At 42.0% G+C, this 144,179-nt stretch overlaps 1 protein-coding gene across 1 annotated transcript; it reads left to right on the top strand.

The window, feature by feature from the left end:
• Positions 1-37,983: 37,983 nt before the first annotated feature.
• acvr2b.S (activin A receptor type 2B S homeolog) lies at positions 37,984-130,910 on the top strand. Its single transcript, NM_001088010.1, is given in 11 exon segments — positions 37,984-38,543; positions 107,874-108,081; positions 111,914-112,011; positions 113,727-113,881; positions 118,086-118,229; positions 119,234-119,377; positions 119,468-119,616; positions 126,010-126,124; positions 127,458-127,596; positions 128,061-128,191; positions 128,770-130,910. Coding segments are annotated over 11 exon segments (1,533 nt in total). The 5' UTR covers positions 37,984-38,488; the 3' UTR covers positions 128,965-130,910.
• The last annotated feature ends 13,269 nt before the right edge of the window (positions 130,911-144,179 follow it).

The following is a 144,179-nucleotide window of genomic DNA, read 5'->3' as shown; positions in this document are numbered from 1 at the left end:
CAGAGAGATCCCATAAAACTATGGCAGCATAGGTATTCCCTGTACTAAGCACATTTTGAACTGACATACAGCAGAATAGTTCTTTTCCTCTGGCTCTAGTTGTACCGAGCAGTAAAGAGCAGACACACATCACATGATTACGGCAGATTAGGATTCCAGCACAAGCAGATAAACGGAGCATAACGTTATAAGAAAACTCTATTTCTAGGACACAGACTGTCACTGCACACAGGATTAACAAGCACACACTGTACATCCCTGCAAGGTAGATACCATATGTGCATGTGCAATATGGAGCAAATTCAACTGATTCAAACCACAATAGAGAATTTAAGAGGGTTGAATGTGTAGTGCAGAAAATCTACTGGAAGGACGAAGAGACAGATCAGAAGTATATACAATAAATAATGATCCGTTTTTAGACTTCCATGCCCAGAGATCACTGAGTCATCCAGTTTACACTCTTAGCTACATCACTATATTCTTCCCCTTTAATTCTGTGTTTCCTAAACAGGCACAAACACCAGGCTTTTGATTCAATTTAACATTTGCATCTAAATAGCACAAAAATAGGTTTGTAGCTTGTATAGTAGGGAGAGATGGTGCCTATAGTAACAGTGGATAATAGTCTCTGGGAAGGGAGTGTGACTGTGGGATAGCAGGTATAGTAGGGAGAGATGGTGTCTATAGTAACAGTGGATAATAGTCTCTGGGAAGGGAGTGTGACTGTGGGATAGCAGGTATAGTAGGGAGAGATGGTGTCTATAGTAACAGTGGATAATAGTCTCTGGGAAGGGAGTGTGACTGTGGGATAGCAGGTATAGTAGGGAGAGATGGTGTCTATAGTAACAGTGGATAATAGTCTCTGGGAAGGGAGTGTGACTGTGGGATAGCAGGTATAGTAGGGAGAGATGTGCCTATAGTAACAGTGGATAATAGTCTCTGGGAAGGGAGTGTGACTGTGGGATAGCAGGTATAGTAGGGAGAGATGGTACCTATAGTAACAGTGGATAATAGTCTCTGGGAAGGGAGTGTGACTGTGGGATAGCAGGTATAGTAGGGAGAGATGGTGCCTATAGTAACAGTGGATAATAGTCTCTGGGAAGGGAGTGTGACTGTGGGATAGCAGGTATAGTAGGGAGAGATGTGCCTATAGTAACAGTGGATAATAGTCTCTGGGAAGGGAGTGTGACTGTGGGATAGCAGGTATAGTAGGGAGAGATGGTACCTATAGTAACAGTGGATAATAGTCTCTGGGAAGGGAGTGTGACTGTGGGATAGCAGGTATAGTAGGGAGAGATGTGCCTATAGTAACAGTGGATAATAGTCTCTGGGAAGGGAGTGTGACTGTGGGATAGCAGGTATAGTAGGGAGAGATGGTACCTATAGTAACAGTGGGATAATAGTCTCTGGGAAGGGAGTGTGACTGTGGGATAGCAGGTATAGTAGGGAGAGATGGTGCCTATAGTAACAGTGGGATAATAGTCTCTGGGAAGGGAGTGTGACTGTGGGATAGCAGGTATAGTAGGGAGAGATGGTGTCTATAGAAACAGTGGATAATAGTCTCTGGGAAGGGAGTGTGACTGTGGGATAGCAGATATAGTAGGGAGAGATGGGGCCTATAGTAACAGTGGATAATAGTCTCTGGGAAGGGAGTGTGACTGTGGGATAGCAGGTATAGTAGGGAGAGATGGTGCCTATAGTAACAGTGGGATAATAGTCTCTGGGAAGGGAGTGTGACTGTGGGATAGCAGGTATAGTAGGGAGAGATGGTGCCTATAGTAACAGTGGGAAGGGAGTGTGATTGTGGGATATCAGGTATAGTAGGGAGAGATGGTGTCTATAGTAACAGTGGATAATAGTCTCTGGGAAGGGAGTGTGACTGTGGGATAGCAGGTATAGTAGTGAGAGATGGTGCATATAGTAACAGTGGGAAGGGAGTGTGATTGTGGGATATCAGGTATAGTAGGGAGAGATGGTGCCTATAGTAACAGTGGATAATAGTCTCTGGGAAGAGAGTGTGGCTCTGGGATAGCATATTCACTGTATGATGTATAATGGATTAATTGATTGTAGCATTGATGATCGTTGGCTATACTGAGTTCAGACACAGAAAGGGTGAGGGTGCTGAACCCTGTTTATTCCCTAATGATAAAACCAACAATTATAATCCTGCCTCTCTCCAGAATGACTGATAGAAATATAAATAGCCCATGTCGCTCTTTATGCTTATTCCTGCTCTGCAGCCCTTGAATAAAGTCTATAGTAGATCACAATACTCGCTCCTCGGCTATCTCCTTGACGCCCTTGCTTGCTCATCATTTCTGCGGGATGTATAGCCGAGCTGAATGGACTCGGCTGCTGTTAAGCGACTGATAATTTATCTTAGAACATTTTGAATGTGTCTAAATGAGATTGGAGCTGCTTCCACAGACACCGCAACTGAAGTCCAGCCAACATGACTCACGTTGAGCTCTAATGAGCTGCAAATACTCTCTGACATTGAGAAGCCTTGTGGGAATGCCAGGGTTTATGTTTAGGGTCCTGGGAACATGGGTCATGAAGGTCACATATTCTTCAAGGCCTCCTGCCTCATCCATTCCAGTATCCAGAAACTGACCTGTGTAGAACCCATGAAGAATAAGTTGAGTGGGACAGAGGATTGTCCCCATCTTCATATACATGTTTTAGCTGGAATTACGTGGAAAGCTTTAGACTTCTTAGGAAAGAGATCTAGGAGGAGATATTGGGCATGATGGGGCCATGATAGGCTCTTGGAACGGACTGTAGTTGTGGGATAGCAGGTATAGTAAGGAGAGATCTACAAGAGGAGATCTTGGTCATGGTGGGGCCACAATATGCTCTTGGAACGGACTGTAGTTGTGGGAAAGCAGGTATAGTAGGGAGAGATCTACAAGAGGAGATCTTGGGCATGGTGGGGCCACAATATGCTCTTGGAAGGGACTGTAGTTGTGGGATCTTGGGCATGGTGGGACCACAATAGGTTCTTGGATGACCACATCAGGTCCATGGGTCTCCTGATGAACAGTCACTTTATCACAATAAGCCCTGGGGTATAATGTTCATAGAATGGATGGAGACTTTTGAGAGAGAAACATCTTGTTGCCCAAGAGACCAGTGTAAAGGGAATCTACTGATAAGTCTAAGTGATTGATAGGGTCTAAACAATTTGAAGGGGCTCATTTGAGGCTGTATCTACCAGCAGTGTTGCCACCACCTCACATGGTAAACCTTGTGTGAGGAGGGGAGGGCATGAATGGTTAGAAGAGTGTTTCCATGCACTACCAAGCCTCAGCGCTTTCACAAACTTAGGCCTGGAATAATATTGAAGATATTATTGTTTGTTGGACATAGATATACTAGGGACCATGGGAAATGCCTTGCATAGGTTGACACATGGTCTCCAGAAATAGAAAGAACCATAATGATTGACACACGCCTCTGTTTATAGGCAATTAGGATGCTGGTTATCCATTCCCCTAAAATAATCATATGGTGGAGCAGAGACCCTTATGAAGAGTCAGCAAACTCAGCCAGGGAGAGTGCCCATTGGTACTAATCTGTGATTTGGCTGGTTAATGCTTAGCAGTTGGCTGTGTGCCACGTGTGATCTCATTGGTACCTTGGCTGATCACCAACATGAACTCATGCTAGTAAATCCAGCTCTACTGTATCCCTGACACAGCATAAAGAGAGAACGCGGGATAGAGAAATAATTTCCAGCAAACTTCACAGGTTGCAGAGGAGGGGGGCCAAGGCAACGTGGGAAGGATTGAGGGACACAGGTCAAAAAGCACCACTGTTGTTTAAGGCTAAGTGCAAGGCTATGTACATGTTTAAGGGCCCAACTGACTGACAGACAGATTAGTTAAAACAGATAAATGCAGTCCCTTCACTTATAAGGTTCAGTTTAATAGGGTGTATGGGAACTTATTGGTCTTATATGGTCTTATTGCATGGGTGGTTAATCATCAGTGTTGACCTACTGGTGGCACTAAAAGATGACCATAGACAAGTGTCTACTCATATAACTCCTTCTACTGAGGATCCCACTAGGCTCCCAAAAGGGGTAGTGACAGCAGCAATTAGTGCCCTGCACTTGGGGATTGCATGGAAGAAACTCAACAGCCAATCAAATGTTTGATTTCAGTTAGCAGGCCGAAAAATATTAACTGCTGATTGGATGCTGAAAGTTCAAGTACCCTTTAAGTATGTACCTGAAGCAGACACATCAGAAAAACTCATAAGATGAGGTATATATGGCTATATGGAACTCCAGCTCCTCACATACCCAGGAGCAAGTTCTTTCTCTGTCATCTATCGATCTATCATTTCTCTCTCTCTATCACCTGTATATCACTCTCTCTAGCTCTTTCTATCATCTATTTATCTATCTCTAGTTTGTCTGTCTATCTATCTATCTATCTATCTATCTGTCTATCTATCATCTATCATCGATCATCTATCTATCTCTAGTTATCATCTGTCTGTCTGTCTGTTTGTCTATCTTTCTCCATATCTATCTATCTATCTATCTATCTATCTATCTATCTATCTATCTATCTATCTATCTATCTATCTATCTATCATCTATCATCGATCATCCATCTATCTCTAGTTATCATCTGTCTGTCTGTCTGTTTGTCTACCTTTCTCCATATCTATCTATCTATCTATTATCTATCTATCTATCTATTATCTATCTATCTGTCTATCATCGATCATCGATCATCGATCATCTATCTCTAATTATCATCTATCTATCATCTATCTATTATCTATCTATCTATCTATTATCTATCTATCTATCTATCATCTATCTCTATCTATCTATATATCTATCTATCTATCTATCTATCTATCTATCTATCTATCTATCTATCTATCTATCTATCTATCATCATCATCATCATCAATCATCTATCTATCTCTAGTTATCATCTATCTATCTATCTCTAGTTATCATCTATCTATCTATCTATCTATCTATCTATCTATCTATCATCTATCTATCTATCTATCATCATCATCATCATCATCATCATCGATCATCTATCTATCTCTAGTTATCATCTGTCTATCTCTAATTATCATCTATCTATCTATCCATCTATTTATCAGCTATCTGTTTTCATGCACAGCTCAGTTTAACGTCTGGAGTTCATAAACTCTCTTGTTTTATTTGTGCAAGCAGGTCCCTTTAAACATAACTTGCTTTCACATGTCATTTCTGAAGGCTGAAACGTTTGACATTGGCTGTATCTCTTCACTGGGAGAAGCTGAATGCTGTTCCTTCCCGCTGTGAGCGCTTCATCCTATCACTTGTGCCTCTATAATGCAACTCCGCAGCGGCTGTACTGGGCTCTTGAGAGGCTTCGGATCAGGATTTAGCAATTACTGGTGAAGTGGAGTCCTTGCTTTGTGCCGGCTGAATGAATGAAACGCCAACCAAAATAACTCAGTGGAGTGCCTCATCCCAAAGGGCCGTTTTGAATACTTTACAGCCATAGTAAATTATTTATTGACTTACTTTTTAACCCCATCCTCTGCTGCCCAAGTATAGTATAGAGCAGGGATCCCCAACCTTTTGAATCCGTACAGCAACTTTACCTGCAATTTTTTGAACCTGTGAGCAACATTCAGAAGTAAAAGGAGTTGGGGAACAACACAAGCATGAAAAATGCTCCTGGGGTGCCAAATAAGGGCTGTGATTGACAATTTAGTAGCCCCTATGTGGATTGTCCACATACATTGAGGCTCTGTTTGGCACCTAGTTTTTATACAACCAACATTTGCCTCCAAGCCTGGAATTCAAAAATAAGCTCCTGCTTTGAGGCCACTGGGAGCAACATCCAAGGGGTTGGGGAGCAACATGTTACTCACAAGCTACTGGTTGGGGATCACTGGTATAGAGTATAGTTGTGTTTTTGTGTGTTTTAAAGTCAATGGTTTCTTTTAGATTCAACCCTTTGGTGTATCAGCAACTTAGCCACAGTGCCAAGAACATCTGGATAAGCAAATAAGTGTTTGTCACAAATCTAACTCTAAATGGCAGTTCAGTCAGGCTTTTTGGCAAATCAGAATACTCCCAGCACACTCCCCAAATCTTTCCTTAACTAAGATTCAGGCTACAACCCCCTGCCATTGCTCATAGCCGCCATTAGTGAATTTGCGCCGTTTCGCTTCGCTGGAAAAATCGAAAATTTCATGCGAAATTTGCGAAACGGCGAAAAATTCGCGAAACGGCGCCGACGTCTTGTTTTTGACGCCGGCGAATTTTTGCGGGCGTTTCGCTAATTTTCACGGGCGTTTCGTGAATTTAATCGCTGGCGGCGAATCGCGCAAATTCGCCGCGAATTTGCGCCTGGCGAATAAATTCGCCCATCACTAGCCGCCATCCCTACAGTATCAGTGCTATAAAGAAGATCTAACAAGCTATTCAGGCTCATCACTAGGGTTGGACAGCTAAGGAAAGTGATGTTGACTTATAATTAGTCATCTTCCCACCCCCACAAGACTAAAGCAAAGACTGTGACCAACTAATGCAGCCTCTGATGTCAAGGGATCATTTCTGCTCTTAAGGGTCAGGGCACACAGGCAGATTCGGGGAGAGTAGTTGCCCGGCGACAAATCTCCTCTTCTTCGGGGCAACTAATCTCCCTGAACTGCCTCCTCTGACTTCCCGCCGGCTAAAATGTAAATGGCTGGCGGGATGGAACTCGGAGCGATTCGTTTTCCAAAGTAGCCCAACGTTGCGAGGAAACTTAGGGCGACTTCGGAAAACGAAGTGCTCCGAGTGCCATCCTGCTGGCCATTTACATTTAAGACGGGGAGATTAGTTGCCCCTTAAAAAAAGGAGATTTGGCGCCGGGCGACAAATCTCCCAAATCTGCCTGTGTGCCCTGACTCTAAAGGGATACTGTCATGGGAAAACATGTTTTTTTTCAAAATGCATCAGTTAATATGCCGCTCCAGAAATCCGTTTTTCAAAAGAGCAAACAGATTTTTTTTATATTTACTGTCATTTTGAAATTTGACAAGGGGCTAGACATATCGTTAGTTTCCTAGTTGCCCCCAGTCATGTGCTCTGATAAACTTCAGTCACTTTTGACTGCTGTACTGCAAGTTGGATTGATATCACCCCCCCTCCCCCATTTCCTCCTCTATAGTTATAGTTATAGCCTGAGCAGCTCATTAGATAGACTTTTAGTAAAAGCCAACTTGAAGCCTTTTATATAATGGATAAGTTAATTGTGATACTGGTATGGGATCCTTTATCCAGAAACAGAATTATGGAAAGGCCATCTGCTGTGGACTCCATTTCATGCAAATAACTTTTTTAAATGATTTCTTTTTTCTCTGTAATAATAAAACAGTAGCTTGTACTTGATCCCAACTAAGACATAATTAATCCTTATTGGAAGCAAAACCATATTGGGTTTATTTAATGTTTACATGATTTTCTATTAAAGGTATGATTATCCAAATTACAGAGATCCCTTATCCGTAAACCCCAGGTACAGAGCATTCTGTATAGCAGGTCTTATACCTGTGTCAGAATGCAGAATAATGAACTAAAATGATAATAAATAAAATTGAGTTTAGTCTGTACTACAACATACTATTTATTGCAATATGTCTCAGCGGGATAAAAGTGCACCTGCATGTTAATCTCAACCTTGGGCTTTTATCTGTTTGTTTCTGTCTGTACAAATCATATTCCGAACAGTAAGTACCATAATTATTATTTCAATATCAATAGTAGTTATTCTCAGTATATTCTCTACTAAATTACCCTGGCGTATAATTACATCGCTCCAATCTTATCAGGTATTACCTGAGACAAATGACTTAACATTGCTCAGCACCTGCATATTGCCTGGTAATGCTTCCTCCGGCCTCGGCTGTGCTAGTAATTGCTTCCAGAACTCGTGATAAGGCCAGTTTGGACATCTGAGCAAATAAATTAGATTATTTTTTTTTTGTATCAGCTCATTGCACTCACCCATTTCAGGAGATCTTTCTTCCTTTAGCAAGACCATTAAAGGATAAGTAAACCTTAAAAATAAGTAAATGTAAAATTGATGAGGGGGCTATTCTAAGCACTTTTGCAATGTACATTCATTGTTTATTTATTTTTAATTCCAAGATAATAAAGGATACATGTACTGTTAATATGAAGCGCCACCTGCTGGTCATTTTCTGACCAGTCTGACCACTAAGTAGTCAAGGAAGTTGCCAGGACAAAGAAAAAGGGCTGCTCTAATGTTCTTCTGGTTAGGAAAGGTTTGAGAACTGTCTCTCTTTTTTTTCCTAAACAGAAGAACATTAATCCAGCCCTATTTTTTTATCTTGACAACTTCCTTGACTACTTGGTGGTCAGACTGGTCAGAAAATGACCAGCAGGTGGCGCTGTTGTAACAAAATTCATTCATATTAACAGTACATGTATCCTTTACTATCTTGGAATTAAAAAAAATAAATAATGAATGTAAATGACAAAAGTGCTTAGAATAGCCCCCTCATCAGTTTTACATTCACTTATTTTTAAGGTTTATTATCCTCAGGGGTGTTTTTGGTTTGAGGGATTGGATGGGAATAAGTGACCTAAATATTCTCACTTTTTCACGAGGAAATATTAGGAAATATGTAGAGGAGCTTGTCCTGAAGCTTTGAAGCAATTCCATATGTTTTAGCCAGTCTTTAAAACCCTGTGGGCTCTGCTGACACAGACCTGGCTCTCTTTGACCTCCCCAACTGGCCCCAATTAGGGTTGCCACCTGGCATGTATTTTACTGGCCTGGCCAGTAAAAATGATGGTTAATCCCAATGCTATTAATAGGGAAAAAAGATAAATATATATATATACAGTATATTTTTTTTTTCCAGAAAAGGTGCTTACCCTTGCCCCAATTGTGATCGCACGAAGTAAAAACACTGTGTGAGGTGGGGGTGGATGGGGCAACCGCGCTTCTATTTTATAGACCCGCGCCGCCCCGCCCCACCGATGACGTCACAAAAGGGGCGTGGCGAGCAGATGCAAGACTATAAATCCGGAACCCGGAAGCCAGCATTTGAAGGTGGCGAGGAGCAGTGCGAGGTCGACCCGAACCCGCCTGACCCGCGGGTAAACCCGCAGGTCCCGTGGGTATTGGGTCGGCCCGCATATCACTAGCAGGGGGGCCTGGGGAGTAGGGTTGTGCCTGGGGTGGGGGGCTAGGCACTGTGGGGGCTCAGTTGGTCCCAGAATCCCAGTCTAATCCTGCCCCATGCTGTTCCTGTGTGTCCAATATCAGCCACGAACTCTGAACCCCATCACCTTTTATTGGGAAGCTGAACTGACTGTGCTGAGGATACTTATTCCATCAAACCCCCAGTACTCCAAATTATTAGCAAAATATTGATAGAATTCAGCATAATCCAGTGATGGACAGGCGCCAAGTTTGATGTAGCCTTTTATCAGCCGCGATGGGTGAATTTGCCAAAAACGAAGCCTTTACTCAACAACATTTCACTTCTAGTTCCAGGGATTATTTGGCTTTCTGATCAAACTGTAACCATCTGCTACTGGGAAACACATTGAGCTAGCCAGAAATCATTTCCAAATGCCCTGGATCTCAGATGTACATTGTGTGCTAATTTGATTTCATTTTTTTTTTCTCAAAAGGCCAAATCTCTTCAAAGTGAAAAGTATTTGCATAACTACCAAACTTTTCCACAATAATGTCACTGTGAATTAACCCCTAAGAGCTCAAGTGTACCAGTGAGAGGTTTATTGGCTCCGCCATCATAAATCAGTTAAATTGGTATTTAAGGATTATCCAATCTTAAGTTCTGATTGGTGCTCAACTCTGTATATGTGGAAATTAATTTTGCATGGAACAATGATCAAGTTGTCATTAACTCCTATAAAAATGTCTCGGCTACTGAGTTTTGTATGGGAGTTGGACACTTTTATAGGAATATAGCTTTATAAATGGAGCTTAGTGATACAGAAATTTAACCTGCAGAATTTTACTTTTATATGGTCACAGGACCCCTCAGTAACTTCTAATATCCTTATCATTTACAGAAGGGGGTACATTATCCCTTATAATACATGAGTGATACTCAGCGTTCCCTGTATAACTCAGCCTGCAGCCTTGTGCCTTTATATGGTCACAGAACAACCCCTCAGTGACTTCTAATATCCTTATCATTTACAGTAGGGGGTACATTATCCCTTATAATACATGAGTGATACTCAGAGTTCCCTGTATAACTCAGCCTGCAGCCTTGTGCCTTTATATGGTCACAGAACTCCTCAGTGACTTCTAATATCCTTATCATTTACAGTAGGGGGTACATTATCCCTTATAATACATGAGTGATACTCAGAGTTCCCTGTATAACTCAGCCTGAGCCTTGTGCCTTTATATGGTCACAGAACTCCTCAGTGACTTCTAATATCCTTATCATTTACAGTAGGGGGTACATTATCCCTTATAATACATGAGTGATACTCAGAGTTCCCTGTATAAGTCAGCCTGCAACCTTGTGCCTTAATATGGTCACAGAACAACCCCTCAGTGACTTCTAATATCCTTATCATTTACAGTAGGGGGTACATTATCCCTTATAATACATGAGTGATACTCAGAGTTCCCTGTATAACTCAGCCTGCAGCCTTGTGCCTTTATATGGTCACAGAACAACCCCTCAGTGACTTCTAATATCCTTATTATTTACAGTAGGGGGTACATTATCCCTTATAATACATGAGTGATACTCAGAGTTCCCTGTATAACTCAGACTGCAGCATTGTGCCTTTATATGGTCACAGAACCCCTCAGTTGACACTCTGTGATAGTCCCTTTGCTTTCTAGGGATTGCAAGATTGGGACAGCACCTGAAAAAAAGTGGTAATGGTGGAGCTCACCTAAATGCGTTGCGTCTCCAAGGCGGTCTCTAACATTTACAAAACAGATGCCCGCATTAAGACGATGGTCTTAATAACAATGCAGCTTAATTAGAACACACAATATGACATCAAATTGGCAGTGGCTGTGCAAAAACGTACGCGTTTCGTGCCTCTATACTTGGCACTCAGAGTTTGGGTTTCACTTTTTGCCGGACGTACCATTAAAAACTTGGAAGTAAGTTTGTTGTACATATCCTTAGGAGAATGGGAAATTTGTTGCCTAAATAATTCAAAGAGAACACGTGAGTGAGACACTTCAGTGTAAATTGTATCCATCATTGTTTCCTTTTGCCAATGATCTTGTACATGGAAAGTTTTGGAGGGTAACACATTTGTTTTAGAAAGCCCAGACCTATAACTCTTTCCTTTGTGTTATTGAGAAATCAGCATTCAAGGCCAGTTACTAGTTCTGTTCCAGCTAAAAACTCTAAAGGTTAGCATTCACCCTACAAGACCCGCACTGTATTATGGTATGTATTTTCCAAGTCATTAGTTCCACTCTTAATCTCTTTTCCCCCAGGGAAATCATTCTTCTCTATAGAGAGGCTCCAGACCTCCTTGATTAATCTTACATCCTTTCTCTTATTTTCTAATTCCGACATGCCTTGTTTTAATAAGGTGAGCAGGAGCTTTCTCTACATTAGAAATGTGGCCTAAGCAAATCCTCCTACCTGGCTGAGCTTATGTCTTGTCCTCCACAATCCACCCTCTCATTGCTTGCATGCTAATGAATCGTCATCTCCAATACACAACTCTAGGAAGAGTTTATCTTATTGCAGAGAGATCATTGCCCTTACTTATCCGCAAGAATCATTTGCTATTTCCATTTCATTTTTTTACTATAGCTATTTTAATAGTCATTTTGGCATAACTTTCAAAAGAGGCTGAATGGCTCTGGTATAAATAATACACTGAAAATGTCAGTTGTTGGACCCAAAACACTTGGGGGCAGGTTGATGAAGAGTCAAAGTTTTTCAGATATCCATCAAGATTTTTCCAACTTCCTTTTCACTTTTCCTTACAGAGACTTGAGAACTCTGACATCCATGTCCACCATGTTCACAAGCTTATAACCAATCATTTCCTATTCTTCTCACTTCTCCTTATATAGACTTGAGAACTCTGACATCCCTTTCCACCATGTTCACAAGCTTATTTCCAATAATTTTCTATTCTTCTCACTTCTCCTTATAGAGACTTGAGAACTCTTACATCCATGTCCACCAGGTTCACAAGCTTATATCAAATTATTTTGTATTCTTCTCACTTCTCCTTATAGAGACTTGAGAACTCTGACTTCCATGCCCACCATGTTCACAAGCTAATATCCCATTATTTCCTATTCTTCTCACTTCTCCTTATAGAGACTTGAGAACTCCAACATCCATATACACCAAGTTCACAAACTTATATCCCATTATTTCCTATTCTTCTCACTTCTCCTTATATAGAGAACTGAGAACTTTGATGTCCATGCCCAACATGTTCACAAACTTTTATTCCATTATTTCCTCTTCTTATCATTTCTCCTTATAGAGACATGGTGGACATCCATGTCCACCATGTTTACAAGCTCATATCCCATTATCTCCTATTCTTCTCACTTCTCTTTACAAAGACTAGAGAACTTTGACACCCATGAACACCACATTCACAAGCGTATATCCCATTATTAAATTCCACCAGTTATGAAACTAGAATGGTGGGTACGAAATAAACATTACCACTGGTACACCCTGTAACTGGCGGTCCCTAGAATCGCAAGGTAGAGTCAGGTAGAGTTCTACTAGAGAACAATGTTCTTCCTGCACTTCCTTTGTTGAGAGAAGAAAGAATTTTAGTGCAATGAAAAGATGTGCATAACCTGATTTAGCCAGAGGTGGCAAGCAGCCAGCTACTGTGGGCAATGCTGATATTGCAGGACGGCTTTGTGGGCTGCCAAATATCAAAGTGCTGACTAGGCCCCATAAGGTCGAATAGTTTCCTAGCAACAAGTTCACCGTGGCTCTCCATTTAGTTCAATGCCTGGGACCATTCCAATGCAGTAGATCAGTCAACTGATGTTTCTATCACATTGATTATGTCTACAAAGAATTCTATGAAGTATGGCTATGGGGCTTTCCTTGAAGGTCAAGTATCAGGGCATGGCAACATGCAGCTTCTCTAGTGCTTCTGACCTATAGAACCACCATCTACTTACATCCATCCTGACATCCTGAGAGTTGTATTTCAGCAACAGCTAAACGAGAGTGTGAGCTGTAATCCAATGATCCTGGTGGTTATGTCGGGCACAGGCTTGTTTAGATTGCAGTGAAAAAACTGCAGTGCCGACCATCAAATGAATTCATTTTTTGTGGTAAGAAAGTTATTACTATAGTAATAATAATAGGAGGGCTCATTTACCTCTGCAAAAGCAGAAAACTAAGTTCATTGCAAATCGTAATTGCCATCTTTTTTCCCCTTTATGCAGCGTTTTCGCCAGAATCCCATTGTTATTGTGGTCACAAGATGGAGTTGAACAATAGTGGGTGAAGAGTGAAAATGAGTGTAGTTATGCTTAAACTCTGGGGATGCACATGGGCAGCCTCCATCCTAACTCTTGCTGTCCCTTACCTGTCCCTTACCTGTCTCCTACCAATGCCTTGCCTGTCCCTTACAATTACTCAAAAGAGCTATTGTATAAAGAAATGCATGCTCCATCAGTTTTCTATTTGATATCCCTTGGATTCCTGACACATTGTAAGCCCTACTCTTATGTAATCCATCCCATGTGTACCTAACATGAATTTTTGAAAGCAAAATCAATTATCATTTCCCAAAACAAGCAAATGTTCCTCCTATTTAACCAGCCATCAGAGTGGCACCAACTGGCTAATGCGATCATTTGGTCCCCAGGCCAGCAATAAGATCATAAGAGGTGATTATGGAAGCACTTGGGAGAGGGTCACATCAATGGGACATCAATGGCCCATCTCTATTTTATTCTCTCAGATCTGGTATCGGACCAACCAGCTTGACATCTACAACCCAATGACCTACTAAAATACTAAAGTGACATCATTATAAACACCAAAGTGACAATATGTAAGGGTGAAGAATGCAGAAATCAAGCTGAGAGATGTAGAGCCAAATACATTACTACAGCACCCCTGCAAGGGAAGGCAAATTGACTACCTACTAGAGATGTCGCGAACTGTTCGCCGGCGAACTTGTTCGCGCGAACATCGGGTGTTCGCGCTCGCCGGAAGTTCGCGAACGTCGCGCGACGTTCGCCATTTTGGGTTCGCCATTGTTGGCGCTTTTTTTTGCCCTCTCACCCCAGACCAGCAGGTACATGGCAGCCAATCAGGAAGCTCTCCCCTGGACCACTCCCCTTCCCTATAAAAACCGAAGCCCTGCAGCGTTTTTTCACTCTGCCTGTGTGTGCTGAAGAGATAGTGTAGGGAGAGAGCTGCTGCCTGTTAGTGATTTCAGGGACAGTTGAAAGTTTGCTGGCTAGTAATCGTTTTGATACTGCTCTGTTATTGGAGGGACAGAAGTCTGCAGGGGTTTGAGGGACATTTAAGCTTAGGTAGCTTTGCTGGCTAGTAATCTACCTTCTACTGCAGTGCTCTGTATGTAGCTGCAGTGGGCAGCTGTCCTGCTTCTGATCTCATCTGCTGACTGCTGCAATAACAGTAGTCCTTGTAAGGACTGCTTTTATTTATTTTTTTGTTGTTTTACTACTACTACTACTACTACTATAAGAGCCCAGTGCTATTAGTCTAGCAGTGTTGGGGAGTGGGACTGGTGTGCTAATCTGCTGCTCCTAGTAGTTCAGCAGCACCAACTTTAATTTTTTTTTTTAATATTCATTTTTTTTTTATTTTACTTTTTTTTATTTTACTACCGCTGTAGTAGTGTATAAGTTGACCTTTTAGGCATTATTTGCCCTGTAGGCATTTTTTGCCCAGTGTGTTATTCAACCAACTGCCATCTAGCTGTGTGACCTTGTTCACATTCTGTCTAAATATCCATAATATTACCGTCTCCAGAAAAAACACCGGAGTGACTTTTTTCAAGCAGCCATAATATATTTTACGTAATCCGTATCCATCGCTGTAGTAGTGTATAAGTTGACCTTTTAGGCATTATTTGCCCTGTAGGCATTTTTTGCCCAGTGTGTTATTCAACCAACTGCCATCTAGCTGTGTGACCTTGTTCACATTCTGTCTAAATATCCATAATATTACCGTCTCCAGAAAAAACACCGGAGTGACTTTTTTCAAGCAGCCATAATATATTTTACGTAATCCGTATCCATCGCTGTAGTAGTGTATAAGTTGACCTTTTAGGCATTATTTGCCCTGTAGGCATTTTTTGCCCAGTGTGTTATTCAACCAACTGCCATCTAGCTGTGTGACCTTGTTCACATTCTGTCTAAATATCCATAATATTACCGTCTCCAGAAAAAACACCGGAGTGACTTTTTTCAAGCAGCCATAATATATTTTACGTAATCCGTATCCATCGCTGTAGTAGTGTATAAGTTGACCTTTTAGGCATTATTTGCCCAGTTTTTTTGGCCGCAGCCACTGAAGCACAGAGGCCAGAAAAAATATGCCATATAAATGCTGAAAATAGTCATTTTTTGCCATACGTTGACTCAACGTATATGGCAAAAAATGACTATTTTCAGCATTTATATGGCATATTTTTTCTGGCAACTGTGCTTCAGTGGCTGCGACCAAAAAAACTGGGCAAACAATGCCTACAAGGTCAACGTATGGCAAAAAATGACTATTTTCAGCATTTATATGGCATATTTTTTCTGGCAACTGTGCTTCAGTGGCTGCAACCAAAAAAACTGGGCAAACAATGTCTACAAGGTCAACGTATGGCGAAAAATGACTATTTTCAGCATTTATATGGCATATTTTTTCTGGCAACTGTGCTTCAGTGGCTGCGTCCAAAAAAACTGGGCAAACAATGCCTACAAGGTCAACGTATGGCAGTTGTTTAAAGAGAACAGTAGATTACTAGCCAGCAAAGCTACCTAAGCTAAAATGTCCCTCAAATCCCTGCAGACTTCTGTCCCTCCAATACAGAGCAGTATCAAGCAGATTACTAGCCAGCAAACTTACTATCATCTGTCCCTGAAATCACTAACAGCTCTCCCCCTACACTATCTCTTCCAAGCACACACAGGCAGATTTTTCAGATACATTTTTGCCCTTGATCCCCCTCTGGCATGCCACTGTCCAGGTCGTTGCACCCTTTAAACAACTTTAAAATCATTTTTCTGGCCAGAAATTTTTTTTTTAGATGTTAAAGTTCGCCTTCCCATTGAAGTCTATGGGGTTCGCGAACCGTTCGCGAACCGCTCGCATTTTTGCGCAAGTTCGCGAATATGTTCGCGAACTTTTTTTCCGACGTTCGCTACATCCCTACTACCTACCCAACCAATTGGCTGACTGCATGGGTGCCCAGCTTATTGTAGAAGTTATTGGCTGAAGATCAATGACCTGTCACTGCTCCAGGCCCCAAATATCAACAACTGTTTAATAATAAATGAAGATTGAAATCAGTTTTTAACTCTCTTCTGAGCCTTTCCCACAATGGACAACAACATGTGCTTGTACATTGCGAATATGGCATTCAGTTGAGCCTATATTTATAGTCTCCAGGGGGTGTTGTTTTTGTTTTTTGTGCTCTGCTCATAGTCTAGGGCAGTGGTCCCCAACCTTTTGAACCCGTGAGCAACATTCAGAAGTAAAAGGAGTTGGAGAGCAACACAAGCATAAAAAATGTTCTTGGGGTGCCGAATAAGTGCTGTGATAGGTCATTTGGTAGCCCCTATGGATTGTCAATCTACATGGAGGCTCTGTTTGGCAGTGCACCTGGTTTTTATACAACCAAAACTTGCCTCCAAGCCTGGAATTCAAAGGTAAGCTCCTGCTTTGAGGCCACTGGGAGCAACATCCAAGGGGTTGGAGAGCAACATGTTACTCATGAGCTACTGGTTGGGGATCTATGGTCTAGGGGGACAGGACAATGTATGTGCATTTGATTTTTGCCTCCTGTTGGGAAGTACAGCCTCTTTCGTTCCTCGGTCGCAATGTCAGAGCCCTCCTGTCTTCTGCCGCTTTTCTTAATGATATTAACTTTCCATAAAATGAGCTTTAATTCTATATAAATGATATAAAATTTAGAGACGGGGGATAAATCAGCATGCATTGGAAGCACGTGTTCTGTTAACTAGATAATCTCATATCTATTACTGCAAAACCAAGCGAATGGCAGCCCCTCTAGGGGTTATTAACCAGCAGGTCAGCGGCATGATCAGGAAACAATTATAGCACCAACTCAGAGCCCCTGAGATTCATTTCATCCCTGAGTTTAAAGGTAAATTTGATTCTTAAAGATAAAAAAAACAGATATGTACATCGAACTGAGGTTTATTCAATAATATAATAGATTTAGTGAATACTGCAATGTCTAGAGGTGGGAGAGTTACACTGGGGGTCATCTACTATGGGCAGGGTGCAAAATTCAAGCACAGTCTGACATGTTATTTGCACTTTGGCTCACTTAGTAGAATTGCTGCAGGTCTCTGTCCAAAGACTTGTGTTTGCCCCTTAACTATAGTGCTGTATTGTATTTGTCGGAGGGGTGGGTGGAGGACAGGAAAGGACATGGGCAAACTCCATCCCATCCCCTATCTATCCCCTGTCTTTTCCTTACCTGTCCCCTGTCTTTCCCTTACCCATGAATTATCTGTTTCCTACCCATTCCCTACCTATCCCCTGCTTGTCCCCACATATCCCCTGCTTGTCCCCCATCTGCCCCCTGCCTGTCTCCTACCTCTCTCCTGCCTGTCCCCTACCTGTTCCCTCCCTGTCACCAACCCATTCTCAACCTGTCCCCTGCCTGTTCTTTACCTGTCCTAAACCTTACCCAGCTCCCCCACGTCCCCCACCAGTCCCTTACTTGTCCACTGTCTGTCCCTTACCCATCACTCCCCTACCTGTCTCCTGCCTGTCCCTTACTTGTCCCCTTCATGTCCTCTACCCAACCTCTATCTGCCACTTACCATCATCTATTTCTCCCCTTCCTGTCCCCTGTCTGTCCCTTACTTGTTGGCTACATATCCTCTACCCAACTTCTATCTGTCACTTACCCATCACCTATTTCTCCCCTACCCATTTTGTGACTGCCCCTTACTCGTTCCCTACATGTACCCTACACATACCCTATCTGTCTAGTACCCATCACCTACTACTCCCCATCCCCTGCCTGTCCTTTATTTGTACCCTACGTGGCACCTACCCATCCCCTGTCTGTCCCTTACTCATCACCTATTCCTCCCCTACCTGTCCTCTGTCTGTACCTTACTTGTCCCCTACATGCACACCACCCATCCCCTGTCTGTCCCTTACCCATCACTTACTCCTCCACTACAAGCCTGGACTGGCAATCTGTGGGTTCTGGCAAATGCCAGAGGGGCTGCTGTAAGATGCCATAGACTGTCACTATTTATTGGGCCTCTGTGTACCTAAAATGCCAGTGCCTATTTTGATTCTCAGTCCAGACCTGCTCCACTACTTGTCCTCTGCCTGTCCCTTACTTGTCCCCATGTCCCCTTCGAATCACCTACTGTACCTGTTCCTTACCCATCACCTATTCCTCCACTACCTGTCCCCTGCCTGTCCCTTACTTGTCCCCTACATGCCCCCTACTCATCCCTCTCTGTCACTTACCTATCACCTATCCCCCCTTACCTGTCCCCTGCTGTCCTTTAACTGTCCCCTACTCATCCCCTACCTGTCCCCTTACAGTTTCCTGCCTGTCCCTTATTTGTCCCTTACCCATCCCCTACCTGTCCCTCACCTATCCCTTTACCCAGGACAAGGGGCCCACAATCAGAACTTTGGCTGCCGTACCTTTTGACCAAAGTTTCCCCCAGAAATGGTAGACCCATCATTTTATTCATCTGGAAGAGCTCTCCATCTAATGTATTTATTTATTTTGTTTGTTTTTATTTATACATTTGGTTTATCCTCTCCCACAGTAACTTACCTGGACCTTGATTTCTTGATTGCCTCCTTATTATATTCAAATTTGCCTACTTACAAATTTCTTGGCTGAAGGGGGTGGGGTCCACTAATGAGATCTCTGCCTTGGGCCCTCTGGTATCTTAAAGGGGCCCTGGTAGGGAAAATTGTGAATTTATAAACAGAGTTTTGTTTTTACTTTAACAATCTACAATGATTCCTGCTCATGAATATATGTGAGACGTGATGCTATGGCTACAGTGTGGATGGAATAATAAGCCCCTATTGATTTGTCTCTGAGCCGCGGGACTCAATTCTTTACAGGGGGGGCGAGATACAGTTGTACTACGTGTAAAGGAGCGAAGCGTAATTCAATGTTATCATCGCACTAATTCCTATTGACAGTGACAGGAATTAACCCAAGATAAAGATATTTCAATCTTTTACTTGTCAATGAACAGAAGGGCCGGTGACAAGCATTTAAGATTAAGATAAATGTCATTTTCTCCCGGACGCCAGGAAAAGGCTTTAATTGTGACATTTTGTGTTGGCGGCAAACGACATGCGGCAATACATGTAAATTTCACCCCCGTTTCCCCACGTGAACTTTAAGGCTGACGCTTTTCACAGCGACGCGGTTATCTGCTCATGATCGCCGCCATTTCCAACTGCAATAAAGGTGCCCATAGACAATAACGATCTTTCTTGGAAAAGATCTTTCCAAGAAAGATTGTTGGTTTCAATATCCACGTGTAGAGCTGAATGGTCAGATATACAGAAACAATAGAATTCTACCTGTATCTGACGATTCAGCACTAACAATGGCCGATGTTTGGGTGACTTCAAAGGCACCAGATAAAAATTTTCCATCCAGCCCGATCAACCAGCCAAGTCTTCTGCCGATATCGTTCGGCTATTTTTCCACCAAACACGCACCGAATATCGTACGGAAATTCGTTTCATACAATATTATCTGTGTGTCTATGGCCACCTTTAGTCACTGGGTATTTAATAGTGCAGGAGTTGGACTTTATGAATCCAGCCTACAGCACTGACAGTATCAGCGAATCAGGTTAATGTTAAAAAACTACTGAATATAAAGGGGTAGTTAATTTTTAGTATGTTATAGAATGGCTAATTCTAAGCAACTTTTCATTGTTTTTGAATTATTTTCCTTCTTCTACTGACTCTTTCCAACTTTTGAATGAGGGTCACTGACCCCATCTAAAAAAACAAATGCTCTGTAAGGCTACACATTTAGGGTCAAGGCACACGCTCAGATTTGGGGAGATTAATCATCCTTCGGAGCGACTAATCTCCCTGAACTGCCTCCCACCAGCTAGAATGTAAATCGCTGGCGGGATGGCACTCGGAGCGCTTCGTTTTCTGAAGTCGCCCGAAGTTTCCTCATGAGGCAACTAGCCGGCGGGAAGGCAGGGGAGGCAGTTCGGGGAGATTAGTTGCCTTGAAGAAGAGGACATTTGTCACTGGGCGACATAGGGGCTACCAATACCCAATCACAGCCCTTATTTGGAAGCCCTGGAAACTTTTTGCATGTTTTTGTTGCTCTCCAAAATTATTTTATACTTAAAGGGATACTGTCATGGCAAAAAAAAAAAAATTCAAAATGAATCAGTTAATAGTGCTGCTCCAGCAGAATTCTGCACTGAAATCCATTTCTCAAAAGAGCAAACAGATTTTTTTTTATTCAATTTTAAAATCTGACATGGGGCTAGACATTTTGTCAATTTCCCAGCTGCTCCAAGTCATGTGAATTGTGCTCTGATAAACTTCAGTCACTCTTTACTGCTGTACTGCAAGTTGGAGTGATATCACCCCCTACATTTCCTCCACCCCCCAGCAGCCAAACAAAAGAACAATGGGAAGGTAACCAGACACATTCAGTTACATTGAGAAGGAAAAACAGCAGCCTGCCAGAAAGCATTTCTCTCCTAAAGTGCAGGCACAAGTCACATGACCAGGGGCAGCTGGGAAATTGACAAAATGTCTAGCCCCATGTCAGATTTCAAAATTGAATATAAAAAAATCTGTTTGCTCTTTTGAGAAATGGATTTCAGTGCAGAATTCTGCTGGAGTAGCACTATTAACTGATGCGTTTTGAAAAAAACATGTTTTCCGATTACAGGATCCCTTTAAGTGTGGCTCATTGGTAAAAAAGGTTGGGGACCCCTGTCCTAAGTGTTTGCCATGTTGGAATGATACATAGGGTCATTATGAGCCAATGAACATAATATCCCAGTGATGGACTCAGCCCTTTATTTGCTGCTTATGTATATTGAAGTGCATCACATGCACTAAGTGAGGTGCAGGGGCTCATGCAATAAGGGAGGAACTAGCCCACACAAACACAAGGTGAGGTCTCACAGGCATCTACTATAACATCAATTACTTTCCCTAACTATTCTGAAGATGTCAGAGGCGGGTGGCAAAAGAACAAGGTATTGGTCATTATGTCAAAACCAAGGGGGCTTTAGTTGGCAAACCCAGGACCCACAAGCCGGCCAAAACCGGCAGCTGGAATAGACACCGTAGTTCCTCAGGGGCCTCATTTCTGTCACCGTTTATTATTCAGCATTTCTCTATTGTTCAATGATCACTTGTAAAAGAATGTAAAGGGCTTCTAGTGTTTTTCTATATATTTACTCCACCACCCTAAGATTCTTGGGGGGCCATGGTACAAAGGTAATAGCAAAAGAAAAATGGAACCTTATCCCACTGTATCTGATGGCACAGCCTGGTATTCTCTTCATACTGCCCATCAGCCTAACAGTGGCCTGGATCAGTCCTTCATTGTTAGTGAGTGCTGGGAGTGGTAAGTCCCCATACAACTACCTACCTGCTGGGCAACACTGATATCAAGTGTTATTGCTGCCCAGGTCTGGACTGAGAATGAAAATAGGCCCAGGCATTTCAGGTACACAGAAGCCCAAAAAATGTATGAAACACATTGAAGTCAATGTGTGTTTAAGCGCTACAATTTCTTTACGCGCGCAACAATTTTTCTCGCGCCAAATGCATTAAAGTCAATGGGTGTTTTTTCTCTTGGGCATTATTTCTCTTCAACTTTTTTCTAATGGGGATTTTTTATGCTGCAAATTTTGGTGGAATTTTGCAAAAAAAAAACTTTCGCCTTCTTGCCCTATTGTTGCCTGTGGCATATACAGTATGTGTGTTACCAATCTTTCCGTGTGCTGAGCCCAGACACTAAATGGACATATACCAGTTGGGGGATATGTAATAAAAGGCATTGGGGGTACATACACATACTATAGACACTTACTATAGACACTTACTATAGACATTTACTACAGACACTTACTACAGAACCTTACTACAGACACTTACTACAGACACTTACTATAGACACTTACTACAGACACTTACTATAGACATTTACTACAGACACTTACTACAGACACTTACTATAGACACTTACTATAGACACTTACTACAGACACTTATTACAGACAATTAGTATGGACACTTACTATAGACACATACTATAGACACTTACTATAGACACTTACTATAGACACTTACTACAGACACTTACGATAGACACTTACTATAGACACTTACTACAGACACTTACTACAGACACTTAGTATAGACATTTACTATAGACACTTACTTCAGACACTTACTTCAGACACTTACTACAGACACTTACTATAGACACTTGCTACAGACATTTACTACAGACACTTACTATAGATACTTACTACAGACACTTACTACAGACACTTACTATAGACACTTACTATAGACACTTACTACAGACACTTAGTATAGACACTTACTATAGACATTTACTACAGACACTTACTATAGACACTTACTACAGACACTTACTACAGACAGTATAGACACTTACTATAGACATTATCCCAAACATGAGCATACTAATTATTCCTACTGCCCTCCCCCCCATCATCCACATCCCACTTCCCTGTGATTGAGCCCCCTTTGATTCTTGTGCCCAGGCCCCTGCTAGGATTGTCTTTATATAAATCTGCTACTGATTCCGCAGTTACAAACCCAGCTTTCCCCATCTTTAGTATGAGGGGAGGTACCAATCGACTTGTTCATTGCCCCTTTCATTCTGTGTTTAGTAAGGGCAAGAAGAACCCCCTAGTAGATATGGGGTGATTGTCTGACTCCCCCTTAGTTCTGAACGCTCCCTCCCATAATGCAACAGGCAGAGGACGCCATGACTTGCAGTGCGTGCGTTGGCTCCAAACGTTGCTCAATTTGCCACTTTTATTCCTATGGAAATGAGTAAACCTGGAGCCAGAATGTCCCACAATCCTCTGGGACAGAGAATGCAATTACAGAGCATATGTTGTGGGGTTTGCAGCCGTCTCGTACATCCTTGGGGGTTCGGGGGAAAATAAAGCAATTAGACAATCAGGCAGATCCAGGCACTAACACTCATTAGCTGCACTTACAGCACTGCTATAGCTTGTGGCTCCTCCAGCACCTGCGTGGGGCACAATCAGGGACCCCGATTTCTGTATCAGCTCCAATATAAAGTATATATTGCACAAAAGCCTTATAAATGGTGCTTAGAAAAGTCACTTATATCACATGAATCATTAAAACTTGTGCGGGATAAGAAATGAAATATAGCACCCTCTGCTTTAACCCTTTCAGGGCTAGGCAAGCTGTTTCCCCCTATTGGGCTAGGGAATACCTTCCAACTGTCGCGTTTTTCACAGGACAGCCCCGATTTTGACAGCTCAACCCGCAGGTTTCCTGGGTTTTTTTACTGAAACGTCCCGACTTTCTCTTTGATCTCCTGTACTGAACAGCCAGAAAAAGATACAACGTTTCTAAAAGTGAATTGGCTTTTGGCCAGAATGAGTGGCTGGTACACTTAGATACATTTGTAACAATTTAAGATAGGCAAAGAAACAATTGTAACTATTTAAGATAACCAGGTCTCTTGGGGAAACTGTGACTTGCAGTTTAAGGACCTGGCCACACAGGCAGATTGGGGGAGATTGGTCGCCAGGTGACAAATCTCCTCTTCTTCGTGGCGACTAATCTCCCCCCGATCTGCATTCCCCTGCCTTCCGCCAGCTAAAATGTAAATCGCCTGGGGGCAGGCACACGGAGTGCTTTGTTTTCTGAAGTTGCCCAAGGTTTCCTCATGAGGCAATTATGGGCGACTTCGGAAAATGAAGTGCTCCGTGTGCCTGCCCCCAGGCGATTTTTATTTAAGCCGGCAGAAGGCAGGGGAAGGCAGATCGGGGAGATTAGTCGCCATGAAGAAGAGGAGATTTGTCGCCTGACGACAAATCTCCCCGAATTTACCCGCGTGGCCAGACCCTAAACGGGCGATTCACCTTCATTAGCAAAACTGTAATAACACATAAAAACCACTGAAATGTGTTGAAACGTTGTCATTTGCAAGTATCCTGGTGACTGGTATTGTGTGTATGTGCTTTCAGTTAAAGGGCTGATGTCACTGTGTAGCTAAGCTGGACGCAGAGCTTGCAATCCTGGAGATGAAGGATCAAATAAATGGACGTTTGCTACAACTTTATTGTGCATCTGCAGAAACCAGAGTAAACGCTAATGTCAAATGCAGAAAATAGACAAATACAAGAGTCCTCTGCACTCAACCCATTATCAATATATTTAAGACAGAGACATTTTGTGCTACTGCTACTGAAAAATGCCTTACCCTTTAAACAAAACAGGATTGTTTGTCCATATATTGCAATATATTTAAGCTGAACTACTACGTCAAAGTCATCCCATATCTGGCCAGTCCTACGCTTAATGCAGAAAATAGATCAGACCCTTTGTTTTTGGTCTGTGCTCCCCTGGGCAGAGACCTAAGGCTAAGGCCACACTAGGCGATAGCGCCGCGATTTGACTCGCGTCGACTTTTCGCCGCGACTTTTAAGCCGCAATCGCTGGGGAAACTTTTGCGCTGGCGTCTATGGGGAATCGCGAAAAATCGCCAGCGTAAAAACACACGCGGCGATCTTTTCTCTACTGTCGCTCGAAATTGCCTCGCTAGGCGATTTCGAGCGACAATAGAAAAAAGATCGCCGCGTGTGTTTTTACGCTGGCGATTTTTCGCGATTCCCCATAGACGCCAGCGCAAAAGTTTCCCCAGCGATTGCGGCTTAAAAGTCGCGGCGAAAAGTCGCCGCGAGTCAAATCTCGGCGCTATCGCCTAGTGTGGCCTTAGCCTAAGGGGCAGAATAAGATCATTATCACTTTGCCGTGTACCCAAGTGAGACTGCTGAGCCTACTGGGTGGCCTTAGAAAGTCCAGTATGAGGATCAGCATCTGGGTGCCACAGTGAAAGGAGCCTTTGCAGTGTGCGGACCCTTTAGTCTCTAGTTGGTTTTACTTCCCCTTTAACATTTGAAGTCCCACTGATCCTTCGCCTGATCTGTACTAACTGTATCGCCGCCGCACTTTTCATATCCCAAGTCAGTTTGCTGCATTTCTGATTATTCTACAAGTGATTTTGGCCTTTTCTTTGCTGATACAGCGAGGGATGAGCAGGGAGAGATGAAGCTTGACTGGTCCTTGAATTGAGTAGCTGTGATTAGCTGAAGATTGCCTTATATTCTTTTTTTCAGAAAACAGATTCCATGTCGTCTTCTTTGCCCACAGATCTAAAGGTATGAAAAAGAATCCTCATATATCCCATGCACCCCCCCCCCCAACCCTCAACTCAGATATAGACCTGTGTGTTACAAATGTCACTGTCTGGGCTGCTGCACACGGACCGTCTCTGGGTACTGCCCTCCATATCATATGCACAGGGAAATACAGACGTCACATGGGTGTGTGTGACCTATGGCTGTCTATCTGGGGTGAGACTGATCATTTGTAAAATATATTTGTGCCTTTATATGATCAATGAATCCCTCAGTGACTTCTAATATCCTTATAATTTACAGTAGGGGGTACATTATCCCTTATAATACATGAGTGATACTCAGAGTTCCCTGTATAACTCAGCCTGCAGCCTTGTGCCTTTATATGGTCACAGAACAACCCCTCAGTGACTTCTAATATCCTTATCATTTACAGTAGGGGGTACATTATCCCTTATAATACATGAGTGATATTCAGAGTGAACTGACCCTCATTTAGAATTGTGTCATATGGTGAGGAAGATGCAGTGCGATATGGATTATAACAAAGCTGGAAGCAGAGACATTTATTGGTGAGGGATATGTGTCACATTATAGTACAATAAGGAAGGTGATTTTGTCAGTTAAAGCTTTTCCTCCTATCCATTTCATCCTGTGTCGTTTCATTGCTACTACCTGCACTAAGCACATAATAAAATACTCCTCATTACCCGTTCCATTACACATTCCTTTTTTTTTTTCAATATTCCCATTAATAAATAAAATATATTCACTTAAAAATAGAAATCAAAAGCCTCACACTTGCCATCGCTATGGAAACATCAATTTAAAAAAAATTGCCTTTTTTTATTTATGGACGGTTGTGCTTAAGAGGAGAGACCCGGGTGCATTTAAGCCGGTGATTATTTCTCAATGGAAGGCAGATCAATGTTTCTCTATTGTGTTTTGCAGCGGAAAAGAAATATACAAATATACGTTTCGTGTAAGGTTTGACAAGCCGGAGATAGTCGGATTCTGCCTCAGATCAATAATTTATAGTTTTTCTTGTTTAAAGACAAGAAGTTCTGAAAACGCAGAGTGAAATTTCCTTTGAATAGATAGAACATGTGTATTCTCTGGCACCCATTACATGGGACATGTTTATTAGTGTGGCAGCAGATGGCAGTTGTGTATGTGTGGGCCTTGCTTGTTGCTGAAACGGGGTAACTTGTTCCATAGAACTCTCACACTTGTCTCCCCTTGTTATCCAAAGTGGGCATCAGAACCTTAATTACAGAAGCCGGGTCCAATGTGCTTAATGAGTCATTTGGCTTTTATCTTTTAGGAATAAAGGACAGGGAGTGCACAGAGCAAGTTGGATTCCTGGTGCCTATGCCCAAACATTCTCTTGTGCTACAGTATCCCTGGTGGACTCCATGGGGGGCCCAAGTGCATCATAACCCCTGCCACCCCACAGTAATTATTATAGTAGCTCATTATTGGACTGGACTACCAGAGTGTTGGTTGGACTAGCCTATCTGAGCACTGGTTACACTGCCCTACATGGTTATTGATTGGACTAGTCTACCTGAGCACTGTTGAACTGGCCTACCTGAGTGTTGGTTGGACTTCCCTACTTGAGTGCTGATTGGACTGCCCTACTTGAGCACTGGTTGAACTGGCCAACCTGAGTACTGGTTGGACTGCCCCACTTGAGCACCGGTTGGACTGTCCTACCTGAGTTCTGGTTGAACTGGCCTACCTGAGTGCTGGTTGGACTGCCCTACTTGGGCATTGGTTGGACTACCCTACCTGAGTACTGGCCTACCTGAGTACTAGTTGAACTGTCCTACCTTAGTGCTGGTTGTACTGCCCTACCTGACCACTGGTTGGACTGCCCTACCTGACCACTGGTTGGAGTGCCCTACTTGAGTACTTGTTGGACTGACTTACTTGAGTACTGGTTAGACTGCTCTACTTGAATACTGGTTGGACTGCCCTACCTGAGTACTGATTAGACTGCCCTACTTGAGTACTGGTTGGACTGTCCTACCTGAGTGCTGGTTGTACTGCCCTATCTGAGCATTGGTTGCACTGCCCTACCAGATTATTGCTTGGACTGTCCTATTTGAGTACTGGTTGGACTGCCCTACTTGAGTACTGGTTGGACTGACTTATCTGAATACTGGTTGGACTGCCCTACTTGAGCACTGGTTGGACTGACTTATCTGAGTACTGGTTGGACTGCCCTACTTGAGCACTGGTTGGACTGACTTATCTGAATACTGGTTGGACTGCCCTACTTGAGCACTGGTTGGACTGACTTATCTGAGTACTGGTTGGACTGCCCTACTTGAGCACTGGTTGAATTGTGCTGATACTGGTTCCAGCAGTTCCCTGTGACACCTCCATGCATCCAGTCAAGGAGACAGCTGGTAAATGGCACCACCGTACCTACAACAAACTGCAACTTAGTTTTACTAACTGCTTCCAAGTTGCAGTGAAGGGTAGTAGATAATGGACAATTAAAATTCCCAGCAGTTTAACTGGGAGTTGGACTGGGAATCCGTTGGCTGTTGTCCAGTGGCACCAGTAGCTGTTGAGGTTTCCCCAGGATGTGTATGGAATATTCTTCGCTGACAGTGTCTGTTCTGCTCAGTTCTGCACAATGTAGCAGCTTAGTGAACCCTCATGTTCTGTTCCAGGGATAAGCCCAGCGCTTGTTTCTACTCACAGGCAGGAAAGCTGCACGACTGGAAAATGCAACAATTCCGGCAGAATGAAAGGCACAGCGAGAGTGGAGAGTTGCTCCCCGGAGCCTCCTAATAAACCATTGTCCGTTTTATTGGTTGTCATATAACACATATACATTACCATGTGCTGTTTAGCCATTATGTGCTTTATAGCCCGTGCATGTGAATAGGCTGTAAAATCAATCAGGGCTTCATGCTATAGTCGAGTTCAGATCCATATGAAGTTCCAGCATCGGAGAGATGGAGCGAGGGGTCACGTTATCGGGTCATTATGGGAACATGTAGGGGAAAGGCACAAAGGAGCAGTGAAAGAAACCTAATTGCGACCAATAACATTAATAATACCCTAAAGACACCCTCCAACCTCTGCCATTGAGCTGACAGTTAAAGGGCAACTCTACCTTCCATTTTTATTGTACCTCTCATTGCAGTTAGCTAATGAAAATAAAGATATATTGTTATTTTCCACTTGCATTGATTCCCTGCCTTCTGCTACGGATTCTCATTAAAGTTTCTGACTTGCTTAAGCTGTCTTTGTCCCAGGCTGACTTATCTACAGTATATGTTCCAGTGGCCCTCCTGTAGTGTTATATTCCCAGCACAAAATGCATGCAGAGAGTGGAGCCTGACGTTTTTGGGCATACAAGCAGCTGGAAACAGTAACAAAATTGAACTATACATACAAAGCTATAGTAAAACAGCCCCCTAAATTTGCTCAATCTCAGGTCATTTTGCCTGGTCATATGCTTTCAGAAAGAGCCAGCACTTTAGGATGGAACTGCTTTCTGACAGGCTGTTGTTTCTCCTACTCAATGTAACTGAATGTGTTGCAGTGGGACCTGGATTTTTACTATTGAGTGCTGTTCTTAGATCTACCAGGCAGCTGGTATCTTTTGTTAGGGAGTTGCTATCTGGTTCTGGGGGAAGGGGGTAATACCACTACAACCTGCAGTGATGAAGGTTATCAGAGCACAAGTCTCATGACTGGGGGCAGCTGGGAAACTGACAATATGTCTAGCCCCATGTCAGATTTCAAAATTAAGTATAAAAAAAATCTGTTTGCTCTTTTTAGAAAAGGATTTCAGTGCAGAATTCTGCTGGAGCAGCACTATTTACTGATGCGTTTTGAAAAAAGAAACATTTCTCCCATGACAGCATCCCTTTAAAGCTTCCTAATGTATCTACCAGCACAGCTTTTCCAATGATTGATCATTGTGTGTATATGTGTGTATGTGTGTGTGAGTGCAGGTGTGAGTGCAGGTGCTGATGGGTAGGGAGGAATAAATAAATAATGCTGGATCTCCATCTTTGCTGCCCATGAATATACACTGTTCTGGGAAATATGAGCATTGGGAGAATATGACTCATATGAGTTGCTTCAATCCTAAAGGAAAACGTGTTCCGTTATTGTGTGTTATAATATTCAATGGAATTCCAGATGCGCTGTCCCTTTAAGAGCACTGACAACGACACCTCATCGTGGGCATCCCATTAATGTTTCATCACATGTCTCCTCCATCAGAAACACGGCTCTGACTTCACTGGCAGGATATGAAATATGAATGTTCAGGAATGTATTGGCAGCTCCTTAATTGGCCAACTGCAGAGAGGAAAGCAGCCCTGTGCGCCAGATGCACCACTCCTCTACCAGCCCAGGTAAGGGCACAGCACTGAGTATCAGCTGCTACTAATCAGTCTATTCTGTTATCTCTTTAAAGGCCAACCTCACCTTGACATTAAAGGGAACATGTATACCTGTATAGGGTTTTTATGTTTGTCTTCAGTTGAACTGTCCTTTAACCATTTCATGTTCCTTTTGGGGTACAGTAATGTAAGGAATCAATTTTTGAAACCTAGACCCAACCAGGACCCTTAACCCACATTGTCGCCCACTACCCAGCCCGAAACTGCCTTAACCACAACACACTGGATTCCATTAAAGGAACAGTGACACCAAAAAAATGAAATTTTTAAACTGGTGCAACTTGTCTATATAAACAAGCTGTGTAGCCATGGGGGCAGCCATTCAAAGCTGAAAAAAGAGAAAAGGCACAGGATACACAGTAGATAGCAGATAAGCTCTGTAGTATACAATGGGATTCTTCAGAATGTATCTGTTATCTACTGTGTATCCTGTGCTTGAATGGCTGCCCCCATGGCTACACAGCAGCTTGTTTATATAAACTATAGTAGTACTTATCTGGTATCTACTGTGTATCCTGTGCTGGAATGGCTGCCCCCATGGCTACACAGCAGCTTGTTTATATAAACTATAGTAGTACTTATCTGTTATCTACTGTGTATCCTGTGCTTGAATGGCTGCCCCCATGGCTACACAGCAGCTTGTTTATATAAACTATAGTAGTACTTATCTGTTATCTACTGTGTATCCTGTGCTTGAATGGCTGCCCCATGGCTACACAGCAGCTTGTTTATATAAACTATAGTAGTACTTATCTGTTATCTACTGTGTATCCTGTGCTTGAATGGCTGCCACATGGCTACACAGCAGCTTGTTTATATAAACTATAGTAGTACTTATCTGTTATCTACTGTGTATCCTGTGCTTGAATGGCTGCCACATGGCTACACAGCAGCTTGTTTATATAAACTATGTAAGCACACCAGTTTTACCAGTGCAGGACAACACTACATTATATTGTCATTCCTTTAAAACACTTTAATTTGTTGGTGTTACTGTTCCTTTAATTTGATTAGAGAAGGAGAGAGACTGATCAAAGATGACCACCAGACAGTGTGTTGCATTAACAGGATTAATGGTCAGATGGGAATGTGATTTTGTTGATTAATTAGATATATAAATATATATATTCAGGCTGCGTTGATGACAGTAGTAGAACAGGTAGAGGGGTCTGGCCTGGCAGAATGCAAACAGGCAGGGGGCCAGTCACACCTGTGACCCCGACCCTATAAAGAATGAGTCATGTTAAATCCTGTCCCATTGGAGCTTACAATCCATTCTCCTTATTTTGTACACTATAAGCCAATAACTATGTGTAGAAGGAAAGCAGAGCACCCAGGAGAATCCCACATAAACTGGTACAATGCAGGATCATGATCTGTTTAAAAATATACCCATAAACCCACTGTGCCACCGTGTTGGCCAACATGGAAAAATAATTACACAGGAAGACTAAATGGGGGGCTTATTGGTCTTTTTTCTACTAATGAACTATTACTCTACAACTGAACTCCGGATAAAGCAGTTGTAGTTCGAAAGGTGTAAAGAGCATAGTGTTGCTATACCATGTTCCAGCAGCAGGTGGTGATGTGGGGCTGTTGCTTTTGATTGGATCTCTGTCGGTCACACATACAGTAGATCAAATCAGGCCAATTAGATTGTTCAGGATATCTGTAGCCTGACGGGATTTTCCACCTAGCAAAATCCAAATGTGCCCAGGCTTTAGTCAGATACTCATTGGAGAAGACAAGGATCACTTGGGCTTGTTGATCGAGGGCCAAAAGATCGGATAAAGGTGGCCATACAGGGGCAGATTAAAGCTGCCTATATCGTTCATTTAGACTGATTCGGCAGCTTATCTGCCAATGTGTGGGGGTTTCCGACAGGTCCTCCCGATCGATATCAGGCCAAAAATCGGCCGGATATGGATCGGTCAACTTTGATTTTTTTTCCGCGATCCATGACTGCATCAGCTAGTTGATGTGGTCCTGTGACCAGTTGGTGCCCAAGGGCACCTTGACCTCTCCAAACGAGTTGATCTAATAGTGTATTGCCACTTTAAGCCACATCCCTGAATCAGTGGTACAGGCTGATACATTAGATAGATTTAAGAAGGGGTTGGATGGTGTTTAGCAAGTGAGTGAATACAGGGATATGGGAGATAGCTCATAGTACAAGTTGATCCAGGGACTGGTCCCATTGCATCTTGGAGTCACAGACTTAAAAGGTTGAACTTGATGGACATGTGTCTTTTTTCAACCTTACTTACTAAGTTACTATGTTACTATGTATCTCATGTCAGCACAAGATGCCAAAATCGGGCAAAGATCCAGTCATTGGCTAAATAAAGTAATTTTAAGCTGCCCCTCTCCTCCCACTAGGCCAGTTAGTTAATGGCTGCTCCAGGGTGGTTAAGACTAATGCATGTATGTATACAGGTCAGAAGTGTCGAACCTACAGCCAACAAGCTGATGTACAATGACTCCTCACCTAAAGAGCAGGCTGGCAGTTGCAGTCAACAAGATCAGTCCATCAGTAGACATTGATGAAATACAGCACTCCTCTGATGTATCTGGCACTAGGACTAGAAGAGTGTAGTTCAACAACATCCATAGCAGTGCTGTCTGCCTTTTTCATGTTGTGAGCCGATTATGTGTATGATGAAGTCAGTTGGACCTTCAACTGGTCTAAATATCATAAAAGTCCTTTGCAGGGGCCCCCACCAGATGCCCAAACCTGATCTACATGTTCCAGGTCATAAGAGTTTATGAACAAAGACAAAATATTAGGAATGTACTGAATCCACTATTTTGGATTCAGCCGAACCCCCGAATCCTTCGCAAAAGATTCGGCAGATACCGAACTGAATCCTAATTTGCATATGGAAATTAGGGGTGGGAAGGGGAAAACATTTTTTACTTTCTTGTTTTGTGACAAAAAGTCATAGATTTTCCCTCCCTGTCCCTAATTTGCATATGCAAATTAGGATTCCGATTCGATGAAAAAAGCCAAATCTTGTCCGAATCCCGAACTGAATCCTGGATTCGTTGCATCCCTACTTAATATTATGTGCATTTAAATGAGCAGTCAGATTCCAGGGAGCAGAAAGCTGCCCCTTGAAGAATTTACAGGTGTATATGAATATATAGCAGTTGGTATCTTTTGGGGGAGCAGAGCTATGCCTCCCTAAACCTTCATTATTCCCCTCCTAATAATCAGTCTGATGTCAGGGAACCCACCAACAGAAAGCTTTCCCTAAAGAATTTGGAAATATATATGAATATACAGGGATTGGTGTGTTTTGGGGCAGCTGTGCCTCCCTAAACCTTCATTATTCTCCTCCCAATAATCAGAAAAAGAAAATTTCTCCTGCCGCCAAGAGAGCAGAGCTTTAAACTATATTTGCTTGTGGGCTGCCCTCTGCCTGTCACAGCATGTTAGAAACCTATTGGCATCACAATTCTATGTCCAGCAGCAAGTGGAGGGCAACTTTCCCTTTAATCTGGTGAAGGTTGTTAGTGGAGATGTTTGGAGAAAAAGACAGGGGTGATTTAATGCATCCATCTGCACACCTCTATTTGCCTTGATGTGCTACATATACACAGTATCAGGGGCAATGTGTATATATATATATATATACAAAAGTCCAATTAGTTCAGCACACCAACAAAATCGTACACAGTCCTGGTGCTACCCCCAAGCAGCAATATGTAGAAAATCCAAAAATACGGATGCACACAGGTATTTCCAAAATAGTTAAAAAACTTACATTTTATTCAGTACATTTAAAAAAGCAGGTTGACGTTTCGGTCTGTATCTAAGACCATTTTCAAGACCATATATATATATATATATATACACAACCTTTTGTCCCTTTTTGGTTTTATTGGAGGCTGTATTATCTGTCATTTGTATTTCTCCTGGTTTTCTACTGTTTTGTGTCATTTTGCAATAAACTGGACATGAACAACATGCCAGCTCCAAACCCTCCGTCACTATAACGTATTATACAGGTATGGGATCCATTATCCGGAAACCCGTTATCCAGAAAGCTCCGAACAACTGAAAGGCCGCCTCCCATAGATTCTGTTTTATCCAAATTTTTAAAAAAATTATTTATTTTTTCTCCGTAATAATAAAACAGTAGCTTGTACTTGATCCCAACTATGATATAATTAATCCTTATTGGAAGCAAAACCAGCCTATTGGGTTTATTTAATGTTTACATGATTTTCTAGTAGACTTAAGGTATGAAGTCCAAATTACAGAAAGATCTGTTATCCGGAAAACCCCAGGTCCCGAGCATTCTGGATAACAGGTCCCATACCTGTATATGACTAGTGATGGGCGAATCTGTGCAGTTTAGCTTCACCGAAAAATGTGCAAATTTAGCAAAAAATTTGCAAAACGCATTAAAGTCAATGGGCATCAAAATAAGTCTTGACTATTTCGTTCAAATGCATTAAAGTCAACCAGCGTCCGAATAATTTTGACGTGGCGACAATTTCATGCACGGGACTAATCTGACGCGTGGAAATTTGTGCCTGACGAATTTATTCGCCCATCACTATATATGACACATTGGAAAACTTTTCCTAAATGAACAGGAACATGAGTAAGAAAACGTACAGACAGTCAACACATTTTCTACCTGGTTTTCTAATAAAACTGAAATCCATTCATTGAAGGGGAAAAAAAAAAAAAGGCTTGTTAACCCCTTATATGCCGTAATGCTTCTTCTACAGTTTCCCAGCAGCCCCTATAGTCGCCTCTTATTTTGGATCTTGTCATCATTCCAGATTGATTTGCTCTATACAGCGCCGGCAGGATAGGAATAATATTCCAATTAATATATTAATATATTATCAGTCAATAAACAAGAATATTTCCCTTTATAGATCTCTATTTCTATACACAGCATTGTTCAGTTTTACACTACCTCAATGCTACTGGCCGGGCCAACAAATACAAATGACAAAAACACTTGCAAAGATTACCTGCCTGCCCCCAAGAGCTTACACTCTAAGTAAATAAATAAAGACAGATTAGACAGCTGATGATAGACAGACAGATAGTATACTGTATTTATGACTCAGGGTGGGACAACCTTGGAGTTAAATCCTTGGAGTTAAAAACACAGTAGGGAAATAATGTTTTTGTTCTTGATCTGAAGATCTCACTGCAGCCGATAAATCAGACTTGAAATAAATCGAAAAGCCAGAGAGCGCGGTGCTGTTTCTCCTATAGATATATAGGGGCAGATTTATCAAGGGTCAAATTTCAAAGTAATGGGAGTTTCTTTGGAACTCCCATAACTTCGAAATTCAAAGAAAAAAAGACCAACCAAAATTTATTAGAAAAATCAAAGTTTTTTTCTGCAGGTGAATAGGCTGTATTCGAATTGAAGTAAGATCGTATTCGATCTACTTAGATTCGAAGTTTTCATAAAAAGAAAAAACCTCTGATTTTTCACCCTTGAGTTAACTGTTAGTATGATGCAGAGAATGATGTTCTGGGACAATTTGCAATTGGTTTTCATTTTTTATTATTTGTGGTTTTTGAGTTATTTAGCTTTTTATTCAGCAGCTCTCCAGTTTGCCATTTCAGCCATCTGGTTGCTAGGGTCCAAATTACCCTAGCAACCATGCATTGATTTGAATAAGAGACTAGAATGTGAAAAGGAGAGGCCTGAATAGAAAGGAGAGTAATAAAAAGTAGCAATAACAACAAATCTACGTAACATGCGTAGTAAAGAGCATTTGGTTTTTAGATGGGGTCATTGACCCCCATTTGAAAGCTGGAGACAGTCAGAAGAAGAAGTCAAATCATTTAAAAGCTATTAAAAATAAATAATGAAGACCAATTGAAAAGTAGCTTAGAATTGGCCATTCAATAACATAGTAAAAGTTAACTTAAAGGTCAACCACCCCTTTAGTCTGATTTTTTTTTAAATTCTAATTTAATTTTGGCCTATTTTCGATAGTTGAAGTACACAAAAATAGCTTGAAATTCGATTTTTTTCCATGATAAATCTGCCCCATAATGTACCTATAACTATATATATACACTGTGTATATATATATATATATATATATATATATATTATTGCCCATCAGTGTGGGTGTATAATAGTCTGGCTCTCCCCACGAGGCCAGTATAAAGGTGGCCATAGACGCACAGATAATATTGCACGAAATATTGTACAATATTTGGAGCGTGTATGGTGGGAAAAGAGCCGACAGATATTGGCAGAAGACTTGGATATCGGTCGGCTCGTCGATTGGGCTGGAAGGAAAATTTGGATCAGGTGCCTTTGAAGTCACCCAAACACCGGCCATTGTTAGTGCTGAATCGTCACATACAGGTACAATTCTATTGTTTCTATTAGGGATGCACCACATCCAGGATTGGGTTTCGGATTTGGCCAGGATTCTGGCTTTTCCAGCAGGATTCAGATTCAGCCGAACCAAATCCGAATTTGCATATGTAAATTAGGGGCAGGGAGGGAAATCGTGTGACTTTTTGTCACAAAACAAGAAAGTGCAATTTTTTTCCCCTTCCAATCCCTAATTTGCATATGCAAATTAGGATTCGGTTTGGTATTCGGCCGAATCTTTTGTGAAGGATTCGCAAACAGAATTCTATTGTTTCTATTAGTAATGCACCGAATCCAGGATTGGGTTCGGGATTCAGCCAGGATTCAGGCTTTTCCAGCAGGATTGATTCGGCCGAACCAAATCCTAATTTGCATATGCAATTAGGGGCGGGGAGGGAAAATCAGGTGACTTTTTGTCACAAAACAAGCAAGTAACATTTTTTTCCCCTTCCCACCTCTAATTTGCATATGCGAATTCAGATTCGGTTTGGTATTTGGCTGAATCTTTTGCGAAGGATTCGGCCGAATCCAAAATAGTGGATTGGGTGCACCGCTAGTTTCTATCAGTATATGTGACCATTCAGCTGTACACGTGTGTAATGAAATGAATGGTCTTTCTTGGGAACATCTATGACCACCTTAAAGGGATACGGTCATGGGAAAAAACATTTTTTTCCCAAAACGCACCAGTTAATAGTGCTGCTCCAGCAGAATTCTGCACTGACATCCATTTCTCAAAAGAGCAAACCGATTTTTTTATATTCAATTTTGAAATCTGACATGGGGCTAGACATATTGTCAGTTTCCCAACTGCCCCAAGTCATGTGACTTGTGCTCTGATTAACGTCAATCACTCTTTACTGCTGTACTGCAAGTTGGAGTGATATCACCCCCTCCCTTTCCCTCCCCAGCAGCCAAACAAAAGAACAATGGGAAGGTAACCAGATAGCAGCTCCCTAACACAAGATAACAGCTGCCTGGTAGATCTAAGAACAACACTCAATAGTAAAAACCCATGTCCCACTGAGACACATTCAGTTACATTGAGAAGGAAAAACAGCAGCCTGCCAGAAAGCATTTCTCTCCTAAAGTGCAGGCACAAGTCACATGACTGGGGGCAGCTGGGAAACTGACAATATGTCTAGCCCCATGTCAGATTTCAAAATTGAATATAAAAAATGCGTTTGCTCTTTTGAGAAATGGATTTCAGTGCAGAATTCTGCTGGAGCAGCACTATTAACTGATGTGTTTTGGAAAAAACATGTTTTCCCGATGACAGGATCCCTTTAAGTGAATGAGCTCACGTTTCGTTCTCCCCATGATTTTGTGTCTGGGACCCTCTCCCCTTTTACTACTTGTGGTGCTTCATGAGCGGCAGGTCACTCAGCCAATCAGCGCGCAGGAATCACCCGCCCCTTTCTCTTTATTATCCCCGTGTCTGGGGGCCGTGCCCTGCTCCCTCCCTCCTGAGCTTTTACCTCTCTCTCCCTCCCTCCCGCCTTTGTATCAAACATCCGGGTTTCCCTCCTGCCTCTGCTCCAGTCTCTCTCCTTATTTTATTAGAAGCCATTTTGGAGAGAGTTGAGGGTATTTGGGGGAGCCGTGCGTGTGTCTCATAGAAGTTTGGGCTCGTGTGAGCGGCTCCCCCTGTGTCTGTTGCTGCAGAAGGAGGAGTCGCTGCAGGAGGGGGTGGGGAAGTCGCTGGTGTTTCATGTGTCCGGGCTCCTCAGTCTCACTCTCATTTCTTTCCCACGGAGCCACATTACAACTCGCCTTTAACCCTTTCCCTGGCCACGCGTGTTGCCGACCCCTCCCGACCCTCCTGTGTTTCCCGGGCGCTGAGCGAGGAGAGAGAGAGCGACATTGTTGCGGCGGGGGATTGGGCGACATTGTAGCGAATAATCGGAGCGGCTGATACATTGTTGTTGTTGTAAAGGAATTAGCTCGGCCGAATGGGATGTTGCGGCTCCTGCCTGAGTCGCTGCTGCTGCTGAGAGCGGCCGATCCCCGCGGGAACATGGGGGCTGCTGTGCCGCTGACTTTAGCGCTTCTTCTCGCAACTTTCCGCGCAGGTAAGTGACATTGTGAGGATTTAACTGAGAGGGACGAACTCCCTCCTCCAACTTGTGCCTAAACTTGTAACCTCTGCGCTGCCAGAGAATAAACGACAGGGCACAACATTGCGCCTCATTCCCACTGCAACATAACTAATAGCTACAAAGGCTCTTTTTTCCACCCCTTCCTAATTAAACTACAAATCCCGACATCCCCTGGGCGACCCGTTGTTTTGTGTAAAGGAGATAAACTGCACGTGTCTGTGTTTGGCTCAGTGTTTTATCTACAAATACAATGTAACTGCTGCTGCTGCTGGGAAATCTGTTACTGCTACATAAATACTTGTTATTAATAATAATAAATAATATTAATAGTAATAAATGCTGTTGGGATATATGGTGTTATATAAATACTTGTTATTAATAATAATAATAGTAATAAATGCTGCTGGGTAATATGTTACTGCTATATAAATACTTGTTATTATTAATAATAATAGTAATAATAATTGCTGCTGGAAAATCTCTTACTGCTATATAGATACTTATTAATAATAAGAGTAAATGCTGCAGGGAAATATGTTGGTGTTATATAAATACTTGTTATTAATAATAGTAATATGCTGCTGGGAAATATGTTAGGTCTATATAAATACATGTTAATAATAATTATAATAATAATAATAATAAATAACAACAAATACAATTTAACTGATTCTGCTGGTAAATATGTTGCTGCTATATAAATACATAATAATAATAATAATAATAATAATAATAATAATAATAATAAATGCTGCTGGGAAATATGTTAGTGCTATATAAATACATGATGATGATGATGATATTAATAGTAATAAATGCTGCTGGGAAATATGTTGGTGCTATACAAATACATAATAATAATAATAATATTAATAGTAATAAATACTGCTGGGAATTATGTTGGTGCTATATAAATACATGTTATTATTAATAATAATAATAGATGCTGCTGGGAAGTATGGTGCTATTAAAATACATGTTAATAATAAATGCCGCTTGGAAGTATGTTGGCGCCATAAAAAATACATGTTATGATTAATAATAATAAATGCAGTTGTGAAACACGTTAGCGGCATATAAATACATGTTAATAATAAAAAATGCCACTGGGAACTAGTGGAGTCTGTGGTTGTGAGAGGGTTAAGACCACCGTGGGCCCATGAATAATGCAGGATTGGGTGGGGGGGGGGGGTTAGAATGCAAGCAGCTCCCCGTGTGTCAGATCCAGTGCATTGTTGATAGTACTACACCGCTGCCATGTGTTACTCCAGCCTGATGTGAGCCGCTCAGTCGCTTGTGATTTCTCTTGATTGGACGCCTTGATTTCACCTCGGGAGCGATTGGATGGTGTCTGATAACAGGAGGCTTTTGTTTCCTTCTAGTATTCCCCCCCCAGATAGAAGATTCCAGTGGGAGAGAGGGGGGGGGGGGCTCGTTTTGTATTAATGAAGCCTTGTGTGATCTTCCTTCTGTATTGGGGGGGGGGTTGTTATTGTCAGATGACTCATTTGCCTTTGATGTGTGGCTGGGAGATGTGTAATACTCAGTACTGATATCAAACATAACATCCCATAGTCACGTTGCTGCTTTGGTTGTGACTGTTTTGGGGGGGGGGGGTTAGCAGTATTTTTAGAAGTGTTTCCTAGATTTGTAAGCTGTCGGTATATTTTTAGCAAGATGTTTTATATCCTGCTATCCTGGCACCCACTAGTGCCAACCTGCTATTTATATGCTCCGTGCCACCCAATGGCGCCTTCCCATAGTGGGTTAAATTAGTGCCCCCCATACAGTGCCAGGCTCCTACTTCTATAAACAATGGCACCCTCCTTATACTGCTGCCTATTCATCTAGTGTACAGCGGCAGCCTCAGATATCCAAATATATCTGTCTGTCTGTCTGTCTGTCTGGAGAGAGATGGAGAGAGAGAGAAGATAGATGGAGATATATCTACCGTCTATCTATATATCTATATATCTATATATCTATATATCTATATATCTTTCTCTCCATCTATCTTTCTCTCCATCTATCTTTCTCTCCATCTATCTTTCTCTCCATCTCTCTTTCTCTCCATCTCTCTTTCTCTCCCTCCCTCTTTCTCTCCCTCTCTCTCTCTCTCTCTCTCTCTCTCTCTCTCTCTCTCTCTCTCTCTCTCTCTCTCTCTCTCTCTCTCTCTCTCTCTTTCTTTCTGTCTCTCTCTGTCTCTCTCTGTCTCTCTCTGTCTCCATCTCTTTCTCTCTGTCTCTCTCTCTCTCCATATCTCTCTCTATCACTATATTCATATTTATACAGTAACGCCCTCCATACAGCGATGCCTTCCTCTAGTCTAGTGCCACCAAACAATGCTCCCCTCCATATATTGACGCCCCTGTAATGCATGTCTATAATGCTATAGTACCTCCATAGATGATGCCCTACTGTAGCATGTTGGTATAGTGCCATAATGTCTGTATATAAAGATGCCCCCAACCGTAGCACCCCGATACAGTGGCACCCCATGACTGGCAGCTCTTGCTTTATCATCAGCCTAATTTAATACCTTTCTCTTAACAATGGTGTAGCTGAAGGTCTGAAAACTCATCTATGAACTGTACTTGTGATCAATGGAGGGGGCTGCATGATACACACGTGTAGAGACCACGTGTGTGTGCGGGTTGGGCGCTTTGTAGACATACAGTCGCATGTTATGAATCAATGTGCTCCTTGGCTTTGTCATGTCTGGGATATATACAGTATGTAGAGTGCTGGCAGCTGAAGCAGCTCCTACACATTTATTCCATGATTCCCATGCGTGTGTGTGTGTGCTGCGCCCCTCTCTCTCCATGTCCTTATCAAACCTCATTTAACCCCTCTTTTATACGACTATTGCAGGATGCTGAAAATGTTTCTTGTGACTGGGTATAAACTATTTAGATGGTGGAATTGGCTGAGAAACGGCATTGCCTTGCCGCAGATTTAAAATAAACCCGCACTCCGTTGCTCGTTCTTCACCCCAAAATACCTATGGCTGGTAGATCTAATTTTGGATTTGAATCTGGTCTACGGCTGCTTTTCCTCCCCATGTTATGGTGACTTCAGGGGGGTGGATATTTGGATTGAAATCCATTCTTGTGCGCTATGTAAATAAATCTGTTAACACCCCCTCCCCAAAAAAAGAAAGAGAAAATATTTTTTTAAAGGATAAACGAAGAGAGTGCAGTTTCTATTGACGAGGTGGTCTCTTTCTTGCGCTCGCATCGAGGCACCATTTTCTTAATTGTTGCAGGCAACACAATGGCGTGAATAGAGCAAAGCATTAAATGCAATATATTCCTTATTATTCTTGTGAATGAGACCCCCCGTGTCTAAATATTGTGATCGTTGGCATAGAAGGGGCTTCTGTATTGTTATTTTTTTTTTTTTTGTCTTTTTTTTGATGTGTGCGTGCTTATACCAAGGCATGGGTATGCTGTGGCAGTGGCTGCTGGCAGTTTTGGTTTTGGGAAGTGCCTTATTGCTTTTCCCTGCTTATAATGATAGAAGGGTGTGTGCTTCTTTTGTGAGCCCTGCTTTCTCTCTCTAACATAGGGGCTGGCACGTAAGAGCTGCTGCTTTTTGTTTAGGAATGTGGTCAGCTGAAGTTAAAAAAAAAGCAAAAGAAAGCTGTACACTGAATCCACCATCCCCTGTTTTCCCTTTGTTCGCGGCACTCATTAAATATGCAGTGACAGTGTTTATAACACACACGCAGATCTGGCACTGACATCTGCCTTTTTTTTCCCCTCGTTTTCACGTTAAACCCACAGGAGACCAGGCTGCTGAACAAATGCAATTGAGAAATAAAAAAAGAAAGATTGGGGGGGGTATTAGGAAATCTTACGCATGCTACTTATTCGTGTGCTTTATTTAGAGCTGGGAAGTTTAGAGCGAGTGCCAAATGCCAGCCTTTGTCCGCTCGGTTTCTGTGATGGCCGATTGATGGTATAAGGGACTATAAAGAGCTCCGTTTTTTTTATGTTGTATCTCTCCGATCTGTAGAGTTTTATTATGAGAGTCTGGATTCCAGATTCACTGGAAGGTTTTGAACCCAGGTCCTTCCTGAAGTAGCCCGAAGCTACAAATGCATTGACTTTTAATACGTTTGGTTCTATTTCCAATGATACACCCCTAGGCCTACCACCAGTACCCAAACCACAATGCAGAACAACCCTATACCCATGCCTTCACCGAGAAATGAAGAGATGCCATGGAAGTGTTTCTGCCAGTTCAGCTGGCATCCAACTGCCTTCTCATCCTGGCACTGCAGGTGCCCACCGATACTCATAGTTACCCTTCTGCAGCATTTTGCTGAGGACAGTGTTCTCCAAATTACTGACACTCTTTTCTTCCTTCCTAGTCGGCATTCGTTGTACTGACAAAAGTGTAAGATCCTTGTGCAATTGCAACTGACCAATAAAACAAAAACACATGAATTTTGAGGGTCATTGGCCGACTCATCCGATCTGCTTCCATAGGGGAGCTGGACATTGGTTGCATCATTGTCAGAAGTATTGTTTAAATGTAGGTAGGTTTGTAGAGAAGATCCAGCTGGTCTTGTCTCTGCTGATCATTTCCATGCTTGTTTACATTTTCCTCTCATTCCATTGATGTTTATTGGTTGCTGGGAGTTTGCTTAGTGCAACATTATCTTGAGGTTGTTGGCAACTTGAAACAGTCATACATAGAGAAATATTATCACATAACCAATGAAAGGTCATAAGATCGTTTAGTATGTAGAATGATGAATCATTAACAAGATGAAGATAGGACCTGCATGTTAAGATGCAAGTCAGGAACCAAACAGGAACTTTTGCCTCTAAAGTTGTCGGATCATCTCAACAACATTGGATATTAATGTTTGAGCCTCGACATTTGCTTGTTACTATGGAACTATTGAGATGTCGTCCTCCAATTTATGGATTTGTCAAATAATTTCCATGAGCCTTGCGGTTTTCAAGGAGTTGACACCTCTGCCATTGCACTTAAGCTTTAGAACCTCATTAAAGATGTGTGGTGCAGTTGTTTGCTGAGTATTTGTCTCTCGTTTAGAACAGAAAAATTGTAGACTTGGCCAGGCATGGTGTCAAAACTCTCCCTCACTGCTTAGCTGCCAGGCTCTAGGGCACTGGTTCATAAACTGTGGGACTGGCTCCCCTGGTTGAACTGCAGCAATAACAGGAGGGACTCGGCTTGAAGGTCATTTAGGGTGAGGTTTGGGTATGACACCTATATGAAGGTCTAGATAATCTTGTAGACCCACCTAGAAGGTATATTAGGATGAGCTTAAGAGCTGAACACTTGTTCCCTATATGTGTAACTGATATGAGCTTAAAGGGTCCTGAACAAATGGTGGTCCTCCAAGAGGGAGGTCTTAACCACAAAGCTCCAAAAGCAGTGCCTTACAGTACAATTCCAAAATAACGTGAGGAATTTAGAGGGTGGCAAGTGTTGATCCTAGTAACCCATAGGAACCAATCGGCAGTTGTCACGGTCTAGTGCAGTTAGGATAAAGGCAAAGTTCCACCTGGTCCTGTTACTAGTCTGATGTTTGTCCCTCAAACATACTGATGAAAAGCAAACAAACGCCTTTGTGGTTATTGGATCTGGAGAAACTTTGCACCAGTTAGTACATGACTCGTGTTTGTCTGTAAAGCCAGAGTATGATGGATTCCCTCTTGCAGAAATTGGTCTCAGAGATGTCCGAAGTGATCTGCTGATCCAGACCATTGAGCTGGACTTGCACACGCCAGTCAAAGCTGTTGACTACAGATGAGTTTGTACATTGTTGGTCCTTGTATAAGGCAAAGCAATGATGGTTTCTAAAATCCTGTCTGGTGAGGAATGCTGTGGCCTATTGATGTTGGCAATCTGCAAAGATCCACTCGTTTGGCTTCCTAGCCAGCTATTACTCAATTAGATCTCTAACCCAACATCCCACCAGTAGCTGTTTCGGGATGATGGGTGCCCATTGAACATCTCCAACACATTTATTGAAAATATCTACCAATCATTGCATAATACAATTTGCCCTTTGTATTATCTACATTTTGACCTACTTTATTCCATTCCAGTCCTGTCCATTTTCTTTTTCCACAGTCAACTCTTTAACCCAGGTGTGTCTGTTATGTTACCCCCTCAGCTAGAACTTCCATCATCCCCTCGGAACATGATCTCAAGAGGGGCGCAGCAAAAGGATTGGAAGGGAATGTTTTCCTTTCTCCCCGATACCTGTAGTTCTAAAGACATACGTGCTGAGCCCTGAAACCGGAGAGTAAATTCTTTTACAATGACAGAAAATAGCAAACGCCCAAGTTCAATGGGGATTTTTATTTTTAGCTAATTAACAAGTGCAGGCAGCGGTTTGCTAAGCAGGAATGGAATGGCATGTGATTCATTATGTTTACACTTTTGAAATGCTGAGCCTGCTGATGTCACCGGCAGCCTCACGTGCTGCCTCCTAAGGTAACAATAACAAGGAGCTGCATTGTTGAACTATACAGCACAGTTTAGAGCGGCATTAAAAAATATACCTCTCCTGTGCTTCTATTGGTATCACTGCTATAGCCCTAGAATAATTGCTTTATAACATGAGTCCATGATTTATGTTTGTTGTTTTTGTGTTATGGTTGTTCCATGGGATTTTTGGATGGGCAGATCTGGTTTACTCTTTGACCACATGGTTTATTATGTAGATCAGAGCTGTCCACTTTATTACATGTTGTAGGCTAATTACCTCATATAGTGAGGTCTATGGAGCTTCTGAGCAGACTGGGGGTTTGAAAAAAAACCTTTGGAGTGCCACATCCAGCCTCCAATTCGACAGCCATTATGTTCAGAAGATCATTGTTATGCTGTGATTGTGTCTGAATGACCTCACAATAAACGGACTGCAATGTGAATCCTCTAATAAAGAAGCAAAATGCCAACTTTAAGGGTCAGGGCACACAGGCAGATTCGGGGAGGTAAGTCGTCGGGCGACAAATCTCCTCTTCTCCGAGACGATTAGTCTACCTGAACTGCCTTCCACCGGCTATAATGACAATCGCTGGCGGGAAGGCACTCTGAGAGATTTGTTTTCCGAAGTCACCCGAAGTTGAAACTTAGGGTGATTTCTGAAAATGAATCGATCCGAGTGCCTTCCCGCCGGCGATTTTCTTTATAGCCGGTGAAAGGCAGAGGAGGGCAGTTTGGGGAGATTAGTCACCCAAAGAAGAGGATTTGTCGCCCGAATCTGCTTGTGTGCCCTGACTCTAAATGGGGGTTCAGTGTTAAAGGGGGGGTTAGAACCACAAATACAACTTTGCATTACAAAAGAAAATATAATTCAAAGCAACTTCGCAATATACATTCATTACAGAATTCGGTTCGTTTAAAAGTTGTTCGCAAAAGGAATGGTTATTGAAAGCCATATGTCCGTTTCCATTTCTCTACTCCTGCCTCTGACTTGAAACAATGTTGCAAAATCTGCTCCCGCCTCTAGCAAAGACTCTGTTAATCAGCTGCTTCTGTTACATTGTTTCCATTGTCACCAGGCTGGGGATTAGAAATGGACAGACAGATATTGCTGTCAATAGCAATTACTTTTCCAAATAACTGTAAAAACTCTGGAAATTTGTAGTGAATTTATATTGGAAAGTTGCTTAGAATTATATTTTCTTTCATTAGGTAATATCACTATTGTTGGTTTGACGTGCCCTTTAAATGAGCTTTTTCTATGTTGCAGATAGAAGCATTTCTGTGTGTGTGTTTTTTTGTCCTTTCCTTCTGCCTCTCTCCAAAGTGAAATTCTGGCTGGCTGCAAAGGTCAGTGACCCCCGGCTTAGATTTTTGTTCTTGTTTTTATTGCTTTATCTTTATGTTCAGCCCATCTCCTGCTCTTCGCTTATTTTGGTTTTCAAAATAGGATTGGGCCTAAAAAAGTAAGAAAAGTAATCCAAAGTAACAATAAAATTGTAGCCTCAGAGAGCAATAATTTTTTTTTTTTTGGCTGCCAGGGTCAGTGACCCCCATTTGAAAGCCGGAAAGAAGCAGAAGATGAAGGTAAAAATGTCTAACTTTAAAGTGTAACAAACTTCTCCGCGTCAATATCTGTAAATATTTCTCTCTGAAAGACAATTTTAAAATTGTTATAATGGCAACCTTGCAGGGCCATTGTTCAGCAAGCCTGCAGTCCTTGGGGTAAACTGTCGGAGAAAGTGATGGTGTAAGTAAATAGGGCCATTGTAGCACAGACAGGTTAGTCATGCAGAAAGGACAATGGGGGACATGTAACTATTGCTGCAGTTTGCACATACGTCAGAGGGATGGAACACTGCTGAATGACACCTGGGCACGTACGTGTCTTATCAGGAATATGAGCAGTATGAATACACTGCATAAATAAGAAAGGAAGGAAACTGTTCTAAAGAGCTTGCAATTAGATTGAGTTTTTGAACTGTAGGTATATGCAATATTGAATGCCCTTAGGATATGCTTGGAGATTGTGTTGACATCTATAATAATCTGGCCAACAGAGGAAGGGATGCACCGAATCCAGGATTCGGGTTTGGGATTCTGCCTTTTTCAGCAAGATTCAGATTCAGCCGAATACTTCTGCCCGGCCGAACCGAATCCATATGAAAATTGGGGGCGAGGAGGGAAATCTCGTGACTTTGTTACAAAATAAGGAAGTAAAATATGTTTTTCCCCCTTCACACCGATGAAAACAATCAAAAAATGGAAATCCGATTTAAGAATAAAGATATTTAAAAAATGAGTGCGGCTGCTGTAGACTGGAATTCCTGGTTGGCAGCTTCTAACTGCCCTTTGAGTAAAAAACATGTTACAGCTGCCTGACCTCCTGGCCTCTTGCTGGGGGCCATTGTGATGGGGGTTGGATGAAGAATGTCTCCCTTGGGAAGACGACCCTGCCTTTAGGCTCTCCAGACCTTGCCTTCCTGTGCTAAGGCTCTCTCCCAAATTTCCAGCCCTCTCTGTATTGGGCTCTTCCATTTCCCATGTACTTGCATGTAAGGATCTCTCGTTCCTTGTTAATGAGTTTAATGCAGAAAAAATGGCTTTGCATTTTTAAATATACATTACGTTGTTGCCGATAGTTACTGTGCTCCCGGCGGAGGCATCGTCCCCCTCTCTTTCCGTAATGTCTCCTGATTTCACTGGGGTTCAGGTTTCATTCAGGCTCTGTTATTCCCAGTAGGCCCTGGATGCATGCAAGCCTGTCTAAAAGAAACAGTGGTTTAAAGGTAAAGTTAAAGGGATCCTGATGTTTTTTTCAAAACGCATCAGTTAATAGTGCTACTCCAGCAGAATTCTGCACTGAAATCCATTTCTCAAAAGAGCAAACAGAATTTTTTATATTCAATTTTGAAATCTGACATGGGGCTAGACATTTTGTAAATTTCCCAGCTGCCCCTGGTCATGTGACTTGTGCCTGCACTTTAGGAGAGAAATGCTTTCTGGCAGGCTGTTGTTTTTTCTTGTCAATGTAACTGAATGTGTCTCAGTGGGACATGGGTTTTTACTATTGAGTGCTGTTATCTTGTGTTAGGGAGCTGCTATCTGTTTACCTTCCCATTGTTATTTTGTTTGGCTGCTGGGGGGGAAAAGGGAGGGGGTGATATCACTCCAACTTGCAGTAAAGAGTGACTGAAGTTTATCAGAACACAAGTCACATGACTTGGGGCAACTGGGAAATTGACAATATGTCTAGACCCATGTCCGATTTCAAAATTGAATATAAAAAAATCTTTTTGCTCTTTTGAGAAATGGATTTCAGTGCAGAATTCTGCTGGGGCAGCACTATTAACTGATTCATTTTGAAAATTTTTTTTTTCCCCATGACAGTATCCCTTTAATTCTTAGGGATACTTATGAGTGTTCCAGGGTTTCTTAATTTAAATGGGACCCAAAATAAGTCTGGAATTGCACCTTGAGATCCAAGGTCGACAAATTAGTAATTAAAAGAAGATGCTTAAAAGGAAACGGCTCCGATAATGTAAATTTTAGGATCCGCGTGATCTTTAGCATAGGTCCCCATCTTCATCGGTTCATAATCACTGATATATTCGGGCCCTTCTCTTTTTCGTTTTCTGATCTGCCATTCAAACTACAGCTAAGGTAAGCGAGATCATAGCAACCTGACTGCCAGACTTCATTTCTCTAAAATTATGTTGGACTGGGTCTCCTAGGGCCCATAAGTGAGTCAGGCATCAAGGTACTACTCTATGCACCATTAGATATAAAATCTTCTACAGGTATGGGATCTGTTATCCGAAAGCCTGTTATCCAGAAAGCTCAGAATTACGCAATGACCGCCTCCCATAGGCTCCATTATAATAAAATAATCTTAAAAATGATTTTCCTTTTTTCTCTGTAATACTTGATCCAAACTAAGAAGTAATTAATCCTTATTGAAGCAAAACCAGCTTTTTTGGGTTTATTTAATGTTTACATGATTTTCTAGTAGACTTAAGGTATGAAGAACCAAATTAAAGAAAGATTGGTTATCTGGAAAACCCCAGGTCCCGAGCATTCTGGATAACAGGTCCCATACCTGTACATGGCATCTGTGTTAAGCAGCCATTCAAACTACTTGCAGTGCCCTGGCTGGAATCAAACTTAGGACCCAAGCACTACCGGGGATGTAAGTTCAATTCTAGCCGGGTCAATGTAGCCATAGTGAAGTTATGTGGCCTGACAATGTTAAAGGCTCTGTTTACATGTTTGGGGCAGTTGAAGAGCTAAAAAGGCTGCAGGCTACACATCCCTGATGTATATAATTTCACCCCCTCCTTCCTGAGATGGAGACCAGGGGCCTCCAGTATTGTCAGGGGTCCCTCCTCTCTTGCCCCTTGCCACGTCTCTCTGGTAAATGCCAATAAGAAGCAAAACAAGTCCTAGCATCACTTTAGTCCACGTGCAGCAGCGCTTAGTTCCTATAATGCTATTATACAGTGGGATTTGAAGGTCACAAACGTGCATGTTTAAATCCAAATTCTCCCTGCTGCCATTCAGGCCCAGCGTGACACTTTCACATTTAATCCTCTGAAATCCGGACAGGCCCTAAAAGCTTTGGGGGTGGCCATTTCCTCCTCGGCAGCTTACGAGAGAACAGTATATCCGTGAGCCGCCCCTTGCCCACCCGCTGATTTATTTTAGAAGGTTTTATAATTGCAGAAATCTTTGTGTACTGCCACTGTGAGAAATATAAGGAACGTGTTCTGTATGTAGCGAAGTACCCGGTGCTTGGCTAGAAATAGCCAGAAACTGCAGCCATTCATATAGACAGATGGCTTGTGTTTTTCTACGGCCTTTAAAGGCAAAGTTCACTTCTGTAGGTCTCTAGGTTTGACTTCCATCAATTGCAGGTGGTCCTTATTTTTATTTTTTGGGGTTTTTTGAGATATTTAAATTGTTCTGCACATCTTGGGTTTGGAATTTAACTGCTCCAGACAAAGTCGTTCGCATATAGACCGGTGTAGGGGGGGATGGGGCTTGGGATTCCCTGCCCAACTGGTCAAAAATCTTCCATATATCAGTTGGGCTGGTCTCCATAGAATGATCCGATCACATGATGAGGTCATACATGTACATACATGTGTATGGCCTTCTTTAGACAAGGGCTATAATGGCAACTTGAATCTGTAACTTTCATAGGAATTCACATAGGAGGCAAAAAGAAAATAATTATCCATTCAGCTACAGGTTTGGTATCCGTTATCTGGAAACCTGTTACTCAGAAAACTCTGAATTATGGGAAGGCTGTCTCCCATAGACTCCTCTTCTTCGTGGCGTCTAATCTCTCCCGCTGGCAAGAATGAAAATCACTGATGGGATGGCACTCGGAGTGCTTCGTTTTCCGAGGTCGCCCGAAGTCTCCTCCCGAGGCGACTTCGAAAAACGAAGCGATCCGAGTGCCATCCCGCCAGTGATTTTCATTCTAGCCGGCGGGGAGGCAGTTTGGGGAGATTAGTCGCACCGAAGAAGAGCGACTAATCTCCCCGAATCGCAGCTTGCGTCTCTGCCCTTACAGTCAGGCTTTGCTGGTTGCTAATGATTGTGTGCGACCGTGCAAGTTTTGCTCCTCTCGTTTTCTGCAAAGTAACCCAAACGCTGCAATGTTTATGTTGAGTGTAATTACCTGCGTTTAAGCTATTTCCAAAATGTGTTACTCCCACGCACACTTCTTGTGGCTGTTACTCTAGGAGATGAAGGGGCTTTCTTTTTTTGCTGGTCAGAATGTGCCAAAGTAGTTTGTCTTGGGACTCCCGATCCAGTTTGGGGATCAGCTGAATCCCAATGATTTCTGGAGGACTAGGGCTGCCATCAGTTTGTCAGAAAATAGGGGTCACTGTAGAAATAATCAATGTACAGGTGGAGGGCACCACAGCTGGGGGGCTGCCAGTGATAATTACACACATGCAGGGTCCTCTGTTGCTCAGCACAACATTTCACTTGTCCTTAATCTTATTTGAGTTTGTGGGGGGTTGGGGGGAAGGATAGGGGATCAAATTTCAATCAAGGCAGTTTGTCTTCTGTATTCATGTGCCTGGAAGTCTGCTTACTCCCTTCCCCCCCTCTCATGCCTGTCCTGTTATTGTAAGTACTCTTATGGGTTGTGCAGACTAACTGCTGGGCACATTCCCCAAGTGGTAGCCAGACCTTGGCAAAACAACTGTGCAATGCGTAGACAGGAAAGTTTAACAATGTTTGTGTGGCAGTTCCTGCTGAATTGTGCTTAGTACAGGGGAATACCTATGCTGCCATAGTTTTATGGGATCTCTCTGTACAGACTATGAGCAAACTTAGGGGACTGTTCCTGCTGAATTGTGCTTGGTACAGGGGAATACCTATGCTGCCATAGTTTTATGGGATTTCTCTGTACAGACTATGAGTAAACTTAGGGACTGTTCCTGCTGAATTGTGCTTACTACAGAGGAATACCTATGCTGCCATAGTTTTATGGGATCTCTCTGTACAGAATATGAGCAAATTTAGGGGACTGTTCCTGCTGAATTGTGCTTGGTACAGGGGAAAACTTATGCTGCCATAGTTTTATGTGATTTCTCTGTACAGACTATGAGTAAACTTAGGGACTGTTCCTGCTGAATTGTGCTTAGTACAGAGGAATACCTATGCTGCCATAGTTATATGGGATCTCTCTGTACAGACTATGAGCAAACTTAGGGGACTGTTCCTGCTGAATTGTGCTTAGTACAGGGAATACCTATGCTGCCATAGTTTTATGGGATCTTTCTGTACACACTATGAGCAAACTTGACTGTTCCTGCTGAATTGTTCTCATTACAAGGGGCAATGTCATATTATTCCATTTGGATTGTGAATGAGATGTTGCACAGGCAGGTGCCTGGATACCTCTGGCCATATAGAGAATCTCTCTGTACTGGATATAATAAGTTTACTGGACCATTTGAAAATAATCAAGGCCACTTTTACTAAATGCAAGTTGCTTCATTGATTGCCCGATAATTACATTGAAATGAAATGCAATCAGTGCAGCCTTGCTAGCTGGAGTCTCTAAAGGTGCCCTGTGTTCTTCCAGTTCTCTCTATGCCCAAACTTCTGATATTATTATGTAGCTGTAGTTCCATGACCTGCAGGTTTTAGCTGGCCACGCCCCTCACTATTACATCAGAACACGCCCCTCGCCCACTAAATGATGCCATAATAAAGCTGACAACAGCTGGAAGATAAGTGTGTGCAATTAGTTTGATACGATTCCTGAAAAAATATAGTATCCCAAAACGCTCCGCCCGCTTGGCTCAGGAAAAGGGTGCAACTTTCCTCGATCAGGTCACCAGTATCCTGATATCTGTAACTTGATTTGTAGAGAAATGAGGAGAGCACTCTGCAAGCAAATATGCTGTGGTTATCTTTTTATTGCTTGACTACTTGACAAGTAGTCAAGCAATAAAAAGATAACCACAGCATATTTGCTTGCAGAGTGCTCTCCTCATTTCTCTACAAATCTAGTTTGATACGATTCCTATGTGACGAGATAAAATGTCCTTCAAATAGTTACCAATCTGCATTATTATAGAGACTGTAAACAAGCTAATAACACTCTGTAACCTCAACAATGTAGTAGGGCTGGCTTGTGTGTTATCAAGTGTACCTGGGGCACAAATAAGTATTTACTCCCAAATTTCTAACAGGCTGGGCCTCCTTAGCTCATAACAAGGTTACAGATATATAGAAACATTGGGGTAACAGTCACCCTGCTATAATTCCAGGGGTACCCAGGGCACAAATAATCACTCACCCCCAAATCTCCCCCTAACTGGCCTTCAGACTGGGCCCCCTTAGCTCATAACAAGGTTACAGATATATAGAAACATTGGGGTAACAGTCACCCTGCTATAGTTCCAGGGGTACCCAGGGCCCAAATAAACACTCACCCCCAAATCTCCCCCTAACTGACCTTCAGACTGGGCCCCCTTAGCTGTCTATTATTTTCTGAATTTCTGGCTCTCATTTGAGAAACAATGTAGCAGAAGCCAGTTGATTAACAGGCCTGGAGTAGAACTGACTTCTGCTACATTGTTTCAAGAGTCAGAACCAGAAAGCCGATACTGCTTTCAATAGCAATTAAATTTAAAGGAGAAGGAAAGGCTAAAATTAATCAAGCTTTATCAGAAAGGTCTATATAAATACACCAGTAAACCCTCAAAATAATGCTGCTCTGAGTCCACTGTCAAAAGAAACACAGCATTCATTTTCTTCTATTCTGCACACATGGGCTTCTGTATTAGACTTCCTGTTTCAGCATAAACCGCTAGGGCTAGGGCTTGAGCATGCTCAGTTTGCTCCGCTTTCCCTCTCCCCCTTCCTCCTGTAATCTGAGCCCAGAGCTATGAGTGAGCAGGGAGAGACTCGGGTAGGAAATGTCACACCAAGCTAATATGGCAGCTGCTATCCTAAACAACTAGAGCTTCTAGATCGGTTTACTCTGGTATAGTAAAGCATTCTGCAGAATAAATATAGTGTTATAGCTTGCACTATTGTGGCTAATCTAGTGGCAATCAACTTCTTCATTAGCATTCCTTCTCCTTTAAATCTATGTATGTGGGGAAGTTGCTTAGAATTGCGATCACTTTCATCGTCGTTCTTATTTTCTTTCCTGCTCCTTTTTAATTACATTTCTGTTTGTTGTTTTTGAGGCTGAATCGCGGCTTTTCCCACCTCTTTTCTCGCGACGCTAATACATAGTGGTGGCCGCGGAGGCGAGCTGAGAAGGGAGAACTGGCCGAGTCTCTTTGCAGTTTATTGTGGAACTGGAATTTCAAGGTCCCGAGAATGGAAGCTGGTTGTTTGTTGGGGGAGAGCAGCTGCGCCCTGTCCGTCAGGAAGTTCCATTTGGCAGGAGGGCGCTGGTATTAATTAAACAAAAGATTCATTTCACGACGGCCCCTCTGAGCGATTCGATACAGGAACGATATCTCCTGATAGAAAACCGCCACATCTGTCCCTTCGCTCTTCCCTCTTCCCAGCAGTTCTTTGATATAAAAATATACAGGAATTAGAGGGAAACCTTGGTTTGTGCCTCCTGAAGCTCCAGTCACTTTTTTGATGGGGCTATTATTGCAGCCTTTGGTGCGGTCAGTGGCTCTTAAAGGATAACTAAAGACTAAAGAAGTAGTTAGAAATGTTATACATTATGTTTTGTGCTTCTGTACCAGCCCAAGGCAACCACAGCCCTTTAGCAGTAAATATCTGTGTCTCCAAAGATGCCCCAGTAGCTCCCCATCTTCTTTTCTGCTGATTCACTGCACATGCTCTGTGCTGCTGTCACTTACTGAGCTTAGGGACCCACTCACAATATACAGTACACATAGAATAGAAATGTCACAATATAAGGCTGATTAGTAATTAATACACATAATTACTACATGGCAGCACAGAAACCAGTGCAATTTGCATCAGAATTTAATAATCAGCAAACCTGTAGCATCAGCTTATATAACAGCCAGGGAAGCTCATTTTGTGCTGGATAATTAGTGACGAGCCCTAAGCTTAGCTTCTCAACAGCCAATCAGAGCCCACTGAGCATGTGAGTGTCACACACTTTCCAAGATGGTGACCCCCTGTGACAAGTTTGAAGTCCTGGATCATTGCTGCTATTGACAAGCTGAAACTTTAGCCTCGTGCAATAAGTTCACTATATAAGATATGACATTTTTAGCCACATTAATATTTAGGGTTTAGTTCTCCTTTAAATCCCACCACTGCTCTAAATTTTTTTTGATAGAGCCACTAGGGTGCAAACAAGGCATATGACATATTTACTCTTTTAGGGCCTATCCAGTGTAAGACTGGGGGTGTTGCCTCAAGGCCCCTCATCCCATTCGTTAAAACTCTCAGTAAGCCTACACCTCCCTTCGCCCCTTCAGCACACAGTGTATCTCTACTTGCGTGGCAAGGGTAGGTGGGGCTTCACCGTTACCAAAGACGTTACTAAAGACTAGAGATGCACCGAATCCAGGATTCGGTTTGGAATTCGGCCAGGATTCTGCCTTTTTCAGCAGGATTCGGATTTAGCCGAATATTTGTGCCTGGTTGAACTGAATCCGAATCCTAATTTGCATATACAAATTAGGGGCGGGTAGGGAAATCACATGACTTTTGTCACAAAAGAATAATTTTGTCCACTTTTTCCTTTCCTGCCCCTAATTTGTATATTCAAATTAGGATTCAGATTCCGTTCGGTATTTGGCTGAATCTTTCACCAAGGATTCAGCGTCCGTCCGAATCCCAAATAGTGGATTCGGTGCATCCCTACTAAAGACAGCCCTGTAGATATAGATACCTGTATTCACCACAATTTTATTGAATAGCGCCCCTTGTCCTGTGTAGTCATCTATAGCAACCAATCAGCCTTTGGCTTTGATCATTCTATTGCAAGTAGAACAATGCAAGCTGATATTTGATTGGTTGCTATGGATTATTGGGCAGATTTGCTTGTCTGGTTGATCTCAGGTTGGCAGTGTGCTAATATCTCCTATCTTGGTCTCGGCACATAGTGGGGCTTCCAGGCCCGGATTTGTGGGAAGGCCACCTAGGCCCGGGCCTAGGGGGGCAGGATTTTAGGGGGGCGGCATGCTGCCCAACCACACCCACATTGGTTCAAAAACACTGGGGATGCGCAGGAGATACAATCTCCATGAAAATTTGCATGAATAAAGGGTAGGGGACGGGGGGACAAACGGCAGTGGGCCTAGGGGCACCCGCTATGTAAATCCGGCCCTGGGGGCTTCTTTCTACGCCACCCCAATATAAAATTGAATTGACATTTTAATCACCTAATGTTGATTTTTTTTTTTTTAATTTGTAAGCGAAATAACGAGTTGATGCAATAAATCATTGCCTCTTCATAAGAATTCATATTCCAGCCGCTATTAATACTCGTCATTCATTTAGAATAATAAGACTCTCATTGTGCAGCTTTATTGCACAGATGTGAGTGTGTACCCCCGGCCCTGCGAGCCTGCCCCTAGCTCTTACGCACGGCCATTCAGCCTCATTATATAAAGATGAGTTTGTCAGGAACCGTCAGGCTCAAACGCTTTATTGCTTCCACATTTAAAGGGACACTGCTCGCCTTAAATACAAATTGCTCCATATGAGTCTGCAGCCAAGATCCGAATGTTATGGCGACCTCAAGCTTTGCTCTGTTTACCCGATTACCATGCCAATGTCTAGTCTGTGCCCTGATGTCCAACATTTGTGCTCTGTGTTATACAGGGATCTGCAGCCCTCCTGCTTTTGGGGCTTGTTGGGACTTGATACTTATCACGTTCTGGGGAGATCCTTTGGTGTCTGTGTGTTTTGGAATTCTGTGAGCGGTGTGTGTGTGTGTGTTGCCTTCTATTTACTGACCCATTACATAATGTTGCAATAAATAGCCACAGGCACATTGCAATCCTTGGTTTAAAGGGACACTAAACCTATTTCTTCAGTATTTTCTTTCACTGAATGCAAAAAGAAAATCATTTTTATAATTCTGTTTCTATTAGTAAATATTTAAAGCTTTTATAAAGGTTTACCAATTTCTCTTGTGGGATTACTCCTGCTAACCCACTGCTACTATAGACACCATCTCTCCCTACTATACCTGCTATCCCACAGTCACACTCCCTTCCCAGAGACTATTATCCACTGTTACTATAGGCACCATCTCTCCCTACTATACCTGCTATCCCACAGTCACACTCCCTTCCCAGAGACTATTATCCCACTGTTACTATAGGCACCATCTCTCCCTACTATACCTGCTATCCCACAGTCACACTCCCTTCCCAGAGACTATTATCCACTGTTACTATAGGCACCATCTCTCCCTACTATACCTGCTATCCCACAGTCACACTCCCTTCCCAGAGACTATTATCCACTGTTACTATAGGTACCATCTCTCCCTACTATACCTGCTATCCCACAGTCACACTCCCTTCCCAGAGACTATTATCCACTGTTACTATAGACACCATCTCTCCCTACTATACCTGCTATCCCACAGTCACACTCCCTTCCCAGAGACTATTATCCACTGTTACTATAGGCACATCTCTCCCTACTATACCTGCTATCCCACAGTCACACTCCCTTCCCAGATACTATTATCCACTGTTACTATAGACACATCTCTTCCTACTATACCTGCTATCCCACAGTCACACTTCCTTCTCAGAGACTATTATCCCACTGTTACTATAGGCACCATCTCTCCCTACTATACCTGCTATCCCACAGTCACACTCCCTTCCCAGACTATTATCCACTGTTACTATAGGCACCATCTCTCCCTACTATACCTGCTATCCCACAGTCACACTCCCTTCCCAGAGACTATTATCCACTGTTACTATAGGCACATCTCTCCCTACTATACCTGCTATCCCACAGTCACACTCCCTTCCCAGAGACTATTATCCCACTGTTACTATAGACACCATCTCTCCCTACTATACCTGCTATCCCACAGTCACACTCCCTTCCCAGATACTATTATTCACTGTTACTATAGACACATCTCTCCCTACTATACCTGCTATCCCACAGTCACACTCCCTTCCCAGATACTATTATCCACTGTTAGTATAGGCACCATCTTTCCCTACTATACCTGCTATGCTACAGTCCCATCCCAGAGTTTATTAGCCCTACTGCTATTAAAGACAAAAGTATATTGTATAGAAACATATACACACAAGCACACTCCTGTGTGTGTGTTAATCTGTTAAATGTGCTCTTTCTGCTTATGTAATGTTATGTAACCTACATTACAAAAGCTTATAAAATTAACATATAAAACAAACAATACAGAATAACGGCTGCCCTGCCAGTGAATAGCAGTGCTAATTTCATTGTGTACATTATTGGCTGTACTGCAGTCACTTAAACTTTAACTATTAAGTTTTTATTGTAATGTCTGCGAATGTAACAGTCATATTAAGTAGACAGTCGAGGTTTGCTGCTGAAAACAAGGCCAGATAAGTATTCCTCAAAAGCTGTTTCATGCACGTATGTGACCCACAGTGATGGGCTAATGTCTGCCATTCCGTTTCACAGAAAAATTTGCGAATTTCACGCAAAATGGCAAAAAATTCTCGAATTGCGAATTTTGCGGCCTGCGACAATTCCGATGCCCATTAAAGTCAATGGGCGCCTTTATTTGTCACCGCCATCTGAATTGTCGCCGGCATCAGAATTTCGCCCATCACTACCCAAGCTTCCCAGCATTACACCTAGACTGACCAACGCTCTGGTCCCCGGTTTGATTCCAACCAGGGCACATAGTTTGTACAATGTTCTTATGTCTGTGTAGGTTTTCTCTGAGTTCCTCCCACACTCCAAAACATACAGGCAGGTTATTGTCCAAATTCAGGTATGGGGTCTGTTATCCAGAAACCAGTTCTGAATTACGTCTCCCATAGACTCCATTTTATCCAAAAAACTATTTCCTTTTTCTGTGTAATAATAAAACAGTAGCCTGTACTTAATCCCAACTAAGATATAATTAATCCTTATTGGAAGCACAACGAGCCTATTGGGTTTATTTAATGTTTACATGAATTTCTAGTAGACTTAAGGTATGAAGATCCAAATTATGAAAAGATCTGTTGTCCGGAAAACCCCAGGTCCCGACCATTCTGGATAACCGGTCCTGTACCTGTAATATTAAAACCACTGAACACTGGCTATAAACCTATAATCGAATTAAGTTCCATCCATTCGCAAAGAACTATTTTTGGGTGGAGTTGCCATTTAATTCACACCAAAAGAATTTCGCACTCTCCACTACAGTGGTAGCTGATGGGTTAAGCAGACTTATATCTCAAATAAAAGAAGCTATAGTGTCTAGAAGAACATATGTTTCTGTTTGGAGATAAAACATTGCCGGTGACTGATACAAAACAGTAGAGAGGAGACTTTCTTAATTTACGCTCAGACTTCAATCTCCACTGTTCCCCGACTGCAGACGAGATACAATATACAGAGCGCTGACCTCTCTCTCCCAGTTTTGAGTGGATCTGATAGACGGGAAATTATTACTTTAAACAGAAGTTGATTGAGCCAAAGAACGTCTGCTTTTTGCTTATTATTCCGTAGGCTGGGGACGGTCTTTCTCTTCATTAATGTCTCTCCCTTCTTTGTTTGGAAACTGGTTTAATTGACAAAAGCTGCTTCCGCAGTGTGATTCACCCTAGATTTACTTCTGTTTCCTGAGCAGACTTAAATATTTATCAGGTTTAATAACACAATGTGAATTTAGCATAATAAATTGCTAATGTACCCCCTACTGTAAATAATAAGGATATTAGAAGTCACTGAGGGGTTGTTCTGTGACCATATAAAGGCACGAGGCTGCAGGCTGAGTTATACAGGGAACTCTGAGTATCACTCATGTATTATTGGGGATACTGTACCCCCTACTGTAAATGATAAGGATATTAGAAGTCACTGAGGGGTTGTTCTGTGACCATATAAAGACACAAGGCTGCAGGCTGAGTTATACAGGGAACTCTGAGTATCACTCATGTATTATAAGGGATAATGTACCCCCTACTGTAAATGATAAGGATATTAGAAGTCACTGAGGGGTTGTTCTGTGACCATATAAAGGCACAAGGCTGCAGGCTGAGTTATACATGGAACTCTGAGTATCACTCATGTATTATAAGGGATAATGTACCCCCTACTGTAAATGATAAGGATATTAGAAGTCACTGAGGGGTTCTGTGACCATATAAAGGCACAAGGCTGCAGGCTGAGTTATACATGGAACTCTGAGTATCATTTGTGTATTATAAGGAATAATAATGAACTGTAGGACCATATTGATAAGTTATGTGTTGAGCTTCACTCTTACTGCAGATTCTTCCATACCTATAAAATCCATTGTTCTATTTGTCTCCCATAAATTTGATCTTGAAAATGTATTTTGTCAATCCGAAGCTGGGCACACCCAATTTCCGACCATTGATATGTGTGCACTGGTCAGTACAAAATAGGGCTCATGACTACCCCCCAAAGCCATATGTATGGCCCCCATTGTACAGTGTCTGACTGATTTGGCTTGTGAGCTGATTTTTATCCATTACAATAGGGCCAATGGGAGGCCAATGGGCAGGAATTACAGCTGGTCACAAATGTTTCTCTGCATATAAATCCTGATGACCTTCTCCTCAGTGTTACAGTTATAGGAAGGCAGGTGAAGCTGTATGAGCCCAGACTGCTTATTATCACATGATCCAAGTTGCATTTATGTGAAAAAGTGCCCCTCTAGCAATATTCACAGATGCATGTAAAATTCCCCATTACACCACCGAGATTGTGCTGCAAGTAAAGTACAGGGGAGGGGGCTTTGCAGGGTTCCTTCTATTCTCTCTGGGACGTGAGAAGTGCAGGGAAACTGCTTCCCCCCCTCATGTTACTGAAAATAGAATGTGCGTCACCGTGTGCTTTCCATCTTATCAATATATGCAAAGCTGAACATATGTATCTGCCAGTATTACATCATGAGCTTTCTTATATATATATATATATATATATATATATACTCATATTCACTTATCACTGCTCTCCATCCCTACAGTTTGGCTAAAGGGCCCTTCTGATCATCTCCTGTCCCTTAAGGGTAAGGGCACATCTGGCATTTCAGGGAAATTTAGTCGCCTGGCGACTAATCGCCTCTTTTTCGGGGCGACTAATCTCCCCGTACGGTTTCCCCCTATCTTCTACCGGCTATAATGAAAAATCCTCGTGAGGCAACTTCTGGCGACTTCGGAAAACGAAGCGCCACGTTGCCATGCCACAGCCGATTTTTCATTATAGCCGGTGGAAGGCTGGGGGAAGCCGTCCGGGGAGATTAGTCGCCCAAAAAAGAAGCGTTTAGTTGCCAGGCGACTAAATCCACCCCGAATCGCCAGGTGTGCCCTTACCCTTTAGGGCAGAGACAAACGCTCAGATTCGGGGAGATTAGTCGCCCAGCGACAAATCTGTTCTTCAGGGGGTGACTATCTCCCCGAACTGCCTTCCCGCCGGCAAGAATGTAAGTCGCCAGCGGGATGGCACTCTGAACGCTTCATATTTCTGAAGTCGCCTGAACTTTCCTAGTAAGACAATTTCGGGAAAACAAAGCACTCAGAGTAAAGAATGAATGAAGTTTATCAGAGCTCAAGTCACATGACTGGGGGCACCTGGAAACTGACAATATGTGTAGCCCCTTGTCAGATTTCAAAATAAAATGTAAAAAAATCTGTTTGCTCTTTTGAGAAACGGATTTCAGTGCAGAATTCTGCTGGAGCAGCACTATTAACTGATGTGTTTTGAAAAAAAAAAAAACATGTTTTCCCATGACAGTATCCCTTTAAAAACAAGAATAAAAAATATAGGCTGCAAAACTGCCGTGGAAGAGCAATTTGGCATCAATTTGTTTCAAGGGTTTAAAGAGCAGCCCCCCCCCCCAAGTGTTCTTAATATTTATTTTTTCTACATTCTTGCTAATCAGTCAGTGCTTGGGAAAACCTAATTGCTGTAGGCAATATCACCTTGCCTTTTTCGTTAAAGTAAACAGCCATCTACTCGTTTCCCCTTTAAGCAAAAATGGTTTCTTTATGTTTACAGCGATAGCAATTATTTAAGCTCTTCAGCATGCGGTGGGTAATGTGACCTTGGCTGTTCACCCTACATGGCAGGGCTTTTAAAGAGAGGCAATTTAAGGAGCTGCCACTCAAGAGGACGAGTTCAGAGTGAAATTCCACCTGATTTGTGTACAACGCCATTGCCTTTTCAATTCTGCCTCAGTTAAAGGGCAATCCACCCAAATGCCTTGTGAAAAATGTATCATTGCAAACAACTATCCCCTATTCGTTAATGAAGCATTCTTGGTGGTGTTATTGTTATTCAAGCTAGAAAAAGGAGAAAAGGCACAGAATACACAGCAGATAAACTCTGTATTATACTTCAGAACTTATCTGTTATCTACTGTGTATCCTGTGCTTGAATGGCTGCCCCCATGGCTACACAGCAGCTTGTTTATATAAACTATAGTAGTACTTATCTGTTATCTACTGTGTATCCTGTGCTTGAATGGCTGCCCCCATGGCTACACAGCAGCTTGTTTATATCAACTATAGTAGTACTTATCTGTTATCTACTGTGTATCCTGTGCTTGAATGGCTGCCTCCATGGCTACACAGCAGCTTGTTTATATAAACTATAGTAGTACTTATCTGTTATCTACTGTGTATCCTGTGCTTGAATGGCTGCCCCCATGGCTACACAGCAGCTTGTTTATATAAACTATAGTAGTACTTATCTGTTATCTACTGTGTATCCTGTGCTTGAATGGCTGCCCCATGGCTACACAGCAGCTTGTTTATATAAACTATAGTAGTACTCATCTGTTATCTACTGTGTATCCTGTCCTTGAATGGCTGCCCCCATGGCTACACAGCAGCTTGTTTATATAAACTATAGTAGTACTTATCTGTTATCTACTGTGTATCCTGTCCTTGAATGGCTGCCCCCATGGCTACACAGCAGCTTGTTTATATAAACTATAGTAGTGTTTCTGAGCCATACACACCAGTTTTACCTGTGCAGCATATTGTGTGTTACTGTCCCTTTTGGAGGCTCCCAAGCACAACATCTTTGAAGGGGCTTATTATACATCCTAACTATCCCAATTGTTACAGGACAGTCCTGATTTTGACAGCACGGCCCGCATTCCTGGCTTCTTCCTGAAATGTCCTTTCTTTCTCTTTCTCTTTTTCCTGCTGTTCTGCGGAGGAGATCAACGTTTCTGAAATTTAATTAAATAAGAGGCTTTTGGCAAAGACCCCAGAACACTCAGCACCTGCACTTTGATACGATTGTAACTAATAAGATAAGCAGTTCTCTTGGGAGGACCAAGACTTTCATCTTTAAAAGAAATTTCACCTTTATTAGAATAACTGTAATAACACAGAAACCCCCCCTCAGAAAAAATTAGAATTTTGACTGCGGCAATTTAGTGGCATCAAAGTCGGCGTCAAAATTGTCGTTGACGAATTTTCACCGCCGAATAGTCGCTGCAAATTCACAAATTTATTTGCTGGCTGCGAAATGTGGAAATTCGTTGCGAATTCGCACCTGTTTAATAAATTCATCCATCCTTATTCATTTGGTGTATTTTTTGAAAATACTTTCATCCGAATTCGATCAAATACGATCCAAATTCGAATTGAACGATCAAATACAGTCTATTCACCCTAAGTTAAAAAAAAAATTTTTTTTTAAATTTCTGTTGGTCTTTTTTTATTCGAATTTTGAGGTGATGGGAGTTTAAAAAAAACTCCCATCACCTCGAAATTCGACCCTTGATAAATCTGTCCCTAAATGTACTGCTATTCTACACTTAATGCGAATATTTGCTGGAAATTCGTGAATTTATTCACCGACGGCGAAACATGGAAATTCGGTTTGAATCTGCACCTGGCGAATAAATTCATCCATCCTTAGGCATTTGGTGTATTTTTTGAAAATACTTTCATCCGAATTCGATCGAATATGATCCGAATTCGATCGAATATGATCCAAATTCGAATTGAACGATCGAATACAGCCTATTCACCCTAAGTTAAAAAATTCGATTTTTTTTTGTTTTAACAAGTTTCGTTGGTCTTTTTTTATGCAAATTTTGAGGTGATGGGAGTTTAAAAAAACCTCGAAATTCGAACCTTGATAAATCTGCCCCTAAATGTACTGCTATTCTACACTTAGAAAAACAAACCTTTTCCACTGTAATAGATAAAAAGTAGGGAATTTCTGATTCGGTTGCAGGTCGGGGAAGCTTAGGGAGCATGAAGGTGCAAATCTCCATTGTTTTCTAGAACAAAATACCCCTCCTGAAATAACGATGCCATTTTTCCTCCCTAAATGGAGGCCTGTACAATTTAATCCTCATTACAACTAGGGGCTATTAGAAGGCTTTGAAGTGTCATGTGTTTCTGCTGCTAAAAGGAAAGATCAAAGGCTCACTGACCCGTTAGGCAAGTTTGATGTTGATGAGATGTGAAGGGGAAAAACATTTGAATTGTGCTGCATTAGGAATGGCTGATGTTTATTACCAGGGCTCTTGCACATTCCTCTATCCCCAGCCGTGGTGCCGGAGCTGCTGGAAAAGGGTCAGGCCTAAACCCAGGGTTTTGCCAAAATAACTCCCCATTATATACCGGTTTTCAACACAAAACATTTGGAATTAACTTCAACGTATAATTTTAAACTAAACCCATATCTTAGGGTTGCTAGATCACTTGAGATTTCAGGGACATGTCTAATAAATGCATGTTGCAGGGTTAATCTCATGATCACATGTCGATTAAATTGTAGGCAGTGTATCCCTTCTACTCTAGCTGGATTTTTTTTAGATGTGTCCCTGGATTTTCCAGTGATCTGGTAACCCTAAAATCGGTTTTGTAACTACAGGGGGTGCAATACCACCAGGGCCCGCCGGAGGTCGAGGTAAGAAAATTGTGCGTCTGGGGGGCCTAAATTATAAAGTCCAATAAAGAGGAGAATGAGGGTTGCAACCCCTGTTGGTATTGCCTAACTGATAAATCACCAGCAAGGGCTAGGCCTCCCTTAAGGTGGCCATAGACGTAAATCATACCTCCCAACTGTCCCATTTTTTAGAGGGACAGTCCCTCTTTTCACAGCTCAACCCGCAGTCCCTTGTATGTACTGGAAAGTCCAGTTTGTATCTGCACTGAACAGCCAGAAAAAGAAACCATGTTTCTAACTTAATTGTCTTTTGGCAGAGAGCCCAGAACAGCCACAGCAGCAGATGAGATACTTTTGTAACAATTTTCTTGTCCCTCATTTTATTTCCAAAATGTTGGGAGGGATGGACGTAACAATTACGATCTTTCTTGGAAAAAATCATTTGTTTCAATACACACGTGTAGAGCTGAATGGTCAGATATCCTATATACTAATCAAAGGCCTATCTATGTCCCGAGTGGAGGGGAGGCAGATGCGCACGCAACTTCGGTTAGGATCTATGAGATGCGCGCGCAACTTCAGCCGAAAGACATAGATGCGGCCTTCGATTAGCAGATGTGCTGGAAGGTTAGGATCAGAACAGGTTAGGATCGGGGAGGCAGATGCGCTGGAAGGTTAGGATCTAGGGAGGCAGATGCGCTCACCGTCTCCTTCTGCCTCCCGCCGCCTCTTCTTTCCTGCTCACTCAGGCGGCGACCGCTGGAAGGTTAGGATCTAGGGAGGCAGATGCGCTCACCGTCACACTAGGGGAACCGGTTGCGTACCTGCACGAAAGTCTGTATAAGCGTCGGCCATCTTGCTACTCCTCTGCGACTTTGTCATCCGCCCACTGCCAAATCCGCCCACTAAAGTCTGTATAAGCGTCGGCCATCTTGCTACTCCTCTGCGAGTTTGTCATCCGCCCACTAAAGTCTGTATAAGCGTCGGCCATCTTGCTACTCCTTTGCAAGTTTGTCTAATGGTGGCGCTAGCGTCACTCTAGGAGGGGAACCGGTTGCGTACCTGCACGAAAGTCTGTATAAGCGTCGGCCATCTTGCTACTCCTCTGCGACTTTGTCATCCGCCCACTGCCAAATCCGCCCACTAAAGTCTGTATAAGCGTCGGCCATCTTGCTACTCCTCTGCGAGTTTGTCATCCGCCCACTAAAGTCTGTATAAGCGTCGGCCATCTTGCTACTCCTTTGCAAGTTTGTCTAATGGCGGCGCTAGCGTCACTCTAGGAGGGGAACCGGTTGCGTACCTGCGTGGGTGGCCATTTTTAGCAAAACGGGCTATATTATCTCCAAAAAATATTGATGTTGACATGATAAACAACCAAGTGATTGCATTACTTCCTGGACAAAGCTGTGTCTTTCTGAGTACTGACTGTATTGATTCTGAAGACGAAAGTGAGAAACTTAATTTCCCATTAGAATATTTAAACACTATCAACCCTGCTGGATTACCACAACACAATCTTATACTCAAAGTAGGAACAATAGTCATGCTGTTAAGAAACCTTAACACTAAGCAAGGTTTATGTAACGGTACACGGTTGGTTGTGAAGAGCATGAGACAAAATGTTATCAAGGCAGAAGTGCTTACAGGATCCCATAGCGGTGATACTGTTTTGATTCCCAGAATTGACCTTACCAGTTCTGACCAGGAATTACCTTTTAAACTTAAACGACGACAATTCCCCATTAAGGCTGCATTTGCCATGACAATCAACAAATCACAAGGACAAACATTGGATAAAGTCGGCATTTACCTATCTGAGCCTGTGTTTGGTCATGGTCAACTTTATGTTGCATTTTCAAGAGTGCAGCGTTCATCTGATGTTAAAGTCAAGATTTTAAGTACAGCTCACCAGGGAGAACTCATTTAAGGACAGGAGAACATTTTCACAAAAAATGTTGTTTATAAAGAAATTTTTCAGTAACACTTTACTACCAATAAACTCAAAATTTAAGAATTCTAATAGCAGATAGGTAATAACAAGCAATAGGCACAGATTCACTCTACATCCCCACAAATTAGCGTCGCCAGTTGCTGCCTGGGGATGCAGAGTGAATCAGCACCCATCGCATTTTGCTGCCTCACTGTTGTTACCATTCTTTCATTAACGATTCTTTAGAGAATCGTGGGTTTACTGGTACATATAGAAACAATAAAATTCTATCTGTATCTGACGATTCAGCACTAACAATGGCTGATGTTCAGGTCCCTTCAAAGGCACCTAATCGAAATTTTCTGTCCAGCCCGATCAACGAGCCGTCCAATTTCCAAGTCTTCTGCCGATATCGGTTGGCTCTTTTACCATCAGACATGCACAGAATATAGTACAAAAAATAGTTTTGTATGATATTATCTGTGTGTCTATGGCCACCTTTACTGACCACCTCTGCTGTTCTGATCTGAATACCCCATATAAGAATAGGCCTGCCTTTGATCCAGCCAATTTCCCCCTGTGACATCACCATCCACCCCGCACCCAAAAGCTGGAATGAAATGTCCCACAATTTGTGGGAATTAGTGATGGGTGAATTTCTCCTGTTTCGATTCGCTGAAAAATGACTGAATATCCAGCAAAATTCATGAAACGCGGGAGGCGCTTCCAAACATTTGTCCAGGTCCCACCATAACAATTCCAAGAAAATTTAGGACAAAGAAATGTTCATCCCAAGTCTTGCTCTAACTGAGCTTCCTGGAGGAAGAAATATGTTCCTTAATGTGCTATGCCGCCCCACAGTATGTGAATGGTATTGGTGTGTCACCTTCTATTGATTCCAGAGGGTGGCCACTTTTATTTTTTTCCACTTAGCCAAGAAGGGAGATGTCACATGTAGGCTTTGAATAGAACACAACAGTGGTTTCCAAATCTAAGGGTTGGCCCATTGGGAAAAGCCCAAAGAATTGCAAAGAGTAGGGGTAGTATCTGGCATCCAAAAAGATGATGTGTAAGTAGGGTTGCCACCTTCTCTGGAAAAAATACCAGCCTTCCTATATATTTATCTTTATTCCCTATTAATAACATTGGGATCACTGACCTTCCTATATATTTATCTTTATTCCCTATTAATAACATTGGGATCACTGACCTTCCTATATATTAACTTTATTCCCTATTAATAACATTGGGATCACTGACCTTCCTATATATTTATCTTTATTCCCTATTAATAACATTGAGATCACTGACCTTCCTATATATTTATCTTTATTCCCTATTAATAACATTGGGATCACTGGCCTTCCTATATATTTATCTTTATTCCCTATTAATAACATTAGGATCACTGACCTTCCTATATATTTATCTTTTTTCCCTATTAATAACATTGGGATCAACCATAAAATACCGGCCAGGTGGCAACCCTAAGGGGCCGATTCACAAAGGGTCGAATATCGAGGGTTAATTAATCCTCGATATTCAACTGGGAATTAAAATCCTTTGACTTCGAATATTGAAGTCGAAGGATTTTAGCACAAATAGTGCCATCGAACGATCGAAGGATTATTCCTTTGATCGAACGATAAAATCCTTCGAATCGAACGATAAAATCCTTCGAATCGAACGATAAAATCCTTCGAATCGAACGATAAAATCCTTCGAATCGAACGATAAAATCCTTCGAATCGAACGATAAAATCCTTCGAAGCGAACGATAAAATCCTTCGAAGCGAACGATAAAATCCTTCGAAGCGAACGATAAAATCCTTCGAAGCGAACGATAAAATCCTTCGAAGCGAACGATAAAATCCTTCGAAGCGAACGATAAAATCCTTCGAAGCGAACGATAAAATCCTTCGAAGCGAACGATAAAATCCTTCGAAGCGAACGATAAAATCCTTCGAAGCGAACGATAAAATCCTTCGAAGCGAACGATAAAATCCTTCGAAGCGAACGATAAAATCCTTCGAAGCGAACGATAAAATCCTTCGAAGCGAACGATAAAATCCTTCGAAGCGAACGATAAAATCCTTCGAAGCGAACGATAAAATCCTTCGAAGCGAACGATAAAATCCTTCGAAGCGAACGATTTAAATCCAACGATCGAAGGAATATCCTTTGATCAAAAAAACTTAGGAAAGCCTATGGGGACCTTCCCCATAGGCTAACATTGAGTTCAGTAGCTTTTAGATGGCGATCTAGGGGGTCGAAGTTTTTTCTTAAAGAGACAGTACTTCGACTATTGAATGGTCGAATAGTCCAACGATTTTAAGTTCGAATCCTTCGATTCGAAGTCGTAGTCGAAGGTCGTAGTAGCTCATTCGATGGTCAAAGTAGCCCAAACAACACTTCGAAATTCGAAGTTTGTATACTTCGAATCCTTCACTCGAAGTTAGTGAATCGGCCCCTATGTGTAACTTAAGCGGTTTTTACATGCTGCGACTTTCATTGCATTAACATTTGCCCCTTGTGCCTTGTTCCACAGAGTGTTTCTCTTAATTTTGTTGACAACCTTCTTTGTTTTCATGCCATGGGGTTGGTGCCAGCTTATAAAGCTTGCCAGCGATGCAAAGATATAGTTGTATGGATCAAAGTTTTGTACGATTTTCAGTCAGTGTGTGAATCGTCCCGGCATTTTTTGTACCACGCCGATTGGTTGTTTAGTCAATCGAAATTTTTGTTGGCTAACGATTTCTCTGCATGTATTGCTGATATCTGACAATATCAATGGGTGATTATCACTGCTATGTGACGGACATAACGGTCTTCAGATTACTGTCATAACATCGTCTGATTTGTTCTTTTACTACTTTTTTAATCTGAAGGTTTAGTGGCAGGTCGGAAGATTGCGATGTCCGATCATTCTTCGGATACAAAGGTAAAATCGACACTTCTTTGTCCAGCTTAACCCGAACAGTAGAAATGTCTTCAGCTTTTCTAAATAATCAAAGGTTGTTGAGAGTTTGTGAGTACTTGTACCCATCCTCCACATTTCCTGGGAAAGCCAAGAGGCAAACAATGGGATCCAGTGTCGGAATGGCCCACCGGGATACCAGGAAAACTCCCGGTGGGTCAAGGTGTCATGCTGCTAAACTTTTGGTCTATTTCTGTGAGAACAAAGTGGCTAAATAGGTGGAATAATAGATTATAGTATGAAAAGAGACTAGGAGAATAGAGGTTGAGTGAGGAGAGGAAGAAAATAGTACTGTGGGTGGGCCCCTGGTCTAAGGTTTTTTGGTGGGCCCCTGCTCTAAGGTATTTTGGTGGGCCCCTGGTGTCCCAGTTGGACACTGATGGGATCTTTAGGTCTTGCACCTTCATCATAGATGTAGCAAGACCATGTGGTTATTGGAAGCCACGAGGGGCTGTTACATTTAACTTGATGTTGCTTAACATACATTTTGAGCAGTCTAGATATACAATAGATCACCTTTAGGTCTAGCAGTCTTCATCATAGACGCAGGAAGAACTACTATACATCTTGAGCAGAATGGATATATAATACATCCCCTCTAGGTCTAGAGCTCTGAAACTTCATTATAGAGGCTGGACATAAGGATATTGAATGTCACGAGGGGCTGCCGTATCTTGAGTAGACTGAGTATACAAAAGAGGTCTAGCACTCTTTGACGTCTTCATAAAAACATCAAGAATATTAGAATATTGTATGCCATAGTAACCTTGATGATACTTAACTTGATATATACAGCACAGCTCATCTAGGTCTAGCACTCTACTACGTCATCTTAGAGTCACGGAAGACATGAGAATATTGTCACGAGGGGCTGCCACATCTTGAGCAGACTGGGATATACAAATACAATAGATCACCTCTAGGTCTAGCACTCTACTGGTTCATCATAGAAGCAGCAAGAACATGAGAATATTGGATGCCATGAAGGGCTGCCACGATTACCTTGATGATTCTCAACATGCATCGTGAGCAGACTCGATATACAATAGATCACTTCTAGGTCTAGCACTCTACTACGTCATCTTAGAAGCAGCGAGAACATGAGAATATTGGATGCCATTAAAGGCTTACATGGTTACCTTGATGATTCTTAACGTACATCTTGAGCAGACTGGATATACAACAGATCACTTTTAGGTCTAGCACTCTACTACGTCATGGAAGAGGCTGCAAGAACGTGTTATGAGGGTCTGCCGACAGAAGTACTGCTTGTTTTCCTTTTGGGTGCTGTCCAGGGTCTGTCTGCTGCTGATTATCGAAATCTGTTGATAACAAACCTGTGAGTGATTGGGAGCTGCCTCGGTGCTTTGTAGTCCTTGAGAGTCTCTGCGACTAGACAGGGATAAGTGTGCCATTGTTCTGCCATGTTTCTATTCTTCATAATGGCAAGTAAACAACTCAACGAATACATCTCTTCTCCAGCAATTTCCTTTTGTGACCTTGGAGCCGGTCTTTGGGGGGTACAAGCGGGCTCTGTGCTGTGATAATTACCTATGCAGGGGGGTTTCACATTTTGTCCCCATAGGCAGCAATGCAGAAGAATGCATCTGTTCCGACACCGCATCTTTGTTGCATAACAAAACTTCCCGAATCTTGATGAGATCCAGAAAAAAAGGGAAAATAAATACACATTCCACTTGTTATATCTGCATTTTGTTTATCCCTATGGCGTTTGCCTTATGCTGAATTTGATCAGACTCCAGTATAATAATGCTGTATTTCATTTAGATCACTTTTGGTTGGTTTGTGTTGCATGGTGTGTTTGTAATAGGGACCCTATGGATAATGTCATGAACAAATGGAAGTCCAAGGTGCAAAGCAGGGAGCAAAGGACTGAGTACTGTGTAAATGATTTGCCTTTATGGTGATTTATAGCAATAAGTGTATTTATTTATTTTTTAATCCGTGCATGTGTATATATTAAGTGTGCTAATGTAGATGCATTCTGCTTCCCTGCATGTTTCTGCAAGACTCTCGGTGCAGATCATGGTCTCTTTATTTCATGCCATCATAAAATGGAAAACCTTCTGGAGAATAGACTGAAGTGTTCAGATCCAGGCCCTGTGCATGTATGTGTGTCCCTTGCTTTATATAATCTTCTAACAATCAGATGAGAGGCAGTCATTTGCACTAATAAGCTTTTCCTTGAGCATTATCTATGTGCATTTCTAATGGCAGCCCCTATTGATTGCTGGAGGACCCCTGGTCCATAGTCATTGCCTAGTAGGGCGACAGCTGTTTCCACAAACGCGGATGGTGGGTCTGATGCGTCTATAAAGGCGCATTTCGTCGAAATTAGCATGCGCCCCTATTGTCTCTCCCACACTCCCACCCCTTTTTCCCTTTCACTCTCACGCTCCTTTGATCTCTCTTTTCATTATCAATGGTTATATTGTTACATTGTGTCAAACAAATGTATCTCTTTTAACTGCACATTATTTGCCTTTTTGCTGAGTTCACTCCTTTTTTTTTTTTTTTTTTTATACCGTGGGAAAAATATTCTCCCTGCCCAACATACGATCTCAGAGTAGTGGAGCAGTTCATTCAGGGCCCCCGTGGAACACGTAGATCAAGATAATGACATGGCACCAGGTTGTTTCTCTGCTTACAGCCTAAAGTAGATGTTTCTTGACTTTTAGGTCAGAGATGCACGTGGAGATTGTCGCCCAGCGACAAATCGCCTCTTTTTTCGGGCGACTAATCTCCCCGAACTGCTTTCCCGCCGGATACAATCGAAATCACCGGCAGGATGGCGCTCGGATCGATTCGTTTTCAGAAGTTGCCCGAAGTGCTCAGAGTCTCATCTCGCCGGTGATTTAAATTCTAGCCGGCTGGAGGCAGTTCGGGGAGATTAGTAGCCCGAAGAAGAGGCAATTTGTAGCCGGGTGACTAATCTCCCCGAATCTCCGAAATATGCAGATGCAAAGTAAGCTATACCCTCATACTATAGTTTCCAAGGAAAACAATATGGCAGCTCCTACTCATTTGTATTAATTCAGCCACACAGATATTTTTTTTTAGGCAGACAATAAGCCATGGCTGCATAATTTGTATATCTCTTAGGGCAGAGACACGCTGCTATTTCGGGAGATTAGTCGCCCAGAGACAAATCACTTCTTCTGCGGGCGACTAATCTCCCCGAAATGCCTTCCCGCCGTCTAGAATGTAAATGGCCCGCTGGATGGCTCTCCGATCGATTCGTTTTCCGAAGTTGCCTCACGAGGAAACTTCGGGCGACTTCGGAAAACAAAACGTTTGCGATTTACTCTCTAGCTGGCGGGAAGGCAGTTCTAGGAGATTATTCACCTGAAGAAGAATCGATTTGTCACTGGGCGACTAATCTCTCGAAATAGCAGCGGGTCTCTGCTCTTATAATGGATAATTAAAGTTGCCTTCATATTATCCCTTAATTAACCCTATTGTTATATTATTACTTTAATTTAATTAACCCAGTGGTCTGTGTTTGCATGCTGACTGCAGGAGTTGCCCCTCAAGCTGTTCCTTTTTTTTTTTTTTTTCTCCTCCCTGGTTCAGCTCTTTGGCATCGTTATTTTTATTTATTTTTATTTTTTTTTCAATTATGGCAGATACTTAAAGGAGAAGGAAAGGTTAAAACTAAGTAAGCCTTATCAGAAAGGTCCATCTAAATATACCAGTAAACCCCCAAAGTAATGTTGCTCTGAGTCCCCTGTCAAAAGAAACACAGCATTTCTTTCCTTCTATTGTGTACACATGGGCTTCTGTATCAGACTTCCTGCCTTCAGCTTAAACCTCATTGCCCTGGGCAAGAGCATGCTCAGTTTGCTCCTCTCCCCCCACCCCTCCCTTCTCTACTGTAATCTGAGCCCAGAGCAGAGAGAGACTCAGGCAGGAAGTGATGTCACACCAGATTAATACTGTAGCTCCTATCCTAAACAAACAGAGAGTTTCTAGAGCTTATTACTCAGGTATGGTAAAACATTCTACAGAATAAATATAGCATTCTAGCTTGCACTATTGCAGCTAAACTATTGGCAATAAAATGTCTCCGTAGCTTTCCTTCTCCTTTAATGTACATTTATCTGAAACAAGAGAAAATATTCTGTTGTACATAAACCAACCCAAAAAGAAATCCTTTCTCAGGATCCATTCTCGGGGCTTCTGATTTCAGTCATGGAGAGCATAGGGAACACCTGCTGTGTTAACCCCCCACCCCCCTTCAAAACAATGTCCATTTGCATGAAAATGGGGCACGGATGGGCTGCGCTGCCAGTTTTCGCACACAACGACGGCATTCTGTTTGGGTAGAGAGATGCCTTCTATTGGTTGTGTTAAGAAATACCAGCGCCGGTACCCACCCTGGCCTCGCCATTTGTTCCGGGAAGTGATTTAAATTTTAAATTGACTCTCACTTTTGAGTGCGGCCACGTCAATAGATTGCGTGCCTCTAAATTAATTTTGCCTCTATTTGCACACAGTCGGCCGAGTCCCTTTCATTCGCTGAGCCCCTTTCTTTCTCTGCGAGGATATCATTGCCACTTGATGAATAGGCGCAGTCTAGAAATAAACTGCAACTCAGCAGATTTGTCTGCTCGATTCAGCATGGTGAAATTTCTACTTTCTTTGCTGCTCTTTGTTTCCCAATTCCGATGGCCGTGCTGAAGCTGAGGGCACACTGGGTGTTTGGGGTAGGGGGGCTGCTGATGTCATGTCTTTTAGGTGCTTGAAGCCTTGGCCTAGCATAACAAAACTGGTTAGAAGCCAAACTGTCATAGATGCGGAAGCCTATTTTAATTTATATAGACCTCTCTTATACTATCCTATTGTCACCCAAACACTTTTATGGACATTTCATAGAACAAATACCTTAAAGGGATACTGTCATGGGAAAACGTGTTTTTTTCAAAACGCATCCGTTAATAGTGCTGCTCCAGCCGAATTCTGCACTGAAATCCATTTCTCAAAAGAGCAAACAGATTTTTTCTATATTCAATTTTGAAATCTGACATTGGGCTAGACATTTTGTCAATTTCCCAGCTGCCCCCAGTCATGTGACTTGTGCCTGCACTTTAGGAGAGAAATGCTTTCTGGCAGGCTGCTGTTTTTCCTTCTCAATGTAACTGAATGTGTCTCAGAGGGACCTGGTCTTTACTATTGAGTGTTGTTCTTAGATCTACCAGGCAGCTGTTATCTTGTGTTAGGGAGCTGCTATCTGGTTACCTTCCCATTGTTCTTTTGTTTGGCTGCTGAAAAGGGAGGGGGTGATATCACTCTAACTTGCAGTACAGCAGTAAAGAGTGATTGATGTTTATCAGAGCACAAGTCACATGACTTGGGGCAGCTGGGAAACTGACATGTCTAGCCCCATGTCATATTTCAAAATTGAATATAACAAAATCTGTTTGCTCTTTTGAGAAATGGATTCAATGCAGAATTACTATTAACTGATTCATTTTGAGAAAAAAAAATTCCCATGACAGTATCCCTTTAAGTAGGAGAGATAACCGCCAGTTAGAAAGTAGTTACATCCTAAAGTACTTGCACAAGTTAAATGACTGGGGGCAGCTGGGAAACTGTCTAGCCCCATGTCAGATTTCAAAATTGAGTTTAAAAAAATCTGTTTGCTCTTTTGAGAAATGGATTTCAGTGCAGAATTCTGCTGGAGCATCACTATTAACTGATGCTTTTTGAAAAAAAACAAAAAACATGTTTTCCCATGACAGTATCCCTTTAATACAGTAGCTGAATTGTTCACCATCATAATGAGCTTTCCAGCACTGTTTCTCTATTTTAAATGCAGACTTGTCCCTGATAAGCCCAAAGCTGGTTTAAGGGCAGGACAGAAAAGGCATTATCCCTTGAGTCTGTGAAACAGAGAGGGGCCCTAAGGAGAACAAAGTAGGGTAGAAATGATACATAATATCATACCAGCTATCATGATTTTTATGGTTTAGTTTTCTAAATGACACCTAAAATAATTCGCTCTACAATATAAAATTTCATTCCTGAACCAGCAAGTGTATTTTTTTTAGTTGTAATATTGGTGTGTACGTGCATCTCAGGTCGTTTTGCCTGGTCATGTGATTTCAGAAAGAGCCAGTATTGCACTATGTAACTGCTTTCTGGCAGGCTGTTGTTTCTCCTTCTCAATGTAACTGAATGTGTCGCAGTGGGACCTGGATTTTACTATTGAGTGCTGTTCATAGATCTACCAGGCAGCTGTTATCTTGTGTTAGGGAGCTGCTATCTGGTTACCTTCCCATTGTTCTGTTAGGCTGCTTGGGGGGAGAAGGGAGGGGGTTTATATCACTCCAATTTGCAGTACAGCAGTAAAGAGTGACTGAAGTTTTTCAGAGCACAAGCCACATGACTAGGGACAGCTGGGAAACTGACTATAATTAAAAATAAAAAAAATCTGTTTGCTCTTTTGAGAAACGGATTTCAGTGCAGAATTCAGAGCAGCACTATTGACTGATGCGTTTTGGGGAAAAAAAACATTTTTTACCTTTAAGGCAACCACAGCCCTCTAGCAGGGAAGTTCTGTGCCCCTGGATCATTACTGTTACAGGGCTGCTGAACCTCCTGCCCGGTAGAGTAAGTTCTGTATATAAAATATAGCATCACTCGACCGTCTCTCTTTTAGACTTAAAGGGATCCTGTCATGGAAAAACATGTTTTTTCAAAATGCATCAGTTAATAGTGCTACTCCAGCAGAATTCTGCACTGAAATCCATTTCTCAAAAGAGCAAACAGATTTTTTTATATTCAGTTTTGAAATCTGACATGGGGCTAGACATTTTGTCAATTTCCCAGCTGCCCCCAGTCATGTGACTTGTGCCTGCACTTTAGGAGAGAAATGCTTTCTGGCTGGCTGCTGATTTTCCTTCTCAATGTAACTGAATGTGTCTCAGTGGGACTTGGATTTTACTATTGAGTGTTGTTCTTAGATCTACCAGGCAGCTGTTATCTTGTGTTAGGGAGCAGTTATCTGGTTACCTTCCCATTGTTCTTTTGTTTGGCTGCTGGGGGAAAAAAGGGAGGGGGTGATATCACTCCAACTTGCAGTACAGCGGTAAAGACTGATTGAAGTTTATCAGAGCACAAGTCACATGACTTGGGGCAGCTGAGAAATTGACAATATGTCTAGCCCCATGTCAGATTTCAAAATTGAATATAAAAAAATCTGTTTGCTCTTTTGAGAAATGGATTTCAGTGCAGAATTCTGCTGGAGCAGCTCTATTAACTGATTCATTTAGAAAAAATGTTTTTTTCCCATGACAGTATCCCTTTAAATTCACCCCCAGGAAATAAACTGACTCATTGGCTTTCAGGTCAGCTGCAGCCTTACTGTTGTATTTGCTGCACGAATGGACGTCAAAATGCAATTCTTAGAAGGGGAGAAGGTGGTCAGGGTTATAGAACAAATATATAACTGCATGCTCTCCCTTGATCTTCTTTTGCCAACCTTTCTTATCTTTCATTCTCCCTTAAGGGCAGAGACACATGCTCAGATTCGGGGAGATTAGTTGCCCGGCGACAAATCTCTTCTTTGGACGACTAATCTCCCGGAACTGCCTCCCGCCGGCTAGAATGTAAATTTCTTCACATGGAATCTCTGGCGACTTCGGAAAATGTCATCACCATCCCAATCTAAATCTCTAGGTTCCGGCTGGAGGCAGTTTGGGGAGATTAGTCGGCCAGAAGAAGAGGCGATTTATCGCCGGGCGACTTAATCTCCCCGAATCTGAGCGTGTGTCTCTACAGGCCCTACTGTAAATGGAAACTGCTTCATTTTGAATTGTGTTAGGCCCAGAGATGGCTGGATATAAAAAAATAATAATAAAATAAATAAATATACATATATTTCTATTTCAGACCACGCAGGCAGCAGTGTTTCTTTCTGCTTGAGCAAAAACATTGCAAAGGTGCAGAATGCCTGGTATGCGGAATATCCTTTACTAATCCAGAAGAGACAAAGCAGTTCATTGACTCAGCATTATGAGGGGCAAGCAAAGCACGAACAGCCTCTGTTAAACTTTCACTGCTTCAGTATAGAAATAACCCCCCAAATCTGCAATCATTGAGAGTAAGGATAATGCTGCTACACCTGTGTTGCCTGCCAGTGATTTGTATGGCAATTGCAGGGCAGGCAGTTGCCATTTAGCATGGGTAGTGACCAGTGTTCCATACCTCCCAACTGTCTCGTTTTTCGCGGGGCAGTCCCGATTTTGACAGATCATTGTTACTGAAATGTTCCGACTTTCTCTTTTATCTCCTGCACTGAACAGCCAGGAAAAGATACAAAGTTTCTAAAACCTCATTGGCTTTTGGCAGAGAGCCCAGAATACGTGGCAGGTGCACTTAGATACTTTTGTAAAAAATTTAAGATGAGCAAAGAAGCCGTTGTAACAATTTAAGATAAGCAAAAAAAGCAGTTGTGACAATTTAAGATGAGCAGGTCTCTTGGGAAAATTGACTTGCAGCTTAAAGGGCAATTTTCCTTCATTAGCAATAATGTCATAATACATAAAAATATGTTCAAACTTTAAAAACCTGACAAATTTTGTAAAAATGAGCATGGTAATTGGGGGCTTGGCCACAAAAACAGGCGTGGTCAAATTTTTCTGCTGCAGGGAAACTCTTTCTATTTCCAAAATATTGGGAGTTACAGTGTCGGACTGGAGGGTCCGAGGTCCAATGAGACTTCCAACACAGGGGCCTCCCTGCCCCAGCCAAAACCTCCATCCAGACCCCCCGCACTATGCGTGTTCCTGTTCTTTCAATCAGGGTCGGGAGGGGGGAAGATCAGGGAGCCTCGAGTGCCCATGCAGGCAGCAGATTGGTGTGGGTCTTAGTAGGTGGGGCCTACAAGGGCTGGGGCCCACCAGGTTTTACTTGGGGTCCCTCCGGGCCAGTCAGACCTTGGTAGTGACCAGCCAACACTGGTGGTTGTGGATAAAACGCATGGTGCATTATTAGCCTAAAATCTTTCCAAGATTGCTGGGAGCTGTAGTTCAGACTGGTAGGCACTGGTTGCCGCTCCCTACTGTCGTCATCCGGCCTCTATTCAGCCAAACATATTTTCTTGCCTTCGCAAACTGTTTCCCATTATTGCCTTTTAGAGAATCTCCAAAGAAACTATTAATTTAACCACAGCAAGGAAACGCTAATTGATTTTCCTCCCCGTATCGGATAAAACCTGACTGTTCCGTATTGAGATTAAATAGAAACATCATTTAATATGTTAGAGAGAGAGAGTTCCCATTCTGCAGAGATCCGCCGTGGGCGATGCCAGAGAAAACTGAGAGAGACGTGGGATGGAATGTGATGTCATTAGTTGTGCTGTTTAAGGGCCAATCTGATATTTCTATTTTTATAGTTTGGTGAAATACAGTTCTACGGGCCTTTGTTTAAAATCTATGTATATATACCACCGCAGCTATATACTCATGTATACCCTCTGGGTAACAGAAACAGGTTTTGTTTTAGGTATGACATCACATACATGTGACCTCATTTCTTTGCCTCATTTGCTGGCATGTAGGTTTGTTGAAAGCCTAGAACTGGTCAGTCATAGGTGGATATTCAATATTTCCCAAGCAAACTGTCCAGCTGACGACGATAATTGTTGATTATTCTGATACTATTAGATTATAAATAATTCTTCAAAATCCATTCCACCAGTGACCCATCCACTGCCCCAAAAGCGTAAAATTGCTATACACGTATGGGACCTGTTATCCAGACTGCTCAGGAACAGCAGGAACAGTCCCTAACGTTTGCTCATAGTCTGTACAGAGCGATCCCATAAAACTATGGCAGCATAGGTATTCCCTGTACTAAGCACAATTCAGCAGGAACAGTCCCCTAAGTTTGCTCATAGTCTGTACAGAGAGATCCCATAAAACTATGGCAGCATAGGTATTCCCTGTACGAAGCACAATTCAGCAGGAACAGCCCCTAAGTTTGCTTATAGTCTGTACAGAGAGATCCCATAAAACTATGACCACATAGATATACCTCTGTATAAAGAGCAATTCTACTGGTATCTTATTTCCACCATTCGTTTCTCCCTTTCTGTATCCGCGGGAGCACATGGCCACTGCAGGAAAATAATAAAAACAAAATGATTGTAGTGTTTTTCGCTTCCCGTGGTGGCGGAGTTGTGGTTGAATTGTGGCTGGTTTCTAGCCAGTTGCTATAAATAGAGATCCGTACGAGAGCGAGAGCCGGAATTGAGAGTTAGCGGCAGGAAAGGAAAAGCCCCCGATGGCGTCCAGCTGGCTGCTAGCCAAACACTGAATGGCTTCAGCCGACGAGCGCTCTGAGATGACTGTACGCCGGCGAGCTTTATTTGTTGCCGTGTATTCACACCTTTTAAATGGAGCTAAACAGCTTTTCTATATTATTTTCTTACATAGTTTCTGAATTCATTTCAAAACAAGGTTTTTTTTTTTTTTAACCTGTTATTCAGACAAATGAATGAATAGAATAAAGTCATTACTTCTCTGCCTGTCCTGGGGGTTTGTAAGGGTTTCTGGCTACAATTCTGTGGGCTTCAAGCCTCTAGTGAGCCGTTGGCTTTTACTGGTCCGGTTCTGGCACTGGTCCTGGTCCGGTTACTACACTAGGAACATTGCTGACATTCTTGTACAACTATTCTAAGAAAATATCCATCACCATCAACCCTCTGTTCTAAGCAATATGGCAACACCCTCTGATCTTTATAAATGAACATGTTTATGTATTTTTCTGATTATTAGGGTTGGACTAGGCCAGTGTGACACCAGGACAGTCCTGCTTTTGACCGCTCTATCCGCAGTCCCGCGTTTGTACTGAAAAGTCCCGACTTTCTCTGCACTCAACAGCCAGAAAAAGAAACAAAGTTTCTAACTCTATTTGGCTTTTGGCAGAGAGCCCAGAACAGCCACCAGATGCAAATAAGATACTCTGTAACAATTTTGAGATAAGCAAATAAGTAATAATAGATACATTTAGATAAGGAGGTTCCTTGGGAAAAGTGAGACTCGCAGCTTAAAGGGCAATTCACCTTCATTAGCAAAACGGTAATAACTGGAAAAAAAACACAGAAATATGTTCAAACTTTCATAACCTGCCAAATTTTGTAAAATGAACATTGTAATTAGGGGGTGTCGCCACAAAAAAGTGCGTGGTGAAAAAAAAAATTGTCACGCTACTCGCGGCAAATGTTTTTGTCCCTCTTTATATTTTCATAATGTTGTCAGGAGGTATGCAGCCCCTGTGGGTCCCTAGTTCCACAGTCCAATGTTGGCTAGGGTCCAGTTTAACCAGGTTTAACAGGAGAGGGCCTGAATAGAATGACATATATGAGGATAAAGTAAAATGCGAAGAGCATCATAGCCTCATAGAGCAATAATGTTTTTTTCTGGATAATAAGGCAGACCAGGAGTGCAAATAATTCAAAAGTCCTTAAAAAAAAAATAGATGCAAAGAATAGGAAGTACCTATTAAATTAAATGTCAGATTAAACATGCCCCTCTCCATGCTTGCACCTCTTACCTTCTTCGCTGCTGCAGTTTCCCTGATCCTAGAGATGCTGCCCCCCTCTGCCGCTACGTGCTTAAAATGGGTCAAAGGGGGACCGCATTTCTGGTGCAATGAACACAATAGAGCCAGATTTACCGGTTAAAACTCAAAAATTTGGCTCTTAAAGTTACAAGAGGCCTTATAACTGGCCACTCGCAGGCTGCACCGGATTTCTTTTCCCGTGTGCCCGAGTGAGCATCGTAGCGTTGATGAACGATTCGTTCCCCATACACTTTAGGATGCGGCTGAACGGCATGCCACCCCTAAAATTTCACCGCCCTAGGCCTGGGCCTTTGTGGCCTCGCCATAAATCCGGGCCTGCTTGCTGGCGCAAAAATCCAGCCTACAGTGGCATCAAGACAAGTGATTAAAAAAAAAAAACACACACAAGCTCTGTTACTTTCAAGTCAATGACTACGAACTGATCTTAATCAATAATGGTGTTTTGGTTGCAGATGTGGGCATGGGGCCCGGTTGGTTTAAGCAGGGTGAGAAGGCCTAAATCCGCCCTGTCTATAACTTAATATTTGTAGATAGAGTGGAGCCCATTATCCAGGGATGATGTAGGAGGCAGAATCTGATTAAAGAGATTGTCATGATTTTTATGGTGTAGTTTTTATTTCTAAATTACACTGCAAATAATTCACTCTACTATATAAAATTTCATTCCTGAACCAGCAAGTGTTTATTTTAGTTGTAATATTGGTGTGTAGGTGCATCTCAGGTCATTTTGCCTGGTCATGTGATTTCAGAAAGAGCCAGCACTTTAGGATGGAACTGCTTTCTGGCAGGCTGTTGTTTCTCCTACTCAATGTAACTGAATGTGTCTCAGTGGGACCTGGATTTTAATATTGAGTGCTGTTCTTAGATTTACCAGGCAGCTGTTATCTTGTGTTAGGGAGCTGTTATCTGGTTACCTTCCCACTGTTCTGTTAGGCTGCTGGGGGGGGTGATATCACTCCAACTTGCAGTACAGCAGTAAAGAGTGATTGAAGTTTATCAGAGCACAAGTCACATGACTGGGGGCAGATGGGAAACTGACAATATGTCTAGCCCCAAGTCAGATTTCAAAATTAAATATAAAACAATCTGTTTGCTCATTTGAGAAACAGATTTCAGTGCAAAATTCTGCTGGAGCAGCACTATTAACTGATGTGTTTTGAAAAAAAAAACCATGTTTTAACATGACCGTATCCCTTTAAATTCCTCTAATCACATCTGTGTATGCCCATGAAAGTTGGATTAAGTATAAAGTGAAAGTGCTCTACATTATGCCATATATTCCATCTTGTAGCCAGGCTGCTTCTCCAGTGATTAATATCAGCCAATTGCTTTTGAGGTGTAGGACTTGGAGTATAACCAAAGATAAAGAAGAATTCTCATGTCGTAGTTTCCCTTTGTTGGCAGAATTCTGGCCAGAGGAACATATAATGACTTGTTTGTTTTCCCATTGCTTCACAGTCTGGAATACTCCCCTGCTAATTTTACGTATTCCTCTATTTCCCGCATTGCTGCGTCTAATCAGGAATTGCAGTGATGTTGCATCTGCGCCAGGCTATACACGAGATGACTCCCTGGCTTTATTTATTGGGAGAAGCTGCATGGAGCATTGGCTTCAGTGGGAAAGAAACAGCCCTGAATTCTAAGATTTAATCCTCTATTATTTATTTTGTGCATCTGTCTTTGTTTTTCTTTTTTTTGTAATCCAAGTGGCCATCAAAAGAGACTTTCAAATACAGTAAATGTTTCCTTCCCCTCTTTTTCCCCTTAGGCAGGCATTAAACAAGTGTAAAGCTTATTACTGTCTACTGAGCGTCCCTTCTCTGTTTGTATGCAGAACTGGAGCTGCCATGTTGCTTGCACTGAAAGGAGGTCGTGTCCAGTTTGGAAATGATATAATATATAAAGAAGTATTTAGAGTTCTTGAACAGGCTGGGGGCCAAATGAATGGGGTTTTGACTACTGCAAGGGTGATGTGATTGTTAGGGATGCACCGAACCCGCTATTTTGAAATTGGGTGAACCCCTGAATCCTTCACGAAAGATTTGGCTAAATACCGAACCAAATTCTAATTTACGTATGCAAATTAGTTGAGGGAAGGGGAAAACATTTTTTACTTCCTTGTAAAAGGGGAAAACATTTTTTACTTCCTACCTTCCTTCCAAAAAGTTCACGCGACTTCCCGCCTCACCCCTAATTATGCAAATTAGGATTCAGATTCGGTTCGGCTAGGCAGAAGGATTCGCCCGAATCCTGCTGAAAAGGGCCGAATCCCGAACCGAATCCTGGATTCAGTGCGTGTGTGTGTATGTATATGTGTGTGAATATATATATATATATATATATATATATATATATATATATATATATATATATATATATATATATATATATATATATATATATATATATATATATATATATATATATATATATATATATTTTGTGGGCGCTGGATCAAATATAAAATGTTTAATACTGTACGTAGAGCCGCACACCGAATTTTTTAGTGAATCATATCACTTTTATTGCATGAATTACAGTGTCCAACGTTTCGGCCCCTCTTGTGGCCTTTATCAAGGATATATATATATATATCTCCTTTAGGGGCACTATCCCCCCCCCCTCTTCACTTCCAGTTCAATGCTAGTGCTTGAAATATCTATGGTTTTTGGTTATTTTTTGCCATAGTAATACTAAAGTGAAAGTTTCATTTCCTGGTTCTTGTGAGCACTAGAGGAGAAGAAGGTCATTTATCCAATTACCGATGACATTTTAGGTGATTCCAGTTTGTGTACAGTAGAAGAGGCCAGAATGAAGAGTGAGCTGGTCTCATGGAGGTTCGGAATCGTTACAGCAGTGCCATTTCCCACAGATTTCAGCAGAATGGTATCTCTGCTGATTGCAGTTTTAAAGAAAACATTTTATGTAAAAAACATTAAGGTACCAGTGCATTTTACTCATTTAGATATAGAAGGAATTTTCTTCAAAAATCAGTGTTTCTGGTTACTTTATTGAAAATTCCTGCAAATACCCTACTAGTCCCGCCCATCTGTTTTACTTGCTGCTGCCTCCTTTCCCAGGCTGTACAGGGGAGCTAGCGGCACTCAGAACACGGCACTGTAGGACAGGAACCAATCAGCAGCTAGGCTGACCTGATAGAGAACTGAAGACTGTCTGTGCTTGTGTGACTGCAGGGCTGTGATTGGCTGTCCCCCTCCTACTGTGCTTAAGATACAGAAGAATTGTGCTTAAAAAAGTAGTGTTTCAGGCTGATTTATTGAATATTTCTGCAAAACCGTTATAATCCCTCCCTTCTCTTCCACTTCCTGCTCCCTGAATTCCCAGGCTGTGCACTCAGCTCACTGCACTGTAGGACAGGAACCAATCAGCAGCTAGCAGGACCTGATAGGGAACTGAAGCCTGTCTGTTCTTGTGTGATTGCAGGGCTGTGATTGGCTGCTTCTGGCAGGGACTATTTGAAACAGGGAATAGAGAACATCTATAGGGAGCTCCAATAAAGGGGCTATTTGTAAAGATAATGTTAATTTGTTGCACCATGTAAAAGCAACACCATATATTACTTATAATTGCCTTCAAAATTATGGTTTTTTCATTTATCCTATATGTCTCCTTTAAAGATTAAAGGGATTCTGATTTTATGATGTAGTTTTTATTTCTAAATGACACTGTTTACACTGAAAAGGATTCACTCTACAATATAAAATGTCATTCCTGAACCAGCAAGTGTATTTAGTTGTAATATTGGTGTGTAGGTGCATCTCAGGTCATTTTGCCTGGTCATGTGATTTCAGAAAGAGCCAGCACTTTAGGATGGAACTGCTTTCTGGCAGGCTGTTGTTTCTCCTACTCAATATAACTGAATGGGTCTCAGTGGGACCTGGATTTTACTATTGATTGCTGTTCTTAGATCTACCAGGCAGCTGTTATCTTGTGTTGTCGTTACCTTTCCATTGTTCTGTTAGGCTGCTGGGGGGGGGGGGAAGGGAGGGGGTGATATCACTCCAAATTGCAGTAAAGAGTGACTAAAGTTTATCAGAGCACAAGTCACATGACCGGGGGCAGCTGAGAAATTGAGAATATGTCTAGCCCCATGTCAGATTTCAAAATTAAATATAAAAAAATCTGTTTGCTCTTTTAAAAAAACAGATTTCAGTGCCGAATTCTGCTAGAGCAGCACTATTAACTGATGCGTTTTTAAAAGAAAAAATGTTTTTCCCATGACAGTATCCCTTTAAGTTAATACAAGATGTATATAAAAGGAGCTGTACTATAAAACATGTTTCCAGAGCCATGGCTGGACTGCATTTTAGGGGAATGTTGGTGTCACGTGTCCAACAATCTCACCTGACGGGTGTTTGTGTGTGACCCACAATAAAGTCTTTAGTGGCTACTGAAAAGAAGAGGCGGCTATTCATCATTTCCCCTAACATTTCCTCCCCGCCGTTGCCTTGAGTTCGGCTACACAATACAAACATTCTTTTATTTGAGGTCAGCCGTATGAACGGAAACAATGTATATATTTGCTCAACAGAACAAATAAGGCTGAATGTAGCTTTTTGCCCTTGGAATCTTGTGCTCGGCATGGAGCTGACATTCAGCGTGCCGGTGGGGGGGAAGGGTTGGAGGGGACAGAGACAGCCTCACTGCCTGATTGTACTGATCATACCAGTTGCTTATTGTTTAAGAAAAATATATGGCTTTCTTTATGAACGGTGCAAACGGGGAAACTGAAACTGCTCTGTGCGTCTAATTGGGCTGGGTGTGAGCTTCTGCTTATCTGTAAGCCTGAACAGTTACAACAAAGACTAAGGGGGGGTTGTTTATCCAGAGCTCCGTTTCTGTGAGTAAGTATGAAAGCAAAACAATCATTCTTTATATTCTTTATAACAATAATGCATTCAGCTCTGAGCAGCCCAACACAGGCGCTTCCATCAAAAAAAATTACTTGACTGTGAATCTCCAAGTGACCAATGGTTAAGGTGCATGGAGGGAAGGAAGTCTGAAGCTGCTGATGATCCATTGATCCAAAATTTAATTTCTTAGCAGCCATGGATTGGTCATTAATAAACCTCTTTCAACAAGGTGTTTTGAAATAAACTGGCCTGGTCATTACTTCTGTACACTTGTGTGTAGGGATGCACAAAATCCAGGACTCGGTTCGGGATTCGGCCTTTTTCGGCTGGATTCGGATTCGGCCGAATTCTTGTGCTTGGCCGAACCGAATCCGAATAATAATTGGCATATGTAATTTAGCATATGTAAATTAGGGCCCTAGGAATCGGACCTAAACATGCCCCTACGTCGTGCGCGATGACGTCACGCGACTTATTCAGCGGAAGTGTCGTCAACGCGCCGTGTGCGCGTCGTCACTTCCAAATTCTTCCTCAGCTCCGTCACTGTATTTCCTATGGAAATCTGAGGATGGGGAGGGTTTAAAAAAATAAAATAAAAAAATAGGCACCCTGAGGGCTGCCCCAAAAACCTTGCCACTCTAGGCACAGGCCCTCTGGGGGCCTATATATAAATACGGCCTTGGGCGGGCAGGGAAATCCCATGACTTTTCGTCACAGAAGAAAAAAAAATCCACTTTTTCCTTTCCTGACCCTAATTTGCATATGCAAAATAGGATTCGGATTCAGTTTGGTATTCGGCCGAATCTTTCACCAAGGGTTCTGGGGTTCGGCCGAATTCCAAATAGTGGATTTGATGCATCTCTACTTGTGTGTGTTGATGCCAGGGCCGGTCATTACTAACACAACCTGCAGCTGTCTATCTGAACTGCTACTCCCAGCATCTGTTGTAGTTCAGAAGCTACGTATGTAGGTTGTAGCTGACCTGAGCCAGTGTCAGGTTAGGGTCATGGCACACGCTCAGATTTGGGAAGATTTAGCCTCCCGACGACAAATCTCCTCTTTTCAGGGGGCGACTAATCTCCCCGAACTGCCGGGAACCGTAAATCGTCGGCGGGATGGCCCTCGGATCGGTTCATTTTCTGAAGTTGCCTCACGAGGAAACTTCGAGCTACTTCAGAAAACAAAGTGGCCCTAGTGCCATCCCTTCATCGATTTACATTCTAGCCGGCGGAAGGCAGTTCGGGGAGATTAGTCGCCCCGGAAAAGAGATTTGTCGCCGGGTGACTAAATCTTCCCAAATCGGAGAGTGTGCCCTGACCCTTAATCTGCTAACAATGCTTAGTCTCCCTTTGTTTACACTGGCTCGATAAACCTCATAAGTGGTTAATATGTCATATCCATGTGGCCCGGATCCCCCCTACGTCGCCAGTGTCGTCGCCAGTGTCGGTGGCTATTGGGCTGATATATGGGAAAGCTCCTACGCACGGGGTGTTCCCTGGGAAGCCTTTCCATTAATCATCTGTGTGTTTGGGAAGTGGAGGAAATTGTTGAGGATCGAGTTCACCTGCCAACAACAACACTCAAGTTTACAGGCACTTTGACAGGACAGTGTGTGGGTTGGAGGTGCCAGTTAAATTTGGCTTTGGATTTGTTGGCTTTGAGTCAGAAGAGCTGAACCTTTTGGTTTGAGGCCAAAGCAGAGTTCAAATGCTTCACTAATATTTCAGACTCCTGCCGCTGTGCTACAAATCTAACTCACTGACTGCTCCAGTCAACTTTTAACTCTTTAGCTGGATGCTAAACTACAACTCCAACCAGATAGCCAATCAAAGTTTTTGTAGAGCTCTTTGTACAGTCGTAGAGTTGGCCACCAGTGCCCAGATCCTACCTTACATTCAAGTTTACAGTTGCCGGGCCATGGAGTATTGGCACCCAAGTATTGTCCCCTGCCAGCCCCTCTCCTCAGCCAAACCATGACCTTTGTCTGCAGGCAGAACCACTGCTGCTGGTGACCTCCATGATCCCCTTCTGCTTTCTGTTCTTTGAATCATCCACTGATGCTCCCCCTCTATTGGTGCCTCCCCATCAGATGTGCCCAAGGCATGTGCACCTACATACCTCCCAACAATTTGGAAATAGAAAGAGGGACAAAAAGATTTGCCGCACAGAGCGCGGCGAAAATGTTTTGACTGAGCCCACTAATTACCATGTTCATTTTACAAAACTTCTGTGGTTTTTATGTTATTACAGTTTTGCTAATGAAAGCAAATTGCCCTTTTATGCTGCAAGTCAGTTTCCCCAAGAGACCTGCTTATCTTAAATAGTTACAATTGTTTCTTTGCTTATCTTAAATTGTTACAAATGTATCTTAAGTGCAGCTGCCACGTATTCTGGGCTCTCTGCCAAAAGCCAATTGAGTTTTAGACGCTTTGTATATTTTTCTGGCTTTCAGTGCAGGAGATCAAAGAGCAAGTCGGGATATTTCAGTAGCAATCCGGGACTGCAGGTTGAGCTGTCAAAATCGGGACTGTCCCGTGAAAAACTGGACATTTGGGAGGTGTGCACCTAATGCCAACCCCAAGTTCTGGCTGTGTTGAGCACATTTAGGCTAAAAGCTCAAAGCAAGCACATAGAGCTGCTATTGGTGGGGGACAGGCGAGCTTTGTCAGGGGCCCATGTCAGTAGGGGGTCCAGGCAGACCGGAAGGTGGGTACATATGTTACCGGGTTGGGTGAGCTTAGTAGTTGGCAGGGTCCACAATTCAGAGGGGTCTGGGAGGGCATTCGGCTAATACCTTGGGGCCCTGTTAATTAAATAGTATTTTCTAATTTCATTATTTCTAAATTCTCAAATGGTCTTGAAACCCCTCCTAGGAGCCAAAACTGAAAAAAACACTGTGTGACATTGGACTAAAGCTGGCCATAGACTCTGATCATATGAATATAGATAGAGAGATAGAGAGAGAGATATATGTAATGGGCACCCTATTCTGGAACAGCAGTGATTAACTACAACTAAGGATTTACACAAGGAATGCAGAGTAATTTATATTTTCCTGTAGTACAGCTATTTAGATCAGGGCAGTTCAACTCAAATGATAAGTGAGAGTTAGACCCCTCCAGACAACAGTGTTGTAAATATAAACGTGCACTTTAAATAATCATGGTCTATGTATATTTCAAGAAAAATGTGCCATAAAGCAAGACTTTACTGCTGCTACAGGATGGAAATGCAAACAATAGCATTGCTTATAGGAAAGGTGCTGCCCTTGCACATGTTTATATGCAAAGTAAAATAGTTTCATGGGTTTACTTGTTAGGTGCAAGTAAACCAATTGGATATCACAATCCCTTTAGCATAAGTCTGAAATTTGTTTTCAATGGGCCAAAACTGCTCTCAGACAAGCTGTTTAATTGGTGTCTAGAGATAGAGCTTCATATTGATTTAGTTGTGTATTCTGTATCCCAGAGGGCAGGGTTTAGTTCTGTCCTGGAGTTCCTATGAGTTTGTGTCTGGCACCCAGTGGGTCATGGTGAAAAGCAAGGAGGGTCACCAGTGACTTGGCCACCAGACAATATGATTTGAATATTTATTGTGCTCCTGATTGACTTGTCCTCCACCGATGTAACAAGATTCCCTGCAGCTACAAAGCCTGTGCTGGTGTCTATTTCCAAAGCTTTGTTATTGCAAGAATCGGCTTCTGCTCTCTTTCAGCTCAACATGCGTGAGCTTCCCTCGGCCTTACGTTTTCCTCTCACTTCCGACACATTGGGCCTCTTTTAGGGATAGTGCAAAGCTGACGTTGTGGAGACATGTTAATGTAAAGTGGCTTAGCTGCAACTCTCCAAATGGTTACTGAGCTGCTACAGATTGAATCACTAATGTAAAGTCTCCACTGTTACTATAGGTGCCATCACTCCCTACTATACCTGTTATCCTACATCTACACTCCCTTCCCAGAGACTATTATCCACTGTTACTATAGGCACCATCTCTCCCTACTATACCTGCTATCCCACAGTCACACTCCCTTCCCACAGACTATTATCCACTGTTACTATAGACACCATCTCTCCCTACTATACCTGCTATCCCACAGTCACACTCCCTTCCCAGAGACTATTATCCATTGTTACTATAGGCACCATCTCTCCCTACTATACCTGCTATCCTACAGTCACACTCCCTTCCCAGAGACTATTATCCACTGTTACTATAGGCACCATCTCTCCCTACTATACCTGCTATCCCACAGTCACACTCCCTTCCCAGAGACTATTATCCACTGTTACTATAGACACCATCTCTCCCTACTATACCTGCTATCCCACAGTCACACTCCCTTCCCAGAGACTATTATCCACTGTTACTATAGGCACCATCTCTCCCTACTATACCTGCTATCCCACAGTCACACTCCCTTCCCAGAGACTATTATCCCACTGTTACTATAGGCACCATCTCTCCCTACTATACCTGCTATCCCACAGTCACACTCCCTTCCCAGAGACTATTATCCACTGTTACTATAGACACCATCTCTCCCTACTATACCTGCTATCCCACAGTCACACTCCCTTCCCAGAGACTATTATCCACTGCTACTATAGGCACCATCTCTCCCTACTATACCTGCTATCCCACAGTCACACTCCCTTCCCAGAGACTATTATCCACTGCTACTATAGGCACCATCTCTCCCTACTATACCTGCTATCCCACAGTCACACTCCCTTCCCAGAGACTATTATCCCACTGTTACTATAGGCACCATCTCTCCCTACTATACCTGCTATCCCACAGTCACACTCCCTTCCCAGAGACTATTATCCACTGTTACTATAGGCACCATCTCTCCCTACTATACCTGCTATCCCACAGTCACACTCCCTTCCCAGAGACTATTATCCACTGTTACTATAGGCACCATCTCTCCCTACTATACCTGCTATCCCACAGTCACACTCCCTTCCCACAGACTATTATGCACTGTTACTATAGGCACCATAAAAGAAATTAGAAGGAAATCCTGCCTTTCGGTCTCATAATGCATCTTATGCTTCTCATGAGCTGGGCTCCTTTCTCCTTTCATTTATTCCTTTATTACTTTCAAAGCCCCCCTCTCCCCCGCCCTCCCAAAATAAGAAATCAGTTGTGTTTTGATGGATTTCTGCAGTTCGTATAAGGGCACGGGTATGTGTGGGTATTTCTTTGAGAGGGTCAAATATCCGCCAGCCCCTTCCTTGGTATTGTTAGGCAAATAAAGAAGCAGATGTCTACCCTCACTTTTCTTCCTTCCTATACATTTCCCTGAGAGTTTCTGTACATCTGCCTATGGCTAAATGTGGGTCACTGTATTCAGCCTCCTCGTCTTCTTTTCTCCCTCCCCCCCTTTTTTTCACCATTTTCTGTGTCCCCCTAAAAGCCTGTATACATTTTAAAGGTTCTCTCCAGTAGCGCCGCTTTGATGGGAAACAGGTGCATTTAACGACACCATCAATTGCTCTCGGTTCCTTCATGATCGCTAATTATTACTTTATTATTCCAAATAAACAGATGGCTGAGCATTTTCAAAGATGTTTGGGATTTGTTTTACAGACTGTCCTATAAAATAATTTTTTCTGTGCTCTTAGAACATTTATTTTAACTTCTGATTAGAAAGTGTGGATATGAACACAGGTCCCAGAGTAGCTGTTATATTGGGAAATGACTGCAGCCTGAGCAGACAGAGGAGAGTGTTATTTTTATATCCGAATGTATCATATATACCCCCTACTTTAAATAAGGATATTTGAAGTCACTGAGGGGTTCTGTGACCATATAAAGGCACAAGGCTGCAGGCTGAGTTATACAGGGAACTCTGAGTATCACTCATGTATTATAAGGGATAATGTACCCCCTACTGTAAATAATGATATTAGAAGTCACTGAGGGGTTGTTCTGTGACCATATAAAGGCACAAGGCTGCAGGCTGAGTTATACAGGGAACTCTGAGTATCACTCATGTATTATAAGGGATAATGTACCCCCTACTGTAAATTATAAGGATATTAGAAGTCACTGAGGGGTTGTTCTGTGACCATATAAAGACACAAGGCTGCAGGCTGAATTATACAGGGAACTCTGAGTATCACTCATGTATTATAAGGGATAATGTACCCCCTACTGTAAATGATAAGGATATTAGAAGTCACTGAGGGGTTGTTCTGTGACCATATAAAGACACAAGGCTGCAGGCTGAGTTATACAGGGAACTCTGAGTATCACTCATGTATTATAAGGGATAATGTACCCCCCACTGTAAATGATAAGGATATTAGAAGGCACTGAGGGGTTGTTCTGTGACCATATAAAGGCACAAGGCTGCAGGCTGAGTTATACAGGGAACTCTTAGTATCACTCATGTATTATAAGGGATAATGTACCTCCTACTGTAAATGATAAGGATATTCAGGGCCGGATTTACATATTGGGCGCCCCTAGGCCCACTGCCATTCGTCACCCTTTTCCCCTCCAGGGGGACAGGAGCAATGGGGATTGGCACATGGAAAATGTAAAAAAATATTGTATCTCCAGCACATCCCCAGTGTTTTTGAAGCAATGTGGGTGTGGTTGGGCAGCATGCCGCCCCCCTAAAATCCTGCCGCCCTAGGCCCGGGCCTAGGTGGCCTTTCCACAAATCCGGGCCTGAGGATATTAGAAGTCACTGAGGGGTTCTGTGACCATATAAAGGCACAAGGCTGCATGGTGATATACCGAAGTCAGGGACGTTTCTAATACCTTCATAAATAATGGCGGGTAAATGTATTTTTTAGGACACAAGTTACATCAATAAGCTATGATATTACTTATTTATGGTTTGTTTTTCTCAGTCTAAATGACATAAAGGAACGTTACTAAATACTGGGTAGTGTGCCTAATTGGGCCGATCCAATTATCTGGCCATATTAATTATTTAAACTATCATGTTTTTAAAAATTGAATAGAAATACGTTATTTTTATCTATGCAGAAAAATGTGGGTTTTTTTTTTTTTTGGTGAGGTTGATTAGGTGTGCTGAGGTTGGAAAGAGGCTCAAAGTGATTTAATACATTGATTCTTGTTGCGGTGGAGTCAGATGTTCGTCTTTCTGTTGCACAGCTCAGTGTGCTGGTGCCCTTGGGCGGGGTCCAGGCTTCATTAAGCAACTATATAATGGCGACGGCCAGGTATTTAGGGTAGAACTGCACGGCCGATTTCAATGCGTTTTCGGCAGATCCGACGTGCTGCACCAAAACGTAGGCGTCAAATCGGATGCGACGGAGGATAAGGTAAGCAATAGCAATGTCAGATGGTGTCGCAACCTTCATCCGACACCAGTGACGGACTGGGATGCCAGGGGCCCACCAGAAAACCTTAGGCTGAGGGACCATATTCTAAACTATTGAAACCTCACTCAACCTCTTTATTCTCCTAGTCTCTTTTCTCTACATACTATACTCTATTCTTCTATTATTAAGCCTCTTTGTTACCATAAAAAAAAAGAGAAAGACCATGAAATAGGCCAAATGGATTGAAGCTAGAGGACCACTGACACCTGGGCCCACCGGGAGTTTTCCTGGTATCCCAGTGGGCCAGTCCGACACTGTCCGACGCAACTGTCTGATGAACGCTGCCACAAGATCCGTCATTTGTATTTACCTTATTTTCCGTTGCTTCCGACTTGACATCTGCGTTTTGGTGCAGCGCCTCGGATCCGCCGAAAACATATTGAAATCGGCCGTGTAGTTCTACCTTTAGTGTCTGGGGGTTTTATATAGAAACAATTCTGCGGCTCTCTGATTCTCGACATGACTTTTTTGGGGTTCAGACTAGTTCCGATTACTGCACCATATTTGTTTCTTGCTATCTTAGTCCTTATTTTTTCATTCCTTATCGTTTAATTTCCTGTTTTGAACATGATCAGTCTTTGGTGTAGGTTATGAATCTATTAAACAGGCAAACATCTGCTTGCACATCCATCACAGCAAGGCCTCTTTACTGGGCGTGACGAAGAATTATATTTTCCCTGTCTCACTTTCATGATTTGATTTTGCACAGTTCTCCGCGAAGCTGCCCTCCGAAACATCCCAGCCAATTTTCTGCACGGATACCCCCATAAACATCTGTCTCTGTATCCGTTTCAGTGTAATGGTGTATGCATTTTCTGATACTTTATTTTAGATCAGTGTCGGACCGGGACAACAGTGGCCCACCCAAAAACCTTAGACCAGGGGCCCACTCTCAGTACTATTATTCTTCCTCTCCTCACTCAACTTCTATTCTCCTAGTCTCTTTTCTTTACATCTATATATATTATTCCATCTATTTAGCCTCTTAGAAATAGAGAATGGCCATGAAATAGGCCAAATGTTTAGCACCTGGGCCCACCGGGAGTTTTCCTGGTATCCCAGTGGGCCAGTCCGACACTGTTTTAGATAGCAAAACAATGACTTTTACCTTCTCGGATTGTTTTGGTGTCAATTTGACATAAGGAAGCACATTAGAGAAAAGGATCACTTCTTTCTTTTATCTCTAATAATGTGTTTTCATTGTTAACGTGGAAATATTCATTATGTTCTTTCTGAGATTTCTGGCAAAAATTGTCCGTTACCTGCGCTGGTTATTCATTTGATTCCCAGATGAAGGATACTTTTCTTTTGTTTTAATGTTTTATGTATTTAGTAAGTAATAATTGTGCCGGGCATAAGCTTAAAAGGAGTGACAGGTTTCAGAACAGCTTGATGGCAAAAAAAGGTTATGGGGAAGCAAGGGGAAATTAGCAAACTTCTTATAAAATCTAAAGTTGGCTGTTATAGATCTGCTGCTATTCAGATTTGGACTGGGGCCTCCAGGGCCCTCTGGGGCTTTGACTTTGAGGGCCCTCATGCCTCCATGTTCTCCATTCCCCCTCCCCACTGTGCATGAATGCACCCATCCTGAACCCTCTACCTCTTAACAGGAGTTAACGACCCTTGGTCCAGGTATGGGAGCTTGTCCTGGGGCCCCATGATGGTTGGGGCCCACCAGGGTTTTTCCCCCAGTCCAACACTGCTGTTATTTATGTCAAACCATTCTGGCATGTACCAAGCATTCCAGTCTTTCATTTGCTTTGGCCTAAAGCTTTTTGGTGGATCAGTTTCTGCTAAGTTTTCTCATGTGATTGGTACAGTAATGTAAAGTTCTGTGTGGAATCAATTTTTGAAACCAGCAACCTGCTTGGACCTACGACCCGACCCCACGTGCAACTGCCTTATCCACAACCCAACCTGCAACCCACTGACCACCATTAAACTGGAAGTGTTGAGCACTGGAAGTGTGAACCTCCTCATTAGTTATAAAAAAAAAGAATAGTTTAATAGGCATACAATATAGATAATATATGATAAGAAAAGAAGATCACACTAGAGTCCTATATCGGGCCGGGTACCCGCAAGTACCTGCAGAATACCCGCAAATCAGTTGGGTTTTGGGCAGTACCTGATTGTGTGGGTAGCCCACTGGTAACCCGTCTGGGCTATGTTGCAGGACTGGTCCCTCATACCCTCTCCTGAGTTTGTGGTAGTGGATTAGGGTCCCGCGCGATGTAACTTCTGGTAAACTGAAGGTTCTCGCGGGCGCCAGTTCGGTGGGTAAGTGAGCTGTTTGCAGGCTGGATCGGATAGTGGGTGACTGGTCCAATTGGATCTGCGCAGGACTATAGATCAGACACACTACCCGCATGTGTTGCGCCTGCCTTACTTAGTGCGGAAACTTGGGCCTAAAAATTAAGTGCCGCAAATGTTTTCCCAGCCGTGAATTTACATCATTGTCGGTGGGAAAACATTTGAAGGATTTTAGTCATCCGATGTAGCGAAGATTTATCATGGGTAACTAATCTCATTGTGTGGCAGTAACCTTACAAAACATAGCAGAAGTCTCTACTATAAGTAAAGGACCTATTACCCAGAATGCTTGGGACTTGCGGATCTTTCCAAATTTTGAATCGTCATACCTTAAAGGAGAAGGAAAGATGAAAACTAAGTAAGCCTTATCAAAAAGGTCCACCTAAATACACCAGTAAACCAATGTTGCTCTGAATCCTCCGTCAAAAGAAACAGCACATTTCTTTCCTTCTATTGTGTACTCATGGGCTTCTGTATCAGACTTCCTGTTTTCAGCTTAAACCTCCAGGGCTTGGGCTTGAGCATGCTCAGTTTGTTCCTCTCTCTCTCTCCCTCCTCCCTTCTCTGCTGTTACCTGAGCCCAGAGCTATGAGTGATCAGGGAGAAACTTGGGCAGGAAATGGTCACAATAAGCTAATACTGCAGCTGCTATCCTAAACAAACAGAGAGCTTCTAGAGCTTTTTACTCCAGTATGGTAAAACATTCTACAGAATAAATCTACTGGCAATAAAATGCCTCCATATCTTGCCTTCTCCTTTAACTCTACTTGAAAATCATGTAAACATTAAATAAAGCCAATAGGCTGGTTCTGCTTCCAATAAGGATTAATTATATCTTAGTTGGGATCAGGTACAAGCTACTGTTTTATTATTACAGACAAAAAGGAAATCATTTTTAAAAATCTGGGTTATTTGGATAAAATGGAGTTTATGGGAGACGGCCTTTATGTAATTCAGAGCCTTCTGCATTATGTGTTTCACTGTTTTAAGAGCCAGAATGAGCAGTGTGGTGAATATAAACAGGCTTTCAATAACTAATACATTTACAAATAAAACCATGGGTTTTTGGGTTGAGTTCCCCTTTAACAGCTTTCTTGTATTTTGTCAGGGGGGTCAGGAAACTCTTTTTTTTTTCCCATTCTGTTTGATGCAGAGCAGAAACAGGTCATTTCCGAGCTCCTGCTTTGTTATAGAAGCAGAGAATGTATATGGGAGCGAAGGGCTCAGTGGACGCCACTTCTCCGGGAAAGCGTGATACACTGGGAAAGAGGTGACTTATTGAATTTGGTTTTGTCCGGTGGTGGGGATTTTATTTGTGCAATCTGATTAAGCGACAAGCCCTATAGCTCACTGATCCCAACTGTGGCGTTGCTGCTCGATCGTTCAGGCCCCGACGCGGGACGCTTTTTAATAAATGTTTTACATTCGATAGTTGTTCGCTGCCGACCCTCTCGGATACATTGCGGCCATTGTGCGGCGATACAATGCCGGTTGGATTGCATTGAGCGCTTTATGGGTTTGAATGGCACAGTTGCTAGGCAGGACTGAGGGATTACATTAGTTGGACAAGACATTCTCAGTAGGAGAGAATCCCAGAGAGACCGAGTGGGATAAAGTATAATATAAAGCACAATACTCTCTCTTACACTTCCAGCTCGGTTATTGGGAGTCAATCAGCCGCTTGCGCGCAGAATATGGGATGTTATTTATTTACTCTGTGAAAGCAATTGATTAGTAAAGCCAAACTGCTACTGGGCCGTTGTTTTGACAACTTGAACACTAGAGGCCGCTGTTTCACTGGAGTTTATGAATGAGAGTAACTAGCTCTTCGCACTCGGAATGCTTCCTTTATTAATAAGCCCTGCTCTTTCCTTAAACTGTCCTATGCCTATATGTCATAAATCACAGACTGGAAAAAAGTGAGTTTTGCCCAGAATTTTACTATTTAGATTTCTATGTGTAATTTCCCCTGTACTAAGCACAATTCAGCAGGAACAGTCCCTAAGTTTGCTCATAGTCTGTACAGAGAGATCCCATAAAACTATGGCAGCATAGGTATTCCCCTGTACTAAGCACAATTCAGCAGGAACAGTCCCTAAGTTTGCTCATATTCTGTACAGAGTGATCCCATAAAACTATGGCAGCATAGGTATTTCCTGTACTACCGGTAAGCACAATTCAGCAGGAACAGTCCCCTAAGTTTGTTCATAGTCTGTACAGAGAGATCCCATAAAACTATGGCAGCATAAATATTGCCTGTACGAAGCACAATTCAGCAGGAACAGTCCCCTAAGTTTGCTCATAGTCTGTACAGAGAGATCCCATAAAACTATGGCAGCATAGGTATTCCCTGTACTAAGCACAATTCAGCAGGAACAGTCCCCTAAGTTTGCTCATAGTCTGTACAGAGAGATCCCATAAAACTATAGCAGCATAGGTATTCCTCTGTACTAAGCACAATTCAGCAGGAACAGTCTCCAAGTTTGCTTATAGTCTGTACCGAGAGATCCCATGAAACTATGGCAGCATAAATACTCCCTGTACGAAGCACAATTCAGCAGGAACAGTCCCTAAGTTTGCTCATAGTCTGTACAGAGAGATCCCATAAAACTATGGCAGCATAGGTATTCCTTGTACTAAGCACAATTCAGCAGGAACAGTCCCCTAAATGTGCTCATAGTCAGTACAGAGAGATCAGTCTGTGTGTATACTGGAATGTGCAGTAGACGAAAATTACTCCCCCCCCCCCCCCTAAACTCACCATCCCTAATACCTAGTAAATAAATGTCACATAAAACTGCCATCCTCTAATGCTCTCCTGTCGCTGCCTCTTCCCTGATGAGCCCCAGTAGCACTGACAGTCAGAAGACTTGTTACTGGTGTGTTTGAGCTCAGGTGCTGAAGGAGGCAGAGCAGTGTCAGGTGCAGAGACAGAATTAAGTGCAGTCACACGATGCCAACCCCTTTCATTTGTTTCAGAGATGCTATGGGTTTCCCCTGGGAATGCCTGGCCCGGGTTTAATGCTTTGTAAATACTTAGCTTTATTTGGCACTTGATGACAAGGTCAACTCTCCAGATATAAAGAGAAGGAAAACCACTAATGGATTCCAACATGTTAAAGGGATTCTGATTTTTATGGTGTATTTTTTTGTTTCTAAATGACACTGTTTACACTGCAAATAATTCCCTCTACAATATAAAATGTCATTCCTGAACCAGCAAGTGTATTTAGTTGTAATATTGGTGTGTAGGTGCATCTCAGGTCATTTTGTCTGGTCATGTGATTTCAGAAAGAGCCAGCACTTTAGGATGGAACTGCTTTCTGGCAGGCTGTTGATTCTCCTACTCAATGTAACTGAATGTGTCTCAGTGGGACCTGGATTTTACTACTGAGTGCTGTTCTTAGATCTACCAGGCAGCTGTTATCTTGTGTTAAGGAGCTGCTATCTGGTTACCTTCCCATTGTTCTGTTTGGCTGCTGGGGGAAAGGGAGGGGGTGATATCACTCCAACTTGCAGTAAAGAGTGACTGAAGTTTATCAGAGCACAAGTCACATGACTGGGGCAGCTGGGAAACTGACGATATGTCTAGCCCCACATCAGATTTTAAAATTAAATATAAAAAAATCTGTTTGCTCTTTTGAGAGTCGGATTTCAGCCAGAATTCTACTGGAGCAGCACTGTTAACTGATGTGTTTTGGAAAAAAAAATTCCCATGGCAGTATCCCTTTAAAAGGAAAAGCCTGTTTTTCACTATAATGCACTTTCCCGGAGGTCGAAAAGAAGCTCTAAGGGTTGGACTGGCCTCCCAGTACAACCCTTACCTATAAGGGTAAAGTCACACTGAGCGTTTCGGGGAGATTAGTTGCCTGGCGTCTTTGCGGCGACCTTGGGACTTTTTTTTTCTAGACGACCAATCTACCCGAACGCCTTCCCTCACTCTGCGCTGGCTGAAATGAAAAATCGTTGTCGCTAATCGCACGCAGCGATTCGTTTTCGGAAGTTGCCTCACGAGGAAACTTCAGGCAACTTCGGAAAAACGAATCGCCCAGTGTGACCTTACCCTAAATGTAATGGTTCAGGCTTTCAAGCTTGACCCTAGCAGCACCCCATCTTGGATCTTGTTATGCCATCTTTTGTGTGTCAGTGGCACTGCACATGCTCAGTGGGCGGATGTTGAGGAACTAAGCTTGGGGGTGGTAGAAAATCATCAGAAAGTGAGGTCACGTCTGTCATAAAACCTGATGTTACAGGGCTAATAATTATTTCTGATGCACAGATTTCTATGCTGAACTGTGACAATCCAAAACACCTTCTCTGCTGGCCATCAGGGATGGGCTTTATGCTTGTCTTGCTTCTCCCTGAAAGCACAAAGGTAACTGAATTATACTTGTCACCTGAGGGAACAATGGGACGGGCACTTGGAGCCAATTTGGGGTATTTTGATGCACGTGGAAGGCAAAACGCTTGACGCTGGTTCACGTCCCAATCTACAGAAGGAACAATATTCTTAGGAAGTGATGAACTTGACCTTTTGGCCAGTCTAATCCATTCCATCAGTGGGGAAGAAGTTCTGCTCCCAGTATGTCTCCAATAATTATATCAATGATATCCTTTTATCCTCTCCAACGCTTGGCATTTACGCGCTACCCCCGATGTTCTTCGCTCGATTGCCGCTGTTTCCCTCATGAAGGATATTCGCATATTTTTTTCTCCCCCTCCCTTGAAGGGTTGAGATTTCTGCCAGAAAATCAGTAAAAAATTGGATTTCTACTTAGCGATGTTGTGCAAAAGCATTAGATTCAGAGCTCGACAAATCCCTCGCTCTCGCAAAGAAACTGTGACAGCTGCGAACCGTGCGAAATGAGATGTCGACGTGGCTTTAAGCGTTTCTCCCCCCCCCAGCAGACATTTTGAGAGGCGGAATATGGGAATGCAAGTGACAGAGATGGGAATAATACCCGAACAAATATAGCACCAAAGAAGTTTTATTTTCCCTTCCGTTGTTCAAATTCAGATATAACGATGCTGCTTCTTGGCCACGAAATCATCCGAAAAAGAATATATCCATAAGTCGGAATTCTTAATGTTTCTGAGCCCTTTGAGTTTGTGCTGCTCAGTTTTTTTGCATATACAAGTATAAGATCTCTTATCCAGAATGTTCAGGACTTGGTCATATCCTGAAGAAGGGATATCTTTCTGTAATTTGGATCTACACACCTTGAAGGGCTTGTTCACCTTTGAATTAAATTTTAGTATGATGTAGAGTGTGATGTTCTGAGACAATTTGCAGTTGATTTTCATTTTTTATTATTTGTGGTTTTTGAGTTATTTAGCTTTTTATTCAGCAGCTCTCCAGTTTGTAATTTCATCAATATGGTTGCTAGGGTCCAAACTACCCTAGCAACCGTGCATTCATTGGATTACGAGACTGGAATATAAATAAGAGAGGCCTGAATAGAAAGATGAATAATAAAAAGTAACAATAAATAGTGTAGCCTTACAGAGCATATGTTTTCAGATGGGGTCAGTGACCCCCATTTTAAAGCTGGAAAGATTCAGAAGACAAAAATGCAAATAATGAAAAAGCTATATATATATAAAAAAAAATAATAATTTAGACCAATTGAAAAGTTACTTCAAACTGGTCGTTCAATAAAATTCTAAAAGTTTACTTAAAGGTGAACCACTCCCTTTAAGTCAACAGATAAGAACTGACGCTTTATGGACTGGGCAGAAAAGCAGGCTGGAAATGTAGTAAAGAAATGATTACAGAAACCAAGGAGGGCAATGATGAGAATGTTAGTTAGATGGTGCCGTGTTTGACAAAGATATATACTATAAGAACTATAGGCCTGTATGTGGTTCTTAGATATTGTTTGGGAAGCATGGTCAGTAATAGACATCTGGGGCTTAGTGTTCCAACTATAGTTTTGCAGAAAGCAACAGAGAGAAGTTTAAATGCACCAAAGCCCATTGGAATCTCTACCAGAGATGCAGCAGAGCCCGTTTAAGACTTTATCTGGCCATGTATAGAGCTCGTGGCGCTCCTCTCTCACTTTTTTTAGCCAGACCACCTCATACACGACTGGTTTTATTGGAAGTGGCATGTTTTCTGAATGCATTTGTGTCCGCCACTTAGAGAACTTTTGCTTTACAATGGCACCTTTCTCTCTCCAAGTAGTAGCGGCAAAGTGGCAGAAGCGTGAGCTGCGTTGCCCAGAAGGGATGACGAATCCATATTGTGCCCTAGCGCAGGTGGTGGAACTGCAGAGCAGCAAACGCTTCAATGTGGAATGAAAGTTGACGTGCTGCATAGTCGGCAGCCCTTTTTTCCATATACACAAACACAACTAGGGGTATAGGAATCTCAATGCACTTCAGGGTTTTCTGAGGTCACCATCCGAGGATCGTTCACGCTTGACTCCTCTCTAACTGGACTTTTTATGGAGAATAAACACAGTGCTGGTTGTTGTTTTCTAGTCTCAGGCCAAGGCACACACAGGCCAACTGAGTCAGCAAATTCAGATCATCAGACACAACAGAACTCCTTCAGTTTCCAATGGCACAGAACATTGTAAACAATCACTGTATATATATATATATCCCCCTGTTTAAGTGGCACCTTTTCTGCACCTTCAATCGCTGTTAAAGGGATACTGTCATGGGAAAAAAATGTTTTTCAAAATGAATCAGTTAATTGTGCAGCTCCAGCAGAATTCTGCACTGAAATTGATTTCTCAAAAGAGCAAACAGATTTTTTTTATATTCAATTTTGAAATCTGGCATGGGGCTAGACATATTGTCAATTTCCCAGCTGTCCCAAGTCATGTGACTTGTGCTCTGATAAACTTCAATCACTCTTTACTGCTGTACTGCAAGTTGGAGTGATATCACCCCCTCCCTTCCCCCCAGCAGCCAAACAAAAGAACAATGGGAAGGTAACCAGATAGCAGCTCCCTAACACAAGATAACAGCTGCCTGGTAGATCTAAGAACAACACTCAATAGTAAAAACCCATGTCCCACTGAGACACATTCAGTTACATCGAGAAGGAAAAACAACAGCCTGCCAGAAAGCATTTCTCTTCTAAAGTGCAGGCACAAGTCACATGACCGGGCAAAATGGATTTCGGTGCAGAATTCTGATGGAGTAGCACTATTAACCGATGCGTTCTGAAAAAAACATGTTTTCCGATTTTGGATGGAGTCCCTGGAAGGTCAAATTCTCCACCTTTCTATTTGGACGCATCACAGCAGGTTGATCGGATCATTTATGGTAGAAGCCAATGTTAAGTTCTTTAGCTCTTCATGGAAGGTGTTTATGGCTTGTTGGCAGTTTCAGTGTTGCCATTTTCCATTGTTGCTAGGCTGTTTGATGTCAACCTATCCATTATAGCATCTGATAATGTGTTTTTTTTTTTTTTTTTTTTTTTTTATACAAGAAGCCAATGGTTGACTTGTATCAAGAGAAACAACCATCTTTATTTGCTTTTAAACCAAAGAGACAGGTGCCATAATATCTTCTATATGCCTACCAAGCTCCTTTTAGATTAGAAGATACTTTGGGACACCTCAAAATCTGTGATTTGTCTACAAGTACATTCAACAGATAGTAAAGATTGCCATTATTATGTGTTTTCTTCCTCTAAATTGGGAAGGGACAGGTATATGGCTTACTAAGGGCAACTGCTTTCCATAGACTGAAAATGGAAAAAAAATATATAAAAATGAAATGTCACGGCTAAACAGCAGCTTGTTTATATAAACTATAGTAGTACTTGTCTGTTATCTACTGTGTATCCTGTGCTTGAATGGCTGCCCCCTTGGCTACACAGCAGCTTGTTTATATAAACTATAGAAGTACTTATCTGTTATCTACTGTGTATCCTGTGCTTGAATGGCTGCCCCCATGGCTACACAGCAGCTTGTTTATATAAACTATAGTAGTATTTATCTGTTATCTACTGTGTATCCTGTGCTTGAATGGCTGCCCCCATGGCTACACAGCAGCTTGTTTATATAAACTATAGTAGTACTTATCAGTTATCTACTGTGTCCTGTGCTTGAATGGCTGCCCCCATGGCTACCCATCAGCTTGTTTATATAAACTATAGTAGTACTTATCTGTTATCTACTGTGTATCCTGTGCTTGAATGGCTGCCCCCATGGCTACACAGCAGTTTGTTTATATAAACTATAGTAGTAGTTATGTTATCTACAGTGTATCCTGTGCTTGAATGGCTGCCCCCATGGTTACACAGCAGTTTGTTTATATAAACTATAGTAGTATTTATCTGTTATCTACTGTGTATCCTGTGCTTGAATGGCTGCCCCCATGGCTACACAGCAGCTTGTTTATATAAACTATAGTAGTACTTATCAGTTATCTACTGTGTCCTGTGCTTGAATGGCTGCCCCCATGGCTACCCATCAGCTTGTTTATATAAACTATAGTAGTACTTATCTGTTATCTACTGTGTATCCTGTGCTTGAATGGCTGCCCCCATGGCTACACAGCAGTTTGTTTATATAAACTATAGTAGTAGTTATCTGTTATCTACTGTGTATCCTGTGCTTGAATGGCTGCCCCCATGGTTACACAGCAGTTTGTATATATAAACTATAGTAGTACTTATCTGTTATCTACTGTGTATCCTGTCCTTGAATGGCTGCCCCCATGGCTACAGAGCAGCTTGTTTATATAAACTATAGTAGTACTTATCTGTTATCTACTGTGTATCCTGTGCTTGAATGGCTGCCCCCATGGCTACACAGCAGTTTGTTTATATAAACTATAGTAGTAGTTATCTGTTATCTACTGTGTATCCTGTGCTTGAATGGCTGCCCCCATGGTTACACAGCAGTTTGTTTATATAAACTATAGTAGTACTTATCTGTTATCTACTGTGTATCCTGTGCTTGAATGGCTGCCCCCATGGCTACACAGCAGCTTGTTTATATAAACTATAGTAGTACTTACCTGTTATAGTATTATAGGCAGTATTCCCTATGATTGACCCCATGACCACACAAAGTCATAGCCCAGTCCTCGTTACATCATGTCTCTGTCCCCCCCCTTATACGTCACCTCCCCGCACCCTGCCCAGAGTCAGATCAGTAAAGGTGACTACCCTACCTACTTGGTCCCCTAGATATTACTATAGCTTAAAAGTTAGGAGACCTAAACCAAATAACATTTTAAAGTGGTTTCAATAATCGGAGCCACCATTGCATAGAACAGAAAGAATTATGGCCCCAGGCTTGCAGCAGACTAAATGCAATCCAGTAAATGGGCAAAGGCTGCTGCACCGTATTGACCCTGATAGATTCTAGGGACAGACGGCTGAGGTATTCTTTACACAAGCTGAATTATGATATCAGACTTGCTCCCAAGGGACGTGAGGACTTGCTCACAAGACACAGTGGCCGGGGCGTCCCCCGAGGACCCCCCTCTAGACTTGCTAATTGCCGAGGCCCAAGGGTCGTTGCATGTCTCCGCTGCAATGCACTGGCGCATGTTGCTTTCACACTGCCGTGACTTTTGGATAAAAAACAGAAAGCCCCGTCATCTGAATTGCGCTGCTTTTTGTATAACTAACCTGATATTTAAAGGGGAACTCATTTCAAAAAGAAAATACACACGGGAAGGTGCCTTGGGATTAAATTTTTTTTTTTTTACACATTTCCAATGGGTTTAAAGTAATTCTCTTTTTCTTCAAGAGAAGTCGTTCCTCTTAGTGCCCCCCACAGAGCTTTGCCAGCCTGTGCCGAGTCACACTCGAGTCAAAGGTGGTGTCGAAGCAATTTACTTTGCAATTGATTTTTGGTAATTGATTTTTTGTGGCTTTGCATTGCTATCCCCCCCCCCCCACAATTTCTAACAAATTGGGTTTCTCAGTTGGGAAAATCAATTGGAAATTGCCTTGCCTAATTATAGCCCCCCAATGAGACTTTTTTTAATATCACTTGAGACTTTTTTTGATATCACTTTTTTTTTTTTGTGACACTATTTCTGGCCAATAGTCATGGGCAAATTTGTCCCGTTTCAATTCACTGATTTTGTCGCCTGCGTCAATTTTGATGCCAGAGAGAAAGTCAATGGGTGTCCGAATAATGTTGCCACACGACGGTTTTGAGGCGAGCAACTTTTCTGGTGCACGTCCAAAAAATTTTTGACGCCAGCAAATTTTCACGGGTGTTTCGCAAATTTATTTTGCCGACGGCAAAATGTGGAAATTGATTTGCCGCAAATTTGCACCTGGCGTATCTATTCGTCCCATCACTATTTCCCAATTTTTACTGATTGTGTAATAACAATATTTATTTAGAGCTTAACCAGAACTCTCCATAGGCTGAGTTGGATCTCAGGGGGCAAATGATTATGGAGACAGGGGAAGCAGTTGGAAGCTAATGTTTTCATGTCCACTAGAGACTTCTGAGCTGCCTTTACAACTAATTCGATGGCATATGACTAGGGGTAAATAATTGCCGGGGAGAGTTTGAGGGGTCATTATCAGTTCTACCAGGAAAGCTGTAATTTGGGAGACAATATGACATTTCCTTATGAAGGCGCTCTCTCTCTCTCTCTCTCTCTCTCTCTCTCTCTCTCTCTCTCTCTCTCTCTCTCTCTCTCTCTCTCTCTCTCTCCATACATGAAGAGATCCGCTCGCCTGCCGACATCGCCAAACGAGTTGATCTTTCACCGATATGCCCACCAATGGCAGGGCTATATCGGGGTAATCCAAATATTCGACCCTATGGGCTCCAACAGGTCGGTCGGCGGAAGAAATAAACCTTCCTGACCGATATCATTGCCAGATATAGATTGGGAAGACCCGTCGAAAGCCCCCATACACGGGCAGATAAATTGCCGAATTGGTCTAAAGGGCCGATATCGGCAGCTTTATGTGCCCGTGTATGGCCACCTTAAGTCATTCCTTGTTTCACTACTGTCTAAAGGTGGCCATACACGATAATACCAGCTCTTTGGTGAGGAGTGGATCTTTCCCCGAAAGTTCAGCCCTAGGGCTGAACAATCATAAGAGAATTGGCGATGACTGGTTGTAGGACCGCATCAACTAGCTAATGCCGTCCTCGATCGAAAAATCAAACCTGCCCGATCTATATCGGCTGATTTTTGGCCTGTAATCCATCGGAGGCCCCCACAAACGGGCAGAAAAACTGCCAAATCTGTCTAAAGGACTAATATCGGCAGCTTTAATCTGCCCGTGTATGGACACCTTAAGTTGCTGAGAGGAAGTAAATCATTGAGAAGATTTTGCATTAAATGGCAACATGTATTTTAGGGATGCACCAAATCCAGGATTTGGTTTGGGATTCGGCCACGATTTGGCCTTTTTCAGCAAGATTCGGATTGGCCTGAATCCTTGTGCCTGGCGGAACCGAATCCTAATTTGCATATGTAAATTAGGGGCTGGTAGGGAAATCACGTGACTTTTCATCACAAAAGATTTTTTTCCAGTATTTCCTTTCCTGTCCCTAATTTGCATATGCAGATTAGGATCCGGATTCGATACGGTATCCGGCAGAATCTTTCACCAAGGATTCGGCCGAATCCCAACTAATGGATTCTGTGCATGCCTAATGTATTTAAATGTGAAGTAAAATTATTGGAAGTCTCTGGTTTGTTATAAGTGCATGGCACTTTATAAATATATAAACGATGATGAGGTTTTCTCTCTCCCCGTGCCGTTACTCTCTTCCCTGTTATGCAGATATTCATGTGTCTGATCCCTTTCCTCCAAAACCTTTTGAAACCAGAAATCTTGGCCTGAATGGGTTATTCTGCCTGGAGCAGCACAGACAATAGCTGCTATTTCTGTGCCCAGTGTTTACACGATCTTGGCGGCGTTTGGGAAGCTGTTTCGAGGAAAATGCCGACTCCACTTTTGTCTCCGATTTATTTTGTGCTTTCTCACAATAGATTTTTCCTCTCGCTTCTGCCTGTTAAACATTTGAGAATGTGTTACTTGAGCTAAACAGATATCTATGCTGGTTTAGTCTTCTGTATTTTACGGTTTAGGATTAAACAGTTTGACATAGTTCCCCTTTAAGGCGTCAGCCATGCTGGAATATTGGGGACACCGGTTATGCCAGTAATTTACTGAACTGTAAATGTCCTTATAAATTCTAGTGGTTGGATGCGAATGGGCAGGACTGACTTCATGTTGTCCTTTTGGTTTAGGCTCAGGACATGATGAAGTGGAGACAAGAGAGTGTATATACTACAATGCCAACTGGGAACTGGAGAAGACCAACCAAAGTGGAGTTGAAAGCTGCGAAGGGGAAAAGGACAAGCGACTTCACTGTTATGCGTCTTGGAGGAACAATTCGGGCTTCATAGAGCTGGTGAAAAAAGGATGCTGGCTCGATGACTTTAATTGTTATGACAGGTAAGCGAGATACAATTTATTATATTCCATGTGAAGGATTTACTCTCTACCTGCTATTTCAGTCACACCTCCCAGAGACTGTTATCCACTGTTACTATAGGCACCATCTCTCCCTACTATACCTGCTATCCCACAGTCACACTCCCTTCCCAGAGACTATTATCCACTGTTACTATAGACACCATCTCTCCCTACTATACCTGCTATCCCACAGTCACACTCCCTTCCCAGAGACTATTATCCACTGTTACTATAGACACCATCTCTCCCTACTATACCTGCTATCCCACAGTCACACTCCCTTCCCAGATACTATTATCCACTGTTACTATAGGCACCATCTCTCCCTACTATACCTGCTATCCCACAGTCACACTCCCTTCCCAGATACTATTATCCACTGTTACTATAGGCACCATCTCTCCCTACTATACCTGCTATCCCACAGTCACACTCCCTTCCCAGAGACTATTATCCACTGTTACTATAGACACCATCTCTCCCTACTATACCTGCTATCCCACAGTCACACTCCCTTCCCAGAGACTATTATCCACTGTTACTATAGGCACCATCTCTCCCTACTATACCTGCTATCCCACAGTCACACTCCCTTCCCAGAGACTATTATCCCCACTGTTACTATAGGCACCATCTCTCCCTACTATACCTGCTATCCCACAGTCACACTCCCTTCCCAGAGACTATTATCCACTGTTACTATAGGCACCATCTCTCCCTACTATACCTGCTATCCCACAGTTACACTCCCTTCCCAGAGACTATTATCCCACTGTTACTATAGACACCATCTCTCCCTACTATACCTGCTATCCCACAGTCACACTCCCTTCCCAGAGACTATTATCCACTGTTACTATAGGCACCATCTCTCCCTACTATACCTGCTATACTACAGTAGCTTAAAACAAAATGAAATAAAAGCGCTCAGTACTACAGTACAGCAATAAACCTTATATAAAACAGAATATCAGTGGATAACATATGCTACAATGTAATTGTAAAGAAGACAGAATAACGTGGTTGCTTACTTATGTTAGGTTATAAATATATTGTAATGAATGTAGCAAGGTAGGCAAAACACTGACCATCAATATATTACATGACATGCACAGGTTTCCAACTAATTTGTGGTCAGTGTTTAATATTAATAGAGCCAGACTCTCAGAGGAACTCCCAGCATCATAGAGAGTTTATATGAGTGTCGTACACTATTGCCAGACTACAGATAACTACATTCCTCAACGATTTTCATTTGTTAAGGCATGCTGGGACTTGTAGTTCATGAGCAACTGTGGTCTACCAACACTATTGCTCCCCGGCTTTTCTGTGGATACTGTACACATGCAGTGTTAATGTTTACACAACGATTCCAACATATACATACACTGGACAACGTTGCCACAAGCTTTTTACTGGCATATAATGCAAGACTGGCAAAGGAACCAATTTTATTCTCCCAGCTGAAGTGTTTGTTAGGATGTGAGATAAGGAACTCTATACAGGGGGCTTATCTGCTGACTGGCGATTTGCTGTACTACCTTCTCCTCCGAAAACAGTGAATGCAAAACCAGGAAATTGGAAAGCGAAAATTGTTTGTTTCATCCTTCGCCCCCGTTTAGTGCAAGAAATAATGAAAATCATTGATATGTTTTGAATATTTATTTAATGAAGAAATATGTTTAGCAAAAGCCCTATTCATTGAGCTCATGTTGAGGGGGGTAAATTGCCCCTCTAAACACGCTATAAAATTTGTGAACGAGGCATAGCATTTGGAATGTCTACCATTAAATCTCGACGGATTTGTGTTTGGTAAAATGAAAAACGAGTGGTTTCTACATTGTCCGGGGCCGCTCCTGCTAGATGATGTTTTCCAATTGATTTCCTTTAGCTACAGGCACAGGTGGTTTGAATTTATTCAGAGCGCTGGAGCAGCTAAAATTGTCTGCTAAAATCCTGCAGAACGTACTATGGGATGGGGCGCTGCCGCTGCACATTGGCAGAATATAAATGACAAGATAATACAGCATCTTATTTATGACTCCGGAGCTGTGAGAGCCAAGGCGCCGTGTGATGGAAATCTTTGCCTAAATTCCTCTCCTATCACCCACAGACTATAGACGGGTCAGACTTTAAAGCAACACATGCTTTTATCCTTAACATAGGGTGGTGTCCTTTTAAAGACCATCCAGAATAAGTCCTGTGTCCCCATAACGGAACTTAAAAGACAGACCTGCAACAGGTTTGGCGACCTTCGTGTCTGACCAGTTCAATTCTTTATCCCTGGCTCTATGGGGTTACCATTAAGTATATGTTGGGGTTCTAGCCTTTTTTTTTTTTTTTGAGGTATACAGTGGACCTGGCTGTGCATCCAAACTATGTGATCTTATGTTTGATATGCTGAGTGCAGAGACTTTCTGTATTAAAAGACCATGAACTGATCTTCTTTTTGGGGTGCCAATTTGCTTTAGAGATCCTTGCTAAATGTTAGAAGATGGGGCAAAGCAGTCCTAACTGGTACATTGACAACAACTCTCAGCAGTATCCAACTGGGACACCAGAGGCTCACCCCAAAAACCTTAGACCAGGGGCCCACTTGAAAAACCTTAGACCAGGGACCCACCCCAAAACCTTAGACCAGAGCCTACCCAAAAACCTTAGTCCAGGGGCCCACTTCAAAAACCTTAGACCAGGGACCCACCCCAAAACCTTAGACCAGAGCCTACCCAAAAACCTTACACCAGGGGCCTACCCAAAAACCTTAGACCAGGGGCCCACCCAAAAACCTTAGACCAGGGGCATACCCAAAAACCTTAGACCAGGGCCCCACCCCAAAAACCTTAGACCAGGGCCCCACCCCAAAAACCTTAGACCAGGGCCCCACCCCAAAAACCTTAGACCAGGGCCCCACCCCAAAAACCTTAGACCAGGGCCCCACCCCAAAAACCTTAGACCAGGGCCCCACCCCAAAAAAACTTAGACCAGGGCCCCACCCCAAAAACCTTAGACCAGGGCCCCACCCCAAAAAACTTAGACCAGGGGCCTACCCAAAAACCTTAGACCAGGGGCCCACCCCAAAAACCTTAGACCAGGGGCTTGCCCAAAAATCTTAGACCAGGGCCCCACTCTCAGTACTATTATTCTTCCTCTCCTCAATCAACCTCTAGTCTCTTTTCTTTACATACTATAATCTATTATTCCATTTTTTTAGCGTATTTGTTCGCATAGAAATGAAATAGACCAAATGTTTAGAAGCAGGAGGGCCTACTGGGAGTTTTCCTGGTACCACGTTGGGCAAGTCCAACATAGCCTCCCAGTGAATACCACTTTCTTTTCATTTTAATTAGGGATGCACCAAATCCAGGATTCCGTTCGGGATTCGGTTTTTTTTTTTTTTGGCCGAATGTAAGTGCTTTGCCAAACCAAATCCTAAAACTCGTGTTACGTTTGTTACACAGATAAGGAAGCTAAGAAATTTAGCAACGCAAGGTTCTCTTTGGCCCTTCCTTGTCCTCGTTTGCATATGCAAATTAGGGTTTGGATTTGTTTTGGTCAAATCTTTCTTATAGAATTCGACCGCATTCCAAAATAGTGTATTTGATGCATCCCTAATCTAAATTGTCTGCTGTGCTGTAGCTTTAAAAGCAGAAATATACACGTCTCCGGAGACATTGGGGCTCAGTCACCCTTATTTCTCCCCCTGCCCCTCCATTAGCGCAGGTGTGGGTAATGTGATATAAACTCCCAAAACAAGATGAATTCCACTGTCCCAAAAGTGACACTTACATATGATTCTTACTTTGCCTTCCAGACAGGAATGTATTGCCAAGGAAGAAAACCCCCAAGTCTTTTTCTGCTGCTGCGAAGGAAACTACTGCAACAAGAAATTTACTCATTTGCCTGAAGTCGGTAAGTGACAGTCTGATGAATGCTCGGCTGGCGAGCTCGGGAATTGTCCAGGTGTGCGCTCGCTATTAACCCTTGCTGTGAAAACAAACAATACACATGAAAAATGTGCTGCCATATGGTTTTTCTGGATGCAATTCATAGAGAATAAACGTGGTGCAACTGACTCCTAAAATACTATTTTTCGTATTCACTCAGCTGAACTCAGTGAGACGTGCACACTTACATAATCCTTGCCTGCGCTTTTCTTTTTCTCTTTCTTTTCTTCCCCCCCCTTTTTTTGTATGTTAAATTTAATAACAAACTATACTCGTTTTTTTTTTTTTTTTTTTTTTTGTACCTTTAAAAATGCTGTCCCTTAAGGAGACAACGGCAGATGCAAACCTGATATCACATGACTTAGGAAAACCAAGAAGGTCAATGACAAGATTTATCTGAAATGTATAAATGATATTCGTCTGAGAAATATTTACTGATGCCTCAATAATGGCAATGTAAGGGCAGGGCTCAGATTCGGGGACTGCCTTCTGCCGGCTAGAATGTAAATCGCCTGTAATTCCTCTGTAATTTCTCACCACCCGCTTATGTGAATACAAAAATGTGGGTTAATAATTAAGGCTTCCTATGCAGAATATACTGGCCCATTATTGTTTTAAGATGGCCGTAGACTTTAAATTCTGACATCCCACAAATGGGGCTTTTTAGTCTCCATCAGGCAAGGGCCAGTGCTGTACTTGACCAACGGGATTATCAAATTTACCTGATGGATATCTGCCTGTTCTGCAGGTCCTCGTAAGCGCCCAAACATGACCAATATAATGCCAACTGAAGGGGGTAAGGGACCCATGCTTCCTAGGGTTGCCACCTGTACATTTTGATCTGGACAGCCCGGCTTTCCTAAGGGCCGCCCAGGTCAAAACTGCCTACCCGGTTTTCTAAATTATGAATTGAGTGACGAGGCGATCATTCCGTTGCCACATCATAGCTCTGTCCTGTGACGTCATGTGACCCACCCCATGATGTCATGCACATGCCTCTTGTCCAGATGGCACATACAGCAAAGGGGGCAAACCCAGCGAAGTAACCAGATGCTATTGGGCCCCACGGCAAATTTATTTCAGGGCCACAAACATATCCAGAGGTTGCCCTGTGTTACCAATAGATGTTGAAATTGCTCATTTTTTGGACGGGGCCCCCTATAACTCCTAGGCCCCCCTGCAGCCAACGGGTCTGCTTCCTCCGTAGTTACGCCCCTGCATGGGTCTTCAGGTCTTGAACCCTGGCAGGTAGCACAGAATTGCTGGGGTTATAAAAGATCAAATGAAGTGCACTCCATATCAAGCTCACAGTCATTTCTTTCACATTCAATAAAGTGTCTCCATCCCCAGACTGCTATTTTGTATTATCCTAGTAAGGGCAAGGAGAGGTGGTGGAATAATTGTTTTTGCCCTTGTGCTCCTGTATCCCATTATTTTGTGTGCCTGCAAGGTCCCTCGCTTGGGTAAATGCCAGAGGAACAATGCAGACAAACATAATTCAGCATTAGCGAGAATTCACACTGTCCAGTGAAGCTCTAGCCTTACACCGCTGATTAGGGAAGCCCAAAGTCCAATCCAGTATTAAGTGCCTGCTGATGATTTATACCATATTCATATACATTTCTCCTGAAGAGGAGATTCAAACTTTGTTTAATCAACAGCTATGTTTAATCCTTGTAGAAACATTTGATCCGAAGCCCCAGCCGATGCCCTCCGTACTCAACATTCTGATCTATTCCCTGCTTCCAATTGCTGGTCTTTCCATGGTAATTCTCCTGGCGTTTTGGATGTACCGGCATCGAAAGCCTCCCTACGGACATGTAGACCTCAACGAGGTAAATTAATATTATATAAGAGTTATGTATTGATCAGTTTGCCTGCAACTGCTGCTGCAGCTCCTCTTTACGTTCTGCTGTTTTGCACCAATGATTGTACCAGAACAAAGTTGGCCGAGACAGAGGGCGACTCCATGTATAGTCTTTGTCCGCTCATGAGAAGAACGTTCCAGATTGGCCTTGACTGTCACAAAAGGGACAAGGTTTGGATAGAGTGGGGGATTTAGGCAGATTAGGGATGGGTTTGGCTATATCAGGGCCAGTTTTGGACTAGGGTACTTGGGCTTACCCGTAACCCAGTACTAGTCCAGTACTGCCATAGTGAGTTTATGTGAGATGCCCCTGCTGAGAGCATAGTCTCTGAGGTGCCCTTCAAGATGTATATGAAGATTTTAATGCCCTTGAAGATGTATATTGGCCTGCGGTATATTATAGAGCTGAGATACCCCTGAGAGGTACATAGACTTTAGTTGCCTACTGTAGGGGCAGGATAAGGATAAGTAAACCTTAAAAACAAGTGAATGTAAAATTGATGAGGGGGCTATTCTAAGCACTTTTGCAATGTACATTCATTATTTACTTATTTTTAATTCCAAGAAATTAAAGGATACATGTACTGTTAATATGAATGAATTTTGTTACAACAGCGCCACCTGCTGGTCATTTTCCGACCAGTCTGACCACCAAGTAGTCAAGGAAGAAGTTGTCAGGAGAAAGAAAGAGGCTGCTCTGATGTTCTTCTGCTTAGGAAAGATGTGAGAGATGTTTCTAACATCAGAGCAGCCTCTTTCTTTCTCCTGACAACTTCTTCCTTGACTACTTGCTGGTCAGAATAGTCAGATAATGACCAGCAGGTGGCGCTGTTGTAACAAAATTCATTCCTATTAACAGTACATGTATCCTTTAATATCTTGGAATTAAAAATAAATAAATAATGAATGTACATTGCAAAAGTGCTTAGAATAGCCCCCTCATCAAGTTTACGTTGTTATTTTTAAGGTTTACTTATCCTTAAAAGAATAACTGGCTGATCATCACCATCATTTCTACTGGCCAAGCCGCCAGCATTGCGGAGCATGCCCAAAGACCAAGCCTTTTTGAGAAGCCTGTAGTAGGCATCTAGAAGCCGTTTCTGGACACTACTATGAACCAATGGCTGCACTATCCTAGTAGTAGCCCACTGGGCCAGCTCATTATGGGCATGACTAGATGGTGCCTCAAGAATCATAACAGTGACCCTAGTGGGTAGGGAAGGCTTGCAGCTATTGTCCCCACCATATAATGTTGCAGTTCTGCCAGAGGATCACTAGCTGCTACTTGTATCTATTCAAAAAAATTGGCAATGAGCAACTTGTGTTTTAATGTCCTTTTAAATCTTTTCCTATAAACAAATTGCTGAACAATTCCGCCTGACCCTTATTAAGCAAAGCCCTGACTGCAGGATATAGGGAATCAATACCGGATTGTGGTTTTTTTTTTTATTGTTGTTTTTTTTTTATGCGTTTGACACTAAACATAATTTAAGAGAGTGCGTTGGAATGGGTTACATGACTCCCCTCCCCCCCCCCCCCAGCATGTTTAAATAGAGTTCAATTACGGCACGTTTAATGCAGAAGTGCTAATTGACAATAAAAAGTAATACGGTTTATGGTGCCTCTGCAGTGTCGGCCTCTGTAGGAGGAGCAATTTATCAAGGCAACAGTTGCAGAACGGACATGGATTGCAGAGGCTCTGGGTGCTCTTGTACTCGCGCCAGCACAATAAACAAGGGGAAAGTGCAGCCTGTTACTGTACACTCAGCATTCCAACCCCTCTGTCTCTCTACAAATACAGCGAAGCTGTAGCAGGAGGATATTAGAAAGAAATATTAACAACTGGGGGTCATGAGCTAAACTGCACTGACACAGCAGTCGGGTTTTGTGCAGTCTGCAGGGCCGGAACTAGGGGTAGGCAGAGTAGGCGTCCTCCTAGGGCGCCATCATGGGCGCAGTTTTAAGGGGATTTTTTTGGTTTGTTTGACCTTTAATAGTTTTTCAATTTTATAAACTGCCTGTTCTTGCCCGTGATTCATACTGCAGGCAAAAGCACTTCCCACCTATCCAATATGATGGATTTTTGGCTGTTGCTGGCACAGATACATATTTGAGGCCAATATGATGAATTTTTGGCTCCTGCCTGTACTTGTACATATTTGGGGGCAATTTTGTGGATAGTTTGGCTGCTGCTGGCACAGGTACAGATTGGGGGCAATATGAGGGATTGGCTGCTGCTGGCTCAGGTACATGGGGCAATATGGTGGCTGCTGGCACAGGAACACAGATGTTTGGGGCAATATGATGGAATTTTGGCTCCTGCTGGCACAGGTACCAATTAGGGGCAATATGATGGATGTTTTGGCTTATGCTGGCACAGGTACAATTGGGAGCAATATAATAGGTTTTGGCACAGGTATATAAGGCAACACAATGGCTGCTGGAACAGGGGGCAATATGCAGGCCCGAATTTGTGGAAAGGCCACCAGGGCCTAGGGCGGCAGGATTTTAGGGGGGCGGCATGCTGCCCAACCACACCCACATTGGTTTAAAAACACTGGGGATGCGCAGGAGATACAATAATTTTTTCAATTTCCCATGCGCCAATCCCCATTGCTCCTGTCCAGATGATCAAAATTTGCACGAATAGAGGGGAGGGGACAGGGGAGACGAATGGCAGTGGGCCTAGGGGCGGCCCCTATGTAAATCCGGCCCTGACAATATGAATGGTAAAGTGGGAAATGGTAATGCAGGACCGGGTGGAGGGCACTGATTGAAGCCCTTGCCTAGGGTGCCAAAATACCTTGGCCCGGCCCTGGCTGTAATTCTAGAATGGGAGGCACAGAGGTACCTGTTTGGCTATATATGTGTATATATATGTGTATATATATATATATATATATATATATATATATATATATATATTATATATATATATATATATATATATTATATATATATATATTATATATATATATATAATATATATATATATATATGTATATGTAACTGCTGTTTAATTAATACTGCCAGGAGAAACACTACCGTAGCAGAAATTATTTTTTGAAAATGTTAGTATACATTGAAAAAAAAAAAAAACACCAAGACAAATTAAACTTTAAAATCACAAAGTCTTTATTAAGAAATAACTTACCGAAACTCCGCTTGCTTGCGATCGGGCAATCCATCCTGTGGCGCTCGATTTCTCCTCCCTGCCTTCCTTATAGGAGATAGCCAGGGAGGAGAAATCAATCCCCGCTTGATGGATTGTCGCCTTTTTTGAAGAGAAGCAGAGTTTCAGTAAGTTATTTCTTAATAAAGGCTTTGTGATTTTAAAGTTTACTTTGTCTTGGTGTATTTTTTTTTTCAATGTATACTAACGGATTTTTTTTAAAAATGTTGATGTTACTGGTCCTTTAAATGCCTACAAATCCAGCTGAGGCTCATTTAGGAACAGTGAACAGTTCTGCTATAGTTCTGTAATACTGTATATAGAGCCAACAGCACTGATCAGTCCACCACAAGTACATGCTATGAGACTTAGTAGGTTGTCCCTGCAGAATTGAGTTTAATGGAATATCTATTCTTTCATAATTGTATGGTATCCCTCTGTACAGACTATGAGCAAACTTAGGGGACTGTTCCTGCTGAATTGTGCTTAGTACAGAGGGATGCCTATGTTGCCATAGTTTTATGCTGGATAGGTATGTATGGTACACAGAACCAGAAAACCCAGAAATTGGTTCCTATTGTCTTTTTATAGAAACATAAACATAATATAAAACCCTGTAGGATATGAAGGACTTATGAGCAGCTTGATGTCAGATTCATTGCTGACTGAGCAAGGCTGAAACCGCAGATTCTGCCAAAACTCTATAAGGGAAAAGCCTTTCAACTGTTCCAGTGCCGCATGTTCAGGCAAACACAACTACTAGCTTCAGGTTTCCCACTGACTTATCTGTAACCCAGAAACAAAGGCGCTCGGCTACAGCGTTGAATTGAGGTTACCCAGCATTAGTCCCACAAGGTTTTGCGGTTATTGCGGAGGTAAATCTCGCGTCTTGGCTCCCTAATCCGATTACAGCTTTGTTCCCTTCCAAAAAACACAGGGAATTGGGAAGTCGCAATGTTCTGGATGGATGGTGAGCGAATTTTCTTCTTTTCTCCCTCAGGACCCCGGTCCGACCCCTCCGTCTCCGATGGTTGGGCTGAAGCCGCTGCAGTTGCTGGAGATAAAGGCTCGCGGCCGGTTCGGCTGCGTCTGGAAAGCCCGCCTGCTGAATGAATATGTCGCTGTGAAAATCTTCCCCGTCCAGGTAGGACTCCGAACCCTTGACTTGTTACTCTTGGGAAGGAAAATTTCCTGAAACCTGCAAGGGGATCATTTATTTATTTACCCCAGGGGCAAACGCTAGAGCGTCACAGAATGTAGGTGACACAATTTTAAGTTTTCCCTCTGGCAAGGCATTTGGCTACTGGTCGTGGCAATCGGTACAGCGGCTCTATACCCTAATACTTAATTAAAAACGACTCCAGTTTAATCCGGCTTTTTTAATCCGACTAATCTCACCGAACTGCCTTCCTGCCCGAAGTCGCCCTTGGTTTCTCGTGATGCAACTTTGGAAACTGTGCTCCGAGTGCCATCCCGCCAACGATTTCGGGGAGATTAGTCGCCCGGAAGAAGAGATTTGTCGCCAGGCGTCTAATCTCCCCGAATCTGACCGTGTGTCTCTGCCCTTAAATTGGCTTCCGTCATTTGTTTGGTTTTTTTTTTCTCCTTCACTAATTGATTTTTTAAATCAATCTAAAAACAGCAATTTATCATGTGCAACTGCTCCCCAATGGCTACTTAATGCAAATTGAAAAGATTGAATATGTCCGGGATAAAATCCCTGCCGAGCCATCGGAACACGTGTAGCTGTAAGTACTTTAGCGGCTGAGTGCGGTTAGATCTCCCAGCTCAGGAGTCGGCAGCTGATTGACCCGTGTGTGGGGCCCTCCGTCGGGCTTCCCCGAATGATTTCAGGCTGAGAGTCGACCAGATGTAGATGGGGCATGGGTAAATATCCCGTCGGATCATGGATCGCATCTGTTCATTGATGTGCTCCCGCGATCCCTAGGGCCCACGATCGGATCAGCGCGATATCGGTCACCTCAAGGCGGGCATATTAACAAGAGATCCGCTGGTTTGGCAAAACCGCCAAATGAGTGGATCTCTGTGTATGGCCACCTTTACACTGCCGGCGGCTACTACAGATTATTGCCATAGAAATGAATGTCTTCAAAAACTGTGTTTTTAAAAAAAATTTTTGCTTTTAAGGATAAGCAGTCGTGGCAGTGTGAGAAAGAGATCTTCAACACGCCGGGCATGAAACATGAAAACCTTTTGGAGTTCATCGCCGCCGAGAAGAGGGGGAGTAACCTGGAGATGGAGCTGTGGCTCATCACTGCATTTCATGATAAGGCAGGTCTTCTACTGGGGCTTGGCTTCCTAAATTACCCCCTATGTCCATTATTCCTCTTATAGAGCTTCTTTCTGTTCTGTGTAATACAGGGTTCTCTGACGGATTACCTTAAAGGAAACCTGGTAAACTGGAATGAACTGTGTCACATAACCGAAACAATGGCTCGTGGGCTTTCCTACTTACACGAAGATGTGCCCCGGTGTAAAGGGGAAGGGCACAAACCTGCAATCGCTCACAGGTAAGTCTCCCCCAAATACTGCACTCTGAGTATCATTTTTATTACAAGGGATAATGTACCCCCTGCTTTAAATGATTAGGATATTAGAAGTCACTGAGGGGTTGTTCTGTGACCATATAAAGGCACAAGGTTGCAGGCTGAGTTATACAGGGAACTCTGAGTATCACTCATGTATTATAAGGGATAATGTACCCGCTACTGTAAATAAGGATATTAGAAGTCACTGAGGGGTTGTTCTGTGACCATATAAAGGCACAAGGCTGCAGGCTGAGTTATACAGGGAACTCTGAGTATCACTCATGTATTATAAGGGATAATGTACCCCCTACTGTAAATGATAAGGATATTAGAAGTCATTGAGGGGTTCTTTGACCATATAAAGGCACAAGGCTGCAGGCTGAGTTATACAGGGAACTCTGAGTATCCACTCATGTATTATAAGGGATAATGTACCCCCTACTGTAAATGATAAGGATATTAGAAGTCATTGAGGGGTTCTTTGACTGTAGAAAGGCACAAGGCTGCAGGCTGAGTTATAGAGGGGAAATGAATGTTTATTCAGGGAGTTTATGGTTCTGGTTAATGACTGACTGGACAATTTGCCTGTATCCATGACATTTATGTGTTTTAGTTACATTCCTACCCAGTATTCTCACATGTGCCGTCTGTTAGGGCCATTCTATGGGAATCTTCTGGACAGTTCACCGCAGGACTGGCTGCTATTTTATATTCCATCTTTCCTATTATCCTCTGGAAAAAAAAACCCCATTGTTGTTGCTTCCTGCAGTGATCACCTAGGGCAGGAGAAGTGGGACTCAAGCTGGGGGAAGAGATTTTCTCTGGGTAATGGTCTCTCTGATAAGGAATTTGTGTGACAGCTCAGGCCCTTCATTCATTTCTTAGCCTTGGTTGGAGTCGTTATAATAACCCATAAAAACATTTACCAGCCCAAATTTATCACTCTTGATTTCCACAGCATCACTATTTTCTTCTCCGTAAAAATAATTAAAATAAAATGTGTGTGTGTTATACAGTTGGGTCCATAAATCTTTGGACAGAGACAACTTTTTTTCTAATTTTGTTTCTGTACATTCCCACAATGAATCTTAAATAAAACAACCCTGGTGCAGTTGAACTGCAGACTTTCAGCTTTAATTCAGTGGGTTGAACAAAAAGATTGCATAAAAATGTGACTAAAACCTTTTTTTTTTAACACAATCACTTCATTTCAGGGGCTCAAAAGTAATTGGACAAGTTAAACAACTGAAAATAAAATGTTCATTTCGAATACTTGGTTGAAAAGCCTTTGCTGACAATGACAGGCTGAAGTGTTGAACTCATGGACATCACCAGATTCTGGGTTTGCGCCTGTTTTATGCTCTGCCAGGCCTTTACTGCAGCCGCTTTCACTTGCTGGTTGTTTGTGGCATTTCTGTCCCACGTTTAGTCTTCAACAAGTGAAATTCAGCTCAATTGGGTTCAGATCAGGTGACTGACTTGGCCAATCAACAATATTCCACTTCTTTGCTTTAATAAACTCCTGGGTTGCTTTGGCTTTATGTTTTGGGTCATTATGAAACACCTTCCAATCAATGTGAGTGCATTTAGCTGGATTTGAGCAGACAGTGTCTCTGAAGAGCTCACAATTCATTCTTGTGCTTCTGTCCCGTGTCACATCATGGATAAACACTAGTGTCCCGTCATGAGCTGCTCCACGACTTCTCCATACTTTTTTCTTGCCATCATTCTGGTAAAGGTTGATCTTGGTTTATCTGTCTCCAAAGAATATTTTTCCAGAACTGTGCCGGCTTTTTTAGATGTTTTTTTTAGCAAAGTCCAATGTAGCCTTTCTATTCTTGATACGTATGAGTGGCTTGTACCTTGCAGTGCCCCCTCTGTATTTACTTTCATGCAGTCTTCTCTTTATGGTAGACTTGGATATGGAGACTCTACCTCCTGGAAAGTGTTATTCACTTGTTTGGCTGTTGTGAAGGGCTTTCTCTTAACCATGGAAATGATTCTGGGATCATCCACCACTGTTGTCTTCCGTGGACGTCCAGGTCTTTTTGCTTTGCTCAGTTCACCAGTGATTTCTTTCTTTCTCAGGATGTACCAAACTGTAGATTTTGCCACTCCGAATATTGTAGCAATTTCTCGGATGGGTTTTTTTCTGTTTTTGCATCTTAAAGGGATACTGTCATGTGAAAAAAAATTTTTTCAAAATGAATCAGTTAATAGTGCTGCTCCAGCAGAATTCTTCACTGAAATCCATTTCTCAAAAGAGCAAACAGATTTTTTTTTTTTATATTCAATTTTGAAATCTGACATGGGGCTAGACATATTGTCAATTTCCCAACTGCCCCAAGTCATGTGACTTGTGCTCTGATAAACTTCAGTCACTCTTTACTGCTGTACTGCAAGTTGGAGTGATATCACCTCCCCCCCAGTTGCCAAACAAAAGAACAATGGGAAGCTAACCAGATAACAGCTCACTAACACAAGATAACAGCTGCCTGGTAGATCTAAGAACAACACTCAATAGTAAAAATCCATGTCCCACTGAGACACATTCAGTTACATTGAGAAGGAAAAACAGCAGCCTGCCAGAAAGCATTTCTCTCCTAAAGTGCAGGCACAAGTCACATGACCAGGGGCAGCTGGGAAATTGACAAAATGTCTAGCCCCATGTCAGATTTCAAAATTGAATGTAAAAAAAAAATCAGTTTGCTCTTTTGAGAAATGATTTCAGTGCATAATTCTGCTGGAGCAGCACTATTAACTGATTCATTTTGAAAAAATTGAATTTTTTTTTCCCATGACAGTATCCCTTTAAGGATGGCTTGTTTCACCTACATGGAGAGCTCCTTTGACCGCATGTTGTCTATTAAACATACAAGAGCCCCCCCTTCCAATCAACTCCAGGGCTTTTATCTGCTTCATTGATAGACATAACGAAGGAATTGCCCACACCTGCCCATGAAATAGCCTTATCCAATTACTTTTGAGCCCCTGAAATGAAGTGATTGTGTTAAAAAAAAAAAAAAAAAAGGCTTTAGTTCGTCACATTTTTATGCAATCTTTTTGTTCAACCCACTGAATTAAAGCTGAAAGTCTGCAGTTCAACTGCATCCGAGTTGTTTCATTTACAATTCATTGTGGTCATGTACAGAACCAAAATTAGAAAAAAGTTGTCTGTCTAAAGATTTATGGGCCTAACTATAAATGAGGAGGCCAAGATTGCTCTGAACGGGTAAACGTATCCACAGAAGTAGTGCCCCCTCTAGGTCTAGGTTTTATTTAAAAAAAAAATTTAATTTATTGGGGTACAAAATTTTTTTTTTTTTAAATGTCCCCTTTACACTACTGCTGCTCTTCAGAACCCCACTTAGAATAGGCCCCTGCATGTTTCCCCTGCATGTACCCCCAATATTTCCACACTACAGTATGTGGATTAGATTATCATTCAAATTATTTTTGAGGCCCCCAAAATGTCTAGACCTGTTTTGGCAATATTTATTGAAATTGTATAATAATTCGGGCCTCGTGGGACCCCTATACCTCCAGGGCCCCTCTGCAGCCGCAGGGTCTGCTTCCTCTGTAGTTCCGCCTTTGATATGGACATGATTGCATGTTTGCCACACAAGCTGCCCTGCTGTTGTACAATAACCAAGTCCATAATCCTCCATGCCACCGACCTGCCCCCAGTCCCGTCCATGTTGTGGTAGGTCCTGTTCTTTTAAATTCTGAAATTCGGAACAATGACAGCTAAATAAAGACAGGTGGGAGGCATCTCCAAGTGGCAAATGCAGGAAAGCCCTTCTATTCTTGTACAGTTGATTACAGGCATGGGATCCATTATCTGGAAACCCCTCATCCAGAAAGCTCCGAATTACAAGAAGGCCATCTCCTATAGACTCCATTTTATCCAAATAATCCAAAAAATTTTTTCAATTAAATTGCACCGAGTCGACTATTTTGGATTCAGCCAAACCCCCCCGAAGCCTTTGCGAACAATTCGGCTGAATCTGAATCCTAATTTGCATATGCAAATTAGGGGTGGGAAGGGGAAAACATTTTACTTTCTTGTTTTGTGACAAAACGTCACGCGATTTCCCTCCCCGCCCCTAATTTACATATGCAAATTAGGATTCAGTTCGTCCGTGCATAAGGATTCGGCCTAATCTGAATTCTGGTGAATCCCGAACCGAATCCTGGATTCGGTGCATCCCTATTAAATTCCTTTTTCTCTGTAATAATAAGACAGTAGCTTGTACTTGATCCCAACTAAGATCAAATTAATCCTTATTGTTGGAAACATCCGATTGGGGTTATTTAATGTTAAATGATTTTCTAGTAGACTTGAGGTATGAAGATCCAAATTACAGAAGGATCTATTATCTGGAAAGCCCCAGCTCTCGAGCATTCTTGTTAACAGGTCCCATCACTGTATATGGAAATAAATGGAAGACAACCCGATCTATCCCCCAACCCCCACCGTCTTTTTTCTGACAATATAAATTAGTCAAGCGAGATCTGTCAGAGCCATTTTCCTTTCTGATTATCGTCAGAGTTTCTATTTCATCTGCGCCTTTCAGCTTTGATCAGTTTGAATGATTCCTTCATATACAGTCAATGTGTAAGGCCATAGATGCTTATTGTCCGAGCACTGCACATAAATACAGTTGAACATTTGCTAATCAAATTAGTGCTTTTCAATGGGATGTCTACCTCAAAAGAAATTGCTTCTTTATATGTTAAAACAGTGTTACGTTATTGTATTATACAGTATATGCAGCTTATATGTTAAAGGCTGGTAGGGTTGTTTGGGATCTCTGTACAGACTATGAGCAAACTTAGGGGACTGTTCCTGCTGAATTGTGCTTAGTACAGAGGAATACCTATGCTGTCATAGTTTTATGGGATCTCTCTGTACAGACTATGAGCAAATTTAGGGGGCTGTTCCTGCTGAATTGTGCTTAGTACAGGGAATACCTATGCTGCCACAGTTTTATGGGATCTTTCTATACAGACTATGAGCAAACTTAGGGGCTGTTCCTGCTGAATTGTGCTTAGTACAGGGAATACCTATGCTGCCATAGTTTTATGGGATCTCTCTGTACAGACTGAGCGAATTTAGGGGACTGTTCCTGCTGAATTGTGCTTAGTACAGGGGAATACCTATGCTGCCATAGTTTTATGGGATCTCTCTGTACAGACTATGAGCAAACTTAGGGGACTGTTCCTGCTGAATTGTGCTTAGTACAGGGGAATACCTATGCTGCCATAGTTTTATGGGATCTCTCTGTACAGACTATGAGCAAACTTAGGGTCTGTTCCTGCTGAATTGTGCTTAGTACAGGGGAATACCTTTTATGACCAGGACTTCTATTAAAGAAGTTAATTTCACATGTACAGAACAGCAAACAACATGCCAGGTCAGACTGATCATTAGGCATTTTTTATTGTCAATGTATGTTTTTAGGTGGGTTTGAAAAAAGCGCCATCTATTGACTTAATCAATTATTTCATCTTATAAATCCCCACAGTTTGTATTTGGGTGCTACTGGGGACATAAAGCTTTCAATAATATTCCTTTGTGTCAGGCCTGTTGGATATATGGGATCAGTGCCCTTAATGCTGTGTGATTTGTACTCTATTTAAATTAGATATTTCCTCTCCTTATCAATGAACTGTCCTGATGGGAATCTGTGCTGTTGCCTGGCAACCAGTGTTCTCCATGGGTTGGGGGGGGGAAGAAGGATAAGGAGGAACAGGCAACTGATTAGGTTCCTCTTATATGATTTGCTCAAATAATAAACTTGGGCGTTTGCTTAAATACAGGAATATAAATTTTAATAAAGAATAGTGGCTAATGTTATACTTTATACTATTATACATCCGTCCCTGCCCTAGTAGAGCTTACAATCTAGGGTCTTTATCACATTCTCACATACTTTCAATATTCCTGTTCAATTTTGGAATGTGGGTGGAAATGGGGAGTACATGCAGATTGTTGCAGATCATGTCCCGGCTGGAATTGAACCTAGGACCCCACCATAGCAAGGGACCTGGGTTCAATTCTAGCCAGGGCACTCCTCGCCTTTAAAATGGCGCTGCCCCTCGCATTGTGGCCACAAGGAGGAAAAATAAGTTTAAAAAGGGCATGAGGGGTGTGTGGCTGAACTTGTGACTGGGGTGACACCCCAATCCGACCTTGCATTTATCCAGGTAGGAAAACGTTTCTGTATGTTAATTGAAAACCTTTAATCATTCTTTTCTTTTATTATGTAATCTGACAAACTTTATTGTGAGCTATTGCTATTGTCTATTCAAAATACCAATAAACATAATTGGAAAAAGAAAACCTTTTTTTTTTGCCTCTCTCCATTTTAGAGATTTTAAAAGTAAGAATGTATTGATAAGAAACGACCTGACGGCGATATTAGCAGACTTCGGGCTGGCCGTACGATTTGAGCCTGGAAAACCTCCCGGAGATACACACGGGCAGGTAATCACTTGTGCAGCGATAAATCTGTAATAAATCTGCTAAATACCTTATGTACAAGAGTTGTGTTGTCTTTACACATTCCTTTCATTTCCACCACAACTGTGCTGCTTGTGCCACACGGATAGAGTTCTTGCCTGAAACAGAAAAAAAGGCACAGTTTCTGGTTAGATTGTCGGCTTTCTGCCCAGTAATATCAAAAAGCAAAATAATTTCAGTAGATACCCAGTTCTGCCCTACATACATTAATGTTAGAGAAGCACTGAATCCACTATTTTAGGATTCTGCAAAATCCTGAATCCTTCACAAAAGATTTGGCCGAGCACCAAATGGAATCCAAATCCTAATTTGCATATGCAAATTCAGGGTGGGACTGACCTTACAATAAAAAAACAATTTGCGGCGTTCTCATACACGGCGCTGCGCATGCCCGAAAGGCACTGCACCACAAATTGTTTTTTATTGTAGGGTCAGGAGATTGCCGCGCAGCACCGTTTGCGCATGAGCACGGCGCAGCAGTGGGGCCAGAGGGTCCGACTCTGTGCAAATTACGTAAATGAGCGGGGAAAGAGAACCGTGCGCACAGAAAATGTTTCTACTTCCTTAATGTGTGACGGAAAAAAAGCGCATTCATTTTAGGATTTGGATTCAGTTCAGCCAAATACCTGAATTCGGCCAAATCCGAATCCTGCTGAAAAAAGACTGAATCTGACTGGGTCTATGTAGGGTAGGGTAGGGTTTTTTTTTTAAATAAGGGGTTTACTTTTCCTTTAAAGGACAATTCTCTTTCATTAGCAAAATAAATCATTTGTTCAAACTTTCATAACCTGCCAAATTTTGTAAAATGGACATGGTAATTAGGGAGTGGCAGTGTCGGACTGGCCCGGCGGGGTACCGGGAAAAAACTCGTCCGGGCCAGACCCCCCTCTCCCGATAAGTTCTACAATTTTTTTTTTTCGGCTCCGGTTTGCGCATGCGCAGGGTGACCTTCGCACAGGCGCGCAGAGCACATGTCACAGTAGAGTGGAGGGGCGGCGCATGCGTGCAGATCGCGTTTTCACAGTAAGGAGGCAGGGGGGGAAGCAGTGAAGGAGGTGTTGGGGGCCCTGGACAGCAGTCCCGGTGGGCCCCAGGGCCCCCAGTCCGACCCTGGGGAGTGGCCATAAAATGGGCGCGGCCAAAAAATTTCGCACGGCACAGGTTTTTGTCCCTCGTTTCATTATATACATTACATCCATTTTGGATGTTTAATTATAGTTTCATAAAGAAAGCAGTAGTTGTGAATGATAATAAGCCAGGTCCAATGGTTATACTTTAATACATGTTCTTTCTCTAGGTTGGCACCAGGAGGTATATGGCTCCTGAGGTTCTAGAGGGAGCAATTAACTTTCAGCGAGATTCCTTTCTCAGGATAGATATGTATGCCATGGGGCTGGTGCTCTGGGAAATAGTATCCCGATGTACAGCAGCAGATGGTGAGTCTTTGCTTCCCCCTTGTGGTGATTATTCTAAACGTTCAACTAATAATAATAACTGTTCCCCTATGTGAGCTGCTTTTCGGGTACAGTGAATTGTGTACTTGTATTTAATATAAATAAAAGAGAGCAGAATTGGGTAAGGGGGTTAATTATTATTTATTGTTAAATCTTGATTAAAAACAAATTTCCTGGAAATATTTGCTATACTTTATAACCATAAAAGGTCTAGTAACCCATAGCGACAAGTTAATGTTTGGGGGGTTTTTTTCATGCTGGGACAGTCTCAAAGTTGGGCAATACCACGACTGGCTGGTATTTGGTCAATAACTTCTGAAGGCCGAATACTCTTTAGGGTAACTTGCAGTAGGACCTCTTCAGATTATGGTGGGAGTAGACATTTGGAAGAGGTGCATCTTGCTTGTCGCTGCATTAGACTGACTTTGATCCGTCCTTGTCTACAGGGCCAGTCGACGAGTACCTGCTCCCTTTCGAGGAAGAAATTGGGCAACATCCTTCCCTGGAGGATCTGCAGGAAGTTGTGGTTCACAAGAAAATGCGCCCTGTATTCAAAGACCACTGGCTGAAGCACCCCGTAAGGCCCATTGTGTATAGTAGACTGTTTATTAGTTCTTTGGAATGTATTGTGAATCAGTAAGACAACACTGGTTTTATTGTAGAAGAATCCAAAGTCACTGTAGCACACTGAACCGTTTTAGTGAATGCAAAAAGGTGATTTTATTGTCTCATTGTAGACTTCAAAACACGGCAACGTTTCGGGCCACACAGGGCCCTTTATCAAGCCTCAATAATGATAATAATTGGACAGATGGATATGTGGTGGCCATATGTGTAAACATCTACTTGGCTGTTGGCCATTGCCAATCTTTGGAAGACTTCATCTAATGGGATTTTCCCTGTCCAGTAGATATCTGGCCAGGAATATTGGTCATGCAGCCTGTCATATTGACCTCATTTACAAGCCAATAAGTTTACATTACATTTGTCTTTATTGCTACTCCCCTACTTTCACAAATTTAAAAAGGCCCATAGTATATAACCATTGTATTTGCAGGCACCTGTACACAACCATAATGACTTGTATAAGTGCATTTATGTGACCCAGCTTTTTATGAAACAATTTCTGACACATCCAACGTTCTACCTGAACAGGGTCTGGCCCAACTGTGCGTCACCATTGAAGAATGCTGGGACCACGACGCAGAGGCACGACTTTCCGCGGGCTGCGTAGAGGAGCGTATTTCCCAAATCCGTAAATCCGTGAACGGCACTACCTCGGACTGCCTTGTATCCATTGTTACATCTGTCACCAATGTGGACTTGCCACCCAAAGAGTCCAGTATCTGAGGTCTCTTTGGTCTTTCCAGACTCAGTGAATTTTTTTTTAAAAAAAACTCAAGAATGCAGCTGCTATTTTATCTTGACTTTTTAATATTATTATTTTTTTTTTTCTTGGATTTTACTTGGATTGGATCAATTTTACCAGCACGTCATTTCGATAGTATTAAAAAAAAACCACACAGAACAGACATCTCAGCGAGCATTCAGGTGCCGACTTATGAATGCCGATAGGAGCAGGTACTTCACAACCTCAACAAACTCATTTCTAGAGAATGTTCTCCTGGTTTCCTTTATCTCAGAAGAGCAGAGGAAAACCCTTAAGTCAAGCAAATGCTGCAGAACTTTGTAGTACGCTGAAGACTGTTACATTAGATACACCTTCCGCAAACAAGGATTTTATCCCGACAACCATAATCACCCTCTTGGTTTAGACAGTGTGCTCCAAAAAAACACACAAAAAAAATCAGTTTTTTTTTTTTTAACGGATCTAACGGGTGTCTTTGTAACACGCAGAGGAATTTGGAAGAGAATGTTCTCATTTGCGAGAACTTAAATGTTCAGGAGGTTCTAGGTGTGGGCAGGGTAGATTTGGGGGAGGGGGTTGCACTTTGCAGAATCTGTCGAAAACCATTAATTGCTATGGAGCAACTTCTCAGGTAAATATTCTAAAGGGGAAGGATGCTTTTATATTCCATTGCTGCGAGACAGCGGTACAGAGAAAGGAGTCTTTGATGCTTTTTGGCTATTGTAACACAAAAATAGACTCAGTGTGAAAAATCTTAGTGCACCAAAGGCAGTTTTTATGCAAACACCAGTTTATAATATATATATTTGCTGCCTATGACAGTACCAGAATTTCTGGATCATAATATATAGTAATATTTCTGCTGAGCAGAATGAACCATCATGCTCTTGTGGCACATGGTCCAAATTTACCATGGCCTAAGCCAGAGGTTTCCAAGCTATGGAGCGGGCGACCTAGGGAGGTCCAATATAGGATGAGGGCTTATTTTCTAGACACCCCTGGAAGCCTAAGGGTGGCCATGGACGTAGAGATCCGCTCTTTTGACGATGTCGCCAAATGAGCAGATCTCTCCGACCGGAGAGATCTGGCTGACTTTCGGGCATATATCGATCAGGGAAGCCCGTCGAATGGCCCCACACACGGGCCAATAAACTGCCAACTCGGCCTGTCGCAAGCTTTTATCGGCCCGTGTATGGGGGCCTTTACGGTTAGGCAAAAGTTTGGTTTTGTCCTAGATTTCATGTTTTTGTTACATCTGAAACCAGGTTATCGGGGCTCTTACCAAACATCAGACCACTTGGCTTGAAAATCTCTGGCTGAGGCAAAAAGATTCCATTTCGTCATTGGTGTAAGGCTCTCTTTCTCTGTATTCTAAGTTTAAATCTAGCTTAGTGCATATTCAGAGAACCCACAAGATCTGCCATAATCTTGCTCAAGTCCGTGAATTTTCTTGTTGCTGCTGATTATCGAACACTTGGATACATTTTATTTTTTTTTGTTCATCTGCAAAAACAAGCAATGTTGTCAAACTACAAAAGCGTTCAGATTTATGTGGCTTCCGAGGCCGCTCTCTTTCTCTGCTGGATCAACCACTGACTTGGGCGGTAGATGTTGATCAAGCAAAGGCTGGTGGCCAATGTTCAGAGCTGGTTTTAGGGTAGGGCAGAAAGGGCATTTGCCTTGGACCCCACAGTAAACTGTTAAAATAACAAAGGAGATACCATGTTGTTTTCTGGTTATTGTATATATGTATAGAATAAACATCCGGCATGTCTTACCTGCTGCTTTCCAGCTACTGTTTGGTTTAACAATAGGATGGTTGCAGGTTATACATCCTGGAATTAATTATGGGGTTCCAGCCTCAGTCTCTGCTCACCTCTAACTCCGGCTCTGCCGACTGATAAAAGAAAGAGAGAAAAAAAAAAAATAGGAAAAAAAAAAAAATCACAATACAAATCTCATGACTATAGACCACCTCAAACCACAAATACCTCAGAATTTTATACTTGTATAAGTTTTATTATATATTTTTAGTTGTGTTGTCTCGTAGTAAGTATATTTTATTGTAAATTGGCTTTTCTGACGAGGGAGTTTTAAGAAAAACTGAAAACGTTAAAAAAAATCTTTTAGGAAGTGCTACCTTTTTGTTTTTATAAAAGCACCACTGTAAATAATTGTACACATTTGTAGATGAATTGTCTAAATAATATTGCTGGGTATCATTCACATGTTTGTGCTGTTTCCTCTGTTGCATTATTATTCTTGGTTGTTGTTTTTTTTACGATCCATGTTTCAAAAGACGGTAAGCCTTTAAAAATAGGAAGCCCCCCTGCTCATTGTTCTGGCGTTGATTTATGAGTCAATCAAACTCATACATTCAAGACAGAATTCTGAATCAGAACGTTTTTAAGGGCCTTGGCCGACTGATCGACTCTACTGTAGGTCCTGGTGACCCTTAAAGGATAAGTAAACCTTAAAAATAGGTGAATGTAAAATTGATGAGTGGACTATTCTAAGCACTTTTGCAATTTACATTCATTATTTATTTATTTTTAATTCCAAGATATTAAAGGATACATGTACTGTTAATATGAATGAATTTTGTTACAACAGCGCCACCTGCTGGTCAGTTTCCCACCAGTCTGACCACCAAGTAGTCAAGGAAGAAGTTGTCAGGAGAAAGAAAGAGGCTGCTCTGATGTTCTTCTGCTTAGGAACGATTTGAGAACGGTTTTCCCAAAAATGTGGTTTTCAAGATTTTCAAGATTTTTTGGTATTTTCCACCCGAAAACTCCGATTTTGTTCGCTGTTTTCCCCGAAACCTGCTGGATTTGATGATCCTGACTTTTTCCATCCTCTGGGTTTAATAAATTCAGAAAAATTTGTGATTTTTTTTTTTTTTTTTGAAAGTCCGATTTTATTCTAAAAACTCACTAATTTTTCGTTATTTTTGCATTTGGAGTTTAGTAAATAACCCCCTTAGGGTTCAAGGTTAGGGTTCATTCAGATTTGGCCTAAATCAATACATCCCTAAAATATATTCATTGTTTTCCCCACTCAAGCGTCTGTGCATTTAAATGTGCATCTCCCAGTGGCTCTAATCATCAAGTGCTAATGAAAATTTAAAGAGGCTTCCCCTAAATTCTTTAATGGAATCGTCACCATCCCACTTTACTCATCATAGTGAACCAATTTAGAAAAATAAATCAAGAAGCAACAGTTTCCCTTTGATGTAGGTAATTTTGATGGCAATATGCTGACACTAGTGATGGGTGAATTTGTCCAGTTTCGCTTTGCCGAAAAATTCACGAATTTCCAGTGAATGGGTGAAAAATTAGCGAAACGCGAATTTTGACGCCAATTTGGACGCCGACATTAAAGTCTATGGGCGTCCGAATAATGTTGACGCGTGGCGGTTTTGATGCAAGCGACTTTTCCGACATGCATCCAAAATGTTTTTGACGCTGGTGAATGTTCTCTGCAGTTTTTTTTTTTAAATTTTCGGCGAAAGGAAACAGGACAAATTCGCCCATCGCTATTCACTAACACTTTTCTCTGATAAGCTTTAACACAAAATCAGTCCTCGGCAAAAATCCTAATAGCCCAAGTTCTAAGGAATGTCGCTCCTGGGTATTGGCCGTGTGAACAGGAACCAGTCAGCAGATGAGTTTATTTTGTTTGTCTCTAGCAAGAAAATTCATGAAACGACTATTTTCATCGATAAGTACAATGCAATAAATACATTTTATTTACATACCATGAGTAAAGGCTGACTGTAACAGCTGAAGGATTTACATTCATGTTATCTCTATTCTACCAGTTTAGAAAATATATCCCCAAGATGTATTCACCGGATCAACGATGGTTGTATCTTTGTTTGATTTTGGCAGCCGTCCTTTGACGTATTCATCGTCATCAGAAGCCTGCCAATAGTAATCAGCAACAAGAAACCAGCTCAACCTCATACTTGCCAACGTATACCTCCTAACATTAATTTGGCAATAATAATCTGCCCTCGTCCCTAACGAATCCAACCAACCGCATCTATAATTCATATCCTTTATAATAGAGGTGACCCTTATTGATGAAGCTCTTTCCCTGATTAGAATCCACCTCTAGTTATAAAGACATGTGATTTTAGGCAGAATTGACTATTTTATGTTACTGTGGATGAATTCTTTTATATGAATTACCTACATTTAGTTTAAAGCTATGAAGCCCTGGTATTTCTGAGTAGTAGATATAGGTACAGGTATGGGACCTTTTATCTAGAAGGCTTAGGACCTGGGGCTTTCTGAATAAGGGATCTTTCTGTAATTTGGATCTTCATACTTTAAAGGGATACTGTCATGGGAAAAAATATATAATTTTTTTTTAAACACATCAGTTAATAGTGCTGCTCCAGCAGAATTCTGCACTGAAATCCATTTCTCAAAAGAGCAAACAGATTTTTTTATATTTAATTTTGAAATCTGACATGGGGCTAGACATATTGTCAGTTTCCCAGCTGCCCCCAGTCATGTGACTTGTGCTCTGATAAACTTCAATCACTCTTTACTGCTGTACTGCAAGTTGGAGTGATATCACCCCCCTCCCTTTTGCCCCCCCCAGCAGCCTAACAACAGAACAATGGGAAGGAAACCAGATAACAGCTCCCTAACACAAGATAACATCTGCCTGGTAGATCTAAGAACAACACTCAATAGTAAAATCCAGGTCCCACTGAGACACATTCAGTTACATTGAGTAGGGGAAACAACAGCTGCCAGAAAGCAGTTCCACCCTAAAGTGCTGGCTCTTTCTGAAATCACATGACCAGGCAAAATGACCTGAGATGCACCTACACACCAATATTACAACTAAACAAATACACTTGCTGGTTCAGGAATGAAATTTTATATTGTAGAGTGAATTATTTGCAGTGTAAACTGTGTAATTTAGAAATAAAAACTACATCATAAAAATCACGACAGAATCCCATCATTTAAATGGGAAATAAACCCAATAGGCTGGTTTTGCTTCCAATAAGGGTTAATTATATCTTAGTTGGGATCAAGTACGAGCTACTGTTTTATTATTACACAGAAAAAGGAAATCATTTTAGAAAATTTGGATTATTTGGATAACATTTAGTTTTTTATGGGACTTTTGGCTGGAAAAAACGGGAAGTGAAAGTATTCAATTTCCACTTTTTCCTGAAAAAGTTGTAGGGGTAAGTGTCTATTTTGATTGTATTAAATTAATACTTTATTTTTGAGGCAATAACATGTAGCATTTGTAATTTCAAAATCAATGTACATGTAGCTTAACAAATATATTACCCAGGAAATAAATGTAATGGAAAACTGTTGGGAAAGTCATGTTTTTCAAAATATTTTCTACAGATTTGCCACTTTTCAACAACATATGTATAGATTTATACCCCGGGCTGATTTGAAAGATCTCAACAATATCCCCCTATGCTCTACAAAATATCAGGCAGCCACTCTACTATTGGGGTCTAAGGGTACTATCAGCATGGAGTTTTTATAAACCTTCATACCCCAGTGCATTTCATTTGATTAACTGGCTTTTAATGAAATTGACCCTCTCTTGTATGTTAGTGTGATAGGGAACTTGGATTATGTATTGCACAGGTATGGGATCTGTTATCCAGAAACCCGTTATCCTGATAGTTCCAAATTACAGAAAGGCAGTCTCCCATAGACTCTGTTTTAATCAAATAATTCACGTTTTTTAATTTTTCCTTTTTCTCTGTAATAATAAAACAGTAGCTTGTACTTGATCCCAACTAAAATATTATTAATCCTTATTGGAAGAAAAACTAGCAATTATTTAATGTAGACTTACCGTTATCCGGAAAGCCCCAGGTACCGAGCATTCTGGATAACAGGTCCAATACCTGTACCTGCATTATACCAGAAACCCATAGCAACCAGTTAGTTGCTTTCAATATTCCAACTGCACTAGAGCAGTAGAAGTTTATAAACGAAAACCTGACCGGGGCAGATTTATCAAGGGTCGAATTGAAAAATCTGAATTTCGTGTAATTCAACAAGGGAATAGTCCAAATTCGGTTAGAATTTAAAAAAAAAAATGTGAATTTTGAAATTTATCAAACCTACTCAATTAATGTTTTAGCCTATGGGGTACCACCGACAACCAATTTGGAGTCATCTGGTGGACTTTTGAAAAAAAAAAAAAATTTTTTTTTGGTGAGAAAAACCTCAAATCGACTTTGATTCGAATTTGGAGCTTGATCATATTCACCCGTTTTTAAAAAATTTGATTTTTTTTTTTTTTTACTACATTTTGATTGGTAGTTTTCTTTTCGAGTTCATAGAAACTCCCATAAACTCGAAATTTGACGCCTTGATAAATCTGCCCCAATTATAGAATCCCTGCAATTGGTTTGTTTTACAAATGAAATACGGAAAACCAGAACCTTTAAATCTCTCAACCCTAATCAAATACAAACAATTCTAATAGCTGCATTTTAAAGTTTTTGACCTATTCAGGGAGGACATTTCACATGGGGATCATTCATCTTCTCTGTTAAAACATAGATGTCGCTGATTCTCAGTCGAAAAAGCTCCATGGTTTCTCCCACGTAGAAGAGTGCTGCAAAATAAAAAAAATTGATAGTTTCTGAATCGTTGTAAAATTCTCTGTTACAAATAGAGCTCGGTTTTTAGCAGTAATTGTCCTTTAAAATGTGAACATCTATTGTGATATCAGTTGCTCAGCTTTTAAGGAAAAGTTAGTCCTTTATATCATTGGCACCAAGGATTGGCAACCAGTTGCTCTCCAGTTGTTGCCTACAACATTCCCGTGATCCAGAGGAGGGCAACAGCGAGCCCAACCGTAATCTACACCAACTGTCCCAAGCTTTGGTGATAAAACAAATAGGCAGTGCATTTCTGGTTCTATAAAGTGTTCCCACCAATTGGAGCAGCTAGCAATAATAACGGCTCACTGTGTAGATTTCCAATATTTAATAAGCAATAGACAAATACTAAGGTTTTTTTCTCCCCAATATGCACTTGTAAAACTTTGCAGCCATTGCCTGATGAAATGATATGTGATGTATGTGCACTACCAGGGGATGTTTATAGGGGACTAATATGCTTAAAACTAAGGAAAATCCAAATTTTTGTGAGATTGTTAAATGAGTTGATCTTTAAGCTGAGTGATACTGAGCTGATCCAAGCAGGTACATATGCAGACAATTTGCTGATGCCATCCTCACCCGATAGTAATATCAAGTTTGCAAGGTTGATATCTATTTCGGTTGGGCAGGCCCACTAACAGAAAGACACCTTTAGGATGATCACAGGACTAGACCAACCTACATCCAATCAGAGCATTAGAATGATCACATGGCTAGACCAACCTGCATCCAATCAGAACATTAGAATGATCACAGGACTAGACCAACCTATATCCAATCAGAGCATTAGAATGATCACATGGCTAGACCAACCTATATCCAATCAGAACATTAGAATGATCACAGGACTAGACCAACCTGTATCCAATCAGAACATTAGAATGATCACATGGCTAGACCAACCTTTATCCAATCAGAACATTAGAATGATCACAGGGCTAGACCAACCTGTATCCAATCAGAACATTAGAGTGATCACAGAGCTAGACCAACCTGTATCCAATCAGAACATTAGAATGATCACAGGGCTAGAGCAACCTGTATCCAATCAGAACATTAGAATGATCACAGGGCTAGACCAACCTGTATCCAATCAGAACATTAGAATGATCACATGGCTAGACCAACCTGTATCCAATCAGATCATTAGAATGATCACAGGGCTAGACCAACCTGTATCCAATCAGAACATTAGAATGATCACAGGGCTAGACCAACCTGTATCCAATCAGAACATTAGAATGATCACAGGGCTAGACCAACCTGTATCCAATCAGAACATTAGAATGATCACAGGGCTAGACCAACCTGTATCCAATCAGAACATTAGAATGATCACAGGGCTAGACCAACCTGTATCCAATCAGAGCATTAGAATGATCACAGGACTAGACCAACCTGTATCCAATCAGAGCTTTAGATATGTTTGGCCATCTACAGCTGGAGTAGAGCAAGTCATGTGTCCTTTTGTCGCATACATAATGGTGCAGCTATCATCCAATATTCACAACAATGTGTATTATTCTCATGGATAACTTCCAAAACCTCAAATACTTTTTTATCATTTCCTCTGTGACAAGATTTTTTGTATACTACTATATTTGTGCCTTTGCTTTTTGGAGGAGGGATGGGATGGGGGGGGGGGGCAACTGCTGTATCTTCAGATGGTTATTTTTCAGTATTCAATTTGATGCCTCTTTTCTCTACAACAATCTCATTCTGAGACAGACTCGTATCCTCCTATTCCATAAACCAGTACCAGATCAGCCTCTAGATCTCCAGTTTGTCAGTTTCCAGTATCTTTCATGAGTAGACGATGTTGGGATTTATGGCTTGTGAACAATGGGAAGCCCAAAAGCCGGTCTTGCTAACCAATTACCTCAAACTCATTTTAAGCAGTGTTGGTATTTTGCCTGACTTGGATATACATTGTTTGGGTTTCTTGATATCTGTGTAAATATTGTTCTGAAATCAAGCTTCAGAGCCCATGTACAGCTAATTACTGACAGTATTTTTTGTTATCAATTTCCTAATATTCCAATATCCTTGTGTGCGAATATGTGCCAGGCCTGTGTACTGAAGTTCTAGGTAGAAAAAAGCACCAATGAAATATAAAATATCTCAACAACTGAGATAGAAATAGACTGTTTAACAGATTTCATGAACATCCACTACATTTTGGTGATTTTTGTTCTTAATTTGTTCCCATTTATCGGAGTAGACCCAGTTGGTTCTCGTCATAGGCTGAATATTCCGTGCCTCTTTTTTTGGTTCCAGGTATTACTATATCTCTTTACACCAGCTCCCTTCCATCTCCCAGCCTACCTCTACTGTGCCAAATATTTCATCGATCTGCTTCCTTGACTTGGTCCTTGCATTTAACTCATACTGTTTTTCCCACTATATGTACCTTATGCAAAATGGGTAGTTTACAAACACATAAAGGAAATTAAAGGGATACTGTCTTTTTTTCAAAATGAATCAGTTAATAGTGCTGCTCCAGCAGAATTGTGCACTGAAATCCATTTCTCAAAAGAGCAAACAGATTTTTTTTTTATATTTAATTTTGAAATCTGCCATGGGGTAGACATTTTGTCAATTTCCCAGCTGCCCCAAGTCATGTGACTTGTGCTCTGATAAACTTCAATCACTCTTTACTGCTGTACTGCAAGTTGGAGTGATATCACCCCTCCCTTTCCCCCCCCAGCAGCCAAACAAAAGAACAATGGGAAGGTAACCAGATAACAGCTCCCTAACACAAGATAACAGCTCCCTGGTAGATCTAAGAACAACACTCAATAGTAAAATCCCATGTCCCACTGAGACACATTCAGTTACATTGAGAAGGAAAAACAGCAGCCTGCCAGAAAGCATTTCTCTCCTAAAGTGCAGGCACAAGTCACATGACTGGGGGCAGCTGGGAAATTGACAATATGTCTAGCCCCATGTCAGATTTCAAAATTGAATATAAAAAAATCTGTTTGTTCTTTTGAGAAATGGATTTCAGTGCAGAATTCTGCTGGAGCAGCACTATTAACTGATTCATTTTGAAAAAAATTTTTTTCCCCATGACAGTATCCCTTTAAGAATATGGGTATAAATAAGTAAAAGGTAGTGTCGTAGCCAGTAAATGTTTGATGGGTATCTGGTTTTATCCCGTAAAGCTTTCAGAGAATACTCTAAATGTGAATGGACTCTTGCCAGAACAAAGAAGAGAACCTTATTGGAATTGTGTTGGGTATAAGAACATAAATTATTTACTAGGGATGCACCAAATCCAGGATTCGCCCTGTTTCAGCAGCATTCGTATTCGGGCAAATCCTTGTGCCTGGCTGAACCGAATCCTAATTTGCATATGTAAATTAGGGACGAGTAGTGAAATCACATGACTTTTCATCACAAATGAAGAATTTTTTCCACTTTTTCCTTTCCTGCCCCTAATTTGCATATGCAAATTAGGATTTGGTTCGGTATTTAGCCGAATCTTTCACTAAGGATTCTTGGGTTCGGCCGAATCCCAAATAGAGGATTCGGTGCATCCCGACTATTTACGTATCTCAGTATTTCATTTTAATCATATAAATATTAAGCTGAATCGGAGCACGAGGCCTGGTTATTGGCACTGAAGGATGCGTTTGCTGATGTTGGGTAAATCTGGAGATTTTTGTTTGCCTTTATCATTCTATGTTTTTTGCAAATTCTTGCTGAAATTGTCCATTTGTAAAGCTTTCAGGTTTTCTAACATTCCGTTAAAACTCAGGCCAAATGGAGTAGTTCTTCTAATCTAAGGAGAAGTACAACTTTCCATTCTTCCAGGCATGACCACCCTCTCCGGCGCTCTACTCGTCTCAGACGTGAGTGAGTGAAGTTGCTTTAACGGCTGAGCAAAGCGGGCGGCTGGAATACAAGAAACTAACTAGTAGCATTGCAACTGACAGTGATTTGTGAACAGTGAACCACTAGAATCACTAGTCACACATTTATCCAAGATTGACATTTGTGTGCTTTGCACCATAGGATAAAATTGACCACATCCATCAGTACTTAAGGTGGACATACACGGGCAGATAAAGCTGCCGATATCGGTCGTTTGGACCAATTTGACAGCTTATCTCCCCATGTATGGGGGCTTCCGACGGGTCTTCCCGATCGATATCTGGCCACGATATCGATCGGGAAGGTTGGATTTTTACCCGACCGACCCGTCGGAGCCGCTTGGCGCATCGTAATTCGATCGTTCGTCCATACGGCCGAACGTTCCAATTACCCCCGATATAGCCATGCCGTTAGTGGCATATCGGGGAAAGATCCGCTCGTTTGGTGATGTCGCCAAACAAGCGGATCTTGGAGTCTATGGCCACCTTTAGACACTATTGGAATATTTTTTTTTTTTTAAAGGAAAGGCAATTTACATTGGGAGGTGCCAAAAGTTAGGCACCCCCAAGTAATTCTATTTACTTTCCTGACACCCTGGGCCGATGCTCCTATCCCGGGCCCCGGTTTTTCCAGCGAGCACCACGGAGCGATCATTTTTCCTTTTTCTTCGGTTTTCAAATTTCCCAGGGCAGACGCATGTGCAGTAGAACGAAACAGACGGCTTTTTGGTTGAAGGTCGCTTTTTGCTCTACTGCGCTTGTGCAGCCGCAAGAAAACCCGAGGAGGCAGCAAGAGGCTCGCTCTGTGGTCACTGGAAGAACCCCGGGCCAGTGCAGTTTTCTGCGGAATTTAATATAATCACTTGGGGTTGCCTAACTTTTGGCGTCCCCAAGTGTAATTTGCCTTTCGTTCTCCTTTAATTTGACATAGTAAAGAAGAATTTCCCATGTCCAAATTTTGCTACAATAATCCCAGTCTTTCTTCTCAAACTCTTCCATTCTTTGCAACATTTTTTTAATGAAAGATCTTAGGAGTTCAAAATAAACTACCTGTGCACTCTACAAACCCCAATCTTTCAAAATACGCCATTTCCCTGATGTACAGAAAAAACAGAGACAATCGCAAACATTTGCCCTTTACGTTTGGCCAATTACTCAGCGCAGATGCAAACATTTCCTGTAATATATTCAGTGACAGGGATTTTTTAAAAAAAATTTAACATGTTGGAATTTTTTTTTTATTTTGACAAGTAAAAAGACTGTTACTTTCAAATCTTAATTCCTATACATATATATATTTATATGCAAGGAAATAAAAAAAATGTCAGATATCAAAATACGTTGCGCCTGAAAAGTTCCAATTTATTCTTCCTTGAACCATGAATTTATAGGTTGTGTGTGGAGAATATTAGTCATACTTATTCTGATTCTGTGTTATGTACATAACATATTTTTGACTGGTAGACGTTGCTACTCTCACGCATGGCTTGGCTATTTTTGGTGGGTGTTCCCCCTGGTGGGCCTGTAGTAGTCGCTGGGCTGCTCAATTTGACTGTCTATTTGGGTAAAGAACTGGGTAGAAAGACTATTTGTTCTTCAAAACAAACCTGAAAGCCCAGCTTGAAGGAATATGAGGTTGAGCTTTGGGATGATCATTTTATTTGTTGTCCTGGGTATTTTTGGACGATGAATGTTTAACTATATTTTTTTATGACCTAAGGATGGTTCTGACCAAAAGTTAGGCATTCATGGGATATTTGGGCTGAAAAAATCCAGCTACCACTATGGGGGTAAACAACTATGCTGATCTCACTCACAAACAAAAACACTTGGGAGCAGATTTATTAAGGGACAAAGTGAAGATTCGAATTTTGTTTTTGGTCAAAACTCTCAAATTCGAATTGTGAATGATCCAAACTCTGAGTTTAAATTGGAATTTCAAGATTTATTATACTCTGCCCCTTTAAGAACTCAAATTCAATTATGCGCTACCTAAGGGTAAGGCCACACAAGGAGATTTGGCGACTAATCACCTCGTCTTCCGAAGTTGAGGCAAATTCGGGCGACTATGGAAAACGCATCGCCGGCGTGCATTAGCGTAGGCGACTTTTCATTATAGTCTATGGGAAAACACGCTGAGGCAGTTCGGGGAGGTAGACGCTCAGAAGACGAGGCGATTAGTTGCCAGGAGACAAAATCTCCCCGAATCTCCTCGTGTGGCCTTACCCTAAAACCTGGGAGTGTCCAGGGATCAATTTGGTGATGTTTGCAGCCTTCCTGACATTCGAGTTTTTTTCGGAGAAAAAAAAAACTTGAAATGAGTTTTTATGATTCAAAACGAATTTTTTTTAGAATTTTGAGTTTTTTTTTAAATTAGTTCAAGTTTAACAAATTCTATTTTATTAATAAATTTCGACCAGTTGAATTTATAAAACTCGCATGAATTCAAAATTTGACCCTTGATAAATGTGCCTCCCATAGTCTAAGGGGCCGATTTACTAACTTCGAGTGAAGGATTCGAAGGTAAAAAAACTTCGAATTTCAAAGTTTTTTTTGGGCTACTTCAACCTTCGACTACGACTTCGAATCGAAGGATTAAAGTATAAATCGTTCGACTATTCGACCATTCGATAGTCGAAGTACTGTCTCTTTAAAAAAAACTTGGACCCCCTAGTTCGGCAGCTAAAAGCTACCGAAGTCAATGTTAGCCTATGGGGAAGGTCCATCGATATTCCTTCGATCGTTGGATTAAAATCCTTCGAATCGTTCGATTCGAAGGATTTAATCGTTCGATCGAAGGAATAATCCTTCGATCGTATGATCGCAGTATTTGCGCTAAATCCTTCGGCTTCGATATTCAAAGTCGAAGGATTTTAATTCCTAGTCGAATATCGAGGGTTAATTAAGGTTATAGGCTCATCCTTTAAAGGAAAATAAATGGCAAATTATAATTTATTTTAATAAGCAATTAATCTGAATATCCGTATAGGCTGAAGAACTTCTAGTCCGGAGTATTGTAAAATAATCCATATTTCTTAATCTTTTGGAACTTGTTTTTTTTTAATGAACTGTGTAACTTTTATTTTTTTTCCCATGTTGGTAAAATGCATTTTGGTAATATTCTGTGAATCCGTCAGAGAAGAAAAAGTGTTTGACTGTGTGTTAAACGTATCTGTAAATAGTGGGACCTGGATTCTTTTTGTGGAAGGGTCTAGTCCAAAGGAATTCTATATAAATATAATCCCTCCCATCATGGAGGGACGTTGCGATATTCAAAATCTCTCGTTTCCGGTTGTTTGTAATAGTGATGTAATTTTAAGGACATAGTCTGGCAAACAGTGATGGGATCTCTCTACATCTCGAAGGTCTCGCGTGGGACATTACTTAATCTGCACAAAGCCATTACTTTGACTATTTCAAACCATTTGCATAAAAAGTGCACGTTTGGTGATATTTCCGATGTCGATATTTATCAGGAATTTATTCCCGCTTTTATATACCGTTAGACTGACGTTGGTCTCCGTTGCATTGGAAGCACATTCATGAATGTACATTTCTGACACATTGAAAACAACACTTTTCTGAAACCGGATCCAACTCTGGCTTCGGCAGAAAACTTTCAAAAACATCCATTGTTTCTGTATAGGTTTTTGAAATATTCAGGAAAAATCAATCGCATATGTTCTTGAAATTTTTTAATTTTTTAAATTTTTTTTACAAGATTCCACAAAAAAAAGTGTTAAGGCCGTTGGCTTCGGCAGAAAACTTTAAAAAACATCCATTGTTTCTGTATAGGTTTTTGAAATATTCAGGAAAAATCAAACGCATATGTTCTTGAAATTTTTTAATTTTTTTAATTTCTTTTACAAGATTCCACAAAAAAAGTGTTAAGGCCGTTGGCAACGAACCGCTTGGCAACGGGTGCTAGTTACCGCTTTGTAAAGGACTAATTGAATACAAAGACTGGTGAAATGTAAATCATGTTTGTTATATTTCACTATTGTACCTAATAAAAACTTTTTTTTTTTTTTTAAAAAGGCAAAAAGAATTGTAGCGCAGATAGCTTGTACTACTGATTTAACAGACATGATGCTAAAGTCTCCTGTTTAAAGAAATGGTATATGCCTATAAATAAATATATATATATACAGTTAATGCCTGTTGCGGTTACCCATTTTGGATTTTTTCCCACAGATATATTGTCAGAGCTGTCTTGGGTGGTGACTTCCCTGGTCCCTGCATTAAGCAGGGCAGCAAAAATATAAGAAAAGTGGGTGATAAAAGATAAGATGGTACCAGTAAGGGTAAGGGCACATGCGAAGATTCGGGGAAATTCAGTCGCCCGGCGTATTATTCGAGGCAACTAATTTCCCAGGACTGATTCCTGCTGGCTAGAATCAAAATTGCCGGGGGGATGGCACTTGGAGCGATTCATTTTCCAAAGTTGCCAGAAGTTTCCTTGTGAGGCGACTTCATGCGACTTTGATAAACGAAGCGCACCGATTGCCATCCCGCCGGCGATTTACATTCTAGCCAGCGCCCCAAAGAAGAGGAGATTTGTCACTGGGCGACTAAATCTCCCCGAATCTAGGGGGGCAGATTTACTAAGCTCGAGTGAAGGATTCGAATGAAAAAAAATTTGAATTTAGAA

Source organism: Xenopus laevis, chromosome 6S (assembly GCF_017654675.1).
Source record: "Xenopus laevis strain J_2021 chromosome 6S, Xenopus_laevis_v10.1, whole genome shotgun sequence".
In the NCBI taxonomy this organism is placed as follows: Eukaryota; Metazoa; Chordata; class Amphibia; order Anura; family Pipidae; genus Xenopus; species Xenopus laevis.
Note: the sequence above shows the minus strand (reverse complement) of the source record. Positions and strands in the feature narration are given on the sequence as shown.